This window comes from Dermochelys coriacea, chromosome 6, assembly GCF_009764565.3.
Source record: "Dermochelys coriacea isolate rDerCor1 chromosome 6, rDerCor1.pri.v4, whole genome shotgun sequence".
NCBI lineage: Eukaryota > Metazoa > Chordata > Testudines > Dermochelyidae > Dermochelys > Dermochelys coriacea.
Window position 1 is genome coordinate 79349490 of NC_050073.1, and position 121896 is coordinate 79471385.

The 121896-nt window shown below is 40.2% G+C and overlaps 1 protein-coding gene and 1 long non-coding RNA gene across 4 annotated transcripts; both read left to right on the forward strand.

Annotated features, from left to right (window-relative positions):
• The first annotated feature begins 34209 nt into the window (after window positions 1-34209).
• ARHGAP5 (Rho GTPase activating protein 5) lies at window positions 34210-106484 on the forward strand. Of its 3 annotated transcripts, none has more exons than XM_038405447.2 (6): window positions 34210-37935; window positions 51554-51701; window positions 83588-83665; window positions 84987-85118; window positions 88264-88369; window positions 102644-106484. In XM_038405447.2, the coding sequence occupies exons 1-6, from the start codon at window positions 34210-34212 to the stop codon at window positions 102972-102974; spliced, it is 4521 nt and encodes a 1506-aa protein (XP_038261375.1). In that variant the 3' UTR covers window positions 102975-106484. The 3 variants fall into 3 exon arrangements, 2 of the variants coding, with proteins under 2 accessions (XP_038261375.1, XP_038261378.1); XM_038405450.2 differs by having other exon boundaries at window positions 51557-51701; XR_006281906.1 differs by lacking the exons at window positions 51554-51701; window positions 102644-106484.
• Window positions 106485-109576: 3092 nt separating this feature from the next.
• Window positions 109577-116959, forward strand: LOC122460538. The gene is made up of 2 exons (XR_006281907.1): window positions 109577-113786; window positions 113893-116959. It is a non-coding gene; the product is annotated as an uncharacterized LOC122460538 (long non-coding RNA).
• Window positions 116960-121896: the final 4937 nt, after the last annotated feature.

Here is a 121896-nt window from a genome sequence, read left to right on the forward strand (position 1 = left end):
AGACAAATACTGTGAACTCGTAAACTGGAAAAGGGAAATTCAATTTATGAATTCACTAATATGAACCTAAAGAAACTGCTAGAAAACAAATATGAAAAGAATATTCAATCCTGCAAAATGTTATACAAACATACCACATAATCTTTGTGCTCTTCTTGAATAGCCTATACCTGCTGTGGAAAATTCAAAATGAATTAGTTTCGCATAACATCATGGTTATCTGGGTTTAATGTATTTGATAGGCTCGTATGCATCTAACATCAGCATGACTTAGAAGTTTGTTTTTGTTTAAGAGCTCTGCTAAGTTTCTGCCCACTATGCAAAACATGAAATTAACATGTCACTCTCCAAACACAATATACTGATTTTAAAAATAGTACATCTTAATTTAAACCATAACTGAATATGCATTGTGCCATAATTTCCTAATACTTGACATTGACATTTTCCTCTCCTTTTCATTGTTGCCTCTTGCTGTTTCCTCTTGCCACTAACAAAAAGCCTATCAGTTTGGGGGGTGTGGGCAAGAGAATGGAGCCTCCATGGGAACTGGTGCTAATTGCAGGTTATGGCTCAATCAGGAGTGAATAATGCAAGAGAAATGCAGCATATGCTGTCTTTCCTGGATACTCAGCCTGTTAGCTTCACAATTGTAGGGACAAATCCTGCTTGCCTGACGCAACCCACTAGTCATAACATAGTCAGTAGGAGCACAGACAGATGCCAGGCAAGCAAATTTGACCCAAAGTTTATGGCCAAACCTGGTTCTCCTAGTGATACTGCAGTGTTCTTGTAACCAGCTACAGCACTGGTCTTCACAAAGGAATTGGTCTAATTAAATGCTTCCCATCGATAGTTATTGTCTGATTTTATAGACTATTATACTTCCAGTATACTAGCACAGGAATGTATTCTGTTTCCTCTGTGTTCCGTTATAGCTAGGATTCAAAAGTATACATTACAAGCCACAGTAATGGAACTACAAGCATGTAAATGTCTGCAATAAAAAATTCTCAAGTCAGGTGGTAGGGTAGTAATAACTATTTTTGAATGAAAACATGAAAATAAAAAGTGAAATATCTACCATATCTGTAAGGTATAGCAATAGCCCTATCCTGCATGGAACACCCACTGGCTGCTGTGCATAGGTCATGTGGCTGGTAAGACTGAGGCAGCAAGGAGACTAACGGAGTTAGTCAGCTGAGTTCGCCGGACGGAGATAGTGTTGCATTTTTTTCTTTTCTTTTGCTTAACTAGCAGGTGCTCTACAAGGAAGAACCCACAATGGGAGGAAAATGGTGTGTTGTCCACACAACTGCTAACTTTTCCCATTGCCAGACAGGCATCCTGACCCTAGAGCCTTCTACCCAGGCCCTAGTCTTACTTGCTGGGAATGTGGTCTGCATGTCTCTGCTGACACAGTCCAGGCAGGGGAACTCCCTGGTGTGAGAGGTGTCTGTTGGTGGAATCCCTCAGGAAGCAGGTAAGAGAGTTTCACATGGAGGTGACTCATCTGTGTAGCATCTGGGAGCACAAGGACTTCATCAGCAGAATGCACATGAGAAAACACTTGGGACACAGGATGCTAGCAGACTACAGATGATTACAGAAGCACTAGAAGAGAAAGCTGCTCAATAGATAGGAGACAGTTCTCCATTCCCCACTAGGTCCCCTGTGTACCTAAGGGAAAAACTGGTATGATGTACTGGCAACAAGAGGTGAGGAGCAGACCCCAATGGCTAAGGAGGAGAAGGTACCTGCCACCGAGGATGGGAGGCTCTTGGCCACCACAGCCAAGAGATAGGGAACTAGCAGTCAGGACTCCCTTCAGAGAGGGATGGAGACATCCCTCTGCCAACCTGCATGATAGCCTGTCAGGAGTGCTGCCTGCCTGGAGCCTGCATCTAATATATTATGGGAAGGTTGCAAAGGATCATCTGTCCAACCTCATGCTGCTTTTTCTCTGTCCTTGAAAGATGGAGGCACCTTGTTCAGGAAGGACAGGCAGGATAAAAGAGAGGCGGTGTTACACTATACATCAAGAATATATACACTTATTCTGAGGTCCAAAAGAGGTAAAAGGCAGATCAGTTGAGAGTTTCTGGGGTAAGATAAAGATAAGAGGGGGTAAAAATAGGGGTGATGTCATGGTATGGGTCTACTATATTCACCCAAATCAGGAAATGGAGGTGGATGCGGCATATCTAGAATAAATAACAGAAATATACAAATTACAAGATCTGATAGTAAGGGAGGACTTTAACTACCCAGACATCTCTTGGAAAAGTAATTGGCAAAACACAAAACATTCAGTAAGTTCTTGAAATGTATTGGGGAAACCATTTTGTTCCAGAAAGTGGAGGAAGTAACCAGGGAGGCAGACATCTTAGACTTGATTCTGACCACCAGAGAAAAATTGGTAGTGAATCTGAAGGTGGAAGGAAATTTGGGGTGAAAGTAATCATGAAATGATAGATTTCATGATTCAAAGAAAAGGAAGGAATGAGAGCAACAGAATAAGGATGATGGACTTCAAAAAAGCTAGTTTTAACAAACTTAGACTTATAGACTTTAAGGTCCGAAAGGACCATTATGATCATCTAGCCTGACCTTCTGCAAAGCTCAGGCCACAGAATTTCTCTCGCCCACTCACTCCTGCAAAAAACCTCTCACCTATGTCTGAGCTATTGAAGTCCTCAAATCATGGTTTAAAGATTTCAAGGTGCAGAGAATCCTCCAGCAAGTGACCCATGCCCCACACTGCAGGGGAAGGTGAAAACCCCCCAGGGCTTCTGCCAATCTGCTCTGGAGGAAAATTCCTTCCCGATCCAAAATATGGCGATCAGCTGAACCCTGAGCATGTAAGAACTGATAGGTAAGGTTCTACGGGAAGAAATTCTAGGGGAAAAAAGTAGTTCGGGAGAGCTGACCATTCCTCCAGGAAACAATTTTAAAGGCTCAACTGCAAATTATCTTGATCCAAAGGAAAGATAGGAAGAATAGTAAGCAGCCAATAGTAAGCTCCATCAGGAGCTTTTTAATGACCTGGAAGTTGAAAAGGAATCCTACAAAAAGTGGAAACATGGACAAATTGTTAAGGAGGAGTACAAAAGGATAGCACAAGGAGGTAGAGATATAATCAGAATAAGTTACAATTAGCAAGGGACATAAAGGCAATAAGAAGAGGTTCTTTAAATACATTGGGAACCTGAAAAAGATGAAGGAAAGTGTAGGCCCTCTACTTAGCAGGGAAGGAGAGCTAATAACTAATGACATCAAGGAGGCTTAGGTGTGTGTTTTGCTTCAGTCTTCACTAAAAAGGTTAATGATGACCAAATACTCCACACAATTAATATTAACAATAAGGGGAAGGAATGCAAGCTGAAGTAGGGAAAGAACAGATCAAAGAATATTTAGATAAATTAGATGTGTTGAAGTCATGGGGCCTGATTGCTTCAGTTCCTTAAGTATCCTAGGATGAAGTTCAATTTTGAAACTGCTAGCAATTATCTTCGAGAACTCATGGAGGATGGGTGTGGTTCCAGAGTACTGGAGAAGGGTAAACCTAGTATCTATCTTTAAAAGGGGGAACAAAGAGAACCCTGGGAATTATAGACCAGTCAGCCTAACTTCAGTATATGGCAGGAGACTGCAACACTTTGTCAGTTTGTAAGCACCTAGAGGATAATAGTGTTATAAGGAATAGCCAGTGCGGATGTGTAAAGTACAAATCCTGCCAAACCAGTTTCTCTTCTTTCTTTGACAGGGTTACTAGTCTAGTGGATAGAGGGGAAGTTGTATGCATAATGTATTTTAATTTCAGTAAGGCTTTGACTCAGTCCTGCATGACATTCTCATCAACCAATGAGAGAAATGTGTTTTGATTAAATTACTATAAGGAGGGTGCACAACTGGTTGAAGGATCATACTCAGAGTTGTTGGTTATCAATGGTTCTATGTCAAACTGGGAGGGTGTATCTCATGGGGCCCTGCAAGGGTCAGTCCTGGGACTGATATTAGTCAATGTTTTCATTAATGACTTGGATAATGGAGTGGAGGGTATGCTAACCAAATTTGCAGATGACACCAAGCTGGGAAGCACTGCAAGCACTTTGGAGGACAGGATTAGAATTCAAAATGATCTTGATAAACTGGAGAATTGATCTGAAATCAACAAGATGAAAGTCAATAAAGACAAATGCAAAGTACTTCATTTAAGAAGGAATAATCAAGTGTACAACTAAAAAGTGGGGAATACTTTAACTGGCTTTGGTAGTACTGCTGAAAAGGATTTGGGGGTTATTGTTGACTCATACTCAACTGGTGATCTATGATGTGATGCAAATGTGTAAAAGGCTAGTATCATCGAGAGTGTATTAAGAGTGTTGTATGTAAGACACAGGAGCTAACGGTCTGGCTCTACTCAGCATGGGTGATGCCTTAGCTGGAGTATTGTGTCCAGTTCTGGGCACCCTGCTTTGGGAAGGATGTAGACAAATTGGAGAGAGTCCAGAGGAGAGCAACAAATATGTTTAAATAAAAGGTTTAAATAAAAACTGGGCATGTTTAGTCTTGAGAAAAGAAGACTGAGTAGGGACCTGGTAAGTCTTCAGATATTTTAAGGGTTGTTATAAAGAGGATTATAATCAATTGTTCTCCATGTCCAGTGAAGGTAGGACAAGAAGTAACAGGTTTAATCTGAAGGGAGGGAGATTTAAGTTACATATTAGGAAAAACTTTCTAATTATAACAGCAGTTGAGCACTGCAATAGGCTTCCAAGGGAAGTTGTGGAATCCCCATCATTGGAGGTTTTTAATATCCGGTTAGACACATGCCTGTCAGGAATGGCCTAGGTTTACTTGGTCCTGCCTCAGTGCAGTGGACTTGACTTGCTGGCTTGTCAAGGCTCTTTCCAGCCCTACCTTTCTCAGATTCTATGATGAAGGGCTTGCAGGATTGGCCCCACAGTTAGTAAATGATGACAATATATGGTAAGTGATTGAATGTTGACACCGAGAGTAAGTTCTACTGAAAAACTTCACTTCCATGCTCTTAAAAGCTCTTCTATCTATCTTCGAGGTTCATTTATCAGTACCTATTACTGCAGGTAGGCTATGGTGGTGTTCAGACTGGGCTCTGAAAATGGAAAGGAGTTGGGCTCGCTCTGATCTTTTCCAGAGGGTGTTTCTCAGCACAGGGCCAAGCACTGGGAGTCATGAAAGTTATTGGTCAGATTCATTGTTTTGTTTTTGTTTTTGTTTTAAGGACAGCGGAGACAATTATGATCATTTAGTCTGAGCTACTGCATACTATATGCCAGAGAATCTCACTCTGTAACTTCTGTATTCATCCCTTACCCTCTGAGCCAGAACGTATCTTTTAGAAAGCACCCAGTCTTGACTGGAGAATTCACCACATCCTTTGGTAAAATGTTCCAATTGTTAATTATCTTTACTGTTTAAAAAAAAATTGCACCTTATTTCTTTTCTGAATTTGTCTTACATGAGCTTCCAGCTGTTGGATCTCATTACCCCTTTGAGTGCTAGATTAAAGAGCCCTCCACTATCTACTCTTCTCCCTGTCATAGTACTTGTGGAATATAATCAAGTCATCTCTTAACCTTCTCTTGGATAAACTAAATAGATTGAGTATGTAAGCAGGTTTTCCAGACTTCCAGCCTTTCTTGTTGTTGTTGTTGTTGTTGTTGTCTGAAACATTCAGCATCCTTTTTAAAGTATGGACACAGTACAGTACATACAAAGATTACATTACCCCTCTTAGCCACTGCATTGCACTGGGAGCTTTCAGATGGTTATCTACTGGGACTTCCCTAAGTCCTTTTCAGAGTCACCGCTTGCCAGGAAAGAGGTGGCAACTAACCATGGATGGTTTCAGCCCATTGATGTCCAGGTCATGGGCCCACACACTCCTGCTGTGCCAGTCTGCTGACAGAATCCTAGCCCTTGCTAAGCTGACCCAAAGGACCCTTAAATTATCCCTAAAAGTCTAATGGGGGTTCCTCATTATGAAGGAATCATGGGCTGACATAAAGACAACTTTACGCCTGTCTCTCCTTGTCATCACAGGGACAGGGACTTGTCAGGGCTGGCTTAAGGAAGGAAGGGTGAAGCCAGGGTGTGAGTCACTCCACCAATCCTTGGAAGAAGCAATAGTCCCTAGGAGGTGTGAGATGTATTCTACGTGGTGTGTTCCAACTTGAGCCAGGGCCCAGTTTGGTCCCTGACTGCTTCTGAAAGCACCACCTTTGCTTCCCCTCTCTTCAGCAACGCCAAGTATAAGATCAGCACAGTTTGAGGATTGCCTCCTTAGGGGGTGTGGCTGGTGCAGGAGGCAGCCCCCACGGGCATAGTTCCTTTACACAGGAGGAATTCTTCACTGGTCATCTGCATCTGCTTGAAGCCCACTTTGCCCCATGTAAGTGGACATCAAAGATTGGAGAATTCTGTGTAATATTTACACAAGTGCAGTTGTCTTGGTGCGACATAGATGGAGAGGTTGCTTCCTTCCAATGTGAGCCTTAAGACAGAACTTTAAATTGGACCTGGAAGTGAAGGGGGAATTAATGGAAGTTGTAGACTTCTGCTGTAAAGTGCTCTGAGAGGCAAGCTCTGCTCCAGAGACAGACGGATGTGTGTTTAGTGGTCCTCGACCAAAATGCCTAGGTATAGGGAGATGATGAATTTGTGAATCACTGTTGAAAAGTCGTCATCTGAAAAGAATAAGAACAACTTTCTGGCAATCTGTAGACAATAGGAAAGTTTCTTGCTACTGCCACTCATAATATTCACATTCATTTGTTCTTATAACTATTCAATGAGAGAGAGAGCACACACGCATACCATGGCATACCTACATGCAAAGGAATCCAAAGTTTCCTGTAGGCTCATAGTTAATCTGAGATGTAGTTAGAGTACTAAATTGCAAAAAAAAGATAAAGTAAGACCTGTGAAAAGAACTCCATTACTGGCTTTGTCTCTTGTATTCTCTTATCAGTCCTATGAGCAAAGTTAATGTAACAGTCTAAATCCTACAGATAGTAAATCAAAGTGAACTCAGGCATAATAGGCCATTTGTTTAAAAAAACAACAACAAAAACTATAAGTATGGGAAATGTGATTTTTCTGATAGATCTTATGGGGATGTGCTGAGAGTTCAGTACACTTGATACATAAACACAAGCTACAATATTATTCTACCATTAAACAACACATCTTATTGTAGCCAATCTATCTAATTAGATCAAGTTCATCACTGTGGTATTTGAGGACTAGAGCGGGACATAGATTCAGCATTTTAACACCTAACATCTAGGTGCTCTGATGCTGAGTGGAATCCACAGCCTTGAGTTCTGCACTTAAGCTCGCTATACAATGCATGGGGGGAGAGAGGTACCTATGAATGGGATTAACAAAAGCCAGCATGCTGAGTGGGGAGCCACCTAAACTAGCCTATACGAAATGCTGAGGAGAGGGATGGGGCCTAAGTCTTGCCCCTCAAAGGGAGCTAGGCACCTAACAGGAAGCTTGGGCTTCACAGCCATGAACCCTCTCCTGCACTTCTAAGACTGGCCAGTCCTTTTGCACAAAATGCTATGTAGGAGGCATCGCTGCCTCTAATACACCAAGTAGCATGCATGCCCCAAGATGTGTGGGAGACATAGGTTCAAATCACCACAGTTCCTGACACAAAACAGGAACTTGAACCTAGTTCTTCCAGGTGAGTGCCCTAACCATTGGGCAACAGTTAGGCCTGTAATGATTAGATCCTATGGGTAAATGTTGATAAATGTCAATTTCACTGTACACACTCACAAATCGACAAAGATATTTCTATTGATGATGATAGAAATTTACAGGGAGGTAAAGTAAGAAAAATGCTGCTTGAGACCTTATTAGAGGTTGATTTAAGGATATTTACTTTGTATGTTTTGACATGTGACGACAATTTGTGTTTGAATGAATCTCAACAGCTACAGTTATTTAATAGTTGTCTGATCTTCCCATAGTCTGACTCCCCCGTAATTCCTCACAACTGTGAAAATGTAAATGTTCACATATAGAAAAAAATGCTTAAAATAAATATTGATATCTGTCAAAATTATAAAAATAAAAATCCAGTTCTGCCAAGCATAGCTATTGTATGCAGTGGTGTTGTAGCGATGTTGATCCCAGGATATTAGTGAGACAAGGTGGGTGACGTGATATCTTTTATTGGACCAACTTCTGGTGAGAGAGACAGGTATTCTGCAGTGGGGCTCTCTCAGGGTACATCTACGCACCAAGCAGCAGCCCACAATAGCAAGCCTCAGAACCTGGGTCAACAGACTCCGAATCACAAGGCTGAGTGGGGAGCCACCTAAACTAGCCTATGGCACTAAAAATAGTTGTTTAGATGCTTGAACTCTGCAGTATAGGGAGGTAGGTGGGCTTCAGACCCTCTGCTCCACCCCCAACTGCAGTGTCTATACAGCTCTTTTTATTGCCATAGCATGAGCCCAGGTCTATCTAACTGGGCTCTGAGTCTCACAGCAGCAAGCTGTGTAGACATACCTCAGTCTTTTCTGTTGAAGCTGTTTTTCTTTGTATAGAATAGTCACTGTGCTACAGTGAGTGTCCAAATGACTCCAGAGCCCTATGGTTAGAGCACTCATCTAGGAGGGGAGGATGTGGGTTCAAGGTTCTGCTCCACATCAGTTAGAGAGAGAGGATTTGAACTTGAGTCTCCAACACCTTGAGAGAGTGCTATAACCCCTGAGCTTTCCCATTTGTGGGGAATGGGACACTACTGCCTCCTGCTGTGTTTTGCGGGTGGATGGGGCTGATCTGGTAGGCATACTGTAAGCATGAATCAGATAGGTGACGAAATGCCTAGTTTGAGGATCTTCGCAGGGCTTAGCTGTGAGCGAGGTGGCAGGGCTTACACAGTTTTGCACATGCCTATTGGCAGAAATTTAGGTGCATCAGGAACTTTACCAGTAGAAACTTAGGTGCCTGCAGGGTCATGCAGCAGCTAAGTGAAGGTTTTGAGGATCTAAATTTTGGATTTAGGTGACTTAAAGTGGCAGTTAGGTGCCTAAATCCCCTAGTGCATCTAGTCCTGAGTCCCTACCTGAAAGATAAATATCGGCTCTAGGACAAAGAAAACCCCACCAGATGAAGACATATTCATGGCCTATGCTTCTATTAGTGTTATATGTACTTATTTATTTTGTAGACAGGTGCTGCCTTAGGGTGTGATCCTGTACCCACTTAACTTTACATACATACATGAATAGGTGTATTGAACTTATATACAGAAAGTTAAGCACAATTTTGAATAATGAAAATAATACTTTGCACTTACCTAATGAGATCAAAGCATTTTACAGATGAATTAATTAAGCTTCACAACATCCTTGTAAAGTAGGGAAGTACGTTTAGACACATTGTACAGAGTGGGAAACAGAGGCATAAACGTTAAGGGACTTGTCCCACTGTAGTGGCAAAGCTAGAAATAGAACTCCTAGTTCACGCTCCTGTGTGCTAACCAACAGCTATACTAACCCCTGCAACAGCCTATGTAAAGGAAAATTCATGACCCTCAGACAGATTACACTAACCCATGCAAAATATAAGGGTCAAAAAGTAGAGTCTGGCAAATGGCAGGCGATCAGCTGGCTTGTCCTCAGAAAGCAAGGCTGTGGACAGCTGGTAGGAGAGTGTACTTTTCATTGTTTGGCCATAAAGAGCTGAGTATCCAAATGTAATGGGGGAATCAATATTTATATCTTGGAAGGTATGCACAGTAGGTACCCACAAAACAGGACTTTGTATGGCCCCACACCTGACACATGCCTACATCAGCCCTGATAGGGATGATTTGTCCTTCAGTACTCACACCTAATTCATATTAGTGCATGATGGGCCAAATTCTAGTCCCAGTGAAGTTAATGGCACATCTCCCATTGACTTAACTGAGGATAGTATTTGAACTCAATACAGAATGGGTTTATGAAGAATTACCAACTTGCTGTACTGTATTTCTCAACAAAAATGATGTCCCTACTGATACTACTCCTTAAAGCAGTAGTTCTCAACTGTTTGGGGCTCAGGATTCATTTGTAAACCTTGATGGCCTGTTGTAATTCAGTAAATAGTTCTAGTGCAAAAACCATTTGGCTTACTAATATATATATATAATAATATACACATTAATGTAAAAAGTACTAAATAAGTATACAGTGTGTACTGTAAGCACTGGCTCCTGTCCTGAGGGGCTGGCTGGGCTCAGCTCTCTGCCCTCGGCTTTGAAGATTCCAGAGTGTAGCGCTGCTCAGGTTCGGCCTGGCTTCCCTGACCGGGGGGCCAGCTGGGCCAAATTTGTGAGAGTGGTGGTGTGACCTAGTGAATGGGGCTGCAGTGCCATTCACTCAAATTGGGCCTGGCTGGTTCCCATCCTCAAGATGGAGGGACAGCTGAGCCAAACTTGAGTGGTGCTGAAACCCTGTGTATGGGTTGCAGTGCCCGGAGCAGGGAGCTGAGCCCAGCCAGTCCTGTGGGAGCAGAGCTGCTGCTGAAGGATGAATACAGGGTGTACTCAAGTCACATTTCAGCTGTCAAATTAATGTGTCTGAGTTGCAGCCACTCCTATAAAATGTTGATTGGTTCAGTATTGGATAGTTCTAAATTATACTTTACGAATGTTGAAATATCTTCTAAATATTTTTATTCGTTTTTCTGATCTTGGACAACCTCTTTCTGCGTAACTTCACCTTTTCACCGAACTGGCCATTCTGACCTTAAGACACAAAGGAATGCAAAAAAGCTGCACGGGGGAGACACATTTTTTTTGTAAACAGGAATTTGTGGAATGTACTCATTTTTTGGTTGTAGTGGTAGTATCCAGAATTCCACAAAAAACAAAATAAATGTTGCTATTTGGTATATTTGGTAAAATAAATAATAATGTTGCATCATCACTAAGCATCATCTAATGTAGAGCAGTTACTCTAGTTTACTTTGGCAAAAAAGGCAAATATTTTTGAAAATTATAATATAAAATAGATCCAAAGCTTGATTTATTGCGCAAGTCCTTTAATGATTGGAATATGATTCATTTTGGCTTTTGTAGTAGAGGGAAAGTACCCTAATTGCAAAATAATTTGGTGATGAATTTATCAAGTTGTTTGATGAATGGGATTATAGTACATACATACTTGTTCCACTTGCAAAGACTATTTTATGTTCCTATTTCAACATTGTTATGGATGAGGTATTGTAAATAACTTTTCTGTAATCTTATAAATTCCTTAATTGTTATATTTACTGTGCACCAAACACTTCCTTCCCATTGTTTCAGTGGCCAGAGATACAGGGGTGTCACACCTCCATGTATTTAAAACAGATTCATACTTGGAGGGAGAAGCTGGCAGATTCATGAGGGGTACTCAAGGAGGAGAACAGCTGTCTACCAGCAAAACAATTTTAGCTGATCTTTTCAGCCACTTGCTGTACCATTACTCTGTGTGTGCATGTGTGCGTGCGCACGTACACACCATGGCAGGTGTTTTTTTGTGTGTGTAGAGGGGTAGAGTGGGCAAGAATAAAAAAAAAAAATTGTAAGGAGCTATGGAAGCTTTATTAACTGGTTTAGTAAAAAAAATAATTTTAATAATAGAACAAATAAACATTTTTTGTTACAGACAAAAGGCCTGATCAAGTCTTCTGGAAAGTTCTGTAATCTGTCTTTACTCAGCAATAAAGGGGAAATATCTCCTTTTATAATATCTGTGGTATGGCATATAAGCATTCTGCAACCATCTTGTTCCCTAGCAGACTCTCTGGGAGAAATCCTGGCGCTAGTGACATCTGTGGGAGTTTTGCCATTGACTCCAATGAGGCCAGGATTTCACCCTATGATTCTTGCCAGCCAGACCTACATATATGGCAATATGCAACAGAAAATGACATTGCAGGGGTCACTGAGAGAGAATTAATAGGAAACAAAAAATCATCAAGAGAAGAATAGGTCTGTAAAACTGTGACAAAGCAGAACTATTCACATAATTTATGCCAAGAATTACTATGTTAAGGGGTACTTGTTGAACTGATTCTGCAAACACATTCATGCAACAAGTCCATAATCAAGTGAGTAATACCCTTGACTGCAATAGGTCTACTCACATTTATAAAATATACCCATGTACACACAGGTTTACAAGAATAGGCTCATTGTCCTGAACTCATATCACTGGGTAAAGAAGAAAGCTGCATGAGATGTTAGGGTCTATATTTGAAATTTTTATGGACCTTTTTCATCTAAGAGCCAGTGGAGTCTATTATGAAAATCAGGTTGTTTTGCAATTTTTATATGCTAAAGATCTGCATACGTTTTCAATAGGGGGAAAAATACGTGCAGAAAGAATAGACTTGTAAAGAATACATTTAATAGTTACATTTACTTGTTTTAAATGAAAATACCTAAAGGTATTATTTACACTGTAGGCTGAAAGGACCAAGTCCTGTTGTCTTTGCTCAAGGTCTGCTCCTGCTTCTACTGAAGTTAATGGGAATCTTGCCTGGGTAAAGACAGGTATTTGGTTGCCAAAAAATATTTTACATTTTTTTCTGTTAAGATTTGGCAGGAAAATTTCACTGCAAAGAATAAATCTTTTAGTTAAAGATGCGGAATGAATTAAACCAGACTTCAAACACTTTTTTCTTTTCTCCTTTTTTCTTGAGACATAAGTGTTTGTTTTTTCTTCCCAATTTTTTTCCAAATTTGGGTGTATAGTAGAATAATTATTTATATCAAGACATGAAGCCAGTGATCACAGTGGTTTACAATGCAGTGACAAAATCCTATACCTGCAGTGGCATGAATGCCAATGCTAATGATAAGAATGCACTTACTGCTTAAACAATATTAGGGCCTGATCCATCTCCCAGTGACTTAAACATGTGCAGGTTTGCCTTCAAATATGTCCATATAAAGTCCCATTAAATCATTTACAAAAACAAAAGAAACTCCAAAACATGTTCCATTTATTATATATGTGCAAATAACTATTGTTTTGACAACATTTTTTAAGGTTTGTTTGCCAAGATGACCATTTATTTTATATTTGTTTTAAAATTATGATTTAGAAAGTAAGAAGTTGGCATACAAAACTTTTCCGCTGAGTCACCTTGGCGTCAGAGCCCGGAACTCTAGATATAAAGATTTTTGTCAGATCAGCTGAAGCCAACCAGTATACTATGGCCCTTATCCTGCAAAGAGAACAATGCATATGGACTCCTGTGGGCTGCAGGAAGTCCCATTGAAATCAGCTGGGCTCCATGCAACTAGAGGACACACAGCTCTCTTTCCAGGATCAGAGCATATGTTGGTAGTTCTGCACCGTTCCTATCTCTTTACATATGATTTAACAAATAATTGTGACCCCTACCCAACATTTTAATACTAATTGACTCCAATGGGAGGTTTGACTAAGTAAAGGCTGCAGGATCAGGATGTAAGTTTATTTAATAATTAATCAGGAAATACTAGTTAGTTAATAACAAATATCATAACATGTATGTTTCCTATTTGATCTCAGTTTGCTCTCTTCCAAAGCAATTACTTTTAGAACAGTCTTATGATGCATCAGAATTAAAGTACTCTGATACATTAAAGGTTAACTCTAAGTGGATGCCCAAAAAGTATCTAGTTCTTTTATACTTTCATACTATCAAAAAGATATTTTAGAAACCCAAGACCTTTTCCATCTATCCCTTGCAAACATAAAAATGCAGTTCCTTTCTCAATAGCTAACCTCTTCCAGCATGCTTTTCTCAGAGCTTGCCCTTTAAACTTGGGAGAGACAAATGGGAACCGCAGCCCTGGAGTTGCCATTTTATGTCTGACTGTTGTGGCTATAACTTCCTCCCTGCTAATAGGTAAGTACTTTTTGTTTCTATTAGGTTTTCAATTTTTCTTATTTCTGAGGACATGGGATATCCTTACAATTAGTGCTTTAATATTAGAAATCTGTATACAATGTATTATTTTCAAATTCTAAATGAACTCCATAAATTCAAGTCGTAGCCCTTAAAACTCACCAAATGGGTTTAATTTTGAGGCAATAGTTCTTTTTATGATATTAAAAACCAAAGTATTTGAACTAACTATTCTTATTGGGGAGGGGAAGAAAGTACTTTCCCTATTAAAAAGACTTTTGAAAATAATGATTTTAGTAATTACATATGTTGTAAGAGCCAAGGGGTTAATATCTGATAGTTCTATAATTTGGCCATCCAAAACCTCTTGGTGTGTTGGTTAGGATTTGACCAACAATACTACAGTCAAATGAGGATTTAGAGTATATATGCTTAGTTAGGTCATCTGCATGCATAGTAGCCTTACAGGGTTTGCAATCATCTTGAATGGTGTCTAAACATTTTCCACCACCTCTCCTAAGGCATATTTAGCATCTTTTTATTTCATACAGAGAAATCCTCAATTATACCTTTAAAACATTAGGCAAATAAAATCCACCCATTTCCTAGACTGATGCCCGAGGCATCAGGGGCTGCAATATTTTGGTACTATCCACTTATCTAACAGAAAGAGCTAAAGGAAACCATCTTCTCCCTAACCCTCCTTCCTCCCCAGAAAGAGCAATGTGCGCCTAAATAGAAATGCTTGAGTTGTCTGAAAGCAGAGAGGGAGGGATGGTAACAGCAAACCACCTTCATACCCCTGTCCCCAGGAGTCTTCTTTGGTATCTGCCTCTCAGCCCCCTTCTTGTTCACCTGTGATAAGTGTAATCTCTCACCAGCAGCTGCCAAAACCTCACTCATTGATTTCTTCACTAAGAATGCAGGCAAGAGAAAAAGCGTGTTTGTTCACAAAGATCCTTCCTCCGTCTCCTGCACCAGACTGGTACCTGATTTGAAATAATTCATAATAATTAAGAAGTCTATGGAAATGGCTATCCACCTCAGTACAGGCTACAACAATTGGCTGTGTTTGCTGAGAAGGATGCTAATGCGATGACTACCCTGAGCCTCCTACAGAGGGTGCAGAGGGTGTGTGTGGCAGGGGGAGTGCCACTGATGCATTGCATTCCATTGTACTGTACTTAAGATTTCTCTGATGCTGGATTACAGTAGTCAGGGCCTTGGAATTGAAACTAAGATTGGTTTATTATAAAACAAACAAATAATTGGCTAGCCTACTCTTTAGTTGTGTGTGGGTAAGTAAAAATTTACCTCTTGTAGAGTTCTTAAAACACCATGAAAGTTTAGGTTCTATTGGCATATTGCAAAGTGCTAAACTTTCGCTGTAAAATCTCTAAATCAAAAACATGCAAGATCCCTGGCTAAACCTTTGTTTGGTTAATTTTGCCAAATAAAATGAAGAACAGATATTATGTGAAGTGAAACCTCTGGTGACGTTTTAAATATCTGGCATTGTGCAATTTTTTAAAAAATATATTTCTAAGGCAAGAGCAGATGATTTTGAGACAGTCAAGCTTTTCAGACAATATTTTTAATTGTTTTGCGTTTTAATCTTACATTTTTTTTCTTCAGTTTTCTTTATTTTGAACTCCTAGGTATCTATTTAACCTCTCAGACTTATTGGTCTTTTCTTCAGAAGAATTTGGTTTCTGCATTTTATGTTGTTCTTTGGATTCTCCCTACGTTGTCTTTTCTTTTCACACTAAAGGAAGTATGCACCCTTCTTCAGGATAATGAAATTCATCCATGGTAGCAGAGGCTATGAAAAGCTCTCAGAGTAGTGAAACCACTGCAGTTCTGGGTCTCACTGGCCAGGAATAATAATAAATACATAATATTTAAATACCACTTTAAATCTTCAAATTGTCCTACAAATTTTAACTAATTAATCCTCTCAACAACCCAATGAGGTAGGCAGATAAGTATTATACCAATTTTATAGAGGGAAGACTGAGAGACTGACCGGCCTAAGTAGGACTAGAATATAGGTCTGTGAAGCCCCAGTCTCATGCTCTAACCATTAGACTATTTGGACACCACACTTTCTGTGTGCAGTGGAACTGGGCTCCATATTGCCCATTAATGGTGTGGATTTAGGGTTGGGGGAGTCAGGGAAAGGACAACTGTATTCAGGTTTACACGTATCCAGCAGCCACCGCTCACAGGATCCATGCAGGGGTTGTAGCCACTATTTCAGTCCAGGAGAATACTGAAAGGAACCTTCCTCCCATTGTGTGCTCATGGAAAGCAAGGTTATTTGCAGTTCCTATTTTAAAAGGGCTCCCAAAAACTGCTTTTTTTGTACACTCCTGGGGAGAACACATTTCCCTAATGGTGCATGGCAAAGACAGGTCTATGGCTCCACCTCATTGGCCCACAAAGTTATCTGGGAGCACAAGGGAGAACGAGTTTCACTATTTTGAAGTGTGGAACACGCAGTGAAGGGAGGGAGGGATTTATACTCGCCTAACAGAGGAACAACAATCTGTCTCGGTAGTCCTCCCCCACCACCAATGCTGTGCCAAAAGTCTCTCCTAAGCCTGTGGCTTTAACTGAGTAAACATAGTGTTTCCTGAGTATTGATAGGGAAAGAGTGATGATTCTGTCACTTACTGTTGCCAAAACTAGAGTGAAGCAATGGGACCATAAAGTAAATCTCTTAGTGATTACACTTAAGACCAGGATCTTGTCATGGAAATTATATCATACAATATTTACAAAACTCTTCATTTTCATTAATGAAAAATCCATATAAAAATAGTTTGACATACTTAAGTTTTACTGACACTTCAGCTTTTTACAGATAAACTATCAACCCTACTCCAAAAAAAGCCAGTAAAGGAGGGATTAATATATGCAAATTATCATATTTTCAAGAAGCCTACAATCTCCTACAATGACTATTTATGGATGCACATATCAATGATTACATAACAGAGCATTTCTTGAGTTATTTTACTGGTCCTCTTTGCTCAATAATTCTTCTAGCATGGGATAGTTCATTTCCGGTATAATAATAAGATTGAGAAAACGCCACAGTTATTTTACAAGACAGCCCTACTAATTTATTTCTGCAAATCTAAACACTGAACTATGGTTTACTAAATGGCACTTTTTGTTTACATACAACATGTCAAGAATTCTTTGGGAAGATGCATCATAGTAAAAGTATGCTTGATTTTGCATAACCTGGCTTCTGAGCAATGATTTACACTATTTATGAAATTCCTTTGGGAATTGCAAATCATGCAAATACCTCAAAGATACAGGTGAATGTAATAGCATAATTAACAAACGATAATTCAAGCCATCTGAAAGCAAAAGGGGGATGTAGGGAATACCTTCCCTGGGACTGGAAAGGTATTTTATATTTTATAACTAGGAAACCAATAGGTTTTTGGGAGTGCTGTCTTTCCACTACAGCTGAATCCCTGGTTGTGAGTCTCTGTGATGTTGTGAGCCTATTAAGTAACTAAAGATATCTAAGTGATTCCTAAGAGAAATTACATAACATTTCTGTAATTTATAAATACATTGTGCTTCCAGGTTGACTTGTTTTCCCTTACAAAAATATTACCTAGTATGCTACAATAATTAATTAAACCATGTAGTAACAATGTTGTAAGTATTTAGCCTGTTAGTTATATAATACAGTATTTTATAAACAATAGACACCATGCTTACAACATTATGGAAAGAAAGCTGTGATAGAAAAGTAAAGGCAATGAAGAAAATATTATGCCAGTGGGAGGAGTGTATATGTTGCTGGTCTGGTCTATGATTAAGCAAGACTGCATTTCTAACCTTCCAGAAGTGTTGGGGGAGAAGGGGGAGGGAATGGATAAAGACATGAATTGCCTTTTCTTCTCCTCTTGCTACCAGTGAAGGAAGTGTGTGTGTGTGTGTGTGTGAGAGAGAGAGAGAGGATGGCAATGAGTTGTAGCTTCCTCTTCACATCATGTTGCCTTAGCGAGAGATAGAACTAACCTATGAGTTACAGAGCTTTTGTGGAATGCCAGGCACCCAAGAGTGAGACACTTGAGGTACTGTGGTGTTTTCAAGGGGGATTTGTGGCATAAAGAAGGCACAAAGGATAATTAGCAATAAACAGCATATTACTGTAACAGAGTGTGACCCCTAAGTTTACAGATTCATTAAAAGTCCTTGCTATTGGGCTTGCTATATCATCTGCCAGTTCTTTTGATATTCTTGGATGGAGATTATTCAGACCCCTTGATTTGGCCCCATTAATCTGTTTGAGGTTGACTTCCACCTCGGATGAGGTAATTTCTACTTCCATGTTCTCATTTCCCATTAGCCCCGCTTCAACTACCCCAAGCTCATTACCTTTATTTAAAAACTGAGGCAAAATATTCATTTAGGTGTTGGGCCATGCCAAGATTATCTTTAATCTCTACTCTATACTCAGTGTTTAGGGGTCCCACTTCTTTCATTGTTTTCTTTTTATGGCTATAGAACTTTTTGCTATTTTAATTCCCATTGTAAGGTCTAGCTCTACTTGGCTTTTGGCAGTTCTCACTTTTCCTGTACGCCTTCTGACCTCCAAGAGGTAGCTTTCTTTACAGAACCTTCCCATCTTCCATTTCTTGTAGGCTTTCTGCTTTCTCTTAATAACCTGTTTGAGATACCATGAGTCAGAAGAAGAAGAAGAATGAGCGTTCCCCCTGACTCTACCCACTCCTGCAAAAAGACTTTACAATCTCTGCCACTTTCTCTAGTAGAGCATTCTTGGTGGGACTGAGGGAGGGGGCACAGGGAAATGGTGCTGCAGAGGCAGTTAACTCACTCTGCTTCCATATGTGAATGAGGAGATTCCCCAAAGACCGGTAAGCAGAAGGGACAATCCTACTGAAGCTCTGAAGAAGTGCAACTTCTAATGATGATTTCATATGCTCCTAATTCAGGCAGCCTGCCTCAACTTCATATTCTTAAGGTATGGGCTTGCTGGACAGGTTATCCTGATATTTCCTGGTCCCACTTAGTACTATGGTTTATATAAAAATATAAACCTACTCAGATTGTGTTAATTTTACTCCCTGAATGACTTTAACATTCAGATTACAGGCAAAATGGGTGGCTCATATGTGAGTTGCCTTATACACAAATATATGGGATAAAACATGTTTTTAAACTCATTACTTTAAAATGTTCAGATAATCAATATTTCAATGCTTTTAGAAAGCTATACAAATAAGTTTTCTTAAAATATGAGGCAAAAACTTTCAGATAGAATTTAACTGTAACTTGATATGCAGTAATGTAAAATGTAATTATAATGCTCTAAGTTGTAAACTTTAAACAAAACAGAAAAAGAAAAATACCCCAAGCACTTGAAAGTCAGGCAATTAAGAGTTAAGATTAAAAATTCAAAAGTCAGAAATGTAGGATGCTGTAGTGATGAGTTTAAAAAAACCCTAAATTGGTTCAGGCCTCTTGTGTGGACACTCCCTTTATTTCAGTTTTAAAGTGGATCATATTGATTTAACTTAAACCAGTGAGGAATTGATGTAAGCTAAATTGATTTGGGTATTCTTATACTGAAAGTGTTCACACAAATAGTTTTTACCAATTTATGAAATTGGTTTCTAAACCAATTATGTTAAATTGGTGTAACTTTCTCATGTAGACAAGATCTTAGAAGAAGCGGGTCTTCAGAAGGGATTAGAAGATTGTTGAACTAGCCATCGAATTTCCCGTTTTCTTTCCAGAATTTTATAACATGTATATATAATTATGCACAAAAGAACATTATTAAATCAGCCAAGTTAAGGACTTGAAAGTTTAAGAAATGCTAGAATTAGGGAATGCCTGATTTCTCAGGCTTAATGTTTGGTGGTTTTTGTTTCTGTTATTTCCTATGATTTTAAAAAGGTAAATTGAAAAAACCCAAACAAATTCAATTTTTTGGCATTGTATGGACACCCATGTGGATCATCGACAGGGCTGGAACCTTTACACTCCACACATACACTTCGGCTGCTTGAGCTAATAGAGTGATTGATAGCAGTAGTAGGGTGGTTCTTTATGCAGACCAGCATTAAAAGGGGATGATACACTTTGTCAGTGGGTTTCAGAGATGTTTGCTGCCAGCCGAGGTATGTTGAGACTCAGGAATTTTGGGTTCCATTGCAGGATCTAAAAGGGACAGGCTTTTCTGTCTGTCCCCTCCCAAGCTTGACCCCTTCTGCTTCATCCCCTCCCACATATCTCAGTGATATGTGGCAGGTGGGCGCCCTCCAATCTGCTCTCTGTGCCATCTGGTGGGGTACAGGTCTGCTACTCTATCTGGGCATCTACCATTCTGCCACTGATCCCTTCCCCCTGGAGCAGTGGTGAGCTGGAGCTGGTTGTTAAATTTAGAAGCCCTTTTAGAACTGGTTCTCCCACGAGGGACAACCGGTTCTAAAAAGGCTTCTAAATTTAACAACCGGCCAAAAGTGGCGCCTTAGGCACCGACTGTATGAGTGCTCCGGGGCTGGAACACCCATGGGGAAAATTTGGTGGGTGCAGAGCACCCACCGGCAGTTCTCTGCCCGGCCCCAACTCACCTCACCTCACCTCTGCCTCCTCCCCTGAATGCACCGCCCTGCTCTGCTTCTCCGCCCCACCCCCCGGCTTCCCACGAATCAGCTTTTTACAGGGAAGCCTGGGAGGGCTGAGAAGCAAGTGGCAGCTTCGCGCTTAGGCCCAGGGAGGCAGAGGCGAGCTGGGGCGGGGGGCACGAGGAGGGCCGCCCGCACTGTAGCAGGTAACTGGGGGGGTGCACAGGGGAACCACTCTCTGCCACAGCTCGCCTCCGCCTCCCTGGGCCTGAGCGTGAAGCTGCCACCTGCTTCTCGGCCCTCCCAGGCTTCCCGCGCAAACAGCTGATTTGTGGAAAACCTGGGGGTGGGGTGGGGGGGGGTGGAGAAGCAGAGTGGGGCAGCGTGTTCGGGGAGGAGGCGGAGGTGGAGCAGAGGTGAGCTGTGGCTGGGCGCAGGGCGGGGCACTGCCGGTGGGTGTTCTGCACCCACCAAACTTTCCCCATGGGTGCTCCAGCCCCGGAGTACCCAGGGAGTCGGTGCCTAAGGCAACACTTTTGATGTGACCGGTGGGGGGAGCGGCTGCTCTCCCTGCTCCCCTCCTAGCTATGCTACCCCGCCTCTAGGAGCCAGAGGGACCTGCCGGATGCTTCCTGAGAGCTGCCCCAGGTAAGAACCGCCGGGACTCCCCAGCTCGTCCCCCAGCAGGTCCCTCTGGCTCTTAGGGGCAGGGCACAGTGGGCACCCACTACAGTGGCCCACGAGACCCTCCTGCCCGGTTCTGGGGACAAGGGAGGGGGGTGGATGGGGCAGGAGTCCCATGGGGTGGGGGCGTCAAGGAATGTGGCTGGTTGGATGGGGCAGGAGTCCTGGGGGCAGGGGTGGGCCACGAGCCCTCAGGGGGTGCGGAGGGAACCAGTTGTTAAGATTTTGGCAGCTCATCACTGCCCTGGAAAATTGGGTCAATAACAAGGCCCGGTTGGTCACCGGTTGCAGAGATGGACAGGGCTGCTCCGGTACCTTTCCCTTTTGAGGGAGGGCACTGGTGCTCAATCAGATGCTGTCCATATTCTGGAACTAATTTACCACACTGAGCCTGCCGCTGGAACCCTGGATGGTCCCCAGAAGATGATCCTGGAGTTTTTCTGGCCAAGGCTGCACTAGGTCTTTGTGGATGTGCTAAGCCTCCCCCTGGGGTAGGGAAGACAGGGCTTGGTCTGGAACTGCAGCTAGGTCCCTGCCTTCCATCTCCATGTCCTGCAGAGTCTCCTTTACAGTGCAGGTAGTCTAGGGTGGAGCATATTTTCCTCCACCACCTCTGAGGACTCCATTATGACCAGTGTGTCCCTTTAGACTTCTGAGCTGCCAGTCTTCCACTAGGACCTGGAAGCTAGTCTCTGCAACCAGGAAAGTGGCAGCCACCTAGTGGGAGGATCTCCTTTCAGAATCCCTGCTACATAACCCCCATCTGTGTGTGCAAGTGGTGGAATCTCCCTTGGTGCACTGGAGGATGGTCATGGCTGGTACCACCAGTCTGAGACCTCCTGGACTATAATAGGAGGGTCTGAGAGGACCCAATGGTACTTAACCACTGCATGAGGCTGTCCACCCTGGCCCTCTGGAACTCATCAAAGGGTCCCTGTTCTGTGAGCCTCCCTGGCTGACCCAAACACGCAACCAGAGCCGAATGCACAACATTCAGGTGGTTTGCCTCTGAACTGGGCCCAGGAAACATCTGTATTACTTGTGCTTCACACCATCCACTTCCTTGCCCTTGTGTCCTACCCTGACACTGAGTGGTGGGACTTGTTGTCACTGACGGAGGGCGAGGAGCCCCAATGGGTCAGTCTGCACTCCATTCTGGTCCCACAGCCTGCCAGAGATATTAGTCGATGGCATAGACAACTTGTGCCTCCTGATGCTGGGGGGCACAATCTAAAGGGAAGGACACGTGACCACCCAACGTATCTCCTCTCCCCAATGACTCCCTTCTCTGCGCCCAGTCCAGGCCCCCATACTTTCGCTGCCCCACCAGAATTAGTTGCAGGGGAGAGGGGGGCTCTATCCTCCTCCCATTGCCCCCTGGCACATTTGACCATTCTCCCTGGCAGCCGGGCCCAGGAAGGAGCCGCTTCTCTTGTCGGCTAAAGCTGGTTACTCTGGGTCACTGCTCTGTGAAGCGCAGTGGTTGCCTGCAAGAGCCAAACTGCAGACGCAGTAGGTTGCCCACTGCCCAGGCCCAGTTGCTGGGGACAGGGGCTGAGGGATCCGGGAATGTGCTTCCGCACCCTGGCTCTCGCAGAGCAGCAACCACGAGCAGCGGATGTGAGAAGTGGCTGGTCCCCAACCAGGACCGGTTGCCAGTGACAGGGCCTGAGTGTGCCAGGGAGCAGGTGCAGCGAGACAAGGACAGAGCCCTTTTCCTTCCCCGTGGCAGGCCAAGCAGAAATCTGGGGGCGGTGTACTTGACCCTGCATACTCCATCATCCCCCATGCAATGCCTATGGTTGGCGGTTCCTTCATAGAACCCTGAGAACAGCTGTGTACCTGGTGTGGTTCACAAACACAAACTCCCCTAACAACTGTCCTTTTTGTATACCTGGTGCACATCTACACAGAATGCATCAGGTTGCAGCCCTTCCTCCAGAATCTCCTACTGAGGTTCTAGCTACACTTCTCCCTGCACCTCCTGATTCACTCACACCCCAGCTGTAGCCTCAGAAAGTTGCAAGATTTCCTTGTCAGCTTGCTCCTGATGCTGGCTAAGACAGCCATCCATCACAGCAGGAGAAGGAAAGTGGAGAAGGGGGCAGAGAGGAGAAAGTTTGGGCAAGGACGGAAAAGGACCCACAGTTGTAGATCACGTCTCGGGGCAGAGATCTTCAGGACGATGTGTCCACTGACTCCTTAGATGACTTCGAGGAGCAGCAGGTGTTGGCTGGAAGTCTCAGTCCAAACAGTTATAGTTTGGCAAAGTTATAAGCACTTGAAAACAGTCTTAGAAGGTATCAGAGTAGCAGCCGTGTTAATCTGTATTTGTAAAAAAGAAAAGGGGGACGTGTGGCACCTTAGAGACTAACAAATTTATTTGAGCACAAGCTTTCGTGAGCTACAGCTCACTTCGTGGGATGCACCGATGAAGAGTTAAGGAAATTTCATACAAGTCTTAGAAGGGGAAGTGTTAAGGAAATTTCGTAGGCTGTAATACTGATTGTTGTGTCCTCACACTTTTAATTCTTGCTTTTTTTCCTGTCTGAATTAAATTTCCCAAACTATGTTACTAGGTAGGCAAGTGTCACGACCGCATTTTATAGAGGGGAGTTTGGGGTGTGTGGGCAAAGGTTGCGTTCCCCCTGTTGTAAAAGACCACCTTCATCGGCTCAATGTTTTGGACAGCTACTTTCAAAAAGCGGAGCTTAAGCGTCTGGTGTCCAGGGCCGCACACGCAGCCCTTAGTTACCGTCTGAGGTGGGATTAGAACCGGAGGCTGAACCTCGGCCACTTCCTTGGACTAGCCATTTAGCTAAGAGGGAGTAAATCAGCCTCGTCAGCTCGCGCCCGTACGGATACGCGCACTGGGAGTGCGGGAAGGCGCGCGTCCGCCCAGCTTCCCAGGAAATTCGCGGGAGCAGCAGAGCTGCTTCCCGCGCACGCGCAGCCGGGCCTCGGGAGCGCGCGGGAAGCTGCTGAGGTAAAGTTAGGGGGAGAGAGAGAGAGACTCCGTCAGCGAAGCGAGAGCCGGGGAGGCTCAGCGGCCGCCATTACTGAGCCGAAAGCGCCGGGGAGGTGGGACGGGGCCGCGGCGGCTGAGAGCGCGGAGGGGCGGCGAGTCTAGGAAGCCCGGCGGGGAGGAGAAGCCGCTGGCGAGGAGAGAGCGTCCCGGGAATGCTGCTGCCCCCGCCGCCGCGGAGGAGCCGGATCCCGATCCCGACCGCGCGAGGTAGGGGAAAGAATCCATCCCCCTGGGATCTCACCCGGCTCCCCACGCCGGGCGGCCGGGGCCGGGGCCGGGGCCGGGGCCGGAGAAGGGGGAGCTGGCGCCGCCGCTGTGTAACCAGTGCGGAGAGCCGGGACGGCTGCCCGCTGGGAGCGGCGGAACCGGGAGCCGGCTGCCCCAGCGCCGCCCGGCACCTACGCGCGGGGGAGGGCGGGAGAGGAGTGAGCTGCCTGGTCCCGGACAGGTGAAGGGCAAGGCCTGAGCAATGGGAGGGTCTGAGCCTGCCGTACGAGGCTGCCAGCTGGTCACGGTTGTGGGGGGAGCTTTCCTAGTCCTCTCGCTTTCCTTCCTCCTCCTCCTAATTCTTCCTTTCTCTCTTCTTCCCTTCTCTAATGGATTTCAACTGTTCTCAGTTTCCCACCCTCGCCCCCTTCCCCCACGCCTCAAAAATTCCTTGAAATTAAATCTCAGCAAACTTCGCTCCCTTAATGATGTGTGTGCGTTTCTATTTTCCCACCAGGTGGGTTTTAAGTCTTTTTGAAATAGGGGATCCAGGATGAGATGTTGCAATTTACAGCATTTTATATCCCTTCAACCGGTGTAACCTTTAGACTTTCTCCACCCAAGGAAAGCTCCAGAGATACATATAGAAATAACAGTACGGTATTGCAGATGCATGTTATAGGGAGGGTGAAATACTGGATCTGTTAACAAAAATTTAGGTTCAATAACAGAGAAAATGGGAAGCTACCCCCCTTTTTTGCCCCCCTCTGGATATGAGGCTTTTGGTATCCCCAATGCTAAGGATTTACCTAATAAGTGGGAGTCAAACATTTTAAGACTAAAACAAAATAGTCGTAGAGGTGTGTGTGTTCTTAAGTTGAGATTCACACAGATAATTTAATTTTTTTTTTTTTTTTTTGCTGAGGTAGTAGAGATTGACAGAATTTTTTTTAAAAGTGTGCACTGCAGAATAAAACTGAAATGGATCACTGCATTTGCTGATCAATCGCACGTCCATTTTAACTGTGTGTCTTTGGAAGGCTTTCACTACTATTGAAATGAATTACAGCACTGATACTGGTATACCCATGTCATAAATGAATGCGGAGTTAATAGGTGGTATTTTTTATTGTGTTGATGTCATGGTGTCTTACCTTATAAGGTTCTGTGGTATGAAAACTGTTTTCAGCTGTGACAACAGTTACTATAATCCCAGAATTATGCTTTTAAAAAAAAAAGAATTAACAGTACATATTTAAAACTTACTGGTTTATAAATGAGCATCCAGGTACATTTGTGACATGGGCGCTTACATTTTTTTTTTTTCCTGCAACTATTGTTTTTGTTTATGGTAATATGCTACAACTTAAATATAGTAATTTTACTACAACATGGTAAGTGTGCAGTTAATATAGTGGTGATTTTTTAGAGGCCATATAGTACATCATACAGTGTCAGAACTACTTTAAGAGTTTGTTACATTATCACTAGCTTGTTGCTTTTAATCTGGGAAAATAACATTCTAAACACTGAATATACAAATTATTAAAACATATCTTTTATAAGCTTGATTGGAATGTAAATAGCTTTAATAGTGCAATTGTGAACAACACAATAAAATGAAAGACTTGCAGCCAAATTTCTTCTTTTGGTGGTGTTAGGCTTTATTTTTTCGAAGGTGTGGCATGCGTAACATAATTAATCCAATTTAAATATTTTATGCTCAGAACAAATAGTCTTAAAATCCTATTGTTAGCACAGGTATAAAGAAACAGAATTTGTTTTTTGAGGTTAAAGTTAAAAAATTTTCTTTATCCCGTAGGTCTTTACTTTCAAGGAAAATTTCTCTATGAAGTTTACGTAACCATATTAATCAGGTTTTCTGAGCATCTTTATTCAAGAATAATGCTACTAAAAATAATTCCATTCCTTTTAAAGGTATTAAAGGATGCTGGCAATGTTATCAGACCACTAAAAATACTTCCTTAGCTAAAGGTAAATATAGTGGCACTCCTTGAGGATGCCTTACATATAATTTTAAAACATTTATTATTTTTAATAGACTAATATGTGGGATATTCTTTAAATTTTCTAGAAAGCAGCTTCCAGAGTTGATTCTAAATGTGAATTTACCTTTATTGAAGGAATAAAAGTTTGTCTAAGTGGATGTCTGGAGTGAATGAGTAATTTGTGACTTCAAAATTTAGTCACTGTGCATAGAGATGTTCTACTGTAAATGGGCAGTTACTAGAGAAAATGTTGAGTAAATCTCCAATAATTTTATACCACTACTATAGTGAGCAATTATTTTAGCCCTGGAAGGTAACATTTGTTACTGATGATACACTTTTAGAAATCCCAGGCACTGTAAAATGTTTTCAAAGGTAAAATTTGACCTAAAGTATCAGAGTATCTCTTTATAATAGTTAATAATATTTGGTACTTGGGGAGTGTTTTTTATGCATAGATCTCTAAACACTTTACAATGTGAGTAAGCATTATTTTCATTTTACAGAGAGGGAAACTGAGACAAAGATGTTTGATTTGCCCAAGGTCATAAAAGTCAGTGGCAGAACTAGAAATAGAACCCAGATCTCCTGACTTTTAGTACTGTGGCCTAGGCCATCCATCACAATTCCTCCTTAAACAAAAAGGACACTTGATTTACATGGCACAATAAATATCGGTTGCTGAGTTCTGCTCCACTATTTTCTCTGTCCTTTTAGTGACTGGATTTATTCTCTTTTCTTCCACATGCCAAACTGGTTTTAGTTCAGTTTCAGTTTCTTCCTCTAATTATGACTTTTTTTTTTTTCTTTTTTTCCCTCTTCATCACTTCCTTTATCCCATTATCTTGCAGGTTCTGTCTTGAATTCCCCATAATTCCCTTTGGTAATCTTCCTTCCAGCAACACTTCTGTGGTCTTTGAGTAACTGTAATGTTATCTGTAAATGGAGAGCCTGATCCTGCAGTCTTTGCATTGAGAAACTTTTGTTGAACAGCATGAGTATCTTTAGTGGGAGTTGCTCTTGCACAATGACTACAAAATCAGGCCTAGTCTAATTTTGTGTTACTGTCTTACTTTTTGCTTCTGTTTAAATAATGGTATTGTATCTAAATTTAACAGTTGTCTTTCAGGTATTTGAAAATCTTCTGTAGAAGACCTGTAGCCTAATTTAGAGGAAAAAAAAGTTCAGACTTCCATAATGATGGTAATTTGAACCATTACTGTTTGCCAACATGTGTATCTTCATAAAACAGTTGTTTGAGATTTCAAGACAACGCGTGTTGTGGGTGGTTCCTGAATGTAACATCCACTTGTAGTTAACTTTTTATCTGAATACAGTAATGTAATAGTCATAAAAATGCTTCCTAGGATTTTAGAGAGAAATTTAAAAATAGCAAATGGTAAATTTATTTGGTGAGCACTATGTGAAATTATTAACAGTCAAAATATAGTTACTCTTAGAACAATTGGAATACAAGATCCTATCCTGAGAGCTCTGTGTGGTGTTTTGTTTTTAAAAGTGGAAATAATTTGTAGGTTATGTTAAATCTTAAGAGAATTGGGGATTTTCAAACTGAATGTATTATTAGTCGGTCAGAGATGAAATGGAAAATTTAGTGGATTGAAAAAGGGACTGAGAACTTGGAACACCTGTTTTTTAAGCTGAGTTTTGCTTTTTTGGGGGGGGGAGTTTCCACTTTGGGCAAAGCACTTAATTTTTCTGTCCGTCCCATTTTGTAAAACGAGGATAGCAGTTTCTTTATAGGATTAATTAGGTTCTATTGCTCTTTAAAAATGTAATGTGATATATTTAGAATTCATATAATAAAGAAAACAGAAACAAATGAAAATTTGGATCATCCAATCTCATCCCCTATCTATTTCGCTTTACTGCTTACTGTTCCATTCAAACTAATATCTTCTCTGATCTTGAAATACTTGCAATGTTAGTGCTCAAGCCACCTCTCTGGGTAGTTTTTCTGTATTTATTCTTGTTAGTTATTCTTGTGTTGCACTTATTTCCTGAAAAGTAGCCTGAATGTTTTTTTCCTTGGTTCAGTGTTTCTGGGTTTTTAACTCTTTAAAATAATTTATGAAAGTTGTTTACACATTTTCAATTTTTTTATATAATTCAGTTTGGTTATAGTCACTCTTACTACATTTTTTAATGCTTATGAAAGGTGCCCATTTGACAGTCTTGGATGCTTAAGAATAAAATATGGTCAGAGGTAGTGCAAGCATTTCTAAACAGCTTTGTTTAATGTGCATGAATGTTGATTTGAAGTGAGGTGTGTGCACCCTTGTCCACTAGGCGATGGACTGAGACTACCAACTCACTTTACAAAGGCTGTCATAAGTAACACCTAAGGGTAACTCTTGATAACTAACATCCTGGAACATCTTGAGATGTCTGAAAGTAATGAAATGAATACTGGTGGTTCAATGGCTCTGGTATATGCATCATCAGTATAGTTCATACCCAGGCTTGAACACTAAAACCCAGTGAATGTTTCCCAGGACTCAAGGTTTCATTGTATACCCTCCGCCATCCCCAAAATAAAATAAAATAAAAGCAGTCTAATATTTAGTCTGAACCACCACCAGACAGGAAAAAATGAACCTTTGTTCATGTCCTTTTTTCAAAGGACAGCATAGTAAAAGTTTAACACCCTTTCCTCTCTCATTACTTTATTGCAGCATCCGTTGGTATAAACTCAATTTTTGGGGAGGATTAAAATGAAAAACCTTATATCCAAAAGCTGAGGATTTTTCATCTTGAGCCATAGCAATGCTTTTATTTTTCTGCTCCAATTGTTATAACCCACTGTAACTTCCTAATGACAAACATACCTAGTAGCTTGTAATGTAATATGTAACTGTATTTTAAAAATATATTTCTTGTAAGTATATTTAAGGTACATATATGCAGAAACAAATGTAATTTGTTATATTTAAATATTAAAAATCAGACTTACAAAAATAAATTCATCCTAGTGATTTTGGTTGCATCAGTTTTTGGATGTCCAAGATGAGGTGTCATTAAGGGGCCTGATCTTCAGAAAAAACTGAGCACATCCATCATCTAAAAATCAGGACTCAGTGTCAAGTTGGGTTCTCAAAATCACAAGTGGTTTAGAAAATCTTGGCCTACATTTCTATCTCAGCTGTATGTGGTAGTGGTGAGGATTTTTGCATAACAGCATAAGTTAAGGTTTCTGACTTGGATTTTTGCCTCTGAAATTACATGTATTTATAGATTTAAACTAAAGTAAATCTTTCTGATGAATAAAATAAAGTTTTGTACCTTATCCCAATGCTGGTTTTCTTATGTCTTTATAACTTCGAAAGTATTAATGGATCATATGTTCATTTTCAGATCCCTCAAGGAAGGACTCATTGAAGGAGATAGTTTAAATGTGTGACATCACTGCAGGGAAATCTCTGGAAGTTAACCGTCTTCTTGCTGGTACCTTGCTTCTATCAGGGTAAGTTTAGGCTTTTGATCTTCATAATGTTCTAAAACATTAGTAGACGTGAATAGATACTGATCACGACATATGTTATGGGTTTTTTTTTTTTTTTTTTTTAAAATAACTGCATTCTGAAATTTAAAAACCTGTTCAGTCCCATGGCAAGACATAGGCAATTCAAAGCAACTCTTTTTGCAGTGATGTCATGCATTTCCTCAGTATGCTTTAATTCACAAAGCCCTTCTTTTAGGGACCCAAAAATAGAAACTCTATGATCCTTTAGTAACCCCAAAATCTTGGATGGTAGGGGATTTTAGAAATGAAACAAAACAAAGGTCTGAACTCACAGCAATCAAAAACACTAGGGAAAATTTCTAGAAATTCATCTTTTAATCAGATCTTTAATGATACTTCAGTGTAATTATTTTATGTTGAATAGAATAAGACTTCATAACTCGAATCTTACCATGAATTTATAGAAAATGCACATTTGTAAGTTTACGAAACTTTATAAACATGGAACATTTAGAGGTGGGGTTATACTGGTGTACTTAGAAGAAAATCGTCCTTCCCTTTAGGGAACAATATAGTAGTAATGGTCTATTAAATGCCTACTCGTAATGTATAGTCAGCTTATTTCTTTAACAGGTTTATTACTTTCTCATGTATTTATTTAAAAGGCATTTCATTGTCTATTTGTGTTATTTTCTAGTTCGATATCTATCTATAGCTATATCTGTATATGAATGAGATGGAAAAAGACCTGCTGAGTCACGTAGTTCATGTTCCTGCTAATGCCAACCCTCCTTACAATTTTTTCCTTTGTCCATCTTGTTAATGCTCCAACTGATGCAACTTCTACCACTTTCCATGAAAGATCTTCATCAGTCTAAAACACCTGTCAGGAACTTTTCACTGGTACTCAGCAAAACTATTTTTCTTTCCTTAATTTCATTCTGTTATTCCCAGTTGAAATAGCTCTTAATTCCTCTTGTTCTTAGGTCTTTAGTCTTTTAGAATAACTTCCTTACTGTCTTCTCAGTTGTACAACTTGAAAGTTGGTATTATGTTCTGAACCCAGATTTCTTAAAAGGAGAGGAGAAGGAAAGACTTAATATGCAGTTTATATATTAAAGGAGATACATTAAATGAAAAATCAGTTATGTCTGAAAACATTTATATGCTAGAATTATGAGTAACTCCAAGTTGTTATAACTGAAAGCTTAGAAGTTTTTTTTTTTCTGTGATGTTTGTTTACCTCTCATTTGACAGTATTCTGTCTGCAGCTGGTATCAGTCTTTGGTGTTGTCATTCATTTTGTCCTGTTTATGCCATCTCACAGCCACAAGGGAAATAAAACTTTTAAAAATCAAAAAGGAGAATGTGAAAATAAAACCTTAAATTTGTGGATATAGTAACTGAAATTACTATTTACTATTTTTTTCAACTAACTGGATTTCAAATGATGGTGTCTTTTGAAATAAATCAGTGAAGCAGACCTTATTGGCCAAGATTTTACATTCTAACTTTCAGTCCACAGCAAATTTTTACTGGACTGTGATGAACAGAAAATAGTTTATAATGAAAATGTTGACTCGGCGTCTAATTCTTATCAAGTGAATGATGCCACTATAATGTGTTTTACTTTAAAAGACAAATAAAACTAGTATCATCTATAAACAATGTTCCAATTTATTTTTGCTAAATGGTTTTGCCGAGAGAGACGTTTTTGTTTTAGCCCTGCATTCTCCCGGTGTAAGAACAGGGAAAAATCTAGGAAGAAGGAACTTACAGTATCTTACATTGTTTTATTCTTTTTGAACATGTTTCTGTCAGAGACTGTTGGCAAATAATATTAAGCATAATAAAATGCATAATAGTTTTGCCTCTTGTGACCAAAAAACTCACTGTGATGTAGAAATCAAGCTGAGTTTAAATTCCTTGTTATTAATGAAATGTATTTGGTTTTAAAATTACCCATTTTAGTAATAGCAGCATAACTGAGATAACATTGTAGGTGAAAACTGTTAAATTTAAGTAAGTGAGTATCATGACAATGGATAGTACATGTAAGCATTTTGCTTCTGATCAGTTTGAAGCTCAGTTTTAGTTCTTTCTAATCTAGATGTCAAATGGAAAGCTGTGTTAAACTATTACATTGGCTTTACAAGATAAAGCCATGAAAAATAGACTAAACTGATGTTAAATATCCAAGAAATTATTTACAATACATTCTTCTTTGCCTCATCTTAATTTAGGATTTCAAATGTAGATACATTTTAATATTTGCCTATCCATTTTAAGTCTTGACCTAAACTTTGGCAGGTTTTGAAAATGTATTATGCCAACCTTTTTTTTTGTTTGTTAAAACTAAGAGCTTGTCTATATGAGACATCAGTATGCAGCAAGCCACGGTGCAAATCTACAGCACGTTAGTTGGCAGTGTACTAACATTCTGTGTAAACAAGCCCTAAAGAAGCTTTCTTGGAATCACATCATTCATATCCACTGTAGTTGATGGATTTCTTAGGATAATAAAAATAAAGACTAAATTATAATTTGTCTGGTTACAAAATTGAGATACAAAAATTGGAATTTCAATCTATATAGCCCACCTAAAAATTTTTCTTTGTGTTTTGTTTGCTTATACATGTACAATTGGATGTTTGTTTTATGAGTCCATACATCTGTACAAATGTGTGGGTGGTACTCTAATCTAGCAGTAGTCCTACCAAGTCTTCAGTGTCATCTGATACTCCTTGTTTTCCCAGAAGTCTGTCAAAATGGATCATAACTAGAATAGACTACCTATCAAAATGTACTCCACTCTTCCCCCTCTCCCCATAACTTCATAATTTCTAAATTAAATAGATGATCTGTTAAGAAAACTAAAAGTTAGTGGTAGTCTTTGTGTCATATTATTATTTCAGAGATACCATTGTGAACCTGGAGTAACTCCATTATATTTGGTGTTTGTTTAAAATTTTTGTTGTTGTTGTTTACAACAAATTCTAAAACTTTATTTTTCTTGAAAGCAATGTGCGTGGTACCAAGTAAAAAATAAAGCTTGTGTGTATTTCAGTATTAAGGTTATTTTGTAAATCCCAATTCTTGATGATAACATTTTGTTTTCTTCTACACTTTGTTAGTGATTTGTTCTGCTCAAATGAGTTGCTGTCAACTATGAAATCTAGTCCATTTAAAAAAAAAAAACAACAACCCAATATTAGTTTTTGGTATGTGTGTGTACTCCTTAGTTACTCTACCAAGTTTTTGTTTTTATACTCTGTTTTTAAGCATTTCTTTACTGAAATAAGTATTCAAGGACTATCATGCAGATTCCTCCTATGTTTAGTAGGACTTGGATTTTACAAACATAAGACCCAAACCCATCCGTGTAACTTTATTCATATGAATAGTCCCATTAGCTTCAGTTGAACTACTCACCTGATTAGAGAGATGCATAAGTTTGTACAGTATCAGTTCCATAGGGAGTATATTTTGTATTTTTATCTAGATGAGAATTCAGTGGGTGTTTTTTAGGTTTCAGAGTAGCAGCTATGTTAGTCTGTATTCGCAAAAAAGAAAAGGAGTACTTGTGGCACCTTAGAGACTAACAAATTTATTTGAGCATAAGCTTTCGTGAGCTACGGCTCACTTCATTGCCTTGTGGCGTGTGAAAGACCAAAACAAACAAAGGAAACAATGGAACTGATTATGTGTAAAGTGCTGCCAAATGCACAGAGGCAACAACCTGAAAAATACCCCACAGAATTTATTTTTCTCACATCTTTTAGAGTAGTTTAAAGTGTTAATTTAGCAATAGTAGTTGAAAATTTTTCAGACACAAGTTTAAGTTTTGGTGCTATAAATAATATAAAAGGGTGCAGTCTGAACTACAAATGTTTTATTTAAAGTATTTATAAAATTTCCTCCTAATTTGAAAAGGGCATTTGTAATATGATATTTGTAAATTAAAATTGAAATTGATTCACTTTTGCTTATTGATTTTGTATCTTAAATATTCAGTGAAACCATAGTCAACATTTTAAAATATGACTGTTTTCTTTTATAGGACGATGATTCACCTAATCCTTGAATATATAAGCTCTCATGGTGATGGGGGAAACGAGAAAAACTGAAAATTAATCCTGGAGACGAGGATATACAATTTTAATTTGAAGTTTTTTTCAGAATGAAAACCACATTCAGTTATCTTGATGAGTGCAGAAGGACGAGAAGAAAGTTATGATGGCTAAAAACAAAGAGCCTCGTCCCCCATCCTATGCTATTAGTGTGGTTGGACTATCTGGAACTGAAAAAGACAAAGGTAATTGTGGAGTTGGAAAGTCATGTTTATGCAATAGGTTTGTGCGTTCGAAAGCAGATGAATATTATCCTGAGCATACCTCTGTGCTTAGTACAATTGACTTTGGAGGACGAGTTGTTAATAATGATCACTTTTTGTACTGGGGTGACGTAACACAAAGCGGTGAGGATGGAACAGAATGCAAAATTCATGTAATTGAACAGACTGAGTTCATTGATGATCAGACTTTTTTGCCTCATCGGAGTACGAATTTACAACCATATATAAAACGGGCAGCTGCCTCCAAATTGCAGTCAGCAGAAAAATTAATGTACATTTGCACAGATCAGCTAGGCTTGGAGCAAGACTTTGAGCAAAAACAAATGCCTGAAGGGAAACTGAACATAGATGGCTTTTTATTATGCATTGATGTTAGCCAAGGATGCAATAGGAAATTCGATGATCAACTTAAATTTGTGAATAATCTCTATATCCAGCTCTCAAAATCTAAAAAACCTATAATAATAGCAGCAACTAAATGTGATGAATGTGTGGATCATTATCTAAGAGAGGTTCAGGCATTTGCTTCAAATAAAAAGAACCTTGTGGTAGTGGAAACATCAGCAAGATTCAATATCAATGTTGAGACATGTTTTACTGCACTGGTACAAATGATGGATAAAACTCGTGGCAAACCTAAAATAATTCCGTATCTGGATGCCTATAAGACACAGAGACAACTTGTTGTTACTGCAACAGATAAATTTGAAAAACTTGTGCAAACTGTGAGAGACTATCATGCAACTTGGAAAACTGTTAGTAATAAACTGAAAAATCATCCTGATTATGAGGAGTACATACATTTGGAAGGAACAAAAAAGGCCAAAAATACATTTTCAAAACACATAGAGCAGCTTAAACAGGAACATATAAGAAAAAGAAGAGAAGAATATATTAATACACTACCAAGAGCTTTTAACACACTGCTGTCAAACCTTGACGAGATTGAACACCTGAACTGGTCAGAAGCCTTGAAGTTAATGGAGAAAAGGCCAGACTTCCAACTTTGTTTTATTGTACTAGAAAAAACACCCTGGGATGAAACGGACCATATAGACAAAGTGAATGATAGGAGAATTCCATTTGACCTTCTCGGTACATTAGAAGCTGAAAAAGTCTATCAAAATCATGTACAGCATCTTATATGTGAGAAGAGGAGGGTTGAAATGAAGGAGAAGTTCAAAAAAACTCTTGAGAAAATACAGTTCATTTCACCTGGGCAGCCATGGGAAGAAGTTATGTGCTTTGTAATGGAGGATGAAGCGTTCAAATATATCACTGATGCAGACAGTAAAGAAGTATATAGCAGACATCAGAGGGAAATAGTTGAAAAAGCCAAAGAGGAGTTTCAGGAAATGCTTTTTGAACATTCAGAACTGTTCTATGACCTAGATCTTAATGCAACACCCAGTTCAGATAAAATGAGTGAAATTCATGCAGTTCTGAGTGAAGAGCCTAGATACAAAGCTTTACAGAAACTTGCACCTGATAGAGAATCTCTTCTTCTTAAACACATAGGATTTGTTTATCATCCCACTAAAGAAACTTGTCTCAGTGGCCAAAATTGCATGGACATTAAAGTAGAGCAGTTACTTGCCAATAGTCTTTTGCAGCTTGACCATGGTCGCTTAAATTTGTACCATGATAGAGCTAATATAGATAAAGTTAATCTTTTCATTTTGGGTAAAGATGGTCTTGCGCAAGAGTTGGCAAATGAGATTCGGACACAATCCACTGATGATGAATATGCCTTAGATGGAAAAATATATGAACTAGATCTTAGGCCAGTTGATGCAAAGTCACCTTACCTTTTAAGTCAGTTATGGACCTCTGCCTTTAAACCGCATGGATTTTTCTGTGTGTTTAACTCTATTGAATCCCTCAATTTTATTGGAGAATGCATTGGAAAAATAAGGGCTGAAGCATCTCAGATAAGGAGAGACAAGTATATGGCTAGTCTTCCATTTACGTTAATATTGGCTAATCAGAGAGACAGCATTAGCAAAAACCTACCTATTCTGAGACACCAAGGTCAGCAATTAGCCAATAAGTTGCAGTGTCCTTTTGTAGATGTGCCTGCTGGTACATATCCACGTAAATTTAATGAGGGTCAAATAAAGCAAGCTCTAAGGGGAGTGCTGGAAGCAGTTAAACACAATTTGGATGTTGTAAGCCCAATTCCCACCATTAAAGATCTGTCGGAAGCTGACTTGAGAATTGTGATGTGTGCCATGTGTGGAGATCCATTTAGTGTGGATCTTATTCTTTCACCCTTCCTTGACTCTCACTCGTGTAGCGCTGCTCAGGCTGGCCAGAATAACTCTTTAATGCTTGATAAAATTATAGGTGAAAAAAGGAGGCGAATACAGATAACCATATTATCATACCATTCTTCAATTGGTGTAAGGAAAGATGAACTAGTTCATGGGTATATACTAGTTTATTCTGCTAAAAGGAAGGCATCTATGGGAATGCTTCGGGCATTTCTTTCAGAAGTACAGGACACTATTCCTGTCCAGTTGGTGGCTGTAACTGATAGCCAGGCAGATTTTTTTGAGAATGAAGCTATCAAGGAATTAATGACTGAAGGAGAACATATAGCAACAGAGATTACTGCTAAATTTACAGCTTTATATTCTTTATCTCAGTATCATCGTCAGACTGAGGTTTTCACGTTGTTCTTCAGTGATGTATTGGAGAAGAAAAACATGATTGAAAATTCCTATGTGTCTGATAGCACCAGAGAATCAACACATACAAGTGAAGATGTTTTCCTGCAGTCTCCCAGAGGAAATTCTCTTGCGTATAATTACTACCCGGATTCAGAAGATGATACGGAAGCACCACCCCCCTACAGCCCAATTGGAGATGATGTGCAGTTGCTCCCAACACCTAGCGATCGTTCAAAATATCGATTAGACTTGGAAGGAAATGAGTATCCTGTTCATAGCACACCACTCAACTGTCATGACCATGAACGCAACCACAAAGTACCTCCTCCTATAAAACCCAAGCCGCTTGTACCTAAGGCAAATGTGAAAAAACTGGATCCAAACCTTCTAAGAACAATTGAGGCTGGCATTGGTAAAAACCCAAGGAAGCAATCCTCTCGAGTACCTTTGGCACCACCAGAAGATTCAGACCAATCCGATAATTATGCAGAACCTATTGACACTGTTTTTAAACACAGAGGTTTCACTGATGATATCTATGCAGTTCCAGATGATAGTCAGAATCGTATTATTAAAATTCGAAACTCATTTGTTATAAATGCACAAGGAGATGAAGAAAATGGATTTTCTGATAGAATATCAAAGAGTCATGCTGAAAGAAGGCCATCAAAATACAAATATAAATCCAAGACACTGTTTAGTAAAGCAAAATCTTACTACAGGAGAACACATTCAGATGCAAGTGATGATGAGGCTTTTACCACATCTAAAACAAAAAGAAAAGCAAGACATCGTGGAAGTGAAGAAGATCCACTTCTGTCTCCAGTTGAAACCTGGAAAGGTGGAATCGATAACCCCGCTATCACTTCAGATCAAGAGTTAGATGACAAAAAAATGAAGAAGAAAACTCACAAAGTAAAAGAAGATAAGAAGGTAAGTTAGCTCAATCCATTTTGTTAAATGGTGTATAGATGAGTTCCATGAAGCTAAGACTCCCTTCTTTTTTTTTTTTTTTTTTTTTTTTTTTTTTTTTTTTTTGGGGGGGGGTTAAAAACAGTTCTTTGGCTGTCCTAACTTATAAAGCATTAAAATTCATTTCTGTGATTTTAAAAAGTGGCACTTTATTTATGAATAGATCTGCTCTTTGTATATATTCAGAGTTGTATTTGCTTTCTTTTCTGCAAGTTTTTACTCTTGTTAGCACTGAACAGCCAATTTAATACGAGGGAATGAGCTGGGTTTTTTCTCCTTATGCATCAGTTGTTTACAAAGTCCTAGCCAGGGTCACCTTTGCAAACACATGGAAGGTAGTGGGGTTGTCCCAAAAGGCACATTGTCCCAAAAGGCATCATTTGTCCTCAGATCCTTTATTTTTAGTGATAATGCAAGAAAAGGGGGGAATAAAGCCGGCTAGAATTTTGGATCCCAGGTAGAGTTTGCAGAGTTAGCATTTAGGAAAAAATTTTTTTTACTTGTAAATTATATACGTTTTGCATGGAAACTGGGACTCTAAACATAGAATTCTACAATACTATTTTTAGATATATTCTACATAGAACTGCACTTAAAATTTTTTAATATTTATTTGCAATGTTCAGAAACATGTACAGTTACTCTGCCCACAAGGCTAAATAGATCTGTGTGCAGATATTGCATCTTTGTTTCCAAAAAAAAAAAAAAAAACTAGTAAAAGCAATGATGTGATGGTTTCACATGTGCAACCACATGAAGGGTTTCTGTTTTCAGGATCCCTTTTTTAATTTTTGTTCTCTGGTAGGTTAAGTTTCTTCTTCGTTTAAAATATCTAATTATATAAAAAGAATTAAAACTTTGTGGTACTTGCATGACCTCTATTTTTTTAACTTACAGTGTCTAAGGTAGTTGTGCCACACTTTAGTCTCACAGGAATGCTTTGGTCATTGTACTCCTAGTTTTCACTTAATATGATATCAGAAACACATTTGGTCAATTAGTTGACGTTTTGGTCACTATATAAATAATTGGTAGATCTTATGGATGTTGCCTTTTTGCAGAATCTCGGAATTTCCCATTAATTTAAGGTTATATTTGCTCTTTTTGAATAGCATTTAAAAACAATTTTTTCATGTAAAATTAAAATCCACATTTTATAAATGGACTACTTTCTGAAATACGGTATTCAGTACGAAGTCACTGCCAATTTCTTGAGGCTCTCAAACTAGCACAAAAAAAGCCTTCATATTCATGAAATATCTTCAACAAAGTTGTGTAGTTACAAAAATACTCACTTTAAAGTTATGCTTTTTAACTAAGTTCAGTAACTTTTAAATAATTTTGTAATAAACCTAATTGAGGGGTGCCTATTACTTTGGGTGCAAACAGTCTTGCTGTGCAGAGTTGAAAATGTCCTTTGCAGTACTGCGTAACTGGCACAAAATTGCTCTGAAGCTGGCATATATAGCTCCAGCAGGATCACCTAAGTATAGGAGGATTCTCCGGCAGAGAGGAAGTTCAGTTCAGAAGGGTGTTTTCCTACACTTCTTAGATGTCATTACTCTTGTGGGAATTCTGCAACAGTGTGCATGCGCAGAATTTGTCCCCTGCAGATTTCTTTGCTTCCCTGCAGAAAAATTGTTTCCCTGTCAGAATGTCAAGGGAAGCCACAAGAGCAGTCATGCGACCCTCCCAAGCTGTATGTTTTGGGTGCCCAGGGCAGCCGGCAGAGAGGTAAATCACTATGAGGCAAGAGGTGGGACTGGGGAAGATCCGGCTGGTGGTTCCTACCCTGCGCCGGGCTCAGCTGCTAGTCCTGGCTAGGGTGTGGTGGACAGGACTTCCCCTTCCCCTGCACAGCATCTGGGGCTGGGTCAACCCCCTCCAGATTTCTTTCCCCAGCTGCAGGAATCTTTGCGAACTCCCTTCCCTTTGCCGCATCCCTCCTTTCCCCACTCCTTGCACCATGGCTCCTCAGCTGTAGGAGGAGGGATCCCTGTACTGGGAGCTGGTCCCTTATCTCCCGAACCCCCCTGATGAGCCCCATTCCCCCTGCACCTGGACCACCACAGTGAGCCACCTGCACCTGGATCCCCACCGCAACGAGCCCCAACCAGCTGCACCTGGATCCCCACCCCAGTGAGCTCCTCAGCTCTATTGCCCTCTGCTGACCCCCTGCTAACCCCAACCACCTTCACCTGGGCCTCCCCTGCAGAGTCCCATTACAGTTGTACCCAGAACCCCCGCAACAAGCACCTGTGCAGTTAGATGTCCTCCTGCACTGGGTCTCCCACTGAGTTGTTTGCACCCAGATTGCCCCACACAGAACCCTCTCAACCCACACCAGGATTCCCCCCCACACTAAGGCCCTCCACACTTGGATCCTGCCTTGCTGAGCCTGCCTGCCCACAGCTGGTGCACCTGGCATGGAGGGACAGGGTCCTGGGATGTTTCTGGGGAAGGCCCAGTCCTTGCGCTGTGCAGGTTGGGTGCAGCCTCACTGCTGAGTCCGTGTCCCCGGGGGCGGGGCAGGGGAAGCTGCACAGTGATCTCCCACCTCTGTGCAGCCAGTGGCCTGTGCTCCCCAATGCCATGTTGGCGCTTCCACATTTTTTGACAAAATTTGCTGAATTTTAAAATATTGTGCACAGAATTTTTAAATTTTTGGTGCAGAATGTCCTCAGGAGAAAGATGTAGTCTTTTAGCACTTAGTGAATTTTATAATTGCAGAAAGCAACTCTTATACTATATCTGTTCCTCACTGAATAGAAGAGATATGTTGCACATATGACACACATCCAGTTTCTCCTAGTACCACCAATATAAAACTGTTACTGACTTCTGTTTTGAGGCTTTTTAACTTTTCCCCCTTCAACCATGAAAGGACTGCTGTTATAGATTCCTGGTTAGAAGGGTGTATATATACAGGCTTCTTAAATTTGTTAATCAGTTTCAATTGTTCAGCTGTAGGAGGTGGTATAAGATTGGCTACCTTTCCCAGCAAGTGACTATTTCATCTATGACGTATGGTACAAAATACAATATTTTTATGTTCTCATTAGGCAAGAAATACTTTGTGGAATGTACTGGTATGTTTCAGATAGATTTATGGCCTATATATTCATAAAACTCTATTGAAACTTCCGGCTTGATTGCAGTAAGTATGTAAAGAAAATGAATGTTAAAGAAACAAACATGCATGGACTGGTGTCCTCTCTTTCTCTGTTGGTGCCACGAACACCTACTATTCTATAGTTGCTGAGAAATTCCAGATAAAATGTCCTTAGAAAATTCTGGCTACTCAGTTTAAATAGTTGTTGTTGAAACACACTCTCCTTTCTTTTCTGGCTAAGGGAGTGCAAGATTTGGTATTTAATCTGGGTCTCTTGTATAGCACTGCAGAGGACTCTTCACATAGAAGATTGTGGAAAATCTTTAGGTTTTTAATCTTCTGTCTGCTATGAAGCAAAGTAATTATGTACCTGAAGGCAGAATTTTCCAGTATAGACTTTTACACTTGGAGTCGACTATTTGTGCCATAGTCTCTAACCAAGACAATTCATAGATTCATAGATACTAAGGTCAGAAGGGACCACTCTGATCATCTAGTCCGACCTCCTGCACAGCGCAGGCCACAGAATGTCACCCACCACTCCTATGAAAAACCTCACCCATGTCTGAGCTATTGAAGTCCTCAAATCATGGTTCAAAACTTCAAGGAGCAGAGAAGCCTCCCTCCAGTCAACCATGCCCCATGCTACAGAGGAAGGCGAAAAACCTCCAGGGCCTCTCCAATCTGCCCTGGAGGAAAACTCCCTCCCGACCCCAAACATGGCAATCAGCCAAACCCTGAGCACATGGGCAAGATTCACCAGCCAGATACCCAGGAAAGAGTTTTCTATAGTAACTCAGATCCCATCCATCTAATATCCCATCTCAGGGGATTAGACCTATTTACCCTGAATATTTAAAGATCAATTACTTACCAAAATCCCATTATCCTATCATACCATCTCCTCCATAAACTTATCAAGTAGAATCTTAAAACCAGATAGATCTTTTGCCCCCACTGCTTCCCTTGGAAGGTTATTCCAAAACTTCACTCCTCTGATGGTTAAAAACCTTCGTCTGATTTCAAGTCTAAACTTCCTGGTGGCCAGTTTATACCCATTTGTTCTTGTGTCCACATTGGTGCTGAGCTGAAATAATTCCTCCCCCTCTCCTGTATTTATCCCTCTGATATATTTATAGAGAGCAATCATATCTCCCCTCAACCTTCTTTTAGTTAGGCTAAACAAGCCAAGCTCCTTAAGTCTCCTTTCATAAGACAAGTTTTCCATTCCTCGGATCATCCTAGTAGCCCTTCTCTGTACCTGCTCCAGTTTGAATTCATCCTTTTTAAACATGGGAGACCAGAACTGCACACAGTATTCTAGGTGAGGTCTCACCAGTGCCTTGTATAACGGTACTAAAACCTCCTTATCCCTACTGGAAATGCCTCTCCTGATGCATCCCAAAACCGCATTAGCTTTTTTCACAGCCATATCACATTGGCAGCTCATAGTCATCCTATGATCAACCAATACTCCAAGGTCCTTCTCCTCTTCCGTTACTTCTAATTGATGCGTCCCCAACTTATAACTAAAATTCTTGTTATTAATCCCTAAATGCATAACCTTACACTTCTCACTATTAAATTTCATCCTATTACTATTACTCCAGTTTACAAGGTCATCCGATCCTCCTGTATAATATCCCGATCCTTCTCCGAATTGGCAATACCTCCCAGCTTTGTATCATCTGCAAACTTTATTAGCACACTCCCACTTTTTGTGCCAAGGTCAGTAACAAAAAGATTAAATAAGATTGGTCCCAAAACCGATCCCTGAGGAACTCCACTGGTAACCTCCCTCCAACCTGACAGTTCGCCTTTCAGTAGGACCCGTTGCAGTCTCCCCTTTAACCAATTCCTTATCCACCTTCTGATGTTCATATTGATCCCCATCTTCTCCAATTTAACTAATAATTCCCCATGTGGCACGGTATCAAATGCCTTACTGAAATCTAGGTAAATTAGATCCACTGCATTTCCTTTATCTAAAAAATCTGTTACTTTTCAAAAAAGGAGATTAGGTTGGTTTGGCACGATCTACCTCTGAAAATTCTGAAGGCAGAATTTTCCAGTATAGACTTTTACACTTGGAGTCGACTATTTGTGCCATAGTCTCTAACCAAGACAATGTATACACATCTTTTCTTTTGTCTAATATAAAAAGCTTGATATACTATTGGAAGTAGAAGTAAGTATTTAAAACAAAATACCCACACAATAAACAAAACTTAGGCAAACTAATTTTTTCTTGTGCTGTGCCAAAAATAAAAATATTTTTCTGTAGAGTATACAAATTGGATGAGAGGATAAAAGTATATTGCATCAGTATTTGAGTGGCTGCTGTTTCTCTATTTAGAAATGTCTTTAGCAAAGAAAATCTTGCTCTAGTTATTTGCCAGTAAGATTTCTTTATATCTGTATGTAAAGAAATATAAAATATATATAAAATCAGAAAACATTTGAATGCAAAAAGCTACATCAATAACTACCCCTGCTGCCATGTTGTTGCTTTAAAGTTAGGGTTATTGGTGTATAATGTAAGTATTTTGATTTTCTCTAATAGTTGAAACTAGGTATATAGCTGAGTTTTGTTGAGAAAATAAAAATCCAATAAGCTGGTCAGGTTGTGAGGGGCTTTTATATTTAATTTGTGCTAGGAGATGGATGCTTTTTTGCTTAGGATGAGACCAGAACAGCTTGTTTTAATTAAAGGAAGCACTTTTCAGGCTTTTCCTTGGTACTGTGTATGTTTGTCCTAATAGAAGAATCTTTGTAAATCGCTGATGTCTTTGATTAAGATGGTCTTGGTCAGCATGTCATGGAACTGTTGAGTCCAGATTTGTACATGGCTAATGATTATAGATTAAAACACTTTTTTTTAAATGTTTTTTTTATTTGAGTTGCCAGGTTTTTGGTTGCTTTTCTATCAAGTATTGCCATTGCAGATCCCCACTCTTAAGAGTGCCGATTAGTCACAGAACCATCTGGAAATCAGTATGTGGGGCTGGTATACATGCCTTCACGTGTGTCTGAAAGGGGCTGTGGCTCCTGTTCTGTGTTCCTTTCCTATTATTTAAGGGAGTGGGCCTCTGACCCATCATTTCTCTTTTAAGTGCTTAGTACTATTTAACATTTCTAACTTAGGAAGAAGTAAAATTTATGTACATGTTTCCTTGTTTAGGGCAAGTTTATCATTGCTTCTTCTATTTGCTCAAATGCAACAGCTCTGCATAGGACTCTAGATTCAAGTGATCTCAGATATTGTATTTGGACAAAGTATCCAAGAGAAAACAGTACTCCAAATGCTGAAAGTTCCTCAGAAGTTCTTTTGCTAAAGGATTCTGCAGTCAGTGTATTGGCTTTGTGGATTAAGTTAAGCAGGAGCATTGGCTGGAGCTTTCATTAACACAGAGAATCTAGAGTGCTGAGCTTAATAGGACTATTTCTGTTTCTTTCATTCCTGTTGTTTCAGAGACTCCTAAATCCCTCAGGATGCAGGGCTGCTTCAGAGTGAAACAGTCCACAAAATCCAGAGGTTCTGGCCTTGGACTGGAGGCTGTGTTTAAGTAGTTATACAGAAGTCCCTTCTCGTCCCTTCCCCTCCCCCTGCGACCTTTTTCCCCTGAACCCTAAAAGGTGCACAGTGTAGCTGCTCTTTGTCGGTAGGAGAGAGCTCTCCTGCCGACCCAAAAAAAAAAAAAAGTCCACCACTGAGCGGGGGTAACTTTATCGGCGGGCAAGCTCTCCTGCCAACGAAGCGCTGTTCACGACGGCTTTTGTTGTTCGGGCTGTGTGGTTTTTTCACACCCCTCAACGACAAAACTTTCATTGATGAAAGTCCAATGTAGACAATGCCTGTGTCTCTGATCATCGGAAAAAGAAGGGAAGAATCTGAGCACTGTCTTTGAGCCCAGTGTGAAGAGCCAGTGATAAGAGTTTAGTGTACCGGCAATAGCATTCATTGGGTTTGGAAGGGTCTTGGAGTCAGAAGGGGTGTGGAATCCTGTCTTTCTGAATTCTGGGCCCCTCAGAGATGATTCTTGACAGTCTGTCTGCCCTCTTACCTTTTTGGAGTCCTTTGGATCAGAATGTTGTTGGTTCTAAAGGGGAGCTTGGGGTGACAGTAATTTGTGCTCCTTTTTCTTCAGAGCAATGGAAGATTATCCTTTTCTCCCTACAGTCTGACTAATTCATGATCTCTCAGGCCTGTCACATCCTTTCCTGGGATAATGTATGACTTGACTTCAGAGGCTTGAATCCAAAAGGTTCCAGGAATTACCTTGGAAATTAGACATAACCCTTAGACCCAAGGTGTAATTTCAAGCTCGGGTAGATGTACATGCACTAGTGTTTAATTGAGCTAGTGCACTAAAAATAGTAGTGAGGTGGCAGCAGTGGTGTGGGCTAGCTGCCCGAGTACTTACCTAGGTTTCAGATAGGATTGAACTCAGGTGGCTAGTCCATGCTGCTGCTTACATTGCCATTTCTACAGAGGTATTTTCTAGCATGCTAGATGAGTCAAAGCTAGCACATGTAGTCTATCTGAATTGGAAATTATATCTGTAGCTGCAGTGTAGATGTACCCTTAGTTATACCTATAATGGGACTGGGGTTCAGTGTGGAGTTGTTAGATCTTTGAATTTCTCTGTACCAGGAATTAGCCCCATTTTTAACCACTAGTGTAGCTGCACTGATGTAGACCCTTTCTGTAGACAGTCACAATTTCCAACGGTGGCGCACACCTGCTTGAAATTCAGGTAAACTTCACAAGTGCAAACTGACGTTTTCCTCATCTGTACTAAGGGTTTGCGCTGTTGCAGCTATACTCATGCCTGAAATGGAAATTAATTACAGACAAGGTCTTTAGGTTCTGCTCGTAAATTGTAATACTGACTTTAGAAGTAAGATGTTGAAGATGGTTTGTTTTTCTTCACCTGGTTCTTGATCCAGGTACTATTAATCATCTCGTGGTGTTCAGTGTATTCCCCTTAGACTTGACATTAGTACCACAGCCTCTTACCTTTATAGGCTAAATACACCATGGTTCATGAGGCAGCAGTCAGCCTGTTCTACAAGTATTGCCTTGTTAGAAGTTAGAACAGAAGTATCTTCTGTTAAAGACTTAGAAATGTGTTAGCTCTCATGTTCTTTTATAAAATTTATGGTCTTTTGAACTCTAGGACATGTACAAATAGGTTGGTGATCCAAAGTAAAGTCAATTTAGGATATAATAGCAATGTGCTCCTTTAGTAGTGTATTTTATGAATGGGGAAAAGTGATTTTTGCTTTTCCTGGTCAAGAAATTGGAGAAGCTGTATTGTGACTGAGCATACACTGGGCATGTGGAGGAATTTGGTGGAGATGCAAAGTATGAAAATAAAGAATCTGCACAGTTTAACTTTTTAACTACAGCTATACAGTGAATTGCTTGGAAATGAAAGAGAAGATAACCCAAAAGTTACATGATGCATGTCTAGCCTGATTATATATTGACACTTTTCAAGCCACAATAACTGCATATATGGGAACGTTGAATAGGACAATTTGGAGACACTGAGCTAAAGGACAAGCAATGACTTACTTGTCCACAGAAGTTAAAATTGTGGCAAATGGAAAAACACCTAATAGTGCTGCCAGGACCACCATAGCTGTTGGATTTTGAATATCCCTATTAGTTCAACCTTTATGAATCTGCAAGAATTTAATCTTTTTATAGAAAGCATATATAACAATTGCCCAAAGGCTAAAAAGCTTGAAAGTAAGTGTTTTTTCGGCTACCAGTGAGTTGCGGATGACAATATTTATAAACCAGGCTGCTACAGGAGGATATTCATGCATGTCTCGATCCTTCCACTCGACAAAATCTACGGAAAACTACTGTAAGTGATGATGTTGAGTTAAAATTGTAGTAAGCAGAAGGGCAGATCTCTCTTTTGGGCATATGTTTCAGGAAAACATTTACGTTCAAATACTTGTTTAAAAAGTACTGTTTATAATTCACTTAAATTTCCCTTCATGATTGAAACATAGTAGCATTATTTTTAAATGTTTCTATAAATGTGGCTGAAGATTTTTGCCCATTTTGAAAATAAATATTAAATGGACCCAGTTGGGATTTAAGGTGGGAAACTGAGTCCACCCAATTTAGGCTTAATTAATTTCTGCCTTTATTTATACAATTTCAGACAGAATTGTCACTTACGCTGTCTGAACATACATTTCTGACAGCCAATAAACAATAAGACAGAATTGTTATGGATCCCAATTTATCATATTCTGGGGCACCTGAAAGTTCTCCTATACTCTATGATGGTTGTCAATTCCTTTGATCACTTAGTCTGTTCCTTCAGTCTCTGGTCTGCTGTTTCTCCAATTTGAGCCTTATTTATTTCGGTCCTTTTATACATTTCCTCATTACATGTTTTTTAACCTTCAGTCAATTTTAAGCACATTAAGCAAGCATTTTAGGTAATACGCATGCACACGCTTCAGTTTTTACAACTTTTGCTGTTTAATTTCCATGTCGTCATGTTTCAGTGTCATCCTTCCCCTGGATTTTTCCATGAGAAGGGGGTTCTCGTTATTAGAGGTTTGTGTATTTTTATCTCAGAATTTCCAGCACAACATGACACCTTTGACCTGTCAATAATAACATAATTTTAAGCAAATCTGTATGAGAGGAGGAGAATTGGCAAAACCACACTCATGCCAGTAAGGCCTTGACTTAAGTGTTACCTTATCTAAGTTCATTCACTGTTCATAAATATAAATTATTAAAATGTAACTCTTAATCTTACATTTAGCTATTTCATATTTATATTTAAATATTATAAGTCACAAACAATATATGTGTGTCATTGTACTCCTACCCATGAATCTACTTGGTGGGGGGAGGCCTTTTAATATCACCACCAGTTTTTTGTCTTCTGCAAACATATTTTTCAGGGGACTTTTGTCACCCAAAGTCCAAAACCTTATATTTTTGAATGTGACAAATGGATTTGCTCTTCTCTACTCCTTCAACCTCCCCTCCCCCCTTTTGCGCGCGCGCGTGTGTGTGTGTGAGAGAGAGAGAGAGAGCTGGACCCGAGCCCCCTCCCCCAGAGGAGGAATGGTGAAGAACCTCAGGAGGAGCAGAGGTACATTGATCCGCAAGAGGAAGATGTATGGCTGGGAGGTGCATACATTGATCGGCTGGGGAACAGGTCAATATGATGCCAGAGACAGCACAGAATTCGTTAAAATTTTGGGATTTGGAGAGAAGTTGAAAGATCCACATCATCAGGCAGCCCGCAAGAGTTCCTGCAGCAGGGGCCAAAATCACCTTACTTTACGAATTGGGAGAGTTGGCCACACTGTTTTGCCATACACGCATTCAGGATGGTCGGGGGGAGTTCAAAAATGAAAAAATTTTCTTGTACTTTTTGGTGTATTTAAAAAAATATTTGTTTTTTGGGCCAATCGTGATTATTTTGGTATCTGACTCTTGATTTTAAAACTTTTGGGGGTTGGCAAAACTGAGGACTTTTCCTGCACTATCTCGTCCTAGCTAACCAGAGCTGGCTGTGTAGTGCTGAGCACAAAAATGCGGAGCAGGAAAACTTTCCTGTGTAGTGAATGCCCCTCTGTCCCACCCTGAATAAACCCGTTTTACCCAGGCACCATGCAGTAGTGGAGGAAATAATTTAACTTGCTTGATGAATGCAGAGAGGGAGGGCAGGGACAAGCTGGAATAGACAGGCTAAAAACAGGTGGTAAGAGGGCAGGAGGCATGTGCATGTGGATAGGAGCTTGGAAGGTGGAGGGGGTGGGGCAGGAGTGTGACGGGGAAATAGGAGCAGATAAGGGCAGGGAGTATCTGTGAAGGGGAAGTGCAGAAGTGTGTCTAACTCCTAGAAAACGTTCTCCTCCAGAACTTTGACTTGAATCCAGGGTCTTGGAGTCTCAATAGACCTGTGCTGTCTTCCAAATAGCTGTGAAACGCACTGGCAAAATGTCTTTTCCCTTCATAGTTTCTTTTCTGAATAGAGGCTAACTGCTATCAGTTACTTCAAGTAGTTTGGGTGATCTGTGCTCTGGCTTTCATGGTTCCAACTCTTCTAATGAGCTGTCTGGTAGTCATAATGGTTCCACATGTTACTCCTGTGGGTTTTTTTTTGTTTTCAATAGGCTTTTAAAAAAATTAGGAAGTTACCTTTAAAAGTATCTTAAGAAAATATTACAGTTGCAAAGTCAAGTACACAAAAACAAGGAAATTTCAGTGTTGAGGTTCACACTGCTGTTCCTGCAGCTTTTAATCTTATTGGCAGTGGGTCAGCTTTCATTTGAGTGCAGCATGGTCTTTCTCCTGCAGGAGCTTCAAGGTCAGGAAGTACGCACACTGTCAAGTCTTTTCAAAGCCAAACATCCTAAGTCCCTTATGCTTGAACTATGAGTGAAGCACATACTTAGAGGGATCTCTGAAGAAAGGAGTTGATGAGGGTGAGAACTGACCCTGAGAAAAACACACTTTTTATCCCTCTTAGTGTTTTGTTCTCTTGCCCTATTCCACTGCCAACAGTGGAGTGGCTGTGCACAGAATATGGTGCTCATGTTCAGGCATGGCTTTGCCTCAGTTGCCTTACCTGTCCTGCTCAAATTGCTCCAATGGTAAGATGCACCAGCACTGCTTCTGGCCTTCTCCTTGCCTCCTCAGGAAAACACCAAACACCTGTATCCATCTTCACTGTAGTATGCGAGTGCTTCTCCATCATTTCATTAATTTTATCCCTCACAACACTCGTGTGAGGTAGGGAGGGTGTTATTGGTCTAATCAGTCTCCTTAGAAGGAGCAGCACTGCAGTAGGCAAAGGGGTAATAAATAACTTACAAATACTCAGCTTTGGGGGGAAGCAGTCACTTTTAATAATCTGTTATATGCAGGTTAGAAGGTAGACATTTCTATTGAAGTCTGGTTTTTTTCACATTATTGGGAAGGATGTTGCTGTGTTTTATCCTGTGCAACTTCAGTTTGCTTTGACTGGAAACAGATGCACGTTTAATTACTTTCACGCCAAGGAAAATACCCTCCTGTAAACATGAGATTGAAGAAATTGTGTGAAATTTCAGAAGAAATAACTTCCAAAAAATTCTGTCTTCATATATCCTAATAGGTCCTTGCGTCTTGCAAGATGATGATTTGGTATAGAATTTTTTTCCTAATATAAAATCTTGGATTATATGCTGTACTCTAAATATTAATTCAGCTGATAATCTTGTGGACGTATCAGCAGAACTGTAATTATGGTCAGCAGTTTAAATAATGTTTTATTGAAAAGTTGCTTAACAAATTTAAAAGCTTTTGTGGTTTTCAGAGGGCCCCCCGCTCACTACTCTTGCACTATTTTATAAGTGTTGACTCATAATTGCATTTTTGTGTTGACACATACTTGACTCTGATCTTAGTTTAGTTTGACATTTTAGTATGTCTGTAACTTGTAAATGAAATGTAAAAATTTATTTCTGGTTGCTAGTTTAATTTCCACATTTAGGTGCTGATTTTACAAGTGAAATGTAAAAATAAGTGGATACGTAGCTGCCAACAGTCCAGTGGTACTACATTTTTGACAAATAAAATGTTTAATATCAGGATTATTTTCATCAGTTTAGTAGCTGAAACATGAATTTCATTGTGGAAAGTTCCTGCACATGCTAATGGTAAAAGACTTGGACACGAAATTCAGCTATTTTCTCTTTAGTTTTCACCCAGTACAAACTTTTTTTTTTAGCCAAAATCACAAGCTGAATGGCAAAATTTTTAATAAGCACCAATGAATGGGTCCTAGATGTCAAGCTGATGCTACATTATACTTTTATTTTACATTTGTTGTGGGATATTCTGCGTGTCTGTCTGTCTGTAAAATAACTAGTGTGCAGAATGCAGTATCCTTAATATAAAACATACTGAAGAGTCATTCAGAGTTCTAGCAACTTGGTTCTCAAAAGATGCAGAAATATTCTTTCCTCTTTTGTTGTCAATGTGAATCTTTATTACATCTGTTTTTGTGTATACATAATCATAACTGACTTATGTAGTTTTGTTGTGAAAGATGGCATCATTATAATTTCACTCTGAATGGTGTTTCATGTTAACATGTTAATTAGTTTAAATACAGAAGAAAAATCATCATTGCAACTCTAGACAAATAGTATATTGTATTCCTGGGGCTGCATATTTATTCTTGTCTTTTTTTTTTTTTTTTAAATCATCCTGTTTACTTTCTGGTGCAGATATGACCTAACATAATGGAAATGAGTGAATGCTTTTTACTTAAAGCACACTATTTTAAATGTCTTTTTACTTAAGTTTTGCCGTTAAGGAAAACTCATATACTGTAGATGTGATCTTAATTAAGGGTTTGTATTGTGAATGTTTTATTACACTGCTTAATAATATTTTTGGAGTAACTGTGGTATGTTTTGTTGTAGCAGAAAAAGAAAACTAAGGCATTCAATCCTCCAACTCGTAGAAACTGGGAAAGTAATTACTTTGGGATGCCCCTACAGGATCTGGTTACATCTGAGAAGCCTATACCACTGTTTGTTGAAAAATGTGTGGAATTTATTGAAGATACAGGTAGGATAGAAGTATTGTTGGAAGAAAGATTTTTACTCTTTTCAGTGAGGAATGTATGTCTTTCGTTTAGTTGTGAAATTGATTTTATATGTTTAGATCAAATGACTGGTTTTATGGGTATTTACACACACAATTTTTAAATATAGCCACTGCAGCTCTTTAAATAGTGGCTAGCTTCATTTTTAATATCAGTAGAATTATTTAGAACTTTAACACAATGGCACCATCATTGTCACTAATATATTTTGCGTAATCATATATTAAAAAAACTCAATCCACATTTTTCAGGTGGTGAAAACAATTTCTTGATTTTAATGTGAGTGCAATTTGTTCAATAAAATCCTTTCTAACAACTTAAATTTTCTTTTTAAATTGACAATTGCTCTTCTTAGTGGTTCTCTTATGATAGTTAACATTTTTCATGTAGAAATTACTGTTCATGCAGTACATTGAAAGAAAAATAATTCGATTGTGTAGTCCAGTTTAACTCTTCTGAGGATTCTCTAATAGTGAAAAATATTTGAAAACAGTATATGCATGCACATTCTGTAATACAACATAACACACACATTTAATCTGTTTTGTATTTTTTTTTAGGCTAGTGGAAGTATCATACTAAGATGTTACTGATTCATATTGGCCAGCATTCTTATCCCCCTGTAGCATTGATCATAGAGTGACAAAGTATATCTATTGCTAGTAAAATGAAACTGGATATTTTTAATCAATAATACAAATGCTGTTTAGTATGTGCTGTTGTAATGTTTCTAAGAGAGCTACTACAGGTGATATGACTAATAGTCATCACCATGGAGAAGTTCCATCTGTTCTACATGGCATTGATATGATGTCCATACATTAGATGAACTGAACAGGCATTGACCTTTTGTAGGATCAGAGAATTAAGAAACTGAATTGTCTGTCTCTAACACTTTTCTTTCATGGCTTCCATGCCTGAAGGCAAGAGCTGGTGTTTGACCCCCACCCCAAAAAGAGAGAGAGAGAGAGAGAGAGAGAGAGAGAAGGCACTGTATAACAGTAGTCTACTTGATGTTGGCTTGCAAATGTTACCAGAGTATGACAAATGAATATGTTTGTTGGTGGTGAATCCATTGCCTAAATCAAAAATGTTCTCTTAAAAATGGGAATAAAATGTTCTAAGTTAAAATAAGGTTTCAGAGTAGCAGCCATGTTAGTCTGTATCCGCAAAAAGAAAAGGAGTACTTGTGACACCTTCGAGAGTAACAAATTAGGTGCCACAAGTACTCCTTCTTTTTTTTAAGTTAAAATAACATTTTTATTCACAGATATTTTGGAAAAATTAATTTTTAGAAAGTCTACAGATAGGTAATATGCAATATTATCTAAATAAACTCTTGCATATTCATAGGTCTTTTAGCTGTCAAATAAGAAATTGGACATTTAATTTTGAGAGCACTTTCAATTCTCTGAGAAAAGTTGATTTAAAATAATTAATTGATAAAAATAACATCCAAATACCTGGAGTATTCAAACTGTAATTGTTATCAAACACAGGGGATGAAAATATGACTTCTGCTGGGGGGGGGCAGGAGGGAAAGCTCTAATGATTTGGAAAGTGGGTTACTCTTCCTTTTATGACAGGTTTCAGAGTAGCAGGTGTGTTAGTTTTTAGTTTTAGTTTTTACACACAAGATCACTTTTTGAATTTAAGTGCAACCCAGGATCTGCCTTGCCCCGCTCACTCCATCCACCCCCCCCCCCCCGGTCGCTCGCTCTCCACTACCCTCACTCACTTTCACTGGGCTGGGATAGGGGGTTGGGGTTTGGGAGTAGGCGCAGGCTCTGGGCTGGGGCCAAGGGGTTCGGAGTGTGGGAGGGGGCTCTGGTGCACAGAGACATCCAAATCTTTGTTTGCCATGATGCTCTTTTGACATGCTCTTCAAAACTGTCCTCACATAGTGGGAATTTGGCCAGTGACTGGTCCTTTTTGATGGCTAGATTGAGGCATGAGCAATTCAGATCTCTGTGGGTCTCCTTTTCTTTTTCACTCTGGTCATACAGCACTCCTACCAACTTCCTTGCTGCAGAAATTGCAGCATGCCCGTCAGGCTCTCCTAACTTGGCAGGACTCTGAAGTGGTAAGCTCCATTTGTGTTAACAGCATTAAACACAGATTTTCCCCCCCACCGCCCAAATACCAAATAGGGATGACAGTCACATCCTGTTAATGCGTGTACAGCAGGAAGTATGTTGCAGAAGTCAGGAGTGAGTGCATCACAAATTGCATGCACAGATATGAAATGAAGCTCGTCAGTTGTGCTGATAGTGGTGACTGTTACAGTCCATATATCTTATGTGTTCAATTTTTAAAAGAATGAACAGCAAGGACCAAAACATCTGTCATGTGACCGAATTACTATGGTTCCTTTGACACCAAGAGGCCCAAAACCCATATTGGCATATACAGCATGCAGAAACATCCTTCTGTCTGCTTCCTCTTAAGTACAGTAACTCCCCACTTAACATTCTCTTGCTTAACGTTGTTTCAATCTTACGTCCCTGCTCAATTACAGAACAAGTTCCATTTAAAGTTGTGCAATGCTTTGCTAGAACATCGTTTGACTGCCTGCTTTGCCCACAGTTGACAGGCCCCCTATCTGCTCCCCTATGCCCCCTCCCCCCCACAGTGCCTCTTGCCCTCCGGCAGACCCTGCGGATCAACCCCGCCTCCTGCCCTTGGCAATCAGCTGGCTTGTGGCGTTCAGGAGGGAGGGGGGAGGAGCGAGGACTCAGCGCAGGCTCCCCCTTCCTCCCTTGCCTCCCAAACGCTGCAAACTAGCTGATTGCCGCAGGCAGCGGAGGAAGGGGGGAGGCTGTGTGCTGAGTCCTTACTCCTTCCTCCCCACCCTCCTGCCCTCTGAATGTTGCGAGCCGACTGATTGCTGCGGGCAGGAGGGAAGGGGGAGGAGTGAGGATGAGGCCTGTGGAGTAAAGGGGGAAGGTGAGGGGGGAAAAGAGGCGGGTTAAGGGTGGGGGCTTGGGGAAAGGGGTGGAGTGGGAGAGGTCAAGGTTGAGCCCCCTGCCCCTGGTGCTTGCAGAGTAGGGGAAGCTGCTGCTGCGCAACGTGCTTCTCCTAGCCAGAGCACCTTCAGCCTCCTTGCCTGCCTCATTATCTCCAGTGCCAGTGGGTTGTGCCTGTGTGGGGTAAAGCAGGGGCATCACCCAACTATAGTACTGTACTGTATGGCAAAAAAATTTTTTTGGTGGTACCTAACTCCTCCATTTACATTCCTTATGGGGAAATTGGATTCGCTTAACATCATTTCACTTAAAGTCACATTTTTCAGGAACATAACTACAACATTAAGTGAGGCGTTACTGTACTGTATAAGTCTTGGGCTTCAACACTTTTGCTGGTGATAGACTTTGCTACTTAATAACAGGGAAAGTGTCCAGCAAGAAGGAGTGGTTTTGTACTGGGTGTGCTGCTTCACTCTCTGGTGCATTTTGAACCCTATATTAACTGGGGAATTTTACAGGTGACTGCTTGTTGAATGTCAAAGGGTGTCCATGGAGGCACAGAGCATCCACCAATCACTTGCATCTTAACCTTATATCCTGTCTTGTGCTATCTTTCTGCATTTTTTAGAGATACTATTGTCATATCTTTCAAAGACTTGGATTACAGAATTAATCCTTTTAGGACACGCATCAAAGGCTCAGCAGCCAATTCATCGGAAGTGTGGAGTTTGTCTCCAGCCATCATTGGTATGATGGCCATGGCATCGCTGATGTACACTGTGGATTGTTTTCTTGTGGGTTTTTAGCTCATGGATTCTTTCAGCTTGATCTCCTAGTTGATGCCCTAATTTAGCTTTGTCTGACATAATCACCCAACAGGACTATATGCCTAAGAACAGTTCCCATTGAAACATGTTTGTCTTGCTAAGGACAGGGCTCTGTGGAAGCAATTTCTGGATGATAGCTGCTGTGATTCTCCTTCCCTTGCCAGACTTCAAATTTGGTCGTCTTGGCCATGTCAGCAAATGTTTAGATGACAGATTTTCTTGACTGAGTTGAAGAAGCTAGATATCCCATCAGAATCAAGTGTACTTCTCACTTGTTCTTCACCAACATCTGCTATTGTCAGTAGAGTCTCTTGTATATCTGATGTTACTGATATTCACTTCTAGATGTGATTCAGGATCAATGGGTTTGTCAGATTGTTAATGACATGGTTGGTAAGAGCTGTAACATGTTTTTCATCCCTCTTCAGTTCAGAGAATCATAGAATATCAGGATTGGAAGGGACCTCAGGAGGTCATCTGGTCCAACCCCCTGCTCAAAGCAAGACCAATCCTCAACTAAATCATCCCAGCCAGGGCTTTGTCAAGCCTGACCTTAAAAACTTCTAAGGAAGGAGATTCCACCACCTCCCTAGGTAACGCATTCCAGTGTTTCACCACCCTCCTAGTCAAAAAGTTTTTCCTAATATTCAACCTAAACCTCACCCACTGCAACTTGAGACCATTACTCCTTGTTCTGTCATCTACTACCACTGAGAACAGTCTAGATCCATCGTGTTTGGAACCCCCTTTCAGGTAGTTGAAAGCAGCTACCAAATCCCCCTTCTTTCTTCTTTTCTGCAGACTAAACAATCCCAGTTCCCTCAGCCTCTCCTCATAAGTCGTGTTCCAGTCCCCTAATAGTTTTTGTTGCCTTCTGCTGGACGCTTTCCAATTTTTCCACATCCTTCTTGTAGTGTGGGGCCAAAACTGGACACAGTCCTCCAGATGAGGCCTCACCAATGTCGAATAGAGGGGAACGATCACATCCCTTGATCTGCTGGCAGTGCTCCTACTTATACATCCCAAAATACCATTGGCCTTTTTGGCAACAGAGGCACACTGTTGACTCATATCCAGCTTCTCATCCACTGTAACCCCTAAGTCCTTTTCTGCAGAACTGCTGCCTAGCCATTTGGTCCTTAGTCTGTAAATGGTGCATGGGATTCTTCCGTCCTGCACTTGTCCTTGTTGAACCCCATCAGATTTCTTTTGGCCCAATCCTCTAATTTGTCTAGGGCCCTCTGTATCCTATCCCTACCTTCCAGCGTATCTACTTCTCCTCCCAGTTCAGTGTCATCTGCAAACTTGCTGAGGGTGCAATCCACACCATCCTCCAGATCATTTATGAAGTTATTGAACAAAACCGGCCCCTGGACCGACCCTTCGGGCTCTCCACTTGATACCGGCTGCCAACTAGACATGGAGCCATTGATCACTACCCGTTGAGCCCGACAATCTAGCCAACTTTCTATCCACCTTATAGTCCATTCATCCAGCCCATATTTCTTTAACTTGCTGGCAAGAATACTGTGGGAGACCGTGTCAAAAGCTTTGCTAAAGTCAAGGAACAACACGTCCACTGCTTTCCCCTCATCCACAGAGCCAGAGCCATCTATGTCTATCTTGTCATATTTCAGAGTAGCAGCCGTGTTAGTCTGTATTCGCAAAAAGAAAAAGAGTACTTGTGGCACCTTAGAGACTAACAAATTTATTAGAGCATAAGCTTTCCGATGAAGTGAGCTGTAGCTCACGAAAGCTTATGCTCTAATAAATTTGTTAGTCTCTAAGGTGCCACAAGTACTCTTTATCTTGTCATAGAAGGCAATTATACTAGTCAGGCATGACTTACCCTTGTTAATCCATTCTGACTGTTCCTGATCACTTTCCTCTCCTCTTAAGTGCTTCAGAACTGATTCCTTGAGAACCTGCTCCATGATTTTTCCAGGGACTGAGGTGAGGCTGACTGACCTGTAGTTCCCAGGATCCTCCTCCTTCCCTTTTTTTAAAGATGGGCACTACATTAGCCTTTTTCCAGTCGTCCGGGACCTTCCCCGATCGCCATGAGTTTTCAAAGATAATGGCCAATGGCTCTGCAATCCCATCCGTCAGCTCCTTTAGCACTCTCGGATGCAGCACATCTGGCCCCATGGACTTGTGCTCGTCCAGCTTTTCTAAATAGTCTCGAACCGCTTCTTTCTCCATAGCTTTTTCCACATCCTCTGTCACTAGGTTGCGTCCCTCATTTAGTAAGGGGCCCACACTTTCCTTGACTTTTTCTTGTTGCTAACATACCTGAAGAAACCCTTCTTGTTACTCTTAACATCTCTTACTAGCTGCAACTCCAGGTGTGATTTGGCCTTCCTGATTTCACTCCTGCATGCCCGAGCAATATTTTTATACTCCCTGATCATTTGTTCAGTCTTCCACTTCTTGTAAGCTTCTTTTTTGTGTTTAAGATCAGCAAGGATTTCACTGTTAAGCCAAGCTGGTTGCCTGCCATATTTACTGTTCTTTCTATGCATCGGGATGGTTTGTCCCTGTAACTTCAATAAGGATTCTTTAAAATACAGCCAGCTGTCCTGGACTCCTTTCCCTCTCATGTTGTTCTCCCAGAGGATCCTGCCCATCAGTTCCCTGAGGTTGTCAGAGTTTGCTTTTCTGAAGTCCAGGGTCCGTATTCTGCTGCTCTCCTTTCTTCCTTGTGTCAGGATCCTGAACTCGAGCATCTCATGGTCACTGCCTCCCAGGTTCCCATCCACTTTTGCTTCTCCTACTAATTCTTCCCAGTTTGTGAGCAGCAGGTCAAGAAAAGCTCTGCCCCTAGTTGGTTCCTCCGGCACTTGCACCAGGAAATTGTGCCCTACACTTTCCAAAAACTTCCTGGATTGTCTGTGCATCGCTGTATTGCTCTCCCAGCAGATATCAGGGTGATTGAAGTCTCCCATGAGAACCAGGGCCTGCCATCTACTAAGTTCTGTGAGTTGTCGGAAGAAAGCCTCGTCCCACCTCATCCCCCTGGTCTGGTGGTCTATAGCAGACTGCCACCATGACATCACCCTTGTTGCTCACGCTTCTAAACTTAATCCAGAGACTCTCAGGTTTTTCTGCAGTTTCATGCTTGAGCTTTGAGCAGTCATACTGCTCCCTTACATACAATGCAACTCCCCCACTTTTTCTTCCCTGCCTGTCCTTCTTGAACTTTTTATATCCATCCAGGACAGTATTCAAGTCATGTGAGTTATCCCACCAAGTCTCTTCTTATTCCAGTTACATCATATTTCCTTGACTGTGCCAGGACTTCCAGTTTTCCCTGCTTGTTTCCCAGTCTTCTTGCATTTGTGTATAGGCACTTGAGATAACTTGCTGTTTGTCCTACTTTCTTACTGTGAGGCAGGAGTCCTCCCCTCTCGCACTCTCCTGCTCGTGCTTCCTCCAGGTATCCCACGTCCCCAGTTACCTCAGGGCTTTGGTCTCCTTCCCCTGGTGAACCTAGTTTTAAAGCCCTCCTCACTAGGTTAGTCAGCCTGCTTACTAAGATGCTCTTCCCTCTCTTCGTTAGGTGGAGCCTAGCACTCCTCCTTCTTGGTCAAAGAATTAAAGCCTTCTCTCCGACACCACCTGTGTAGCCATTCGTTGACTTCCACGGTTCGATGGTGTCTACACAGGCCTTTTCTTTCCACTGGGAGGATGGACAAGAACGCCACTTGCGCCTCAAACTCCTTTATCGTTCTTCCCAGAGCCATGTAATCTGCAGTGATCTGCTCAAGGTCATTCTTGGGAATATCATTGGTGCCCACGTGGAGAAGCAGGAAGGGGTAGCGATCCGAGGGCATGATGAGTCTCGGCAGTCTCTCAGTCACGTCGCGAACGTTTGTGAACTTTGTCTTCACTACTTCTTGTTGGGCGGCCACTTTCTCTATTATGAATAGCTTTTGCATATTCATACTATGAAGCTGTGTATTGTCATGCATAACACTAATACTGACCTGTGCGTAAGGGACACAGAATTATAGAGCTAGTCTCTAGAATATTTCAAAATCTAGTAGTTCATGCACAGGCTATTACAAATTTAAAACCTTGTACTAAGGCTGTCTGCACTACTGCAGTAAGTCGACCTACGCTACGCAACTCCAGCTACATGAATAACATAGCTGGAGTCGATGTACCTTAGGTCGAGTTACCGCGGAGTCTACACCGCAGGGGGTCGATGGGAGAAAATCTCCCGTCGACTTACCTTACTTTTCTCGTCAGGGGTAGAGAAGGGGTCAACTGGAGAGTGATATGCAGTCGATTTGGCGGGTCTTTACTAGACCCGCTACGTCAACCGCCTGTGGATCGATCTCAGTGTGTCTATCCCTGCCGTAGTGTAGGCCTGCCTTAAGAAGACTAGAGGATGCATTTATGAATAAAAACTTACAAATCGAGAAGCATTACATTCGGAATTCACATACATTTATATCTGCCAGCTATGCTGTGTGAGCTATGAGAACACATGCTCTTGGTGCATAACCTTTAGTTTGAGGCTGTTCTGGTCAGCAGTGTTCAGTTACAAATATAGAAAACTGTTATAATCGCTTGTGAAATACTTCAACAATTAAGAATATGCAGCGTGAAAATATTTCATGTTAATATGTTGCAAAATGTTATTTGCTATGTTAAACAGTTTAATCATTTCAGGGGGGCAGGGAGGGAAACCCTTGACCATTCAAAACCACTAAAAATCTCTTAATATGCTGTCATTTGGGAGCTTTGACCAATAAATACCACATTAAGGTGTTGAGATTAATGTAATTGGTAATAACTATAGTCAGTAGTCATGTTGCAATGTTTCTGGAACTGTGCAAAAAAAAAAAAAAGTCCCTTTTCTTATTATGGGTACCATTGTTTCACCTCGCCTACTGACTTACGGCACCACTTGGCAGCTCCACATCAGATCTCATCTAAATAACTTTCAAATCCTATATGATGTGGGTGTGTATATGGTGGGTATATTAAATTCCAAAAATATGGCCTTTTTTGGATAATTGCCACACTTCTACTGAGGTAAGGAAGGGACTTAACATGTTAGGATCCTGCAAGTTTTATCTACATAGGTGAAAAATTCAAGGACGTCCCACTCTCTCAAAGTTCTGGAAAGTGGGCATGTTCGCTTAACTGAAACTGTATTTAGCAGGAAAGTATAGTCTACTGTAGTATCTCTGTAAGGTGGAAACAGTTATGTAAATTGTATGTACAGTTCTTAACATTTTTATCTCCCACTCTGACTACACAGTGTGCTAAAATTATGCTCTACTTATTAACCTTCCTTTGTATAGGAAAACTTGTATGTGTTTATCTGAGAATCTCATCAGATCTAGTTTATCCTGGGCTAAAACACTGCTATTATAAGAACTGGTAGCTGTTAAAGTGGAGGAGAAAATTCTTAAGATCTTCATTAGAGAACTGCAAATTCATAGTTTTTATGTTAGAGTTCACTGTTACAAATGTTCACGTTGACTTCTAGTTATAATTACAGTATTCTTAGATGTTAAAGTTTTCAAACTATTGGCCTCTCCAGGAAAAGGACCATTTCTTTACTGCCAGTGGCTAACCGGTCTGATTCTCTCCTCAGATCAGTACATAGGCTGAAGATTGACTGCAAGGTTTAGTAGACCTTCCTACTAAAAGGAAGCTTTTACATAAAAAGAACAAATTTTCGTAACATTTGTAGTTGCTAAAAGCTGACTGTACTATTGTAGGAAAGCTTAGATTAAGTGAGTTTTGCACTTAGCTCTGAATTCTGCTAATGCTGGCCATTCTTATTTCATCTGGCAGTGAGTTCCATTGTCTTGATTTGGCTCCCAGGAAAGTTCTGTTCTTGCAGTCATAAGTTTGCCATATAGATCAACAGTTTCATTGTACCAGTGTAGCTGTCATGGGAGGCTGTCATGGACAGAGAAACATTCTGTCACGTAGGACTCTGAAAAATTAGTCTGTGTGTCACTGGGGAGTCAGTGCAGAAAATGGCAAGTTGAGGTAATATATTCCTGGCAATCTGTGTTTCTGAGCAGGCAGGGTGCTCTGTTCTGAATCTCTGCATGGGACTTCATTCCTAATACAGAAACAAGAATTGATTAGATTTTTCCCCCACATAAATTCTGCAATGCAGTTTTATATTGTCAATACAAAAGTAGGTGGATCATTGAAAAATTTAGGAAAAGCATATTAAACTTAATATAACAAAATAAAAACAAGTACTATTTGGATTATACTCCTTTTGTGTATTTAGTTTAAAATATTTATTTTAAATGTATTAGAGGCTGATCCAGAATTTCCAATGTACTGCTCCAAATGTGGCAGAAAGCAAGTGATTTTGCTTCATGGTACCTTGGGCATTGCTTAAGAGTCCTGCTTGCCACACCCCAACTGAAAGACTTCCTGCCCCAGATGTATCAGGATACACCAGTCTTCCTGTGTGGATCATGACACTATTATATATATTCTTTGTATTACAGCAGTGCCTAGCAGCCCTAACTGGCATTGGGTTACACTAGATGTAATCTCTGGACCAAGAAACTTAACTGTTTATATAGACAAGACAGAGTGGGAGAAATATATGATTAACCCATTTTACAGATTGGGAGTTTTTAGGTGCAGAGAGATTGACATGTTGAAGGTCACAGGAAATCTGTGGTGGACATGGAAAATTAACCAAGAATTTTCTGAGTAACAGTCCAGTGCTTTTAATCATGAAAATCTGGGTTGGAAGGGAACTTCAGGAGGTCATTTAGTCCAACCCCCTGCTCAAAGCAGGACCAATCCCCAATTTTTTTCCCAGATCCCTAAATAGCCCCTTCAAGGATTGAACTCACAACCCTGGGTTTAGCAGGCCAATGCTCAAACCACTGAGCCATCCCTCCCTCACAAGGCTGTATCATTTCTCTCATTGTTGAGGAAGGAAAAGATTTGTCTGATTCAGCAGGTGTTATGCAATTGTTGGGTTTGATAGCTGTAACAGTATTTGAAGTCACGGGCATATCTACCTCTGAGGAAGTCTCAGTGGTCCCATGCTGCATGGCTTTCATGTTTGTTATGTAATTGAACTAAAATAATAATACATACAACTGAAGGCTAAGATACTAAAATCCATTTGGCCATATGTGAATCTAATTGTCATTAGTAGGAAAACTGCCTTTCTTTCATTTTCAGAGGTATGGGAGCATGCCCATGACTTCTTCCTCGCCCCACCCCCCACTGTTTAGCATACCACAAACCGATAGTTGTCAGCTATTATACGCTATTCTTGTTTAATTCTGTTTTCCTCCTTAGTCTCTTTAGGTTCAAACTTCCAAGTACAGAACATATTTAGTATTAGTGTTGAGGAGTCCTAGTACGGCACAGAGCTTTTGAAATGACTGAAGAGAGATTGAAAATAGCCAGGGTGGATTTGATTTAAATCAACTTGATTTAAATCATGGTTTAAATCACTATTCAGGAAGACTCGATTTAATCATGGATTTCTACATAAAAGTGCATTCTTGGTGGTGGTTATAACCTTAATACATATTCTTCACAACTCAGAGATAGATGTAGGTTTCATTTTTGGAAGGTACAGATTATAATTTTTAAAGTGATTTGATTTATTTTGAAAACTTTTCAGATTAGTTTTACAGCTGTATCAGAAAATTAATGATTGTTTGGTTATTTCGTTTACCAAAGGTAATGAAGCAGATATTTATGAAGTCATTGTGAGATGATCTCTAATTCAACAGGTTAATCATTTAATATTTGGAGGATTTTCTTGCCACGCTGTATTAGGAGGAGAACATCACCAGACAGCCATTTGCATTGCTTTATTTAACTAAAACAACAACATTAAGTATTCTGGATTTTTTTATTCAGCAGCAAACATACAATATTTTATCAAAACAAGCAAATGAATTTTTGAATTTAGTTAAACATTTTAAGTTTTTTAAAATCAGATTTTTTTTAAACTTGTTTTTAACTAAAATAGTTAAATGAAATATTTAAAAAAAACAGCAAAAATTAAATCGACTGTCAGCCACATCAACATGAGAAATTTAAAATATTGGCTTCTGCAGCTAACTCAGTCGTCTTCATTTCATTTTCCTGTTTGTTCATAATCTGGAAAAGAAAAGCAAGCTTTCCTGCTTTTTCAGGTCCCAAAGGATTTCTCAGTTTGGAATGAATTAGTCCAAAGGAAGAAAATATTCTTTCTACACTGGCAGAAGAAGCTACTGCTGTTAAAAGTGAGATTATCACCTCAACAGTCTCTGAATCCAAGTGCTTAAGTGACTTCCACCAGTTCACTAGCGTAACTTTCTTTAAAACATCATCGGCAAACATATATTTCTTGAATGGTTCACCCTTAGCTCTGAAGTTTATTATACTTGGCATTATGGAGGGGTGATTGCTGGAGGTCCATGTCATAGCCAACTCCTCTTCTTCAGCAATTAAAGTTTGACCCAGGTACCGAGTATTGAGAATATTTGCAAGAAAATGAGCTGGAGATAGTGCTTGTCCCATTTGTTTTTTTTTAATGCTTGTAATTTAACTCTGTCGTTGCATATTTCTCTTTTTAAGATCTCACTCAGTTTCTTTCAAATTTTAACAGCATCAGCAATGAAACCGCTATTTCCCTGCATTTTGTTCAAGGCTACAGAAATAGGCTTCAGGGTACTCGGCATGTGTTCAACACATCTCTTAAGCCCAGTGTTGAGAACTTTGGCTGTGACAGTGCCATCTGTTTTTTGTTCACATTTTGTTCACAAAGTCATCAGATTAGGCCAGTTCTTGATATAGTGCTCAAAACAGTCCACTACTGAGTTCCATCGCACGTCTTGTGGGAGTGTTAGCTTGGTTCCTCCCCCTTTTTTAGAGCAGCTGCTGCAAAGTGGTTGTTACGGAAGTATTTTGCAATTTCAACAACATTAGCCTATATTTCTGGAACACTGAAGTCTTTGGCTAGGAAGTGTGCATCAAATGAGCACTGCAACCGTATGTTATTAGTTTGGGACTCTCTTCTAAATAATTTCTTCTCATCTTGGATACATTTTGCAGCATTGTCTGTGACCAAGCTGTGTACTGGACATTTGAATTTTTTTTCACAGTTTGTTATAGCTTTTACTGCTACTTCTTGTAAGTATTCTGCTGCTGTGTGTGCATTTCCTGATGTATCAATTGTTTCTGTAAGGAAGACATTCCTTTTTTCTGTTGTCACACAAGCACATACAACAGGATCATTGTGGACATTGCTCAGCCCATCAAGACTCAGGTTAACAATTTCACCCTCTAGACCTTCTGCACACTGCTCAATTTCTCTTTCATACACTTTACCCAGCAATTTTCCTATGACATCTGCTCTGTTGGGTGGACTGTATCCTGGTCTTGATGACTGAGCCATGTTAATGAAGTGTGGGTTCTCAATCATACGGAAAGGAGAGTTTGTTGCATAAAGAAACAGGGCAATTTTTTAATCAATTACCGCTTTTTGTAGTTTGCTGGTTCTTATCACAAACTTATCTATGGTCGCTTCTGGATGATGGAGATTTTTTTTTTCCTTTTTGCTACAGGTGATATACTGTGGTTATGTGACATACATGATGTGACTGAAACACTATCATTGGTAGATAACTCTGAAACTTATAGAAAATGATGGTGATCTTGAAGGTGGATAGTCTTCAGAATTCTGTATGTTGAGGATGGATTCTCCTAAACAAAATAAGTCAGTGCCGTTATTTAAGTATTATTACCACACTGCTCATTTAGTATTACTCATTGCATTCACTGACATTCAGTACTACTTTAAAGGTGAAATTGTAAAAGGAAGATCTGCCTATTTTATCTATTTTTTTATCACAACTGCATCTAAAATGATGATACCATAGAGTAACAACTATATTTTTTTTGCTCAAACATGAGACTTCAAGAATAGTCCAGAGGGAAGACAGCCAGTCTTTAAGAAAGAAGTATGAAATAAAAAAGTTCACCAACCTGAAGATCCTGCATGTTCAGACATGTTCCTTTCATCCTCATCAATGCAGCTTCCTCCTAAGAAGGAACATTTCTCATGATGATGTTTCATTCAGGCAAACAGCCTTGCATTTCTTTGTTGCACTGTTTGCATTTTGCATGCATGCCTGTCTTACCCACAAGTAGAGGAACTTCATTAAATATTCCCAAACTGGGTCTCTCTTACGGCCTGCTGCCATTATAGGTTTTCCCTACTAGTGAGAGAATGGTATGGTAGGTCTCAAATCAATGAAGGCTACACTCAGAAAGACCTCAAGACTTCTGGAATATGCTGCTCAAACAGTTTCACTTTTGTGTTTCTACTGCCTATCCCTCCCTTCTCACATTTATCTCCAGACTTCTTCTCCTTGTCCAGATCTATTCTGCCCCCAACTTTTTTAAACTTTGCACTTCTAGAGAGAGGTAAGGGATTGACTCTGCCTACAGAAATTTGCAGAGGGACAATAGGGTTGAGGTCTGTTATTTCTCACCTCTATATATTTATTTATTTTAAAACATTTTTGCTGTTAACAAGCATGTTATCTCTGGAGACACAAATCCACAGTTTGAAAACTGCAAAACTAAGCATCTCTGATGGTATCTTCTAGACTGAGCACTGCGTCTCATTGGGTAGATAGAAAGATGAACCTAAATAATCTATACGGAAGCCCCCCTAAGATTGGGTCCCTAATCCATGAACTATTGGAACTCATTTATAACATTTTTCGTAAACATTACATGAATATATTGTTTAATACAACAGAATTAGAATTTATAATCTCTATTCCATGATGAGGTATCTTTGAGCTATAATGTATCTTAAAACTATCTTTAGATGAAATGCTTTTTGCGGAAAAAACTTATTAAAAAAAATCAAATTTAAATAAAAATCTGATTTTTTTTTAAATTGATTTTTATCCACCCTGAAAATAGCCTCACCATCCCCCCTTTCCATTTATACTGCCTCCATAAGGTTGTATATTCAGTATTCAGTGAGTAATTGCTGTAAGAAGAAACAACCGGAACTTCTGCAAAGATACTGATATTTAAAACGTGCCGTAAAACAAGCATTTACTCCATTTACTAAAGCTTCTGTTTTATGACAGGTAAGCAAAAATAAATGTTAAAGCAAATCTGTTTTCAGAGCAGTGTGATATCCTAAGTTTTTAAAATAGTGGTTGGATTTTGCCAGTTTCTTCCCCCATCCTCCAAGCAAGATTTTACTCTTGATGTTTGATACCAGCATTACATGAAGCTTTCCTTAGAGTTCCAAACTGCTATTGATTTTTCCAGTGACTTAGTATAGTGGTTCTTAGCATTCCTTCCAGGTCCTTACTGAATTTGTAAGGAACACTTGCTGTCTTGGTATGCCAAGGTCTGGCAATTTTCTTTTCTGTTGCAGGCATTGACATATTGTACAGAAATCACTTGGAATGCTCTGAAGTGGTAATTTTGATGGCAGAAATAGAAAAGGGAGAATTACAAAAAAATTAAATTATATACATTCAGAATTATTTTACTTTCAGCTCCAGTTTTCTTACCAATTGTTTCAAAGAACAAGACAAGTAAGCCTCAGATTTGAGGCTTAATCTTTCACCTTTCTCAATCCTCACCTCCAGTTATAAGACTCCCATTTTGTTTTATTATTCAGGACTTTGCTTTGTGACTAATCTCCTCTCAGTGGTGATTGAGGGCTAAATACCCCTTGTGCAGTATGTAGTTTTCTCTATTTCTCTGTGAGATGCTCAGATGGGAAAACACGTAGGGCATGGCTACACTTGCAGATGTAGAGCGCTTTGAGTTAAACCAACCTCCGTAGAGCGCAGTAGGGAAAGCGCTGCAGTCTGATCACACTGACAGCTTCAAGCGCACTGTCGTGGTCACATTTGCGGCATTTTCAGTGGCATTGGGAGCGATGCATTACGGGCAGCTATCCCAGCATGCAAGTGGCTGCCACGTGCTTTTCAAATGGAGGGAGGTGGAGTGTGACAGGGAGTGTGTTGTGTGTATGTGTGGGGGGGGGTGAGGATTGAGAAAGGTGAAAGATTAAACCTCAAATCTGAGGCTTACTTGTAATAGCTACTTTTGCTCATGAGATGTTTAATTCATCAAGGTCCTTTTCATTATTCAGACCTCCTGAGACTCCAGTTGTTGTGTCTTATGTAGCACAAATACTTCAGACAGCTGTTGGATTTCCTCTTTAAATTAATAAAGGCACACTGAGGAAGAATAAAAGAACATGCAAGAGGATGGGTTTTTCTAGTATGTCCAAAAGCAATGCATATCTTGCAGGCCACTAGTAAAAAAATTTACTGGGTTCCTGTTACCTGTTTTTCAAAAGGGCTGAGCCTCTATTACAATAAAGGCCAGGTATCTGCTGTACAATCAACCAATTCTTTTCACTTAGTCTGAACACCAGTTCTTCCTTGTTTAAACTCCTGCATCACTGCAGAAACTGGTATCGTACTAATGTGGTGAACAAAAAGAGTTGTTTCACTGACTCTGCCTCAGAGAATTCTTTCACAACAAAGATGATACCACGCAGAACTACCACCTCCTGGACAATCATAAGCAAAAGGAATCCTCTGGCTGGACACCCCCCAGTGGACAAGACCACACAATGAATCATTACATCGATTGTATCAGAAAAAATATTGACTGTGAAATCCTTAACAAACATCATATCCACCACAGTTTCTCCTTGACTGAGAGGGTAGTTATTCAGTCCCTGACATTCAGCTATGATAGAGATCAAACCAGCAGATAAAGGGGGTGCCATTGTAGTCCTCAACCGTGATGAGTACATCGATGAGACCAACTGACAGTTCACTGACACAATGTACTTTATAAAACTCAGAAAACCCCACACCACACTTCACACAGGAATTTAAATATATCTTCAAATACTTCTCCCAAACAACTGCAAGAGAAACTCTATAACCTAATCCCCCATGAACCTGCCCCAGGGACTTCTACATGCTTCCCAATATAAAAAAGAGAACACTGCCAGATGCATCATATCTGGCTACAACACTCTTACTAAAGGAATATCAGATTTTGTAGAAACTATCCTCAAGTCATTCGCTACCCACAGGGCCATTTTCCTCCATGACACAGGCAACTTTCTCCAGAAACTCCACAGCATTAACATGCCTTTCAGAACAACCACCCTTGCCATCATGGATGTCACTTCCTATACACCAACATGCTTCACAATGACAGCATAGCTGCCTGCCTCAAATCTTTTCAAGAGAATGGACAACTCTCTTAAAAATCCACCCCAAACATTACCAAACTCATCCATTTCGTCCTCACCCATAACAACTTCACATTTAACAGCAAACACTTTGTCCAAACCATGGGAACAACCACTGCTACTAGGATGCCCCTCCCCCCCCCCCCCCAATATGCCAGTCTCTTCATGGGCCACCTTCAGGAAAAATTTCTGCATAAATGTACCACAAAATCAATAATATAATTGAGATACATCAATGATATTTTCATCCTCTGGAGAGATGACCTAAACTCCCTCATAGATTTCCACCACAACCTCAGTAGCCACTCTCCATCCATCAAACTCTAAAACACTCCCATACCAGCATCAACTTCTTGGACACCACAATCCATTTCAACAATGGAACTATGCACAGAACAACTATAGACAGAAATCCATGGATCACCACACTTACTTCCACAGATATAGTAGCCAGCGCAAACATACCTAGAAATCTGAGTGGGTAGGCACTCAGATGGCCTGGAATATGCTCTGAGGGAAAAGTCCAGGATATATACCTTCACACTTAAAACCACCTTTACCAAACAAGAACACTCCACTAGAGAAGTAGATCACATCATGGAATGGGCCACCCAAATACCTCAGGAGAACCTGCTTCAATATGGGGGGAACCCCCCCAAAACAGACTGCCCATCCTGGCTGTCACCTACCACCCCATAGTGGAATCTATATGGAGTATAATCAAACAGTTAAAACCCATACTTGATGCAGACCACAACCTGAAGGAAGAAATCTTTCCCAACCCTCCCCCATTTTTGGCCTTCAGATAACCCTTAACCTTGGCAAGCTCCCCGCAGACCAGGACACACTAACTCAAAGCAGCACCAGACCCTGCCAGAATAACAGATTAAAACCTGCAGACGTATCTCCACTGCTACAATGATCAGTGTGCCACACAACACACTTTTCAAGATATATGGGTCCCACCTATACCTATCACATGTGGTGTACCTCTTCCAGCACATCAAAAGACCCCAACACCAACTACGTGGGTGAAACCAGACAATCACTTTTTTCTTGAATGAGCTGTCTCAGAAAAATAAGACAAAAACACTAACCGTGTGGGTGAACACTTTGCACAAGGAGATCACTTTGAGAGCTGAGAGGTCAGGTACATCCTCAATGGAAACCTGCACATAATCATCAAAAAATGAGCGTGGGAGCTTAAATTCATAACTTTCTGGACATTAAAAACCATGAACTTAATAGACGCACTGGTTTGTGGCCTACTACAGCAACTAGTAGCACACTCTGCTGTCTACTGTTCCTGCTGTCCTGTGACTACAGAAATGTTAATTGCCAACTTCATTTAAGTGGTCTCCTACAAAATATTTGAACCCCTTATACTTAATCTGTCCCACTTTCTGTTTAGTATGGATAATCGAGTTTTCTTCTCCAGACATAAAGAAAAGTTCTTTGAAGCTTGAAAGCCTCTCTTCACCACCAACATAAGTTGGTCCAATAAAAGAGATGACCTCACCCATCTTGTTTCTCTCTACTCCTGTTGACTCATTTAGTAATGGAGAATTATCGTGTTTGTGACATCACAGTCTTTACCATGAAAATTAACTGTAATGTCCCAAACTAAAGATACTGACTTCACTGATGGGGAATTTATTTGTAACTTGTGTTCAAAGCATGTACATTATAGGTTTTTTCCCACCTTCTGTTTTCTAAAAATCAGAGTAAGGAGTTTCAGAAGGATGCACACTTAAACAGTGTACACAATATTAGAGAGACAAGATGAGTAAGATAATATCTTTTATTGGACCAAATTCAGTTGGTGAGAGAGACAAATATTTGAGCTACCCGGAGGTCTTCTCTCAGCAACAGAAGTTGGCTCAGTAAAAGAGATCACCTCGCCCACCTTGTTTCTCTAATATCCTGATATCAACACAGGGAGCTTTGAGAGCACAGGAAGATATGCCTGGTCTACACTAGGAAATTAGGTTGGTATGACTATGTTGCCCAGGGGTGTGAAAAATCGACGCCCCTGAATGATGCAGTTAAACCGACCTAACTCCCAGTGTAGACAGTGCTAGGTTGACCAGAGAATTCTCCCATCAACCTAGCTACTGCCTCTTAGGGAGGTGGATAACCTATGCTGATGGGAGAAACCCACTTTGTTTATATACTGTCATCACTGAATCATTATAGGAGCGCAGCTGCACTACTGAAGCTGTGCCACTACAGCATTTTCAGTATCGACAAGCCCACAGGCTCTCTGCTTTCTGGAGCCTGGACCTGAGAGAGCCTATAGCAGCTCAGAGCAGCAATTGCAGGAAAGCCTTGCTGAGCCATGAGCTGGATCATACCCAGTGTGGACAGAATCTTCAGAGATTTTAGCTGTTAATCCTAATAAGTCTCTACTGAGCACATGCAAACGGAATCCCCGGCCCCCTCCCCCTCAAAGGCTTATAATTTAGCCAAATTTAAGTGGATTTTCACAACTCTGGCAAAAGACATATCTGTGATACAAGGGACACTTTCCTGCCAAATTTGAAGTCCTTGCTCCAAAGCATGGGGATGCTAGAACTGTTCAAAGTAAAGGTCACCAAGAATTAACATGGGCAAAATGGTTTTTGTTTTTTTTGTTTTTTTTTTCCCCCCAGCGCCTCTCTTGGAAACAGCTGAACTGCTTAGACTGAAATTTTCCAAAAAAACTCAGCCTAGGGCAGACACCTGGCATGGAAAACTTTGGCCCAAATGGTTAAAGTTCGGTGAAGTTATAAGCAGCTGAATATAGGGGTTTATAATGGGAAGTATCAGGTAAGTTTTAATACTATGCAGTGCTACCAGCCCCACTTACAATGTTCAATATAGCTAACAGCTAGGGTTCGAATTGGTTAAATTCCCACTTGAGCATAACTTTTCATATCTTCTTTCTCTCACTTGCTATATCTACCTTGTTCTATTTCTCTCATAGAAATAAAGTGACTCTAGATCAGTGGTTCTCAGTCTGCCCAATCAGCACACAGCTGAGCCTATGTGATATCCTCAGGGCCATACAGGTAGTATATATATATTATGTGGATGCAGCCTGCATAACACAAAGAGAGCTGCATATGAGCCCCACAATGGTAAATAGGTTGAGAACCAGTGCTTTAGATAGTATAGTTTGTCAAAAGCTGTTAGTGTAATTGTCCATCTTGACAGCTACAATTGCAGAAATCACCTATGCTGCTGTAGAAACAGGGAGATAATCTTTCTTTTTTCCTCACTGCACCTAATTTCTCAAAAACAAAACAAAACAACCCCCCCCCCCAAACCGCCAAAAACGAAGTAATTCACAGGCTTTCCCCCAGGCACAGGGGTGTTTAGACCTGCCTCAGTCTTGAAGATGGAAAAGACAGGAAAGGAGGGAATCCCAAGTAGGAAGTACAAGCACTTCTCTCTTTGTTGTTCAATTTTTCATCCCTTTAATGCATTCCCCACTGTTACAGATTTGCAGGCTGCCGCTGGTGTGACCTGGAGCAGGGTCAAGTTTGCATTCTCCTGTAATATTTCCAGCTTCCTCCTCGCCCTTGACTGGAAGAAAAGGAGAACTATTTTCAGGACCTACTCTCAGAGATCCTTTTCCTGCCCAGTGGAGTTCCCTACCCATTGTTTTCTCCACTCTTCCCCCGATGTTTCATCCCAGCACCATTGCCTGGGTAAACCAACCATACTCTGCTTCCCTCCTTTCCAGTCTGTGGGGGTTAGGTCCTTTCTCCTCAGGTAACAAGCTTCTTAAATGACTCCCTCTCGTCTTGCCTAAGGAGGAAAGTCAGAAAGCCTATCCTTGGACTTGTCTGCCCTGAGAGGTGGAAGGGTCCTGTGTGTGGCTCTCCATTTCTCTGGGGATGCAGCAGAGGGTTGAAGTGAAAGTAGGCTCTTACTCCAAAGATCCAGTTTTGTCTCCTGCTCTCAAATCCAGTCTTTTAACTGGGGAATTCCTGGATAATTTTACCAGATATGTGGGCCTTTCTAATGTCTCATTTGTCATTGACTTTGTATCTTTGCTGTTGAGTAAAAGATCACCTAGAATGAGGTTGAGCTTTTCAGTATTCCTTCAAGGGCTAAATCACGAAAAAGTCCTCGCTGTGCATCCCTCTATCAAAATGTTAGAGGTGGGTTATTCCACTCTAGACAAGGCCTTTTTCTTTTCCTATGAGTCACCACTAAGGTTTACAAACTCAGTTTGAGTGTTTCAGGATCTCTGGCTGCCCCACCCCAATTTGGAATCGGCAGTGGCCCCTTACTTCAGGATTTCTAGTTTGTGACTGGAGGCAATGACGGCATGAATGAAGGACTGATCAGACAGATATTCATCCGAGGGGGTAAGCCTGTTGTCCCTTTTACATCTACAGCTGCCATCTGAAGGCTGATGGAGGTGCATTTGGACAGAGTACTCTGTTCCTGGCTTCACAAACTAGATTGCAGAAATGTAGCTACGTGTCTGCTAGCTCTGAATAGTCTCAACATCAAGGCTCAGGTCTATAATTATCTTGAGGCTATTGTTTTTGTGGAGGCTTTCATCTTAGCAAGCAGAGCCCCAGAAGTTTGGCACTGGGGAAGTTTCTATTTTCAAAGCTCAGAACTTCTGATTTCTCAAAATTCTCGGCTCTGTAAGAGACCTGGTAGGAGAAAAACCTCCCTGCTTTATACGTGGCTTCTCCATCTTGGAATCGTGGAGACATTTTTTTCCTTTTATTCTAGGAGGGGCTGACCCAGATCTCTATATCTGCAAGTCCTCAGTTAAATACTGACCATACCAGCCCAAGATCCACCCATACTGGGCTCATTTGTCTCAGAAATCTGACACGCAAACTCAATTTTTTCCCAAATGGGGAAAATCCCAGTAGAAGGCAGCCTTGATTAGTCCTTTGCTCCCTTGGTATCCAAGCCTTTGTGCAGGGAAAAAAGGAGCTGTGGAGGAGGAGGGTTGGCACTATTCCTACACGTAGGCCAAGGTTATAAAGAGAACCCAGGCTTATGATGTCAAGGAGAGCATACCAAACCACTGAGGAGATTGGGGAAGCCAAGAGTAGAGATCTACTGAGAGTCCTCTCTCTTCTGTTAACTGGAAGAGAAGCATGTGGAGTCTCTCTTTAAAAGTGCTCCATATTCCCTGCCTAGTTGAACACCCAGTCTGACTAGTTTGACAGAATATAGATCCATCCAAGGAAGGAATGGTTGCTGTGCAAGGCAGTGGTGGTGTTTAACAGCCAACATTGAGAGGTCATTGAGTTAATCTTCAACTGGATACCATAGTGCTATAGCCAGTATACAGAATCCAAGGTGTGGGCTAAGATGTATTTTCTGTGTTTATGTACACATGCACACATGGGAATTTTTTAGTTTACTCCCACTTTTAATTTGGAAGTTTCTCAAAAAGGCAAGTAACAGCATAGGTACACTGACCTAGTGGCTCTGGATTGGCCAAGAATGTGATTTGCAGATGTGCTCTAGATGTCTCAAGGTCTCAATCTTCTATTTCCCAGAAGACCCAACCTTGCTTGATAAATCTGTTCTGCATCACAGTCCTGCAACTTAAAGGCTAATGTCCCACCTTGTAAAAAAGCCTTCTAAATAAATCAAGCATGTCAGAGTCCTAATAGGTTTCAGAGTAGCAGCCGTGTTAGTCTGTATTCGCAAAAAGAAAAGGAGTACTTGTGGCACCTTAGAGACTAACAAATTTATTAGAGCATAAGCTTTCGTGAGCTACAGCTCACTTCATCGGATGCATCACGAAAGCTTATGCTCTAATAAATTTGTTAGTCTCTAAGGTGCCACAAGTACTCCTTTTCTTTTTGCGAATACAGACTAACACGGCTGCTACTCTGAAAAAGGATTCATAATGGATTTCATTTGGCCACGTGTAGATTTCTCAGTGACTTATTTTACCTAAGAGATCCCCATCCCATTTTAGTTTTCAGACCCTCTGGAATCTCAGATTAGTGTAAAAATACCTATTTTTTAGATACCTCTGAATACTTGGAGTGCCTCTCTCTCTTCAGTCTTGGATAGTTTCCATTTAGGTGGCTAGCCCCTTTGTCTGCAGAGGGGTGAACTTGCTGTCCTTGTTTGCGATTTAGCCTGCCAAATTTTTCATCAAGAAAAATGGTTACTCCTATCTCTCATTTCCCCCCCAAATAGCGTCAAGTTTTTCTTTAAGCAGACTTCTTTCTCTGCTCCTCTCCCAAAGCAGAGTTAGAAATTTGGTCACATTCCTTAGATGTGTGATGGGGACTAAGATTTATCTTGATTTCACCAAGGAATTTAGGCAATTCCAATCCCTTTCTTATATGTGGATTTTAAGAAGGGAAACAAAGCCTCTAAATTTGTCCTCTGTGGATTAGAGCCCTAACTCCAGGCTCACTCTGCAGAGATAATTCCCACCTCCTGGGAAGAAGAGGGAGAAACCTCAGAAGACAGATTGTATCAGGCTGCTGTTTGGTACTCCATGAACCTTCTCCAATTCTTCTGTTTGTTTGATCCTTTTCAGCTATGGCATAAGACAGTAAGTGCTTTGAGCTATAGTCTCTTGTTTGACCTAGGCTATTGTTCACAGGGGAGAGGATCAATTTGTTACTCCTTTATCCCCTTTCGACTTTGTCACCTTACCTCAGCCTGGGCTTTAGCTTTCCCTCCAAAGCTTAGGGGTATTGCTAGTAACATTATGTGATAGAGATTTCTTACCTGTTAATTGTTTGCCATGGAGTGACCATGTGTTTATAAATGCCTACCTCATAGGACTTGGGGCCTGGACTGAATGACAAGGTTAGGAAAGACATCACAGATTAATTTGTATTATGTGAGTTTGGAAATAATAAAGTGAGAAGTCTGCCTGAACAAATACAGAAAGGGGCAGAGGCCATCATGAAAAATCATGTATCCTGACTGGACACCACGTGTGTTACAGAGGACAGAAACATATCACTAGTTTGTACTAGTGTGGGGCATCACAGAAAACAAGTAAGAAAGAAATTAATTTTTTATGTATCATACAAGATCTTGAAATGTCAAGTTTTGAAATATACAATAATGTTGTACATTCAACTATCTACTAATTAAGATATCTCTTCTAAGTCAACACAATGGAAATTATGTAAAGAAGATGGAAACCATGTGAGCATAAATCTAAACGTGGGTGTCAATATCTGTTTTCACTGTAGTGACTGATATACTGCGCCCCCTTGCTCCCCAGAAGCAGGCAAACACCTCATACAGTTGGATGCAGTCAAATTAAATAATCTTCACATCTGAGTTACTCATCCTTTAATAAAATAAATACATAGGCACCTCATCTAGGACATCTGCAGGGAAAATGAATTGCTGCTTGTCATCTCATATGAGTAGAAATCTTATTCTGTTGTCAGCAGTGTGAACACACTTTAGGACACAAAACTGTGAATAGCCATGCTTGCTGTAGTGCCAGAGGGCTTGTTAGAGATTGGTTAATATAAAAAGTGTTAGTATTTGAAAATGTAGAACTGTTAATTCAACATCAGATGAAGCTCTCCATGTTTTTTTATTTTTGAAAAGTTTCAACTTTAAATAATCACACTACTGCCTACTGAAAGTTCTTAATGTTCACTATAAATTGTTTCATTAGCGCAGTTAGATCACTTTAACGTTGAAGTTGTCTGGTTCTGTTTTTTTTTTAACTTATGAATGGTACCTCATTTTAGTAGTTTGTAAATCCCACCCTTTCTACAAATTAAAAAGATTAGATTAAGAATGTCTACTCTTCTAAATTTATCATTTGTATAGGTTAATTTCATGGGAAACTTTAACATATCTTGAATAAGTGATATGCTTTATTCTTTTTCCCCTTTAAAAATAAAATGGGTTAGATTCTTTCCTCACAAATTACTTCATTTACGTAGGAATTACCGTACGGGATGAGACCAATGGTTCATTTAGTTCAGTATGGTCTGACAACATATCTGATGCTTTAGGGGAAGACCCAAGAAAACCTGTAGTATGCAATTATAGAACAACCTTAGATTACTAATAATTACTTGCATAGTGAACTCTTTGCAGCTGAGGTTACCTTTTGTTTATATGTTTGTACAGCACTAAAATAGTCTGGAAAATACTGGAAAAGCTCTGATCACATAATTAAGGATTGTATCATGCATACACACTCAAATGCCAAATTAATCTAGTTCTTTTCCTAACACCTGAAAGCTTGACTTTGCAATCATAACATTCTTTTAACATAGATTTTTGTGTGTAATTTCCTAACTTTTTAAAAAACAAATCAGCAAAACAAATTTCATCATTTTGGCACTCATATTGACCATAACCTGAGTCATCAGCAGGGTGGGAACGATCATGTCCATAGCACAGGCCTCTGCCACTTAAGCCAACTGTATAACGGATAGCACTATTTGGTTAACTCCCTTCCATATGGGCCATCCACCTGAAGGGCATAAAACATGCACTTTGCCAGTGGTTTTTGCAAATATTTGCTGATAGTAGATGAAGGGGGTGACTCAAGAATTCTGAATTCCATCCCACTCTACTGGGCACAGGCTTCTCTGTTCATGTCTCTGCAACCTGTTGTGCCAGTTCTCTTCCCCCCCCCCCCACTTTGTATCACAGTCCATCTTCTTGCCTAATCAATTCCATTCTCCATCCTCAATCCTTGGCTGGCCTCTTCCATCACAGATCCTGTCTCCGCCACCCTGCTTTCCCACCTTGTCCAAGTGTCTTTCTCCAGTCTTCTCATCCAAGTCCCAGTCCCCAGACTCCTCATCCTAATCACTCCCCTTTTCACTTCAAGGTGGCATAACACTTTTCTTTATCAGGTCCTGTTTTTATTTGCTTTTCCAAACTTTAATTCTTTGATCTGAAATTTTCCATGCCAGGTGGCTGCTTTGAGCCATATTTTGTTTTTAAAGTTTCAACAAAAACTGTACAGCCATTTTTTGGAAGAAGTTTTGGGAAAAATAGGTTGTTTTGCCGATGTTAAATTCTTACAGCTGTTTCAATGAAAAGCTTCAGTCCCTTTGTGTGAGATTTTCAAAACCAAAAGTCAAATGTAGCTGTGCTTCTAACTCGCTTAGGTGCTTTTGAAAATCCCATCCTCCATGTTTTGAAGTAGGAACTTGAAATTTGATGGGACTAGCCCTGACATAGGCGCTTACTCTGTGGGTGCTCCGGGGCTGGAGCACCCATGGGGAAAAAAGCAGCTGCATTCAGCTCTCCCTCCAACCCCCCCAATGTCTCCCGCCCATCAGCAGGCCTGCGGAGCAGTGCCTTTCCCCCTTGCCCCCCCCATGCCTCCTGCCCACCGCAGTCAGCTGTTCTGTGGTGTGTAGGAGACTGGGAGGAAGTGGGGAGGAGCAAGGACACGGCAGCCTCAGGGGAGGGGGTGGAACTTCGTGGGAAGAGCTGGGGTGGGGAAATGGGCCTTGGGGAAGGGGCAGGGTCTGGGGCAGAGCCTGGGTTGAGCACCACCTGGCACTTTGGAAAGTCAGAACCTATGAGCCCTGACATCAGATGAGCTTCATGCTGTATCTGTGAAAATCTGCTCAGATTTGCCCCAATTATAAATCTATGAAAATCACTGTAAACGTGTTCCTTAGAGATTTGTAAGCAGCTAAAATTTCAAAATATTCTCGCTGGGCTGAGATGAACTTCTCTTTCAATTGTTTCTCTTGACAGCTGGGGATTGATGCGGTGCCAATGACGAGAACAGGGAGAGTCTCTCCTGTGCTCTCAGCACTCCCCCTGCTGGTGTTCAGGCAGTGTGGAGGAGGAGGAACAACATTACTCAAATGCAGATGCCTGAGGATCAGAGATGGGGGACAAGAAATTGGTGCAGGTGCAGACTTAGAAGGATGGGATCAGATGGGGTTCATGCTTGGAGGGGAGTGGAATAGGAGCAGGGGAGAACATATTAGAGAAGGAGGGCAGGCTAGGAGGTGCAGAGTTGGGGGAGCTAGAAACAGAGGTAGACTGAGTGATAGGAGCAGAATAAAAAAGAGTGAGGTGCTAGGGGACAGGAACAGAAGGGGACAGGCTGGAGTAGAGAAGGGAAGTAAGGGATGTGTGGGAGGAAGAAGAGGGGAGGCTGTCTTAGGCTCTCCTGCCTCTTCCACTCCTCAGACCTTGCACCCCACTCCCTGCCCCAAGCCTTCAGGCTCTTTACTTCATAGTCTGCTCCTCACTGCCTCTGATTCCCACTAGGTTATAATAAAGGCCAAGTTACACAGTTCAGTGTAAGATTTCAGTCTACAGAAAATATCTGATTTTATGGTATGGAAGAGAGAATGGATTTAGAGATGTCAGTAGTAACTAACTAGAACTGTGTTAATCATATTACAAAGATGCAGTTTTACATTACTGATCTATAAATATCTTTCTGACTTCCTTCATTTATTTTTTTAAAGAGGATCTCACAACAACTCTTCAAACAGTATAACTATCGCTAGTCCTGGTATACGCTTAAAAATTATATCAACCTACATTGCTCAGAGTTGTGAAAAATTTTGCTCCCTGAGTGTTGTATTGGGATGGACTTAGTGTAGACACAGCTATGTTGACAGAAAAATTCTTCTGTCAGTCTAGCTAACACCTCTCAGAGAGGTGGATTAACTACACAGATGGAAAAACTCCTTTCCTCAATGTAGGGAGTGTCTACGCTATAGTGCTTCAGCAGCAGTTTTGTAGCTGTACCGCTCTAGCATCTGTAGTGTAGATATACCCCTAGACTTTTTGAGTTAGGCATTGTACTGAGTTCTTTAATGCCAGCTTCAGGACACTAATCATCAATAATCAAGTGGGTGGGAGAAGTTGAAGTCTTTTGGTCCTTGTTTGGGATAGCTTTATCTACAGAGCTAGGCAGAGAAAGGCCTGTCTCCAATGAGGAGAAGCCCCAGACTCAGAAGGTGGAATGAGCACAGGAGAGTTTGGTATGTAAAATAAATAATATGTTGGAGGAATATTTAAACTTTTATAAATGGGGAAAGCCAACCGTAGCTGAGGAGCACACAAGTCAGTCATCTGATAAAGATGGTAATAGAGTGGTATCTGTGTATCCAGTAAAGGATACGGTGCAAATTACAACTGAACTAGAGCAGAGACAGAATAAGGACACAGAGGTAAATTCTGCAAACTCAGCAAGGTGTTAGATTAAGATGTTAAATAAAGACAGGCACTTCATCCAGAATAAAAACTGTAAATGTCAGTATACAAATTCAAGAAGAATAAATGCTAAAATAAGCAAACCGGAATGCCTTGTAATGGATGAGGACCTTGATATAACATGCATTACAGAAATGTAGTGGGAGGATAAAAGCCAATGGAATATGATAATACCTGCACAGGAAAGACGGACTAGACTGAAGTGTTGGGAGAGTAAGATTGTATATAAGGGATTCCGGAGAATCTAACAAGATAAAAATTCTGAGTGGCCACACAGTTGAATCTTATATGGCCACAAATTTCAACCTGAAAAAATCATAAATATATTAGTTGGGCAGTACTGGTGATCTCCAGATGAAGAAAAGGAAATTGAATGCATAATATTGAAAGATCAATGAGGCAGTGAAATCTAATAACATACAAATTGGTCAAAGGGCACAATGGAACAGTCTTCAGAGAAACAATTTCTCAGTGCTTAAGTGATTGCTTCTTGAGACAGCTTGTTCTAGATCACACAGGAGCAGAGGTTATTCTTGGCTTAGTCTTAAGGAACATAGAGGCTAATTCAAGAGGTGATCATGACTGACCCACTAAATAATAGTGACTGTAATCTAATTAGGTCCAGTATCTGAAGAGCAGTTGACATACCAAAAAGTCACAGTAACACTACGCTATAGAGAAAGAGATTTCAATAAAATGAGATGGGTAGCCAAAAAGGCCCTAAATTTAAAAGTAAAGGAAGTAAAATCACTGGATATGACTTGGATGCTACTAAGAAGAACAATAATAGTAACAGAAGATGTGAATACTGCTGAACAAAAAGGGAACCAGGAAAGCAAGGAGGAAACCATTATGGCTAACTGTCAAAGTTCGAGAGGCTATTTGAGCCAAACAGAAATTATTCAAAATGTATTTATTTGACCATAGTGAAGTCAATGAACAGTAACATAAATTACAGCAGGCATTAAGAAAGAAGAAAATGAGAGAGCCTGAAAAGCAAAATAGCTAAAGTAGAAAGACAAGCAGGAGTTTTTTTGTTTTTTGTTTTAAATGTACCAAAAGTAGGAAGCCTGTGCATCTGCTGGATCACCACTGATTAAAGGGAGTAATTAAGGAAGATAAGGATGTTGCTGAGAAGCCAAGTGACTTCTTTTTATCAGTATTCATTACGCACAATGTTGGGAAGATTCCTAGCCCGAGCATGCTTTTTCATGATAACAAAGATTATATATTCTCTGAGAGAGGTGCTGGAGCAAAATGGTAATTTTAAAATAGAATCCTGCTCCAAGCCTAGGTGGTACATCCAGGAATTCTAAAGGCACTCAAGTAGGAAGTAGCTGAGCTGCTAACCATACATTTTTATTAAACCATTTACTGTTCTAGTGGATTGGAAGGTAGCAAATGTTGCATCCATCAAAAGGCCATTGAAGTGATCCAAGGAATTGTAGAATGGTTAACGTTACATCTATACATGGCAGGTTGGTGATTTGACAATTAAAAATAAAATAATAAATCGTCTGGAAGCTCTTGATCTGCTAAGTCTAATCAGTATGGATTCTGCAAAGGAAAATCATATCTTATTCTTTGAATGTATCAGTAAAGCAGTGGATGAAGGAGAACTAGATGACATAATATAATATATATGTAGAATTCCAAAAAGTCTTTGACAAAGTCCTGTGCAAGAGGCTACTAAAGAAACTAAGTAGGCGCAGGGTGAAAGGCAAAGTACTGTCTTGGATCAAAAATTGGCTAGGAGACAAAGCAGAGTAGGATTAAATGGTCAGTTTTCAACATGGCAAAAAGGTTAACAGCTAGGTCTCTCCATACAAGGTCTGGTTTTAGTTTAATATATTTATTAATGGTCTGGGAAAGGTGGTAGCAAAACTTGCATATGACACACAGTTACTTAGATTAGTCGGGACCAGAGAAGACTGTAAGGAACTACAGACAGACCTAAAGCTAGGTGAATAGGCAATATGATGGCAAACAAAATTTCACAACAACAAATGCAAAGTTATGCACATTAGAGGGAAAAAAATTAAACTACTTTTACATCTTACGGGATTCTAAATTAAGTTTATCAACCCAAGAAAGCAACTTTGGTATCACTGGGGACAGCTCAATGGAAATGTGCAGTGTACCAAAAAGGCAACAAGATGTTAGGGTAGCCAAGGAATGGAGAATAATATTGAAAACATAATCCTTTTTATACAATCAATGCTTCGGCCTCAGCTGGAATACTTTTGGAATACTTGTCACCCCAACTCAGAAGGGTATGGCAGAGCTGGAAGAGGTTCAGAGAAGATTGAGAATGATCAAAGGCCTGGAAAATTCTCAAAATATTGGGATTGTTTGCCTTAGAAAGGAGATGAATAAGAGGGGGCATGATAAAAGTATATAAAATAATAAATGATATAAAGAAGGTAGATCTCAAAGTCATCTGTTCTCTTTTTTAACTAAGAACAGGGCATGTTCACTGAAATTAAAAGGTAGAAAATTCAAAACCAATAAAAGGAACTAGTTTTTTCATTCAGCATGTGATTAAATTGTGGAAGTAATTGCCACAGGAAGTTGTTGATCCAAAGAATTTATTAGGATTCAAAAAAGGATTATATATTTACATATCAATATCCAAAGTTGTTGTTAATGACAATGCATTTAGAAATTATATTAAACCTTGGACTTCATGATTTAAGCAAATCTCTGATGATTAGCTCTAATCCTTATCTCTTTCGTGGTGGGGAGATTATTCCACATGTGTCTCATGTAGGCATGTATTATGGCTAAGACTGTGAGTCTGTCACAGAGATCACAGATTCTGTGACTTCTGCAGTAGCTGGTGTGGTTGGCCCAGGGGCTGCCAGAGCTGCTCAGGGCAGCTGTTGGGGCAGTCTCTGGTCACCGTGCCCCCTCCCCACAACAGCAGCGGGAGTTTGGGTGTGGGAGGGGGCTCAGGGCTAGGACGGGGTTGGAGTACAGGTGGCGCTTACCTCGGGGCTGATCCCTGGAAGCAGCAACATGTCCCTTGGCTCCTAGGCAGAGGCGCGGCCAGGCAGGTCTGCACTCTGCCTCCACCCGCAGGCTCCACCCCGCAGGCTCCCAGGAGCTATGGTTCCCAGCCAATGGGAGCGGTGGAGCTGGCGTTTGGGGCAGGGGCAGTGCTTGCAGAGCCCCCCTGGCCACGCCTCTGCCTAGGAGCTGAGGGACATGTCGCTTCCAGCGAGCTGTGTGGAGCTGGGTAGGGAGCCTGCCAGCCCCTTTGACCTCCCTAGCACCAGTGAAGTCCCTTGGCCACACCCCTCCCCTGAACACCCATGGTACCCCTAGGCCACCCCCCTCCAGAGTACCCAAGTCATGCATGGACTGGTCATGGGTTGTGAATTTTAGTTTACTGCCTGTGACTTGTCCATTACTTTTACTTTTCTGAAACAACATGGTAATTCCTATATAAATGTAATATCCTAGCAAATTATTTTGAATCAATTTATGTGCAGAACACATTAATTGCTACTTTTCATGTATGAATGAATAATTATGTACAGTATGTTTATCTCATTGTTACTCTGTAAAATACAATTTTATATTTAAAGTTTTTTTCTTTCCCCAACCAGGACTATGCACTGAAGGCCTTTACCGTGTTAGTGGGAATAAAACTGATCAGGACAATATTCAGAAACAGTTTGATCAAGGTAATTGTAGCTGGTTTTCCTGGTACAGCAATAAGCCTCTTCTCCAGAATTATTCTTACTAGCTATTTTTGGAAGGGAATTGGGGTTCAGTATTGGTCACTCTAGCATTCTGCTGTTATAAATTAAATATTATTCATAAGAGCTCAGGTACTTTGTTTTCTAATTTCTTTTAGATTGCTCAGATGAATGTCGTTAGTTCTTGAGTTCTTCTACTTCTAACAGTGTATTTTAACATATCTCCTTTACTACTTCTAAAGCGGAACACTGATTTTGGAAGTGAATTAAGATGAAGTGAATTAAACCCACTTCAATTCTGAATGTTTGTCCACATGGGTTTAATGCAGTTTAACTAATCCACTATAAATTGATATCTTTAGTTAATTTGGATTAATTTTCTTGAGTGTTCCCATGTAGACAAGCCCTTAATGTCAGTGAAGAATCCAGGAGCACTCCTGTCTGTTACTGGTCACTGTGAGACAGGACATTGGTTAGATGAACCACTAGTCTGATCTGGTATGGCAGTTCTTATGTTCTGACTGACATTTCTCCACTGTAATTTCCCAAAATACCTCTACTTCCTTTCTAGCTTAAGTGTTGTATTTTTGGATAAATATTTATATTTATTAGTATTTGACATTCATGTTCTAATTAAAAAACAAGATGTATGACTAATGAGGATTCTGTTATTTTAGTGAATTATATTTTGAGTAATCTTGTTAAAATGTTAAATGTAGGTAGTCCACTTCCAGTGCAATGTAGAGCCTTTATTCATCTTGTTAGAATGTACTTGACTGCAAATAGTGTATTGTGGTTATAATCTGGATCTCCAAGGGAAGATGTCCTGTATTATTATTATTAATTTTTATTATTCCTCTCTGAACTTCACCCTGTAATATACAGCCCCAGTCATGTATATAGAAACATCCACTCTGACCTTGATTCCCACAGTTGGATTGATACAATATAGTAACATTCATCATAGACAGTGGCAAGAGTAAATTAGATTTTTTTCTCTGCCATATTGAAGCCGACATCTTCTGTACATAATATCTAAATCTATATATTAAATATCTGTCTAAAATATCTTAGTGCTTCAGCTGTATAGGTACATTAGTGGATTTACTCACGTTTGGATCAGAGCATGATTGCAGGCATATGTTTGCCTAGTGGTGGACCTTTTCATTCAGTTACTTTTTGAATAGAATTTTTGGTGGTATATCCCTTTTTTATATTATAGATAGTTTTTAAAAATAAGGTATGTGCAGTGACCGCTGTTGGTTTTGCTTACATTAATAAATTTCTGTTTCATTGTGTCTCACAGATCATAATATCAACCTAGAATCTATGGAAGTGACAGTAAATGCTGTGGCAGGGGCTCTTAAAGCTTTCTTTGCAGATCTGCCAGATCCTTTAATACCTTATTCTCTACATCCAGAGTTGGTAGAAGCATCAAGTAAGTAGTAAATCTAGTCTCTTGTTGGTTATGTTCTGTGGGTTATCTTATTGTAGGTTTTAAATTCATTATATTTTGACTTTAGCTCTTGTGAAACTGAATTTTTTAAAATAAATTGGCGCTCTCTGGTGTGTCTGTGCAGTTTTAAAATGGCACTCTTTAAAATGAATGAACACTATTACATAAAGAAGTCAAACCTTTAATGAGTATCTCAGACCAAATTGTGATTTTATTCTTTGTCTTATTTGGATAATTCATTTAATTGAAATAATTAGCTTTGTGCCAGTCTGTAGTAAAGTTGAAGATGAAGTTTATAGAATAGTAATAGGGAAGCATGCATGAAATAAATATTTTGTTCAAAAAGGTTTATAAGTTAAAAAATATGTAATATTCGTTTTACTTGGGAATGTTCCCAAATTCGTTTATTAAAAAAAACCCAAAATTATAAAGTGTTAAATCTGTTTACCTTTCATGTATGTTTCATACACTTACAGCTGAAAAGCATAACTTCTATGGATCTCCCCCATTTGAAGGCCTTCTTTCTTTGAATCAGATTAGGTCAGGGAATTGGATTGCAGCAAACTATTCCATAAACGCAACCCAGTGTTACATATTTTTGCAGAGTGGAACTATGACACAAATAGTATTGTTTTCTTATCCAAAACATGACAGTATATTCATCACACTAAATCTGGAAACTTGGTACGGAAGACCAGCTAGATTAACCTACCTTTTAACACATGTATCTTTGTATGTGTTGGTTTTATCTAGTTGATATCCATAAGTACTTTGTTTACAGGAAAAGCTGTTCTTCTTCGAGTAGTGTCCCTATGGGTGCTCCACTTTAGGTGTCTGTGTGCCCCTGCACCTCTGATGGGAAATTTTTGGTAGCAGTATCCCGTTGAGCTCTCCCTCCCTCTTGGTCTGCCTTGAGGCTATTTAGCACTGCATGGGTGAATCCCCCTCACTTCCTTCTCCACCGCCTTTGGCCTCTGACAGAAGGAGCAGTTGTCCCTTCCTTATCTGTGTCATTAGCATAAGTAGTGTTTGTTTTGTTACCTTTGTTCTCCCTAAAAGAACTCAGGCTAGTATTTTATTTTATTTTATTTTATTTTATTTTATTTTATTCCTTTGGTTTAAAAAGAAAAGAGAGAAAGGAAAAGAACTTCCCTTTCCTTCCCTGTCTGGGGGCATTCTCCCCCACCCCCCCAGGCATCTAGTAGACTCATAATTATTTTCTTTTACAGTTTAAAAAAAAAAGTAAAGACTATGTTCATAAATTAAATGTTATTGTTGCAGAATAATAATCCCAATTTGGGAACAGATTTAATGCTGTGTTGTATGGCCCTGCATTTCAGATTTGTTTTTAGTAATGAAATCATGCAGATAACATTTTAATGAACTAGATGCCAAATGGCATTAACTCCACAGAAAGTGTTTGCATGTTCAGGGCAGAGTGGAAACTCCCTGATGCCTACATATTGTTTAATTGTAGCATTATTTTGAGGCTGGGTTAGAGACTATTTGTTCCCTGTTTTTAGTAAAGCATTACCAGTCAGAAGAATAAGGTAAAAATATTATGACAGGTTTCAGAGTAGCAGCTGTTAGTCTGTATTCGCAAAAAGAAAAGGAGTACTTGTGGCTGCTCTAATAAATTTGTTAATCTCTAAGGTGCCACAAGTACTCCTTTTCTTTTTGTAAAAATATTATGTACACTAACAGTAAAATTGATGGATCAAAAGAACTTTTGTTTGTTTTTGTTTTAAAGAAAGTAATAATCCTAACACCATCTAAATAGGAAAACATACTAGAAGTCTCTTCCTCCATATGACAAACACTGAGTTCCTGGCCCTAAACACAATTCCATTTCACTCCTTTTTAAGCTGTAAAACAGCATCACTTCCTTTAGCAATATCATTTGGCCAGTTGACCCCACCTCTCTCTCAATTTTTAAAACTCAAGAAATTTTCACATATACATCTTGGTGGGCTACCCAGAGGAATGCATGATGACATCCTTTATGTTCCAGTTCTTTAGACTTTCATTCAATCAGCCTTTGAAGAAATTATGGATAATTATTTTTGTCTAACCAACTGTCTTCTAGAGAATCAAGAGGGGGAGCTTGAGTCCTTTTGCTGCAATTGCAACTTTCAGCAGTACTAAAAGTGCCAGTCCTGTTGCTCTACTGGGAGCCACAAAATATTTCCCAAATATCTAGAAAAGCTAGAGAGGGTACCTTAGTCATATCACTTCCGAGAGAGATTAAGTCCATTCCAATGGGTCTTTCTATTACTGTTACTTTAAACTTCTTTTATTTTATATTGAATGATCTTTCCTTATGTGCCAGTCCTTGTATCTAAACACCAAGAACTCACCCTAAAATTACAAATTTATTTCAAATAATTTCTGCAGCTGCTGTTTGCAAAGGTTTGGATAAACTTGTGATGGCTATCCATACAGAAAAATTAGCCTATGTACATTGTACTTTTAATAGTGTGTGGAAGGCTTCTCTATTAGTTTACTCTTTAGACTGTTTTCCATACTTGCTCTTTAAAATGTGAATGTTTGCCTGCTTCTGCTAGTTTCTACCTTTTTTTCTTTTTTAAACTGAGTGGTTTTTAAATCCTCTGTCCAAGGCTCAATCATGTTATTTCACCAGTTGGGCTAGTTGATGGACTTAACATATTTTCAGTTCATGGCCATAAATCATGTATTAGAACAACCCCTCTCCCAAATTTTGGGAATCTTCTGTCTCTGAATAAAAGTCTTATAAAATATTTTGATTAGGAACAGTGAAAAGAGAGAGGAATCTGACAGGAAATCTGACTCATAAGTGAGTTACTGATGATCATCTCACAAGCCAACAATGAGCTATTAAAATGATTTTCCAACATTAAACACAGATAAATAATTTTATCAGCAACAGACTGTGTTCTACCTATGATAGAGAAGTAGAACTATATAATAGTTCTTCTAGATACAATTCTTCATGTAACTATCAAATACTGTTTCTCACCTTGGCATTCCTTTCCAGTATGGATGCTTTCTGTCCCTACATACTAATGAGACGAATTAGCAGCACCATTTGTAAAGGTTTCCTTTTAAATATATAAGGAAAATTGGTGTTTTGCTATTATCTCTACAGAGATCTTGGATAAGACAGAACGACTGCATGAGTTAAAAGAAATTGTGAAGAAATTCCATCCTGTGAACTACGATGTCTTCAAATTTGTAATAACTCATCTAAACAGGTTTAGTATTGTTATCACTAATCACTACTAAAAATCTATTTAATAATTACTGAATATTTTGTATGGTCTTATCACTCATCTGTCGATAAAAATATTGAATGCATGACCAAACTGATACTAAGGGCAAAAAAAAAAGGAATGCAAGAAAGTGGATTTGAAATGTAAGTTAATTTGAAATGAAAAGAGTTCATGGTTTGTGTAATAGATTTACTCTATTTACTTACTTACCTTACTCTAGCTTATTATTTTGTGATTTAATTGAAAAATAAACTCTGATTTATTGAAGTAGAATAATCTGACACTATCACTATTTTATGGGATATAAAATTTTGCTCTACCTTGAGTAAATGTCTCTGTTGAAGAGACAGTTGCGTGCAACACTTGTAGATTTGGGAGTTATTTAATTAAAATTCAGCACAAAACCATACAATGAACTAAATAACATAAGAATGCAATAAATATTTAATCTACTGTCATGTTCTGCAGTCTAGATCAGTAAGGGGTTGTGTCACTACCTGCTTTGTAACCCTGGTGCCTTAAATGCTCTGTTGCTGTGGCTCACAGTCTGCAGACAAGCATGTAGTATTGTGAGTGTCTGTGTGCTGTGGAGCCCTGGTTCTCTGAATAGATGCAGCTGTGTATTTTACTTAATGTGTGTATACCCAGCTCACAGGAGCTGGAGAACTTTGCCTAGTGGTACCTGTAGGAGCACACTCATATTTTGTGACTTTAGCCTCTCCCCTGGCCATATAAGGGCAATGCTGTCCCGACTCCCTCGGTACGTTCTGACCACTTGTGGATAGTGTCAGAGTTCCATGTGGTGTTTTTCACCTTATGCTTTTGGTCTCAGTTTCTAAGAATTTTTTCTTGAATATAGTACCACTTAGTTTAAGTTTATGTTAGTATAGTATTAGTTGGAATTGTTGGCTGCCCTGTGTGTTTAAGCATTGTCTGTCGTGGGGCGGGTGCGGGGGGGCATCCCCAACAGTGATCCCTATGTAAGGTGCTTGTGTCTTGGTGAAGGACACATTAAAGGGTGGTGCACCATCTACAAGTCATTCACAGTGAGGACTCGGGTGGTGAGAGACAAGCACTTGAAGGAGGCTCACTTAGATGAGGGCTTCAGTGCCAGATTGGCAGTCACGTTCAGATCTGGCAAGTGATTCTGCTCCATGCTTGGGCTCTGGCATTTCCGCAAGAAGAAAAGGCGGTTGTTGTTTTCCCTCCTCTGGTATGGCAAGAAGAGATCCCATAAAATGAATCTGGACCATTCCAGGGTTTGAGGAGGCTTCTCCTGATATTCTGAGAGGACCAGTGTACTCCCTCCAGCACACAGAATGGAGCAGTATAGTCTTACTGCTCCCTGGTACCACTAAGAGAGCCTGTACTGTTGACTCTGGTTCTGGCATGGGGCATTCACTGAGTCTGGTACCAATGATGTTGGCACCACGCAACTGTCTCAATGCTGGCAACATAGCAAGCAGCATTGACCTGCTTTGCCTCTCAGTCCCAGCCTCTCCACTGGTTCAAGAATTGGCTGGTAATATGGCCTCTACAGCCTTGTCCTTTCTTGTGCCTTTGGCATCCTGTGGCCATGTTGCAGAGCTCCTGGGCTCGTCATCACCAGAGCACCATCTGGGCCTCAGACTGTGGAGTTGAGGCCAACATTGGGCCCCGTACTGAATGGCCCCTGATGTTGGTGCATCCTTCAGCACCATCATCATGGCAGCAGATTCCTTTGTCAGTTTCAGTGCTGCCCTTAGTATTGCTACTAGTGCCTCTCCTAGTACCGGATGAGACTCTCTCTCTCATTCAATACTGCCGTTGCTGATTGGCCATTCCTCTTCAGCACTGATGCCTCCCCCATATTGGACTTCAGATGAGTCTGTTTGTTCCGTTGTCACCAGAGAATCTCCAGGACTCCTGAAGCTCCAGGTCCATGTCATCCTACCCTTTGTCATCAGATTGGCATCACAGATCCCCCTCGATCATGATCAGTATGGAGATGGGCATCTGTTCTGCAGTTGGGACAGGGGCTCTTGGCCCAGTGCCTACTGGCCAACAATGCCTCATCTGTATGCCCAGTGGCCTCCTTGGAAGCCTTTGGATGCTTCTTTGCTCCTGAGGTCCCACTCCTTGACCTACATCAGAGCGAGATACCTGGTCCCACTCATGGCTCCCACTCCCAGGCCATCTCAGCTGCAAGCAACTGCTTAGCTTGTTTCCCCCTGGACCTCCGGGGTTATTGCGATCAGATCCTATGGTGCAAGAATAGGACCCTTCGCTGATGCACCAAACCTCCTCCCTAGATGACTGTCCTGTACCAGAATCTTTCTCTCCCTCAGTGACCTGAGGATTTTAAGTCTTATCCTCCTAAGGCATATGGCCACTACCTTGGGATTCTCCAATCATTAGCTTCAGGGAGAGCGTGCCTCCTGATGAATGAGTCTCTTTTGGAGCCTGTAGAAGCCCTCTGGAATACTGCAGGTTCATTTCCTCCCATGGCAAAGCATTCAGAGAAGCGGTACTTCATTCGCATGCCAGGTTTCTACTCCCATCTGGCACCGAACTCTCTGGTGGAAACTGCAGCAAATTACAGGGCATGGCAGGGAAGGTATAAGTCCACTTCTAAGGACAAAGAGTCCAAAAGGATGGACTTAATGGGGAGGAAGATTTATACTTTTTCTTCCATGCAAATGTGCATTGGGAACCATCGGGTGTTGGTCTCTAAATATGACTCTTGTCAATTGCACAGCCGTGTATGTAGTTTGTGGATAAGTTGCCAGAATCCTACCAGGGAATAGTTTATAGCATTCATTGCAGAAGGCCGTATGGTGGCCAAGACTGTTGCAGTTAGCTCTGGACGTGGTAGATGCTGCAACCAGAGTTGCAGCATTGGCTGTGACCATGAGGAGGGCCTTATGGCTGCAGAATTTGGGCATTGCACGTGAGGTGTAGCAGACCATTGGGGACTTACCGTTCGATGGTTGGGATTTATTTTCAGAAGAATGATGAAACCCTGCACTCTTTTAAAGTGCACTCCATAGCTAAGTCTTGTTCATTGTGAGTATATACTCCAGTCATAAAGAGATGCCACTATTGCGGTCAACACAGCAACGTTTTTTCGGACAGTTCTCCCTTCCTGTAAGGAAGGAGGACTACTCCTGGAAGGGCCACAGATCCCAGAGGAGAGGGTTCTCTGGTTCTGGGTTTAACCTGCCAGCTCTCCCGTTCTCCCATTTCCCTCTCTCCCCAGCATTCAGCAAGTGCCTATTTTGACTCTAGTGTCCAGGACGGTAACCCAGTGATGACCTCTTTCTCCTTTCCATCTGTTTGGGCACAGGCTAGCTTGTTTTTATCATATCTTGGACTCAATTACCATGGAAAGCTGGGTCCTAAGCACTGTCAGATTGGGTTATGCCATACCGTTTCTTTCCATCCCTCCTCCCAACCCACTGCCTTTTCAGGGACTTCTCTCATGAGAATGTGCTCCTCAAGCAGGTTCAGTCTCGGTTGGCCCTGGGGACTATAGAGGGGGTTCCCCGGCAGCATTGGGGATGGGGGCTTTCCTCCCGATACTTCCTGGTTCCAAACCCAAGAGAGGGAAGAGACCTGTCCTTGGCCTCTGCAATCTCAACAAATATATCATATATGTGAGATTCTATAAGGTCACCCTAGCAACTATCCTCTCTGCCTTAAATCACAATCTTTGGTTTGCTGCTGTGGACCTGCAGGACGCTTATTTCCACATATCAATTGTTCTGAACCACGGGAGGTTCCTCATTTTTGTGGTAGCTGTCCAGCACTACCAGTACACTCTGCTGCCTTTCAGCCTATCTTCTGCTTCCTGGGATTTCCCAAATACATGATTGTGGTAACAGAATGCTTCAAGAAGAGGGGTATTCGTATCTTTCCATATCTGGATGATTGGTTACTAAGGGTGAAGTCCAAAGAGGAAGTTCTCTGTCATGTTCACTTTACACTATGCCTACCTGGTCTTCTCAGTCTCCTCCTAAACAGCGGAAAGTCAACATTGGTTCCAACTCAAAGAATCAAGTTCATTGGGACACTGATGGACTCTACAAGTTCAAGAGCATTTCCACCAGCTGAGTGATTCCAGGCAATTCCCCCACCTATGTCTGGAGCTGCGGTCTCAACCCTCAACTACAACCTGAATATGTGTGCAGTTGCTAGGCCATATTGTTGCATGCACACACGTCGTCCAATATGCAAGTATGTGCCAATGTCCTCTTCAGAGGTGGCTGAAGTTGGTTACCTACCTGTAACTGTTTTTCCTTGAAATGTGATGCAAATATGTATTCCATGACTCCCGCTCCATGCCATCTGCATCAGAGTCTGTACTTCTGATGTTCTGTGTGAAAGAACTTAGGAGATTGGGGCGGTACCACCTTTATATGGCCAGGGGAGGGGCTAGGGCACAGGGCATGAGCGCTGCCCCTGTGAATACTGTTGGGCAATGTTTTCCAGCTCCAATGTGCTGGGTGCATGCACACAGTAGAATACATGTCTGCATCACATCTATAAGAATAAGTTACAGGTAAGTAACCATTTGTTCAGCTCTCTGACCCTAGCAGCCTCTCTACAACACAATAGCTCCATCCCTGGTTTCTACAAGTTTTGGTTACACCTGGCAAGATGACCCCAACACATCTACAGTCCCAAATTTTCCCAGAACTGTCTGCCCTGAAGTCTGCAGTGCTCCCCTGGACTACTCAGAGAAATTAGAAGATACGTTTGCTCCTTTAAAAAGACAATACCCAGCAGCCTACCAATTTAACTGGAGTTAACAGTTCAGTTCAAACACAGCACTGGGTTGGGTTAGATGAAAAATAAAACAAGTTTAACAACAACAGAACATAGTTTAAATAATGCTAAGTAAAATAAATAAAGGTAAAGATGGTTAGTAATAGAAGTGAAGATATGAACGTAAAAGTCTGTAACTTAATCTAGCAAGGTACGGTCTTTAGGATGGTTTCTCTCACCAATTATTCTTTGTCTAGCATGACTGACTCTCTCTCAGTTAGGACTTTCTACAGAAATTCAAGGTGCTGGCTTCCCTTGTCTTCACAGGTAAAAGATAGAGATGGAGTTTCTCTGTCCTTTGAGAACAAAGCCAATTTTTTGGGACTATAAAGTTAGGAAAGCTACCTGGGGATTCAGTCTCCTGTCTCTTTCGTGGCAGGAGCCACTTTAATTCTCTCTAGAGTTCAGGTTCAAGACAGCCTCTGCAGGTTTAGCTTGATAGTTTTGTTTATGGCTGTCACAGGGTCCGCACAGGTTTTCTCCTCCTTTCCCCTGTACCCTGTGCTTAGGCTGGCAGAGTCCTCATGCCTTGTTCCAGTGTTTCACCCTTGTGCTTTTATTTACAGTGCTACAGTGTAGTCCTCTTTATCCCCCAACATTATCCTCTTTCTAACCCGTTCTAGGGTCTCCGGGCCCATGAGGGAGGCTCCCTTCCTGTGGTGACAGACAGAGCTGTAGCCTCCTGTCCCCTCCCAGACTAGCCTCCTCACTGAGCTTTCTCTAGGGCTTTTATAGCTTTTCCCTTCTTCAGCCCAGCTGCCGCTACTTAGCTCAAGTCCTTGACCCTCATTAGGGCCTGCATCTGGGCTCTCTGCTGGCTGCCTGGGCCCCTGCACCTGGCTTCCCTACCAGATAGCAGGGCTTAACCAGCATTTTGGCAGGACATTCAAGGGGTTTTACCCTGCCCTGCCACAATGACTCATATGTAAGTTGAGTTTAAAATCACATTCCTTTGTCTAGGACAGACCTGTTTATCTCTTTTACCTAGGGTAGGCTTTTTTTGTCTTAAATATATTCTAGTAATGTTATACAGAGGGAAATCATTACAAGACATATTTTGTATAAACATTGCAGTAGCATGTAAGGTGTGAATACAGGGGTACTTAAGGTCATGTCTATTTTGCAATTGGCTTTTCATAACATCTTTAAGTGTTGTTTAATAAAACTGCTTGAAAACAAATATTTCTTACATAGTGAGATCTTACAGAGTGAAATCTTACATTTGTCTCCTCAAATTTCATGCTTCTACATAAGCATTTGATGCTGTCAAGGTTTTTCCTTGATTTTAACAAATAAGGAATTCTTTTTAATCTTTAGACTAGATTTAGATGGGCACTCCCCATACCATGACTTTGTGTGTATGTACGAATATGTAATGTTCAAAATCATGGAAAGAAAAGTGAAAAGACCAGTTTTGGTCATCTGATTTCTCACCCCATCAGTGCCTTGGGTCTGATTGTGATTACAGTTACACTGCTATAAATTAGAATTAACTCAACTGAAACTAAACTGGTGCGACTATAGAGTAGAGTGCATTATGGTGACTTTTCATCCAATTTTTAAAAATCTGTGCAATGGATGAGGCTGTTTCAAGTGATTATTAAGAAACACCCTGATTCTTAGATTATTGTATATATTCTTCTTAACTTCATCTAGAGCAGAAAAATATCTCATAATGTCTAATATTTCTTAAATAGCACAATATAGTATAAAGATTTTATAATACATAGGCTCAAGATGTCATAGGTACAGTTGAATATTCAACCATAATTGCATTTCTGGACTTAATTATGGCTAGCTATACAATTTTAATGTTGCGTTCCCCTGGACTTCTAATGTAGTTATATAATGTTTGATTTATTTGGGAAAGTATTTTATAGTAAAATACATTACAGGGTAATATTATGTTTAGTTCACTATAACAGTAACGTTGAAAAATAAAATGCTAAATAAGAGGTCACATGTTGCAGCTCTGTGAGCTCCCAGCTGAATCCTTTTAAGATATTCATTCAAAAAACTATTTGGCTCCCCAAGTAATTAAACCACAAAAATAGCTTTCTGTAACTCCCTAGAGAAACCTTTCTGAGCACTAGGAAAGAAAGTCCTGCTAAGTTGGATATTAACAGCTCTAAAAGAATGGAACCAGATCAAAATGGTGAAGTCGTGCAGTATACAGAACCAAACTCATGCAAGAGATTGCCTTAAATTTGATCACAGTAATGGATGGTAAAAGGATTTGAAAATCACAGACTTGTAGGACTGGAAGGGACCTCGATGGGTCATCTAGTCATCTGAAACCAGTGGAATAGATTGGCAGCATAAGAGCTTTAAAGAAACAAACATTCTATTTAAAAACTCAGCAATTTTCAAAACTTCTTCAAAGGCTCCTGAGTAGAAAATGTAAAGACTCCTAGGCTATCTGGTGTTTAAACTAATGTGGGAAGGTAGTGAAAATGGCAGTTACTGTTTGTTAAAAAAAAAATATTTTTAAAAACTTTTAATTCCATAGTATGTGCTTAGCTTCAATAATTGTGTTAAATCTCCTATGATTTATCACAATCTAACCTGTCATGATCTTAATGTGGAGCAGTCTACACTTTCCATATCAGTTACAGAGAGTACTGATTAAGGGGGTCTATATGAAATATGACTTATCTTTTTCATGGAGATAGACACCATGCCCCTGAAAATTGTTTTTCCTTATTGTCCATATATTTCCAGCTATTGATATCTTATACCTAGACTAGGCTGGGTAATTAAAGGTACTCTCAAGTTCTTACTCATGTCAGGGAAGAGTGCAGGTTTTGTCATGGTGACTGAGAAAGGAAGGGATGAGGAGGATTTAGAAGCAATGATTAAAAGCTCATGTTGAGTTTAAGATGACCAGTGGATATCAAAAAGACAGGCTGAGATTTTAGCTGGGACTAGGAGCAGAACAAGTTCAGAGTGGAGAAGTAGATCTTAGTGTTGTGAGCACAGAAAAGATAGATGATAGGTTTGTTCTATCTCTATATGATCACTTTTGCATACAGAGAGAGGAGTTGAGGGCTAAGGAAGAAGCCCAGTAAAACTCCCATTGTTTGGAGTGAGAAGAATCTTCAAAACCAAACACTGAAGTAGCAATTGGAGAGGTAGAAGAGCCAAGAGAGAATAGTCATGGAAGCTGAGGGAGACAAGATTTCAGGGAGAGCATGGTCAACAGGGTAAAAAGGCAGCCTGACGGGAGGTGGGGATAGAATACTGTTTCTGAGACTTAGCACTGAAGACTTCATGCATCCGATGAAGTGAGCTGTAGCTCACGAAAGCTTATGCTCAAATAAATTTGTTAGTCTCTAAGGTGCCACAAGTACTCGTTTTCTTATTAGCAACGTAAGTGAGAGCAGTTTCAGAGAAGTATGGAGAGCTGAGAGTCTCACTGGAGAGGGTCAAGGATGGAGTTTAAGATAGAGCTCCAGATAGCAGGTCTAGACAGCATGCTGAATTACTTCAGGGAGAAAAGGGATAAGGTTCTGTGATAACTTTAAAGGCTGAGCATTTGTTCTATCATTAAACATGACCTTTTAATAACTAGTCTACTCCCTTTGCTCTCAGCAGGGTATTGTGTACCATTTTAGCCTGTTTACATTTAAGTGTTCTTAAAAGTTTAATTCAATTACTCAGTTGGCAACAGATTGACTCATTACTTTTCCTCTGAGATGTACCCTAGGAAACAATTATATGTAGAAGAGCAATTTTTTTAAAAAAAATCCTTGAATACAAGCATTTAACAAAATGCAACCTCTTCCCTATTGTCTTTTGAATTCTTTAAAATTCTGTACATGGAATATTGACAGCATTAACTACTCATTGAAATGTAAGAAGTTGCTCTTAAGAAAGAGAATGTGTATATTGCCCTAATTCAGGAAGAGTATATAAATATCTCTGGACATAATACGTTCAAAACAGACAATATTTGATATATCCTATACTACTTGATGAAGGCACTACATTTATTAACACAAAATATTACCCGTTGCCATTACTTCTTCCACTGCAAATGAGAAAATATTTTCTTGTACAATGATATTAATATTTGATGTATACATTGAGTCCTGATTAATGTCCCAATTGTCTATCAGATTTATTAACCAATTATTTTCACACTACAAATAATGAACTTGGTGAACCTTAATCATATATTAAAAACCAAAATAGATAAAACTTTTCCCAATTTCCGGATAAACATCAAATCTAAAACCTTAAAATCTGTAATTGCAGCACAAGATGTAGTCTTATGTCTGGAGGCAGCTAAATGCAAGTGTTTTTTTTTCTATTTTAAAGTTAAAGATTCCTTATCTAAAACCAGTTTGATTTTCAGTAAAGCTGAAACAGTAGTGAAATATTTAGCCTAGTAAATAGGTGTTATACTTATCTCATATCACACACCTGGCAGGAGTGCAGGATATCAAAGATCTGACACCAAGATGGAAATTCTCATTTTATATATTGAAAACAGTTGTTGTTCTTGTTAATAAATATACACAGCTGTATTTCAAAGTAGGACCGAATCCTACATTTTCTCAGGAACATTTAAACTGAAGAAACAAAGGTACAGCAGAAATTCAGTTGCAACTTGAGAATTTTAAAGAAGCAAAAGCTCTCTCGTGATCACATCTAAATCACAAGGAACTCTCATTTCAAACCTTGTGTGTGTGTGTGTGTGTGTGTGTGTGTGTGTGTGTGTGTGTGTGTGTATTGGCTACAAAGCCAGCTGTTACTTTAAAAATGTAATTTCATTAACGTCTCCACTCAAGAGCTGATGATAAAGCATTAAAATCATTTAAAATTTTGTATAACGCTTAATTCATTCTCAGAAACTTCTGTTATAAAACAAATATATCATTTTCTGAAGAACCTAAAAATCTAACATATTGCTGCTCTTGGGTAAAGTACAGGGTATAAGGGACAAGCTTGCCAGTGAGTTTCATAGATAGTAAGGCCAGAAATGACCATTATGTTCACATAATCTGACCTCCTGAATAACAGAGGCCATAAAATTTTATCAGTAGTTCTTGCATCAAGCACATAACTTCTGGTTGAGCTAGAGCATACCTTGTAGAAAGAGAGCCAAACTGAATGGAAAGAATTCTAGTAACAGAGAATCCAGCATGTTCCTAAGTAAACTGTTTCAATAGTTTATTACCCTCACTGTTAAAATTTTACACCATATTTCTAGTCTGAATCTCTAGTTTCAGTTTCAGTAATTGGAAATTCTGTCTTTGTTAAATTAAAGACCCCTCTACCGTAAGACATATTCTTCCCATGTAGGTACATGCAGACTGTCAAGAAGGCATCACTTAACTTTCTCACAGGAAGACCGGTTTCCCAGACCTCAAATCATTCTTGTAACTCTTTTCTGAAGTCTTTCCAATTTGTCAACATTTTTTTAAAATTGTGAACACCAGAACTGGACACAGTATTTGTCTTATCAATGCTTTATGCAGAGATAATACCTTCTCCCTAGTCCTATTTGATATTCCCCTGCTTATACATCCAATAATGGCATTAGCTCTCTTATGCATAGCATTGCACTCCTTTCCAAAATTCAGGGCTCCCCTCCCCATTGTGTAAATTCATTGTTCATAGATGTATGACCTTGTATTTCTGAGTATATTAAAATGGTTCAAATGAGTCCAGCTTACCAAGCAATTCTGATTACTCAGTAGAACTGAATTCTCCTTAAAATTTACCACTCCATCTATTTTGTCATGTGAAACCTTTACTAGCAATGTTATATTTTCTTCCAGATCATTGATAAAGATATTGAATATCATTGGGCCAAGAACAGATCCGTGCAGGACCCTAGGAAATATGTTGTGTGATGATTCCCCATTTATAGTTCTTTTTTGGGATGTCCCAGTGTTTAGTCCACTTAATGTGTACTATGTTGATTTTTGTATAGTGCTGATTAGTTAATCCAAATATCATGTGATATTAAGTCAGATGCCTTACAGAAGTCTGTTATGTCAACACAGTTGCCTTTGTCAACCAAATATATAATCTCTTTTAAAAAACAAACACACACATTTATTTAACTAGATAGATTTTTAATAAAACCATATTGATTGGCATTAGTTATGGTACTTTTCTTTGTTACTTTACTGTTTTAATATCTATGCATCTTTTTTGGACTTCTTTATACCTTGAGTTCTTAAAAATTCTGTCACTCCCCTGAAAGGGCAAAATCTCCGATTCCTGTTTGGAAGTGTGTATAACCATATGTTTTGGGAAAAAATGTATAAAGATCCAAAAGACAGTAGGACATACAGAGCAATATCAATAGTTAACCTAATCAATAAAATACTGACAAAAGTTGTTAAAAACTGCCTATTTCTTACCCTGTCACTACAAATTCATGTTGGTTATGTATGCACAGATTAACAGTCAGGAATCTGGCCTGTATTGTTCCAGGTGCTATATGTGTATAATTTAAAAAACTTCCAAAGAGCTTACATATGGCGAAAGACAACAGGTGAATAAAGCAGACCAGTGAGGAAGGGGAGGACAAGTTAACCTTGAAACAATCATGATTATTAAAATAAGCAACAGCTATAGGACAGGGGCTGAGCCATGGCTTGTGCTTGGTTAGGCAAATCTTGCAATGGGAGAGAGTCAAAGGAGTCAAGGGAAGTGTAGTGTTATCTACTGAGATAACAGAGGAGAGGCTGAGGACTTAGAGAAGTCACTGATGTGGGTAGACTGGCAATCTCAGAAGGGTTGGATATGGCAGGGACTAAGAGGAAGCAGGGGAGCTATGTTGAAGGACAAAAGTGATGGTCAGGGAAATCAGCAATGGAAAGTGAGTGAGAGCTGTTCCAAAGTTGCAGGTTAAACAAGGCCCTTCATAGCACAGAAAGTCTTCATTTTTGCCCCCCTGTATAGAAGGTTTGTGTGTCAACAGGGACAGTCTCTTAACATAGACCTGTTTTGTGGAGATGGTCTTAATTCTTGATTTCAGGATAATGATTCAACAGTGTACAACAGTGGTCACCAACCCATCAATTGCAATCGACTGGTCGATCCTAGGGACTCTCCCAGTGGATCACGATCTCTGGCTCTGGCAGCACACCGGGGCTGCTGCAAAGGCAGGCTCCCTGCCTTCAGTGGCCCCACACCGCTCCTGAAAGTGGCCAGCATGCCCCCATGACCCCAGGGAGGAGGAGGGGGCAGGGGTCTCAGCGTGCTGTTCCTGCCTTCAAGCACCGCTCCCGCAGCTCCCATTGGTCGGGAACGGGAAACTTCCAGGAGCAGCGTGGGGCCGGGGCAAACAGGGAGCCTGCCTTAGCCTCACTGTGCTACCTCAGCCTTGAGTCCCCTCCCAGGGCCAGCATCCCGTGCCCCCTCCTTACCCTGAACCCCCAGCTGCACGCCAAGCCCCTGCCCCAGCCCTGACCCCCTCCCAGAGCCAGCACCCCACAACCCCTCCTGCACTCAAACACTTTGCCCTAGCCCGGAGCCCCCTCCTGCATCCAAACACCCTCCCAGAGCTTGTACCCCTCTCTGCTGCCTCCACCCCAACCCACTGCCCCAGGCTCAGCCCAGAGCCCCCTCCCACATTGCGAACTCCTCGGCCGAGCCCAGAGCCTGCACCCCTCCCCCTGAGTTTTGGGGAAGGGGCAGAGTAGATCCTTGGTTGCCCTTAAATTCAAAAAGTGATCTTTGGCGTAAAAAGGTTGGAGGCCATTGGTGTACAATAACTATCAATCTATTCAAATATCTGAAATGTACAATACAGTTAATTTTTTCCCTCAGTGAGGAGGATTTCTCTGAGTCTCCAGATGATCACTGAAGCAGCATATTGGTACCTTTTTTTTCTTTCCAGCTTAATTTATGTCCCTTCATTCAACAACTTCCATCTTGCAGAACAGAAAGAAAAATGAATGACCTGGCCTCAACTATTTGTATTTTAGATTTACTCCTATTCCCCACCCAAGCTAAAAATATCTTTTTAGCATCTTGAACTTGAGTACCAGAACTAAAAAAATGAAGTCCGCTGGAACTCAAGCTGCTGTGGTGCTTTTGCACAAGCTGTCAACGATATAAAACTGAAACATCAAATTGGGAGGTGATTTCTCAAGAGAAACTTTAAAAAAAAAAATGGGACTTTGAAATTCTGTGAAAAATAAAATTGGGAGGGCTCAAACCATTCAAAATGAATAGGTGAAACCTTTTCCATTGACTTTCGCAAAATTCATTTTTTGCCAGCTTTGCCCAGCTATATTAAATTTAAACATTTTAAAAAATAAAAGTTAATCTTACTCCTATTTATACTCTTCTTTTGACATTAGCTAGTGATGACATGGCAGAATCATCTAGCTTTCAACAGTGTATTCCTCAAAGTAACTGTGTGGGGAGGCATGTTGCACTTCAACCTGTGTATCTTGATGTAAGCAGAACACCTACTGATAACAGTGGGAATTTGCTTAATAGCACTGCTTCATTTCAGACACTGTTTTATCACTGGCCAATATGAAAAGCAGATAATGAAGTGAAATATTTTAATCTTTACTTGCTTTTTTCTTTCGATATCTAGACATCACTAAATATATGTTCCTCTTTTTATAGGCATGCTGTCATCTTTTTCTTCTAGAATAGGTGTCCCCAAACTGGGAGTCGCAAGGTTCTTATGTGGAGCTAGTGAGCTGTAAGCCCCCACACATGGCGGGGCTCCACTTGTAAACCCTAGCCCCGCACATGTTGGGGCTGACAGCCTGAGCCCGTCCAGCCCCACTCTGCCTCCAAAATAGAAGTTTGCTCAGGGGCGCCATTTTTCCTAAGGCTGTCCCTCGGACCGAGACAACATTAGAGGGCTTGATTGTTCAGCAGCTATAGAGCTGCATTAAACCAAAGACCAGTCAGAACACTGAGATTGGCCAAAAAAAAAAAAAAAAAAAAAAAAAAAAAAGTAGTTTATAATTTAAAAGTCAGACACATAGGCAGGGGCGGTGCTAGGGGAGGTCTTTTTTGGCCTATAGCCACTCCAAAATTTGCCATAGCCCCCGCCCCCCCTCAGTGCAAAGGTCAAACATTATGCGGAAGTAATGGATTTTATCTTGCAGGGCAGGAAATCCCCAGAAAGTTGCTGGACTCTACCTATAGGTTCATTGTCACTACTTTAAAATGTTGTAAAACTTTTTGCATTTTAATTTTCACCATGATTCAAATTCGAATAGTAAAACACTGAGTCAAAGTCTTATGTGTTAGCTGTGTAAGTCTGAAATAATTTATTCATTTCTGGATTTGCAACAGTGTAACTAATCTAAGATTATGGGCTATTGTTTTAATAGATATTTGTAAAAATATTATTTTGAATTAACATTTATGTTTATGAAAATATTTGAAATCAGACCTGTTTGTATATAATTTTTAATTGTTTTGTGAATGTGTTCTGAAAATGTATTCTCATTTCAGGGTTAGCCAGCAAAATAGAACCAATTTTATGACTGCTGATAATTTATCAATTTGTTTTTGGCCAACTCTGATGAGACCTGATTTTGAAAACCGAGAGTTCCTGTCTACCACCAAGATTCACCAGTCGGTTATAGAGACCTTCATTCAACAGTGCCAGTTTTTCTTTTACAATGGAGAGATAGTAGAAACCTCCAACACTGTGGCATGTCAGCCACCACCATCCAACACAGTGCAGATGGTGGAACCAATGGTACCACTTCAGTTACCACCACCGTTGCAACCTCAGCTGATACAACCACAATTACAAGCAGATCCTCTTGGTATTATATAAATAGAAGAAGACACAGGCAGCCTGGCACTGGACAGAAAATAAAGCTAGACATGCATGTTTCAGGATTCAGTAATGTACTTCGTATTTATGAAAAATAATTCACATCCAAACTGATGGGACATTTTTGTTATAACCCATACTGTATTTCCTCATTCATACACACTGCAGATCAAAATCATGGGATAAGCATGACTGGAGAAGTTTAATTTTTAAAAACAAAAATAGCTATAAAGTACAAAGCTGCTGCTGCATGAAACCTTATTACAATCACTATATCATTCCTATGGCAGTTTGTCACAATATATTGTGAATAAAATTTTTCTATAGAAATTTAATGATTTAAAATATCACATTTATGAGACATTCAGTGCTTACAGCCTGCTTTATGGCTGTTTTTGTTATTTAATGTGCTATTTTTGTCAGCGTTATTTACATTCAAGCATTCTGTGTAGACAACTGAGGCCCAGCTGTAGTTTATTTTGTAACCTCCTGGCTACTTATGCTATAGTATGCTTGGGATGGTTTTTGAAAAAATGCAAAATGCACTGTTGAAAATATTACAATCCTGCACCTTCCATCTTTACTTCTAAGTAAACCTGTGGACAGTTTGTTGAGGGGTGGGTAAACTTGCTTATTATTTCTTACAGCACAATGCCAAGGACATGCTTGTTGTAAAAGTGAATTTCAAATATTGTGCAAAAATTTTGATGTCTTCTAGTTATTTCCTTATGTTCCATTACTGAATTAAACATTTTGTAATACTGTTAATTCTGTAAACAGCTGCATGTTTAAAAGATCATTGATGGTCTTGTAAACTTAATCTAATATATTTTAGATATTTTAATTTTTCCCACTTGGGAGCACATCTAGTGTGTAGAAAATAGTTCATGACATTTTCATACAAGGTTATTAACTTTTCATACATAAACATGAAATTTGTTGTAGTAAAATTCTGTAAACCAAACAATGTTTTAATCTAGGACTTCAATTTAATCTGTTCTTTAAATCTATTTTTATGTGGCCCTTGAAAGATATACAAAAATGCATTGCTAATATATAGCAATAAATACTTTGGGTACTGACAATTAACCTCTTTGGAGTGTATATATAAAATCACAAATTTGTATTCATATTTTTTCTGTGGTATGTTGTACTAAAAATTCAAAATTACTGACATTTTGCACCATTTTTAATTATAACTTTTTTCTTTCACGTTGGTACCAATTTTGCTTTAAAAGAGTGCTGCTTTTTTAATTTTTATTTTTTTTTAAAACATTTAATTGGTGGTAACCGTTTTAGAAGACTACACATTGTAGCAGAATTGAGAGGAGGCCATAAGTAAAAAATATTTGTGAGACTTTTACAGTTTTTTTCTTTCATGTTCAAATTATAGCTTGCGGGGGGGGCCTGGAAAGGGGAAAAAAATTTGGTTCACTCAGCTGCTAGGATATGTTATGTGTAGTTTAAAAAAGCTTTATGGTGGTCACCATTGTAATCTTCATTCATAATGAGATTTTGCAATCGTCTTCTATGTATTATAGTAAATAGATGATTTTGAGAATTAAGGCTCTTAAGAGTTTTTGATTTACTCCATTTTCCTAAAATAAAAATTGCCTTTCCCAATTATGTCCTAGGTATTGTACTTCTAATTATGACTTGGATTATCATTCTAGATTAATGATACCATAAACAAGGCTGCTGTTGAAGTACATATATGTGATAAATTATCTTGATACTTGTGTTATATTCTTGCAAGTAATTATCTTTTCTAAGAAAACAAGAACAAAAAGCCCTATACCTGTTGCAAAGCACACAGGAGTTGATAAAGTACAATAATAAAATCTGTCCTGTAAATTGTAGTATTCTTAACTTGTTCTACATTACATCTGTTGTCTACATAGCTTTTATTTATAGGTGTCAGTCTAACATGGGTATGTTTAGCAAAGAAAAATTAAACTTCGAGTTTTATAAACTGTTTCTAGGTTGCTAAAGAATTTATTTTTCTACTATATATGGTATAGACAAAGCATCAAACTGTACAGGAAACAAACCTGGCTATTTCTATTGGAAGTAGGCTAAAAAGAAAATTATATTTAAAAGTTCTAGCTGGTAAAACAATTTTCAGTCTTTGTGTTGTTAATTTCATTTTTAACTTTCTGCTTCCTGTGTGGAAGTATACGTTTAGTTGGCCATGATGTTAAATTCATCTTTGATTACAAAATTATGTATTTTATATGTTACAAATACATTTCCACAACTCCATTTCAAGTTAAGTTTATTATAGATTCAAAAATATTTGCAATATCATCTGTTTTTATGTATTCTGTTATAACTGCATCACTTATTCCATAATGAATTGTTAAAATGCTGCTCTTGTATTTGGCCTGCTTAGCTCTTACTGAAAGGTTCATTTTAAAAAAAAAAAAAAAAAAAAAAAAAAAAAAAAAAAAGCTTGGTATGACACTCCTACTTGCTGACATTGTCAGTATTTCTTGTGTAGTCTTTAGATTAATATTAAAATACTATATGGCTATATATATAGTAACTAAAAATATACTAGAAAATTATACCATTGCTATTTTAAAGTGAAGTTTATAGGTAATCTTTAGTACTGCTATAAAGCAAGGAATAATGTCATTTCATACTGATTCTCCATAGTTTGGCTAATGGAATTGTCTTATAATTGTTCTAATGAAAGTTCAAACCATGAAAAGCATTGCTTTAAATTTTTTTAAATTGAGCATTTTTACAATAATTGTAAGAGCAGTATCTTGATAAACATGAGAACATGTTATGTTGTCTTGAGCATCTCACATTGACACTTTAACTCGGATTAATATTTTATGTATTTTGTTATAGGCAAATATTGCTACTAAAATGTATTGCTTTTAAATGTGTTCTTTCAGTATATTCTTCTTTGAATATTTTTTAAATCCCACACATTGAGTTTGAAAACTGGCATTTTGTTAAGTAATCTTTTACAGATTATTTTAAAATTCATTATATACACAACTTTATGGATTTTGAGCATACATAGTGTGAATAGGTGACAGATTTCTGACCTCAATGAAGAGAAACACTTTTTTCTTGTATGTTTTCTGCATTCCTTGAATAGTGGTTGCTAGAAATTTACCATAGACATGTTTATTTTCAAGGTACTGGAATTTTGTTATCTAATCTAATATCTATGTTAAATATATACAGAGGGAAACTTAATTGGAGATTTAAAAAAATATAGGCCTTAGCTTCCATGGTGATTTCAGTTTTTATACAGCATTTGTGATGCTATTTGTCAACTGGAAAATATCTATCTATCTATATATATATCTATACATATCTCTCTATATATAGATAGATAGATGATTTTAAAAAGTCAGATCTTTGTTCTTTGTTTATAATTAATGTAATCCTGTGTTGCACCACCAACAGAATACTGCAGTGAATTAAATATCAGTGAAACTTATTCTGTATAAAGAATTTAATGAATAAAACATTAAGATGCTTACTGTGTACAATGTTTAGTTTAGTTGCCTATTAAAATTTTAAAGGCAAAATCACCCAATATCTTTCAATTAAATGCCAAGGTGAAATTTAGCAGTATGTCTTTACAAACTGACTATACCAAATGTTTTATAATTCAGTAGTTTTCTTCTATCTCTTACATTTCCTATAAAACTTGAAAAGCTGTTTGGTTTCTTGAATATTTAAGTATAAAAGCATTCCAATAAGGGATAACTTCTCTCCTTGTATTGATGCATTCAGTAATTGAGTCATCTTTAGGAATATATTGCTCCATGAAGATGTATACACATATACACTGAAGAAGCATAGACCCCCTGAAAATGACAAAACCTGTAAAATATTTTTAACCTTTACGAACTGAGGACTTTGTTCAACAGAAGTTAAATTCCGTGTCTCAGTGTCTCGATTTTTTTTAACCTGATTTGAACTGTTCAACAGGAAATTGGTTATTATGGAAACATTTTTCTTGATATTGGCGTGCCGAGAAACTGTTTAAAAACGAAGAATTATATTTTTTTTATCCTTCGAACACTAATCCTGAACTAAAATTATCTATGCATATTTTGAGGCTATTTTTAGATTCTCTATATAATATTGGTCAATTTTCCATGGATTGCTGTTCTGCTATTCCTAGACAGGAATATATCCTCTAATTTTCAAACTTGATACTTACACTGTTTTAATTCTTGCACATGAGGCCATTCAGGAGATATTTGCTATTTCAATGTCTGTCAGAGTGCAATGAGCAATATAGCTTATGACAGTGGTTTTCAACCCGTTTTCATCTACAGACCCCTAAAAAATTTGGAATGGAGGTGCAAACCTCTTTGGAAATTCAACCTGTGGTCTGTGAACACCTACCATAAAAGTCTTAGACTGAAAACTGACTGAACAGAATTGAGCTATAAATGTTGCATGTGTTCGGCACGGCATTTGATACAGTGTGAGAAAGGGTGCTAAACTGTGGGCTTCTATGATAATGACAGTGCTTCAGGGTTTTGATCTGTAGACGGGGGTATTCACATACTTTTGATTGATCAGAAAAGTGGAAGGCCTTTTCTGGGATCTGAAACTTTAATTTCATAGTCACCTTTCACGGACCCCTTAGATATAGTCTGCAGACCCTCAGTTAAAAACCACTGTTTTATGATATAGTAATCACTACGAAAACTTTCTGGCTGCCTTCAAATCCAGATTAACCCTATATGTTTTCTTAGATCAGCAAATGTTATCTGAACGTTATTCTGTCAAAGATGAATGTCCTTTGCCTGCATCATATTTTAATCTTTCATTATAGTTTGTCATATGCAAGACTCTCAAGATTTTCACTAGGTTATCCAAGTGATTCACTAGATTCTGTACACTTTCCTTTAGCTTCATCATTTCCTGTGCTGAAACTTAACTATAATAAAGTGTTCAGACTGTAGGGGTAAAATTTGTGCTCACTTGGGGTCAATGTAACCCTTCTGGTAACTCCATTGGGCTTCAGTGGAGTATAGCAAGGATGAATTTGATCCACTATCTTGTTTGTCAAAGTGAATGCTACCTTTCCTTTACTTATCCACAAACTCTTTTCAGAAATGTATAGGAGCTTTATTACAGCTAATCCTTGTTACCTGTCTTCATTCCTAGATGGATGTACTGCATATATACTTTGATCTTTTTGGTGTTGAATTGAAGTTCATTGACATTTTTCCACTATTATAGTTCCTTTGGACTGTACACAACAGGGTTTTAAATACTGCCTGATTATATTGCATAATAGCTAGATACATTACTGTTTTTTTCAGTAACGGTGATTAAAAAATATGATGAATTTAAATTCTTACTGAATGCCTATAGTGATAATGTATTAGCTTTCAAATTAGGACAGATTGAGATTAGGGCTATTGTTACTTTTCTACTTGCAGCTTGACCCTAAATCCATTCCTACCAAGAAGAGCTGTCAAAGGAATCTGTTTTAGGGTTATGTCTACAGAGCAGCTAGGAGGATGCTTCCTAGTACTGGTAGACAGGCTTGCACTACCTCTCCTTGAGCTAGTGTGCTAAAATTAGCAGTGTGAGTGCAGTGGCTCAGGTGAACTGCATGAACAGGTACTCTGGTTGGGTGGGATTGTACTCAAAATGGCTAGCTTGTGCTGCTTCTGCCACATGGCTATTTTTAACGTGCTAGCTCAAGGAGAGCTAGCGTGTCTCTAGGTACCCTTGCTGGGAAGCACACTCCTGTCTTCTGTGTAGCAATACCCTTAGGTACTTATGACTCCCATCACCGTAGCATCGGAGCACCTCACAGTCTGTAGTGTTAATCCTCGTAACACCTCTATGATGGTGGAAAGTACCATTGTCCCCATTTTACAGATGGGGAACTGAAGGGAAGGCATATATCAACCACCACAGCCATCATCCCTCAGGATTATGAGGCATTAGTGAAATTTATCTGCAGGGAGTTTTGCTTTTTAAATTTTTGGAACTATATCTTGTGTTTTGAAGGTGTGATTGGACTGGTTTTGTGGAGGGAGATGAATTGGTGAAAAAGCAGGGCACTGTGAGGAAGAGCCCTCCATGAGGGAAAGCAGGTCTGTCCTTGGAGTTTATCTGAGCCCCCCACAGTAACAGCTTGGCCCTCCCAAAGACCAACATCAGCATGGACTTCTGCCCCAGATTTGCTAGCCATTTTCCCTCTTCATCTGTCTCAGGTAATCTATAATCAAGGTGACCTGTGAGGACAAAGCTGGTAGCGAGGAGCCTTTGTTTCAATAGTGGAGGACAAGATATTGTTGTAAATTTCTACCAAATTATCAATAGAGAAAACTCAGAAGAACAATTTTATCCCTTGTAGCTGCTCAGAGATTCAAATGGTTCATCAACTTCTGAGGACAAACTGTCAAAACATCAGTCATCCCATTGGGACTGGTGTGCCCTAACTTTAAAGATAATGGGCAGTCCTTGATAGGAAGGTGTTAATATCAATTCCTCAGCCTTCCACCCCAAGTCCAAACACTTGATCCAAAGCATATCCAGCCTTATGAATGGAGCTTACAACTACCTGGGACAGTAGAATGATGGTCATGGCAGCCATGAAATTCTGGGTTGAATCATCTACATGGATATTAAAATCATTAATTACCAGTCTTAGTGATTCCAGCACCAGTGTAATAAGGAACCTAATCAATCCAGAAGGCTCTTTTGTATTAGTGTGGGGCAACCTACATGCTTACACTAGCCCTATCTAATCCTTAATTTGATTGCAGTATACAGAATATTTAAAGATGGCTTGTCATGGCTGTGGAGAAAGTGAAAAACTCTTCACTTCTGCTATAGCTTCTCAAACATCTCGCACAGCAGAACTGTGCTGAGTGATTGAATCTTCGCTGTGTCCACTTGGTTGCAGATTGAATTTTTCCTTGTGGAGAGCTTTCATGTTACTTAGCAGACAAAGATCAAATTTGGACTGAGGTTCCCATTGCTATGGAAACTTAACCATATGTGGAGAAGGACATGAGCTCATGTCTTCTTTGCTTGAGTTGCAGCCGGTATTACTGTCGGAGACTGTGGAGGTGCTGTAGCTACTTCCTGATAATGTGTGAGTTGCAGTCTTGTCTTTTCTGGCTAGTGAAGGCCATTGAAGAAGTAATGGGTCCATTATTTGTCAAGATTGTGAATGTTTTTCTGTGTGTGGATGAGAACAGGATCCCAGCACCTCTTAAATAAGCTATTGAGAACTCATGAAACCAACTCTTGATGTTCACATTCCTGCTATCAGCCTATGTCCCATCTCCCATTTTTAAGGAAGGTCATTGAGATTTCCTTGGAGTCAAACTGGTCATAGGCCCAAACATGGGGTAGAACCCCCCCCCCCACGGTTGCATTAGTTTATTATATCCAAGCAATGAACAGAGATTAAGGGTGTATGATTCTTATAAATTTGTCAGCAGCTTTTGATACAGTTGGCTATGAGATTTTGTTGACTCATTTACCGACAATAGCAGGGATGGATGGCACTGCTTTTGAGTGGCTATTATCTTTCTGAGAGGACCCCAAAGGGGAGTTGTGGTCAATGATTTCTCTGTCCCAAGAGTGCTCTTTTGTAGCTGCTGAAGGGGTCTGTACTATCACATTTCTTGTTCATAGGGTATATGATTGTTAGCAAGGAGATATGGATTGCCGTGTATTTAGTGCACTGATGATACCGAGCTTAATGAGAGAGTACAACAGCACTTTCAAAAACACAGGGTGCTTTTAGATTCTGGGCTACTCTTGGATGCTCAGATAGGGCTGTGGCCAAGAGTACTTTTTCAGACCAGAATAGTGTAACCTTTTCTTTCCAATGAATTCTTTGTCACCTCAATATTAGATTGCTGTAATGCACTCAGGACCATTTAGAAGCTGAGCCTAGTGCAGAATGTTGCATGTGCGAAGCACAGTAGACCAGTGTTCTGCACTGGCTTCCAGAAAATTTCTGGTTGAAATGAAAGGTGGTGTTTAACCTATAGAGCCCTAAATGGGTTGAGACCTGATATATCTGTAAGATCTTGTCGTCTCCTCCTACTGCCACAGCAAAGATGCTTGAGCTGGAGCTGTCATTCTATGGATGAGAGGGACCTGCTGTCAAGACATGCTCCGAGGAGGAGGAGTCAGTTTTGAAACAAGGTCCGCACACTTGGATTGCCAGAACATAGGTTTGTTAGGCTTTGCAGTGTGCCCAAAAGGCTATATTCCCCCCGCCATGCACGCACACACACATACACTCTCTCTCCCTCTAAGGTTGTTGAGAAGGGGCTGGACTCGGGTGAATCTATAGGCAATCCTTTCCTTGTTTCTGTTGTTTAACTGATTAGAAAATACGATTAAATTCTTGCTGAATGCTTATAGTGATAATGTGTTAGCTTTAAAATTATGCGATAATTTTGCAGAGTCTTGGATATTAACTTATATTTTAGAAACTTAAAAGAACCATAGCTAATGGTTTCTACAAGAGAGTTTGATTCTTCTGTTGTTGCAACGGTTAAGGAACCTACACTGGAATGTTTAATTTTCTTCTATTAACCATTCATACCAAAGGTGGTCCTGACTAATTTAGATAAAGTATATATGCAAGCTGTCACTTGTCTGAAGAAAGGTATGCCATGTAATACCAAAATTGTAGGTGGGGAGGAAGGTCTTCTATAAGATGTGTTGAATATGTAATCACATAAGCATCAAAGGGTATGTGTACACTGCAAGGTAAGCCCAGGGGGTCAAATCAGACTCAAGCCTAAACCGCACTTCTGTCTAAACATAAATTGCACTAACCCAGTGCCGCAGGACTCCATGGGGAGGGAAGATCCAAGCCTGAGTCAAGCCGGGACCAAGGGTTCAAGCCTTATTGCTTTTCAGTGTAAATACAGCAGCACTAGACTCATGCTCTGGGAGTCCACTAAAAGCATTCCACAAGCCCCCGGGTGAACTTTTTGTCTAGACAGTCAAGTTTTCTCACTGCACCACCAACAAAGGGCTGGAGTGGCCACATTTTGGGAGGGCACTAGAAGATTTAGATATGCGTGGCTGGATGCAAGCCCGCATAATATAGTGTAGACACTGAAGCCCCAGGTTGTGACCCAGGGGTCAACAATCCCTAACCTACAAATGAGTGTAGATGCTCAAGCCCTAGGTTAACAAACCCAGAGTCTGCTAACTTGAGTTCTGCTAACCCTGGGCTTACATTGCAGTGTAGACATATCCTAAGAAATAAGCTCAAAGGGTGGGATCCGCAAAGGGATTTTGGCATTAGGCATTACAATGCTGAGTGTCACAGTGCCTAGAAAATCACAGGAACAATTCTGCCATCCACAAATCCAAGTTCAGCACTTAAGCTCCTTGTACAATGAATAGGGAGAGGTAGGTGCCTAAAAATGGGATCCACAAAAGCCAGCATGCTAGAAAGGGTGCCACCTAACCTACCCAATGGGAAATGCTGATGATGGCGGGGAGGGTGTTAAACCCCTCTTCTCTCTCAGAGATAGGTGCCAAAGTCCAGGCTGCAGGGAGGTGCCTGTCTGCTCAGACCCAGCCACCTGGAGTCAGATGGATCGGCTCCTAAGTCACTTCTTGCAGGAATGAGTTCAATGTTTGCCTCACACTACACAAATGGTTGGAGGAGGAGGTGGTGATGAGAGCCTTCCCCCTCATAACTTTTAGCCTAGTAGTTAAGGCACTCATCTGGGATATGAGAAACAGGTTAAAATTCCTCCTCTCTCTGCCAGAAGTAGAGGATTTGATTAGGGGTCTGCCACCTCTCAGGGGAATGATCTAACCACTGGGCTATTCAGATGTGGGCTTCCCTCAATTTCTCCTGTTGAAACTGTTCCACTGTGGATAAATAAAGAATGGTTGGAGCAGGGGGACTGGACCTGCAGCCTCCCATCTCCCCAGGTGGATGCTCACCACTGGACTACAGAGCCATTCTATCTCGTGCTCCCTCCCACCCAACAGTCTTTGGGTCAGAGAGAGAGCGAGAGTGCCTTTTGGGACCCACTCCAGTAGATGTGCTCAAAGGCTGCCTAATGGATCGGGCCCTGGATGTGACTTAAGCAGTAAGACAGAACCTGATCTGCTAGGCATGCTCAGGGGCCGCCAAGTGGATCAGGGCCTGCATACAACCTAGGTGGATGAACATGCATCTTCCCCTGGTTTGTGAATTACTCTGGGGCATAGGGCTTCGGCAGGAGATGGACAGTTAGAGGGTGGCAGCGGTGTACTTGCCTAGGGTCTACAATTTAGCTACCTAGGGAACCTTTACAGTGGAAAGGTAGGCACCAAGTGAATTTAGGTGCTTACAGGGTTAGGTGCCAGCCAAGCAGGAGTTTCATGGATCTCAGTGATGCATATGGGGACTTGGGCACCTAACTCTGGAGTTTAGGTATTTAAGTCGCTTTATGTATCACGCCCAAAGCTTGTTAAATTATCAGTAAGAAAACAACCATTTAAGAGGGACTGGGAGTTTTGACTACTTATTCAAACCATTTTTTAACAGATGATCAGCTGGAGGGAAATATGGTAGATGGGTCTTTAATCTTTCTAGTATGGCTGAGCAGACGTAGAATGCAAACCACCCTGCTTATCTAGTCTGCCTGGCCTAATGAAATGCTAGGGGCACTTACTACATTAACTGTCAACATTATTTACTATTTATAGCTTTACCACACTAAGTGCCATCAGAGACTGTTCTTGATGAGAAGAAATAGGAGACGGTCTGCTCCAGCTTCCCTCCACAATATGAGTCTTGAGCTGCAGAGAAGATGGGGACTTTGGGTAAGCACATTTTATTCTAAAGTGTATCAATGTCTTTTTTTTTTTTTTTAAAGCTATGCTTGAATTTACTGCTGAAATACTTTTTCTGCTTCTCTGTTCTCTCCAGTTGTGGGTGCTAACAGAAAACTCTGGATCCATGACTTTTGGTGACTCCTAAGAAGCTTGTACAGTGCCATCCTGTGCTGGAGGCAAGTACTCCTTATTGGAAATACACAGATGTGAACATGTTCCTTCATAGCATCTAGTGTGTTGTATTTTTCTCCACCTGAGTTAACAGATGTTTCCTTTCAGCTGCAACTGACATTTTTAGTTCTCCTCCAGAGACAGGATTTGTTTGCAAGTCTATAATATTAAATCACAAAATACTACATTGTGTGTCAATTAAGACAGGTCTGTACACAACATACCTAACACAAAAGCAATAGTTAAGACATCTTACCCTCTATTCCACTTAGAGACAGAGAGAGACCTCACCATTGGAACAATCATCATACACCCTTAACTTTGCCTTTGTATGGATGCTAGTCTTCCAGCAACCACTCCTCCAAGCTTTCATATCCACCACAGAGACAAGACTAAGGCCTGGTCTACACCTAAAACTTTGGTCGTCCTAGCTACATTGGTCAGAGTGTGAAAAATTCACATCCCTGAAAGACATAGTTAAGCCAAACTAAGCCCCAGTGTAGATATCACTAGGTCAATGAAAGAATTCTGTCTCTGAGGAGGGTGGGTGGATATACTACAGCTACAAGAAACCCCCTTCCATCACTGTAGCAAGTATCTATATTACAGCACTACAGCAGTGGAGCTGCAGCTGTGCCACTGTAGTGCTTGTAATGTAGACAAACTCTATGGCAGTAGTTTTCAACCTGTGGTTTGCAGACCCCTGGGGATCCGCAGGCTATGTCTCGGGGATCCGCAGGCTATGTCTCAGGGATCCGCAAAAGGGGACTATGAATATAAAGTTTCAGATGCCATAAAAGGCATTCTATTTTTCTGATCAATCAAAAGTATGTGACTACCTCCACCTACAGGTCAAAACCTGGAAGAAGTGTTGAAGAAGGCCACAGTTTTGCACCCTTTCTCATGCTGCATCAAATGCAGGATCTGAATAGTGATGGATTTATCAGTGATCTTCCCTAGGGACTGTGGTTCGAAACCACCTGCCTAATAGGTTCCTAACTAAAGACTCACCACAAGAATCTGGATAACCTGATGAGCTGCTGCAAAATGTCAGATAAACAACTGGAGATCATTGACGATGTCAGACTGCAGTTTATCAGTGACACCACACACTGCAGTATCTGATTTTCTGATATTGGCCAAAGTTTCTGCAGGCCCACCATGGCCTGAACTTGAATAAATTTCCTCACCCCCGCCCCCCATGGATCTCTGCACTATCCTAAGAGCACGGATAGTCAAGGTTCTGAAGGGTCAGAGGCATCTGTTTGGGGTCCTTGTTGGCTCCCAGTACCAAGTCTTGAAATCTATTCACCTGTAATTGAGACAAATGTTGGCTATGCCACCTTTAATCCCAGAGATATGTTTAGTGGTAAAACAGCTGTTACAGGTTTAAACACTGCAGGATAAATACTCTCACCAGCCCCAACACGCTTAGTGATTTGAATGACTAGCTGTTAATAACATTCACTACCACCAGGTTTTCACTCCAGAATCTCACTCTTTTGTTTGCAGACGGCATGCCGTAAATTGTCACTGCAGCTAAAATGAGAGGAAGTTCCATGAAAGTTATGTCCTTAACTACTCCCCTTTGTATCCAATCAGTGGGCCGTCTCTGAGCATGCCATGTGCTTTGATAGAAAAGTTTTATCCAGAAGCCCCTGGATTGATCTTTTAGGTCTACCTTTGCTATCGACCAAGTCTATCCATGCCATCTTTAGGATCAATTATATTGAAAGCCACCAGGGCTATAAATACCATCCTGGCTACTATTAAAAAGAGGTGGTTAAATTCCAGAATTATAGCTTACAAAAAACCAGACTGTAAGTTCACAGCACTCTGACTTCTATCTTATCCACCTCCCCTCTACTCCACCTTGAGTCCTATCTTATTTTACAGCTGCTTTCACAAGAACTGCTAGAGTTAGAATCAGTACTTATGCTTTGTAAAGTTTGGAATTCTACCTCTCAAATAGCTAGAAAATCATTAATTTCTACTTTTAGTGGTTCCTGAGATATTGCTACTTAACCATGCCAGGGTTGTATGATGACACAGTCTCACTGGGTGAACTTGAACAAAGGAGAGTGCATTTCTTCAAAACTGCTGTTGAATTAAGTGATACAGAATACAATATGCTGTTCTTATTCAATGGACACATGCTGAATGCAGCAATACTATTGTCCTCAATTATCGTGTAATACTTCTATTTAAAATATTACATCCTTCTGGTATGAATTCCATAGTAAAAAGAGTATTTTATTTTCTTTCAGAATGATTCAAATACTTAAAAGAACATGCATGATTAGATAGGTTAATAAGTTAGATATCTTGACTGACTAGTTGTTCTGCACTACTTGGATCTGCACAGAATGTCAATTTATTATCCCTTCTAGAGTATATAATCATCTTCTTAAAACTTCTGCTTCTAAAATGAAAAGATGAAGTTTTTCTTGTAGCAGTCTAGTTTTGTATGTAATGAAATTAGTGCTATGGTATAAATAATGCAAGCTTCTTCTCTGAAGAATCCCATCATAAAGACTGCATTTAGTATGTGCTAATTCAAGTTTTAATGTAATGTTTCCATAAAGTTTGTTGAGTTCCTTATGGAAAAATTACATTACCCTTCCTTAGTTTTAGGCATAGAAAAAACAAATTTTTCAACTGATGAAAGAAATGCTAGTGTCTGAAAGTGTGCGTGATTTGCTTTTTTTAAACACGTGGTTCTTTTCCTCTCTTTTCTTTTCTCCAGCACAGCCCTCATTTACATTTGTAGGGAGCGGAGTCCTCAGTACTACAATGGATTTCTTCATTGTAATTCTTATCAAGAGTAGCCATTGATAGTTGTACTGATTTCAAACTGCAATGCCAATATTCCTTCCTTCAGTCTTTATTGTTGATATGTTACAAAATACATGACAGAGTAATTCTTTAAATGACAGAGTAATTAACTTTAAGATGGAAACATTTTATGCATAAAAATAACATATGAACCATCTTTTTGCAATGGTTGCTTATTTAGATTTTTGTATAAAACATTTAATAATGTATAAAGTGTGTGTGTGTGTGTGTGTGTGTATATACAGCTCAAAATATAATCTAGATATAAATATATTATACATTATGCAATATTGAATGGAGTGACACTAAGGGTTTTATTAACATGAGTTTGGAAAAGCCACATTACTCCTGAATGGTAAAGCCATTGTATATATGTACTGTGATGTCTATATTAAAAACTTTGACAGGAGTTGCTACACGCTTCCTCTATAATACACTAATATATTTATAATTCTAGCATCATGCAATATTCCTCTGTAATGAAGTAGGCTTGTTTTACACAATACAACACAGTATCTTTCTTATTAAAAACTCTCCTTATACAAATGATATACTTTACATTTTACATCTTGGAAAAATGAGCTAATACCAGATTTGTTTTCCCCATTCTTGTACACTTAGGTATATTATTGTTTTTTTAAAAAACAATGAACCTATTAGAAAGAAAATGTTTAACTAAAATATATCATAAATATTAAGGTGAACTGATAATTCATTGGTGCAGGGCTAGATACTGATTGTTCAAAACCACATTCTGATTGGCTGGATGTGCCTTTCAGCTGACATCCAGCAACTCATAATGATTCCCAGTTTGAACTCTTTCACTACATTACATACAGAAGTCTCCATGCCCATCATGTTGGATGGAGAAGCCATGCTGAGGGGAGAATACAGATAAGGCACTGTGTGCTGCTTTCACAAAAGGATTTTGGTGCCTATCTGCCATTTTAGGTGCCTCAATCCAAAATTTAGATCCTCAAACACACACTCAGCTGCTGCCTAATCCTGTTGATACCTAAGGACTGTAGGTCCCTAAATTTCTGCTGCTGGGCATATACTCAGCTATCAAGCTCAAGGCTGAACCCCAGTGAGATCCTCAAACTAAGTGTTACCCTGCTTAGTTCACCTGTGGGGCCTGATCTGGTAGGCATGCTTAACCTCACATAAAAGGCTAATGGCGGTGCTGTTGCCACCCCATCCTTAAAAGCTAGTTGTTAGAACACTAACTCAGGATGTGAGACTTTGGGGTTTAAATCCCCTCTCCTCTGACTTGAACCTAGGTCTTCTACCTCTTAGGCCTGGTCTACACTACGAATTTGTCGAATTTAGCAGTGTTGAATCGAATTAACCCTGCACCTGTCCACACAACGAAGCCATTTTTGTCAACATAAAGAGTTCTTAAAATGGATTTCTGTACTCCTCCCAGACGAGGGGATTAGCGCTGAAATTGACATCACCATTTCGAATTAGGGTTAGTGTGGACGCAATTCGATGGTATTGGCTTCCAGGAGCTATCCCACAGTGCACCATTGTGACCGCTCTGGACAGCCCTCTGAACTCCGATGCACTGGCCAGGTGTACAGGAAAAGCCCTGGGAACTTTTGAATCTCATTTCCTGTTTGGCCAGGCATGCTCATCAGCACAGGTGACCATGCAGTCCCAGAATCGAAAAAGCTCCAGCATAGACTGAATTGGGGGTACTGGATCATCTCACTGTATGGGGAGATGAATCCGTGCTATCAGAACTACATTCCAAAAGAATAAATGCCAAAACATTTCAAAAAATCTCCAAGGCAGCGATAAACGGAGGCTACAGCAGGGACGCAACACAGTGCCGTGTGAAACTTAAGGAGCTCAGGCAAGCGTACCAAAAAATCAAACGGATGCTCCAGGACAGAGCCTCAGACATGCCGCTTCTATGCTGAACTGCATGCAATTCTTGGGGGGTCGCCACCACTACCCCACCCTTGTCTGTGGACTCCGATGATGGGGTACTCTCGGCCATGCCTGAGGATTTTGCGGACAGGGAAGATGAGGAAGAGGATGACAAGCTTGAGGAGAGCACACAGCACACCATTCTCCCCAAAAGCCAGGATCTTTTAATCATCCTGACTGAAATACCCTCCCAACCCAATCAAGCCGGAGAAGGGACTTCTGGTGAGTGTACCCTTTTAAATATAATACATGCTTTAAAAGCAAGTGTTTTTTAATGATTAATTTGCCCTGAGGACTTGGGATGCATTCGTGGCCAGTACAGCTACTGGAAAAGTCTGTTAACGTGTCTGGGGATGGAGCGGAAATCCTCCAGGGACATCGCTATGAAGCTCTCCTGGAGGCACTCTAAAAGCCTTTGCAGAAGGTTTCTGGGGAGAGCAGCCTTATTCCGTCCTCCATGGTAGGACATTTTACCACGCAATGCTAGTTGCAAGTAATCTGGTATCATTGCATGACAAAGCCTGGCAGCGTATGGTCCTGGTGTTTGCTGACATTCAAGCAACATCCGTTCTTTATCTCTCTGTGTTATTCTCAGGAGAGTGGTATCATTCATGGTAACCTGGTTGAAATAGGGGAATTTAATTAAGGGGACATTCAGAGGTGGCCGTTCCTACTGGGCTGTTTGCCTGTGGCTGAAAAGAAATCCTCCCCACAGTTAGCCAAGCGGTGGTGGTGGGGCCATTGGCGCTGAACTGTTCGCGTTTGGCTAGCAGTGATCTTCCCTGATAACAGCCATGTGGTGGGGGGAGGGGTAAAGTGATCATCCCAGAGAATTGGATGTGGGGGGGTTAGTTTGCTTTCTGCTGCTGCACGTTAACACGAAAACCACAGAACTCAATGGGCTTTGCTTGGCATGGGAAAGGAGGGGGCTGCTGTTACGAAGGTTGCAGAAGCCGAAATACTATGGCTTACCATGGCCACCTGCAAGCCAAATTCTGTTACCTGGCACTGCGTGTGTGATCTCTAACACCAAAGCTGCAGGTACTCAATATAAAATGCAAAATGCAACCTTGTACTAAAATCACATGTGCTATGTAATGTGAATAGTGTTGTTCACTGTGAAAGAATATAGCCATTGTTCTGTAAAATGTATCTTTTTTTTTAAATACTTCACTCCCTTTTTATCCTCCTGCAGCTGCAAATGTTTCAAGCCTCCCTCCTCTGTCCCAAAGGCTATCTCAGATAAGGCGGTGAAAAAAAACGCACATGCAATGAAATGTTCTCTGAGCTCATGCAGTCATCTGGCACTGACGGAGCTCAGCAGAATGTGTGAAGGGACACAGTAGCACAGTACAGGAAAGTGGCCAATGAACATGAGGGACGATCAGAATGAGAGGTGGCGGCAGGAAGATCAGAGGAGACAGGATGCAACGCTGGGGCTACTGTGGGATCAAACGGACGTGTTCTGGCGTCTGCTGGAGGTTCAGCAACGGCAGCAGGATCACAGACTGCCACTGCAGCCTGTGCTTAACCGCCCTCCCTCCTCCCCAAGTTCCATAGCCACCTCACCCAGATGCCCAAGAACCTGGGGGGGGGAGGGAGGAGGAGGGTCCAGGCACCCAACCACTCCACCCCAGTGGACAGCCCAAGCAACAGAAGGCTGTCGTTCAACAAGTTTTAAAGTGGCCTTTTCCTTCCCTCCAACCCTCCTCCCACACCCCACCCGGGCTACCTTGTGAGTTATCTCCCTATTTTTATAATCAATTAATAAAGAATACATGGTTTTTAAATGATAGTGACTTTATTTCCTTTGCAAGCAAGCTGTGATAGAAGGGGGGAGGGCGGGTGGCTTTTAGGGAATTAGAGTCAACCAAGGGGGCGGGTTTTCATCAAGGAGAAACAAACAGAAGTATCACACAGTACCCTGGCCAGTCATGAAACTGGTTTTCAAAGCTTCTCTGATGCGCAGTGCTTCCTGCTGTGCTCTTCTAACCACCCTGGTGTCTGGCTGCACGTATTCAGTGGCCAGGCGATTTGCCTCAGCCTCCCACCCCACCATAAACGTCTCCCCCGTACACTCACAGAGACTGTGGAGCACACAGCAAACTTCTGCCCCAGCCCTGGTCACAACAAGTTTGCGGAGCCACTCTTCTCCACTCAACAAATCTGGGAGGACCCTCGCTTTATTCATTTGATCTACTTCTACACCAGGTCTGCCTTGTTTTCTCTCCTCACCCACTCCATCATGGGCCTAGGTGTGAGTGTCAGGTATTTGTATGTATGTATTTTTTTTTTCTTCCTCCTTGCTAACTCTTCTGGGGGCTGGACTGCTATCATCAGTCCATAAAGGGCTTGCTGGTGGACAGGATGTGTCTGTGTCCTTTCTCCCCTGCAACAAATGTGCAGTGAGCCAGCAAACACTCAGTTTAGTCAGCTGAGGGCCAGCCAGGTCACATAACCCCAAGTGTAAGTCTTGTGTGGGGAGGATGATGAGATATTCCCCCAGGAGGTTCAAGTTCATCATTCAGATCTCCCAGTGACTATCTGGGAGTTGGCTTGCTGCCAACCCCTGTGAGCAAACCTGGAGGGTTCAGTTTAAGAACCTCTGAGAACCGAACCCTGCAGGGTTCACATGCCAACTCTCCCTTGGTTATAAAAGTTTACCAAATATCTCTCTCGTACTAAAGCTCTCTGTTTGGATTACTTTCCCCCAAATGCATTAGCTTGTGTTTCTCCATGCTAAAAATCCGCTTTCTGCCAATATTTCAACATCTCTAAATCCCCTTTCTCTGTTTTCAATGGTGCTCATGAGATTTAGCACCACCTGTGAATTTGACCAGCATTCTGCTCTTCCTGCATCATCCTTTCAGTTCATTAATAAAGCTGTTGAATAAAACTCTGCTAATTCACATCCCTATGATACCACAGCAGATCCCTTATTGCAGTTTGGTGCTGTCATTTATTGTTATCCTTTGTTTACGGTTAGGCAGCCAGTTTTCAACCAATGTGAGATGCATACTTAGGCCAATTTGAATACATTTCTCAAGTATGGATTCTTGAAAATTACTGAATGCTATATAGATAGTACATATTACATATCTATCTATTTATTATATACCCTGCATTCCATTCATCCACTGTGATGCTTAGACCAAAA

Excerpts from the sequence above, each read along its gene's own strand:
- ARHGAP5 (XM_038405447.2), top strand. The coding sequence starts at position 34,210 with ATGATGGCTAAAAACAAAGAGCCTCGTCCCCCATCCTATGCTATTAGT. Across the intron at positions 37,936-51,553 it reads AAGTAAAAGAAGATAAGAAG|CAGAAAAAGAAAACTAAGGC; the intron begins GTAAGTTAGCTC and ends GTTTTGTTGTAG. Across the intron at positions 88,370-102,643 it reads GTAATAACTCATCTAAACAG|GGTTAGCCAGCAAAATAGAA; the intron begins GTTTAGTATTGT and ends TTCTCATTTCAG.